Source organism: Megascapheus bottae, chromosome 3, assembly GCF_031878675.1.
Source record: "Megascapheus bottae isolate mThoBot1 chromosome 3, mThoBot2.hap1, whole genome shotgun sequence".
NCBI classification, from domain to species: Eukaryota; Metazoa; Chordata; class Mammalia; order Rodentia; family Geomyidae; genus Megascapheus; species Megascapheus bottae.
The window spans coordinates 88,669,083-88,807,019 of NC_143511.1; the positions used below are offsets into that span (position 1 = coordinate 88,669,083).

General features: G+C 60.3%; 1 protein-coding gene across 3 annotated transcripts; it reads left to right on the top strand.

Annotated features, from left to right (window-relative positions):
* Positions 1 to 24,727: 24,727 nt before the first annotated feature.
* On the top strand, positions 24,728 to 109,820 carry Rxra (retinoid X receptor alpha). 3 transcript variants are annotated; one of them, XM_090330899.1, is made up of 10 exons: positions 24,728 to 24,844; positions 85,413 to 85,678; positions 89,702 to 89,852; positions 90,202 to 90,381; positions 97,095 to 97,264; positions 99,780 to 99,909; positions 102,150 to 102,282; positions 104,301 to 104,392; positions 105,112 to 105,217; positions 106,552 to 109,820. In XM_090330899.1, the coding sequence occupies exons 1-10, from the start codon at positions 24,817 to 24,819 to the stop codon at positions 106,697 to 106,699; spliced, it is 1,404 nt and encodes a 467-aa protein (XP_090187025.1). In that variant the 5' UTR covers positions 24,728 to 24,816; the 3' UTR covers positions 106,700 to 109,820. The 3 variants fall into 3 exon arrangements, with proteins under 3 accessions (XP_090187025.1, XP_090187027.1, XP_090187026.1); XM_090330901.1 differs by lacking the exon at positions 24,728 to 24,844 and adding an exon at positions 52,801 to 52,891; XM_090330900.1 differs by lacking the exon at positions 24,728 to 24,844 and adding an exon at positions 79,624 to 79,813.
* The last annotated feature ends 28,117 nt before the right edge of the window (positions 109,821 to 137,937 follow it).

Consider the following 137,937-nt stretch of genomic DNA (forward strand, 5'->3'; position numbering starts at 1 on the left):
AGTGGGTCTGCCCAGCCGGAGGTGGGGTTGGGGGTCCCAGGAGCCACGGTGAAGGGGGGCAGGTGGAGAGAGGAGGTATGGGGACAGCCCACCGAGCCCTACCCTCCCTGCCCCAGACCCTCGGCTAGGGCCCCCTTTGCTCCTCCCAGTGTGAGGACCTGGGGGAGGGATAAACGAAGGCCTGCCAGGCCCTTTGTTCTCCCCTTCACCCTCCGGCCCAGCCTTTCTTTCCCTTTATTATGTGTTGTAACTGGGGAAGACCAAGGTGGATGGCCCTGTGTGGGGAAGGGCAGCCTGGCCTGGCTCTGGTGCCCTGGGGCTGAAGCCAGCCGTCCAGAGGAGCATGTCCGGAGGGCTGAGAGGCAGGGTGCCTGCGGTCCCATCTCTTGGGGTCCACCCTCCTGGGACCCACTCTGTGGCCTGAGTGCCAGCCTTAATTTCAAATGGTCTCTGCCCCTGTGCCAGCCTGTCCCAGCCAGGCCTGGCTGTCAGTGAGGCCCCGTGTGGTCCTGGAGGCTGGGGACAGCCCCGTGCCCAGATCTGGTGTGGGAGGCTGGAGGGACACCAGTGAGCCTCTCTCCCCTCCCTCACCTTCTGGTCACCTGGAATGGCAGCACAGGTCACATGGGTGGCACAGACCTTGCTCAGCCCTCCTGCTGGGGCTCAGCCTGAAGGTTACGTGAGGGTGAATGTGTACATGTAGGCTGGGCTGCAGTGGCTTGTCCTATGATCCTAGCTACTCAAGAGGTTGAGATCGAAGGGTTGCAGATCAAAGCCAGCCTAGACAGGACAGTCCAGAAGACTCTTATCTCCAATGGACCACCAAAAATCCTAAACTAGAACTGTGGCTCCAATGGTAGAGCCTTGAGTGAAAAGGCTAAGAACAATGCCGAAGCTCTGGGCTCAAGCCTAGCCTAATACAAGCACACACACACACACACACACACACACACACACACACACACACACACACACGAAACGTGGATACTGGTTTTTCCTTAACCAGGTTGATTTCATGGCTTCTCTGGCTTGCCCCCCACCTCCCCCCAGGGGGTGGGACAGGTCTCATCACAATTGCGAAGAGTTGTGTGTAGAAAACCCCCATCTGTGCATGGCTGGATGGGTGGAATATCAGAAGGTGGACAGAGGAGCAGTATTCAGCCAGCCTCAGGGAGCTGCTGTGGGCCTTGCCACAACACGGATGAGCAGGGATAATGTTATATGCAGAGCAGTAGACAGAACATTCTAGAATGGACAGATGCCTTGAGACAGGGACCGGGAGGTGGGGAAGGGAAGGGGATACTAAATGCCATGGGGCTTTTTGGCATGGTGCTGAAGCTTTCCTGGAATTAGGAGTTGGTTCATACAACTCGGAATGTTCTAGAGCCAACCAAATCACAGACTTTAACCATGAATCCTATGTCTCAATTTAAACATCAAGTCATAATGGGATGTAATTGTGTGTGTGTGTGTGTGTGTGTGTGTGTGTGTGTGCGTGTGTGTGTGTACTGGGGTTTGAACTCAGGGTTTATCCCTATTTTTTTTTTTTCCTATCAGAGCTAGTGCTCTACCTCTGAGCCACAGCTTCACTTCCTGCTTTTTTCTGATTAATTGGAGATGAGAATCCACAGACTTTCCTGCCAAGCTTGTTGTTCGGCCATAGAGCGTGGACTCAGAGCCTGGGCGCTGTCCCCGAGCTTTTTCAGTAAGGCTAGCCCTCCATCTCTTTGTGCCACAGCATGGCTTCCAGGGGTCTGGGTGTTCTGGTGGTTGATTGGAGATAAGAGTCTCCTGGACGTTTGTGCCCAGTCTGGCTCGGAATCTTGATCCTCACATCTCAGCCTCCTGAGCAGCTAGGACGACAGGCATGAGCCACCAGCACTCTGCTTCACTGTGTTTTTGAAATTGGGGTCCAGACTTTCCGTCCTAAACCTCTTCCCAAAGGTCCATCACAGGAGCTGCCTGGCGGCCCTGAGTTGATGGGCATTTCTGATGAAGTCACAAGGATTCGGAACCCGGCCCTTGATTTCAGCCTCTTGCTGCCTAAGAAGCCCACCTCCTCCCCCTGGCCCCAGCCTGTAGGCTCGGTGGGCTAGGAATCTGGGAGCAGCTCAGGTGGCGGGTCTGGGCCTGAGCAGGCCCTGGATGGGTTGTTGCCAAGATGTCAGCAGGGCTGGCTGGCTTGGTGGGACTGGAAGATCCACTTTCCAGCGGCTGACTCACGCTGCCCGCTGCCCGTGCTGGCCAGAGCTGGCTGCAGGAAGACTCTACCCCTCCCCTCCAGGTGGGAGCTTGAGGAACTCAAGCTGCAGTGCCCAAGGTCTCTGAGAGGGATCCAGCCCCAGGAGTCACAGCCAGCCATTTCCTCAAGGAGCTGCAGTGAGGAAAGGGACGTTGTCTGGACACAGATGCCAGGGAGGGGAGGGGGAGGGGATGTCGCATGCCCATCAAAATGACAAGAAGATCAGCTTCAAGGGGCCAAGGCTTAGGCCAGCCCTGGCCAGCCCCTGGCCAGCGGGCTCCATTGTTTGTGGGGCTGTGCTGAGGCCTGGCGTCATGGTGCCGGGGTGTGGGCGTGTAGAGGAGGAAGCAGCTCACCTCACAGCAGCCAGTAAGCAGAGAGACAAATAGAGACAGCGGATGAGGAGAGACAGACAGACAGAGGGACAAGGAGAGAGGGAGAAGAAGAGAGAGACAGAAAGAGGGAAGTAGGGAGTGTCAGGATCACAACGCTCCCTTTGGAAAGCAACCCCACAACCTCCTTCTTCTAACGTCTCTCTCTTGCAGCCCCACCTCCTGCTGTTTCCAGGAACCCCTTCCTCCAAAGCCCGGGTCCTGAGCTCTGCTGCTTTGGGCACCACGCCTTTGACACAGGCCCCGACCACGCCAGCACATCTGGGTGTGGGCCATGACAAGCAGCACACAGTGAATGGACTCTGAAAATCAGACATTTGGGAACTGGCCAGCAGTTCCCTGGTTTGTAGATGTCCACATACATTGCTTCAAGCCTGATGCGAAGATCTCAGTCTCCGGAGTAGCTAGGATTGCAGACATGAGCCACTCAGGCCTGGCACAGCGGCCTTACTTGAAAGGAGGAAAAGGATTCAGATGAAGGAGTTGTTGCCACAGAGGAGGAGGAGGACTGCAGTGCCCTGCAGGCCCCAGGGTCCCCGTATGTGATGGAAGGGCAAAGGTTTAGATCCGGTGAAGTGAGGGGAAGGGCGTGTGTGTGTGTGTGTGTGTGCGCGCGTGCGCGTGCGCGCACGCCTGTGTGTTCAGCCAGTGCCTCCACTCTTCTCCTGTAGGGCTGTACACAAGTCCTGACCCCCTCTCTCATCTCTTTTTAAAAAATTAAACGTTTTTCATTGATGTCATAAAGATGGCGCACAGAGGGCGTACAGTGACATCAGCCAGGTAGAGTACCTTTCTTTTTGGACCGTGTCACTCCTTCCCTCTCTCGCTCCCAGTTTTTCCCTCTTGTCCCCACCCACACGTTTCACAGTTCACTTTCCACATAGCACGTAGTGAGTACCTCGGCTGCCTCTGTTTACCCTTCGGCCCTCCATTTCTGTGCCTCCAGACAAAAACGAGAGAGAGAAGCACAACAACACAAAAGTGCTCCTGTTTCATTTCCTCATTATCTTTAGCTCTGGTTTGGTTTCCTAAGGCAGCTGCTGCACAGTGCGCAGCAGCTTGGGCCTCTGGAATGTGATTCTGCTGTACCTGAGCTCCTGCAGGGTCCATGCAAGGGGCCACAGCCTGCCCCCCTAGTCCCCCCCACCTCCTCCCCAGAGGCCCCAGGACCCTGTCTGCCTTCTCCTTCCCAGACCCCTTCCAGGCCTTGGGCTGTCATTCCTGTGGCTCTTCCACTGGAAGCACACTCCCCTTTCTTTCAGTCCAGCAGAGCCAAGACTGGAGCTTCGGCCCTTCTTAACCAGCCCCCACCCCTCAGGCTGCGTCCAGCCCCCATGCTCGGCCATCCTTCTGCCCCATTTCACAGCTGCAGGCAAGCCATGTTCTTGCTATCTGCGCATTCCTCCCTGCCCACAGCTGAGGGCTTTTCTTGGTCTCGGCACGGCCCCCCTCTTAGGGCAGGCAGCTTGGGCGCACTCTGAGGTGCCCACCCACCACCCCAGCGGGGGGGTGTCTGATGGCTTCCTGACTGCTCCCCAGCATGTGAGACCACCCCCATTACTGCCAAGGCCCTCCCCCATGAGCCCTGCCCCTCCCCTTCTCAATCGTCATTGTCGATAATGCCCTATTACAAGTTGGAAATCCATTTTCCTCCTGCCGATCTTTTTCCTTTCATTTAGCAAACATTGATTTCCCCCCTCCTGCACATGGAGTAGAAATGAAGTCACACGTGTCTCTTTGGGGTGATTTACTTGTCAGAGCTCCAGGCACCTGGCAGGCATGAGGTTCCTCTTGTTGCCTTGTCTACCGGCCACTTTGTGGCCTTGGACAACCGTTTGGCCCTTCTCTTCTCCCCCGACCCACCGCAGTTGGGCAAAGAGACCAGGCGCCCTGCCTGGAGAGCAGAGGCCTCCTCGTCAACCGGAGCCTGCGCCCGAGAGGTTCTTTCCTGTAAGAAAGCCGAGTTCAAGGTTGTGTGAACACCAAACACCATGAAGTGCCAATTATCCAATTAACTTGACCAGTGTAGACATCACCAACAATGCCTGCTCCGCCTCCCTTCCTGTCCACTCTCCAGGCTCTGTCAGGGTGCAGGAGCAGAAAGGACTCTGGAGCCAAAGGCCTGGGGCCACCCAGCCTGCTCCTCTCCATGCCCCGATTTTCCTGACTTGTGTTTGAGAATAATATAGCTTCTCTTGCCAGGCGCTGGTGACTCACACCTGTCCTCCTAGCTACTCAGGAGGTTCAGAAGGATTGCAGTTCAAAGCTAGCCTGGGCAGAAAAGTCCGTGAGACGCTTGTCTTCTTCAGCACCAAAAAGCCAGCTGTGAAGCTTTGTCTCAAGCAGCAGAGCACCAGCCTTGATGGAGAAAGCCAAAGGACAGCACCTAGACCCTGCAATCAAGCCCATCCTGGCACAGAAAATAAATTAAAAAGAAGCCAGGGTCCAGGGGTTATCCTGAGAGGCGCCAGGAGACCAGGGGCCTGTGCTGGACGGGAGCCAGCGCCTCCACAGGGAGGGCGGTAGGGCTGGTGATGAGACTGCTGAGTGGCAATGGTGGTAGAGATGATGTGGATGCAGTGATGGCTGTCAAGTGCTGCTGCTGCTGCTGCTGGCGGTGTGGTGATGGTGAAATCCTGATGTGGTGGTGATGCTGATATGTGATGTGGTAATGGTGATGTGGTGATGGTGATGTGGTGATGGTGAAATCGTGATGTGGTGATGATGCTGATATGTGATGTGGTGATGGTGATGTGGTAATGGTGATGTGGTAATGGTGATGTGGTGATGATGCTGATATGTGATGTGGTAATGGTGATGTGGTGATGGTGATGTGGTGATGGTGATGTGGTAATGGTGATGTGGTAATGGTGATGTGGTGGTGATGGTGATGTGGTGATGGTGATGTTGTGGTGATGGTGATGTTGTGGTGATGGTATTGTTGTGATGGTGATGTGGTGATGGTGATGTGGTGATGGTGATGTGGTGGTGATGGTGATGTGGTGATGGTGATGTGGTGATGTAGTGATGGTGATGTGGTGATGGTGATGTGGTGATGTGATGGTGATGTGGTGATGGTGGTGATGGTGATGTGATAGTGATGTGATGGTGACATGGTGATGTAGTGATGGTGATGTGGTGATGTGATGGTGACGTGGTGGTGATGGTGATGTGGTGATGTGATGGTGATGTGGTGATGTAGTGATGGTGATGTGGTGATGGTGATGTGGTGATGTGATGGTGATGTGGTGATGTGGTGATGGTGATGTGGTGATGGTGATGTGGTGATGGTGATGTGGTAGTGATGTGATGGTGACATGGTGATGTAGTGATGGTGATGTGGTGATGTGATGGTGACGTGGTGGTGATGGTGATGTGGTGATGTGATGGTGACGTGGTGGTGATGGTGATGTGGTGATGTGGTGATGGTGATGTGGTAATGTAGTGATGGTGATGTGGTGATGTGATGGTGACGTGGTGGTGATGGTGATGTGGTGATGTGATGGTGACATGGTGATGTAGTGATGGTGATGTGGTGATGTGATGGTGACGTGGTGGTGATGGTGATGTGGTGATGTGATGGTGATGTGGTGATGTGGTAATGGTGATGTGGTGGTGATGGTGATGTGGTGATGTGGTGGTGGTGATGTAGTGATGGTGATGTGATGTGATGGTGATGATGGTGATGTGGTGATGTAATGATGGTGATGTGGTGATGTGATGGTGATGTGGTGATGTGGTGATGGTGATGTGGTGATGTAGTGATGGTGATGTGGTGATGTGATGGTGACGTGGTGATGTGGTGTTGTGGTGATGTAGTGATGGTGATGTGGTGATGTGATGGTAATATGGTGGTGATGGTGATGTGGTGATGTGATGGTGATGTGGTGATGTAGTGATGGTGACGTGGTGGTGATGGTGATGTGGTGATGGTGATGTGGTGGTGATGGTGATGTGGTGATGGTGATGTGGTGATGTGATGGTGACGTGGTGGTGATGGTGATGTGGTGATGTGATGGTGACGTGGTGGTGATGGTGATGTGGTGATGTAGTGATGGTGACGTGGTGGTGATGGTGATGTGGTGATGTGGTGATGGTGATGTGGTGGTGATGGTGATGTGGTGATGGTGATGTGGTGATGTGATGGTGACGTGGTGGTGATGGTGATGTGGTGATGTGATGGTGACGTGGTGGTGATGGTGATGTGGTGATGTAGTGATGGTGACGTGGTGGTGATGGTGATGTGGTGATGTGGTGATGGTGATGTGGTGGTGATGGTGATGTGGTGATGGTGATGTGGTGATGTGATGGTGACGTGGTGGTGATGGTGATGTGGTGATGTGGTAATGGTGATGTGGTGATGTAGTGATGGTGATGTGGTGATGTGATGGTAATATGGTGGTGTTGGTGATGTGGTGATGTAGTGTTGGTGATGTAGTGATGGTGATGTGGTGATGTGATGGTGATGTGGTGATGGTGATGTAGTGATGTGATGGTGATGTGATGGTGATGTGGTGATGTAGTGATGGTGATGTGGTGGTGATGTGATGGTGACGTGGTGGTGATGGTGATGTGGTGATGTGGTGATGGTGATGTGTTGGTAATATGGTGGTGATGGTGATGTGGTGATGTGGTGATGGTGATGTGGTGGTGGTAATGTGATGGTGATGTGGTGATGTGATGGTAATATGGTGGTGTTGGTGATGTGGTGATGTGGTGATGGTGATGTGTTGGTAATATGGTGGTGATGGTGATGTGGTGGTGATGGTGATGTGGTGATGGTGATGTGTTGGTAATATGGTGGTGATGGTGATGTGGTGATGTGGTGATGGTGATGTGTTGGTAATATGGTGGTGATGTGATGTGGTGATGTGGTGATGGTGATGTGGTGATGGTGATGTGTTGGTAATATGGTGGTGATGTGATGTGGTGATGTGGTGATGGTGATGTGGTGGTGATGGTGATGTGGTGATGGTGATGTGTTGGTAATATGGTGGTGATGGTGATGTGGTGATGTGGTGATGGTGATGTGTTGGTAATATGGTGGTGATGGTGATGTGATGATGTGGTGATGGTGATGTGATGATGTGGTGATGGTGATGTGGTGATGTGGTGATGGTGATGTGGTGGTGGTAATGTGATGGTGATGGTGTTAGTGGTGGTGCTGTCATCAGTGTGTTGATGTGATGGTAGTAAAGACAGTCATGACGACATTGAGGGTAATAAAACATCAGCCCGAGGACACTGGCTCAAAGAGTCCTTCCAAAGCCATCTCTGCCGTGGAGCTGGGCTCCACCTCCCTTCCATGGGCTCCAGGCTGGCTCTGCAGCTCGCCTAGCCCATCCACTGCAATCGGAACCATGCCTCCAGATTCCCAGGATAAGGAGGAGGAGGCCACCAGCTCCTTCCCAGGATGTTCTCAGGACCTCTGGAGTCCCCGGCCACAGCCTGGGAATTAGCTCAGCGGAGAACCACATCTTTTGTTTTGTTTTGTTTTTGCCAGTCCTGGGCTTGAGCTCAGGGCCTGAGCACTGTCCTTGGACTTTCTCAAGGCTAGAGCTCTACCACTTGAGCCTCAGCACCACTTCTGGCTTTTTTCTATGTATGTGGTACCGAGGAATCGAACCCAGGTCTTCATGCATGCTAGGCAAGCACTTTAACCACTAGGCCAAACTCCCAGCCCAGAACCACATCTTGTGGGCACACGCCCTGGGGGGTGGAGTACTGGGCTGTGAGCTCTGCTTGCAGTGATTTCCCAAGGTGACTGTACCTGTTTATCCTGCTGTCACTGGGACGAGCGCCTCACTCTGCCAGCCTTCCGCCCCTCACAGGGTGTGGTGAGGAGGCATCGTGGCGGTGTCTGTAGCTTATTGCCCATTTACATGCTTTCTTTGTGAAATGTATGGTTAACTCTTGCTCCCGTTTAAGAATTGTCAGTCTTCTTATTGACTTTTAAAGCCTTTTATATATTCCAAATGCAAATAATTGTTTTGTGCGCTGGTCCTGGGGCTTGAACTCAGGTCCTGGATGCTATTTGAAGTTTGCTCAAGGCTGGCACTCTGCCACCTGAGCCACATCTTCACTTCTAGCTTTTGACTGGTTAGCCAGACATAATAATATTTTACACAGGAACTGACCAATTTTAGCTACTCCAGAGTCTGAGATCTGGGGATCAGGGTTCAAAGCCAGCCTGGGCACAAAAGTCTGTGAGACTCTTATCTCCAGTTAACCGCCAGAAAACTGGAAGTAATGCTGTGGCTTTAGTGTTAGAGCAATAGCCTTGAGCTGAAGAGCTCAGGGACAACGCCCAGTCCCAGAGTTCAAGCCCCAGGATTACCCCTCCCACCCAAACAAACAAATAAAAGAATCTCTCAGATTTGTCTGCCCATGCTGACTTTGAACCATGATCCTCATATCTTAGCCTGCACAAGCTGTAAGTGGAATTGTTCAGATTATACATTCTCATTGTTCGCTAACATATAATAGATTTGCTGTTTTGAGGGTCTAGGGTTAGAACCCAGAGCCTTATGCATGCTTCAGCAAGCTCTCTTCTGTTGAGTTACATCCCATACCCCAGTCCAAGTTAGCATCTCTCTCTCTCTCTCTCTCTCTGTCTCTCTCTCTCTCTCTCTCTCCCTCCCTCCCTCCCTCCCTCCCTCCCTCCCTCCCTCTCTCTCTCTCTCTCTCTCTCTCTCTCTCTCTCTCTCCCTCCCTCTGTATATATATATATATATATATATATATATATATATATATATATATCTTTATCTCTATCTCTCGTTGTTCCCTTGCTTTCTCTCTCTTCTATTTTTTGCATTCTGTGGCCTCTATAAACTCATCTTCTGGACCTGATTGCTATTTTGTGTATTTCCTGGGGTTTTCTACATAGTCACCTCTTCTGCAGGAAGGGTAGTGCACTTCCCTTCCAGCATTCTGTCTTCTGTTTTCTTTTGGGGCTTTCAGTTCTAGTGTGGAAGGCCATGTGTGAGAAAGCCTCTCCTTTCTGTCAGAATGCATTGCTTAAAAGTCCTGCTTTGGCCTGGTGGCTTGACTTTTGTTATGGAAAAGATGAACTGCTTTGGGATAAGAAAGGATTTTTTGAAATGCAGTTTTGTTTTAAACTAGCTTCTTTTCAAGATAGAATTAAGACTTGCCATAGACTCTTCAAGAAATAGCACAGTGCTGGTATATTTTGAGATTACTTATGAACTGTTAGCCTTATTTCAGAATCTCCTCATGTAAATACATTTTGCTCTACTCAAACTAGCCAGTTGTGACCAGATTGTGAACCTGAGCTCAACCAATCTGAGCAGAGGGGTGGGGTCTGCTGTGTTTGGGGGGCGGCTGGCCTGCTCTTGCTGGCCATATTTTCAGCTAAGGGCGCATCCTTCTGCTGAAGTGAATTTTGCCTTGCTGAGACAATTCTTTATTTTCCTGGTTCTTGGAGAGCATATTTATGACAAGCATGAAGGCAGGAGCTTCACTCTCAGTCTCACGGGAAAATAAGTGGGATTTTTTTTCCTCTAAGGTTAGGGTGCATGTGTGCACACGCACACGTGTGTGTGTGTGTGTGTGTGTGTGTGCGCATGTGTGCACATGCAGTCCTGGGGCTTAAACTTAGGGTTTTATTTCTGCTCAAGGCTGGCGCTCTACTACTGAGCCATAGTTCTACTTCCAAATTTTCGGTGCTTATTTGGCAATCAGAGTGTCATGAAGTTTCCTGCCCCCTTGCTGGCTTCAGACCAGGATCCCCACATCTCAGCCTCTTGAGGAGCTAGGATTACAGAGTGAGCCACCACTCCTGGCAGAGTGTTTCATTTTCTGTTTTGCAAATTCTTTGGTTTGGTTTTGTTTTGTGGTACTGGGGTTTGAACTCAGGGCTTCCTTCATGCTCAGTGAGCACTGGACCACTTCAGCCACACCTCTAGCCCTGTAGGGTCTTGTTTTTGTTTTTGTAAATCAGTCTGAGAAAGTTTCCTATTCTGCTTAATTCCCTAGGAGGTCTTACTATAAGTGAATGTTGAGTTTTATCAAATGCTTTTTCCTGATTCTTTGGAAATAAAATAATCCCACTTGTGTACAATTTCTCTTGTCTAGTCTATTGATCTGAGGAGTTCCTTTTCTAAGTCTTTGAAAAGCTATTTTCCTTTGATAAAAGAGTTGAGAGACTGATAGAATTGAACAGTAAACCCAGTTGGGACTGGAGTTTACTTTTGGGAAGATATCTGACAAATTCCACGCCCGTGGCTGGATGCGGTCGGCCATCTCAGCACTGTGACAGCGGGCACACGGCAGTCTCAGCGTCTGGTCCAGCCCAGACTCCTTGCCAGCCCAGGGCAATCTCAGCATCTGGTCCAGCCCGGACTCCTTGTCTGCCCAGCATCTGTGGCTCACATCTGTGATCCTAAAGCTCAGCAGGCTGAGATCTGAGGATCACGACTTGAAGCCAGGAAAGACTTGTCCTGGCAAGAAACTCCATGAGATTCTTGTCTTCAGTTAACCACTAGGAATCTGGAAGTAGAGGTGTGGCTCAAGGGGTAGAGAGCCAGCTTTGAGGGCCCGAGTCCTGAGTTCAAGCCCCAGTACTGGCACAATTAAAGCATCAACAACAAAAAGCCCCAAACCAAAGCAAACAAAACCCATTACCTCTGATGGCTGAAGACTTTATTAAATCTTCTCAAGTCGATTTTGGTAAGTTGCCTTTTTTTTTTTTGAGGAGTATTCCCGTTTCCTCTATATTGCCTCATTTTTTAGGAGAAAAGCTTGTTTCTAATGTTCTCTTAATATCCCCTCCTATGCAAACTCCTGTGGCTGCCGCCTCCCTCATCTTCCAGATTCCCGCAGCCTAACCCTTGTCCTAACTGAGGGCTCGTCAGTTTTGTTGGTATTTTCTTTTTCTTTTTTTTTCTGTTTTATTTTTCTTTCTTTCTTTCTTTTTTTTTTTTTTTTTTTACCAGTCCTGGAGTACGAACTCAGGGCCTAAGCACTGTCCTTGGGCTTTCCACTTGAGCCATAGCACCACTTTTGGCCTTTTCTGTGTATGTGGTACCCAGGAATTGAACCTGGGTCTTTGTACATGCTGGGCAAACACTCTACCACCAGACCAAACTCCTGGCCTTTGTGGTTATTTTCAAAGAACTTTTTTTCCCTTTGCCAGTTTCTTTGTGATCTGTTTCTGTTCATTTTACTCAATGGTATTAAGGATTGACCTCGAGGCCTTAAGCTTCCTAGGTAAATATCCTCCTAAGTGCATACATCACACACACACACACACACACACACACACGCACACACATGCACACACGCACACACACGTGCGCGCACGCACACACATGCATGCACACACGCGCGCGCACACACATGCACACACGCGCACGCACACACGTGCGCACGCACACACAAGCACACACACACACACCTCAACCCTTTTTGTTCTAGCTGTTTTCCAGGTAGGGTTTGATCCTACTTAAGTCTTCCATCATAGCTGGGATTATAGGCCTGTGCACCACGTCTGGCTTTTTGTTGTGATGGGGTCTTGCTAATGTTTTCCCTGGATTGGCATGGACGGTGAGCCTTCGCATCACCCTTCTGTAGCAGGCATGTGTCACTGGTTTAAGATGAATGTTTTGAGGTTATACGTTTTCATCTAAACACTGCTTTGGCTGTACCCTGCAAACTACTGTGTGGGCTCACTTTCAGCTAACCACTTTATTCGCTGTGTGTGGAGAGGGCCATGTGGGATCCAGGGCCACGTGTTTGATCTAACTTCAAGACATAGATGCCTCACTGGATGACTTGTTGGGGTGCTGGTTGTTACAGAAAGGGTGGGAGTCATATGGATTTACACATGGGACCTGTTTCCTCTGGGCTCCCCCCACCCATCTGGAACTCACCGCTCTCCTATGCTGTCCTCCCCAACAGCAGCCTGGACACGCGGCTGCTGCAGAGCTGCCTGGCCACATTCTTGTCATGCTCTGGGCTGTGGATCCAGGCACGTGGCGTGTCTGTCCATCCTCAGCTGCTGGAGGCCTTAAGTCACCATCTTGGCCCTTCTGGATGCTGTTATCTCTCTTTCATGCACTGAGAAGTCTTTATCTCTCTCTTCCCTGGGCTTGCAGCCTGATGGTCATGCAGGCTGCACGCTTGCCTTTGTTACCCTCGCCCTTTGTTATCACTCTCCCTTCCAGCGGAGGGAAGGCTGTGGAAGCTCCAGAGGCTGGCGTAGAGTTGTGAGGTTAAGGACGATCTGGTGGACAGTCCAGCTGAGGCCTGGCTGCTCCTGGGAGCAGAGGCCTCCCCCTGCAGCAGGCCAGGCCCGTGGTGACCATCTGCAAACCTGGCCTCGGTTGACAGGCATGGGGTTGGGCAGGGTGGGGCCAGGTCACCTGCTCTTATCAGGGTGCTCCTGACCAGACTGTGGCCAAAACCATACAGGGCTGTGTGTGGAGAGGTTTTCCTCCTTCCTTGGCAAATCTAGACAGGAAGGGGCAGCTGCAGGTGGGCCAGGTGGCTCACGTCTGTCATCCTGGCTACTCAGGAGGCTGAGATTTGAGGATTGAGGTTCAAAGCCAGCCTGGCACTAAACTCCATGAGACTTATCTCCAGTTCATCACTAGAAAATGGGAAGTGAGGCTGTGGCTGAAGGGATAGGTGGTAGCCTTGAGCTGAAGAGCTCAGGGACAGCGCCCAGGCCCAGAGTTCAAGCCCCAGGACTGACAAAAAAATAAACCAAAAAACAGAAAAGGAGGAATCTGAGGGTTCTCACATTCCGTAGTTGTGTGTGTGTGTGCGTGTGTGCGTGTGTGTGTGCGTGCGTGTGTGTGCGTGTGTGTGTGTGTGTGTGTGTGTGTGTGCGTGTGGGTCCTGGCCTGGCATTCTTGCTTAGCTTTTCACTCAAGGCTGACGCTCTGTCACTTGAGCCACATCTCCACTTGTAGCTTTTTGCTGGTTAATTGGAGATGTTTTGGTTTTTGTTTTGGCCACGTCAGACCCTGAACTGCGACTCTCAGATCTCAGACTCCTAAGTAGCTAGAATGATAGATATGAGCCCCTGGTGCTCGGCAAAAACATTCTGTCTGTAGTGTGTATGTCCACTCTGCATGCTCTCTGCTTTCCTCGGTTCCCCTTTCACAGGTCAGGAAATGGGGGTGTGGTGGGTGACGGGCTCCAGGCTGCAGTGGTGTGCCAGGAAGTACAGGCAGGAGGTGGGGGCATCTCCAGCGCCCCAGGCCAAGCCTCAGACCCCCATTCATCCCCAGATCCCCCATTCATCCCCAGATCCCCCAGGTCCTCCAGATTCCCCATTCTTACCCATATCCCCCATTCATACCCAGACCCCCAAATCCCCCATTCTTACCCAGATCCCCCGGATCCCCCATTCATATCCGGCACCACCCACCCTCACTGCTTCCTCCACTGGTTGACCGCTGTTTCGGAGGAGAGTTGTTGGCATCCCCAGACGTCGGGGCCCCTCAGGGCCGTGGGGCTGGGGACCAGGCCCAGCCGCCCGGGGCTTCTCTGTAGCTCCAGATGAAGTCCCAAGAGCCCCACTGGAACGTGCATCCAGGAGCACCCCAATCCTCTGCGCACCCTGGCCCTCAGGGGCTTCTCACCAGGGGAGCCCAGAGTCTGCTCACCAGGAGGTCTACTTAAGGGAGCTCTGGGGCCCAGCTACAGTACAGGGCATCCTCTGGAGGGCTGGCTCCACCCACCCTCCCACCCTCCCTCCCCAGGGCTGCCCAGGGCTCTCCAACATCTGTGTCAAGCTACTAGCTGGCCACAGCCCCCTGTCAGGCCTCTGCCACCGGTCAATTCTAGAGAAGGACTCGGGTATGGCATGTCTGCAAGGCCCAGGCTTTTCTGGGCTCTGCCACCCTAGGCCCCCAACAAAGGGGCAAGGGCTGGCTGGCCTCCAGGAGAACTGGCTGCAGGGCCTGTGTCTGCTGGCTGGAGGCCCAGCTGAGTGAGGAAAGCACATGTGGAGGAAGCTGGGGTCCAGGGGTCAGAGGTGCTAATTCCTCTTGAGACACGGAAAGGGGGCAACCTGTGAGTCCCAGGCAGGCTGAGAAATCTGGCCAGTCCACTGCTCTGCCCCTTTGAGGCCGGTGATGTGGACACAGCAGCTTCGGGGTCTCAGAGGTGCCCCCTGCTGTAAGGGAGGGTGGCAGGGAGTCTGGGCCTGGTGGGTTGCTGGGAGCGGCCTCTGCCTTCTGGCCTGGGGCTGCAGCAGCTTCCTCCATGGCTCAGGCCAGACAGACCAGCTTTGCCTGCCCAGCCTCGGTGGCTTCCCAGGCAGGGGACCAGGCCACTGAGATGTGAGCCAGCCATCATTCCCCGTCCGAGACTGATTTTCCTCTTGGCTAAAGGGAGATAATAGCTCATTGACCTGTGGCCTGAGAGCAGAGTGCCTGGAAGCCAGGGGCAGGGGACAGGCGTGGGGGACCCCGTGCAGACCCCGCTGGGCTCAGAACCCCTGGCCTGATGACTGGCCCACCCGGACTTTCAGAGGTAGCCATGGCCTCTGTGGATCCCAGCATGCTCCCTGCCCAGCTTCCATCCACCGGGAAGCCCTTGGGCCTGCCCTGCCCTCACCTTGAGGCACTTCTGTGTGAGTGCCCTGAACCTGGGCAGGAGACCCCAGACGCTCAGTCATCTCTCGTTCCTTTGATCCCTTGGCCGCCTGTCCAGGGCCCTCTGTGTGCTGGCTGACCAGGCAGAGTGGGCCCCGTGCCGCCCGTCTGTGCCCCTCACCCGCTGCCTCCCCTCTCAGGAGGTGTTTATGGGGTGCTGTGTTCCAGCAGGCAGGGGCCAGTGGGCCTGGGGGACTGGGAGGGTGGGGTACCGGGTCCCCTGGCTGAGCCTGCAGCTGTGCAGACGCCAGGCGACACCAAGCACAAGCCGGGCGGCGTCTGCATGGGTTTTTTAAACCCCGACATGAGCTCACTTGTCATGCGTGGTCCAAATATTTTGGCCATTTAGATGCAGCCTTCTGTGCTCGTGAAATTAAGTGTGTTATTAATCTTGCTTGGCCCAGTGACAGAGGGGAGATCAGATAAATCTCGTGGCGCAGGGAGGGAAGGGTGAGGAGCTTACTGGTACAAAGTAGGCAGGGCTGTTTCCAGACAGCCATGAGGGTGGCTGGCAGAGGGAGGGGTGGCATTGAGGAGGTGTCAGAGGGAGGGTGGCAGTGGGGGTGTCAGAGGGAGGGGTGTCAGAGGGAGGGTGGCAGTGGGGGGTGTCAGAGGGAGGGTGGCAGTGGGGGTGGCAGAGGGAGGGGTGGCAGTGGGGGGTGTCAGAGGGAGGGTGGCAGTGGGGGGTGTCAGAGGGAGGGTGGCAGTGGGGGTGGCAGAGGGAGGGGTGGCAGTGGGGGGTGTCAGAGGGAGGGTGGCAGTGGGGGGTGTCAGAGGGAGGGTGGCAGTGGGGGTGGCAGAGAGAGGGGTGTCAGAGGGAGGGTGGCAGTGGGGGGTGGCAGAGGGAGGGTGGCAGTGGGGGGTGTCAGAGGGAGGGTGGCAGTGGGGGTGGCAGAGGGAGGGGTAGCAGTGGGGGGTGAGAGGGGAGAGGCCATGGGAGGCTGGGTGAGAGAGGAAAGGGCTCCAGAGGTGGGCCAATGCTTCTGGCTGTCTCCTGGGCTGACAGGGAGTGGGGGCTTTTCTGAAGCGCCCCCCTGCCAGGGTCAGGAAGCTGGGGAAGTCCTGGGGTTTCACCCTGGACTCTGTGGGTAGTCTTGTTTTTTAGCCCCCACCCCCTGGATATACTGAAGATAAGACAGGCTGCTTCTAGAAGCCCTGCAGTGAGCTCCCTGCAGTGAGCTCCCTGCAGTGAGCTCCCCGTGGGGGAGGGGGCCGGGTGGCATTGGGGCCCTCCTGTGGACATGGGGCGCTGCCTGCATTTCCTGTGTGTGGCCGTGGATCTCACACTAAGGAGAGGAAACGGAGGGAAAGCCTGGTGGCCCCACGCCAGTCTGCACACAGCCTGGGTGCAGCCAGGCGCCTCACAGCCCTAGCCCAGCAGTGCCCAGGTTAGGAGCACGGGGCAGACAGGTGCTGGGAAGAGGGGTGCTGGGATGTGGAGCACGGCGGGGCGGGGGGCGGGGCTCCTCCACCCTCACTCCTCCTCCTGCTGAGCCCGGGGGTGTCCTCTGGGCTGCTGCCCCCCACTGCATGTTCCGGTGATGTGGTGAACTTCTCATACCTGCACAGTCTTGGACTGCAGTATCGGGGTGTACCAGGGCCAATCTGCCATGACACACGCATCTCCGTGAGCTCTGTGGCTGAGAAGGAGCCACGGGGAGCTCTGACCAGCCCAGGCTGGTCACCCTGTGAACACAGGCACGTGTGGGGGCTCACTCAGGGCTCCCGGTGTCACAGACGTGACTTTTGACCATACAGGGGTGCTGTGTGGCTAGTGCTGTCTGAGGCGGACCCCGAGGCTTTGCTTGTCAGTACAGGAGGGGTGCAGGCGCAGAGCAGTCTGAAACCAGACCCAGGATCCCCACAGCCCTGCCCCAGACCTGAATTTATCCTAGATAGGCACATTTATCATAGATGCATAAATGTGCTTGATTAACTTGGAGAATAGCAAAGCAACAACTAGCCAGACTCCAAGGCTCAGGCCTAGAATCCCAGCTTTTGAGAAGGCGGGAGGCCAGGAGGCTCATGGTTCAAGACCAGCCCAGCCATCAAGTAAGGGAGCGTCCATGTCAACCAGCCAGCCAGGTGGTAGTGGTGCATGTGTGACCCTAGCTGCACAGGAGAGGTAGGTAGGAGGATCACAGTCTGACGCCAGCCCCAGGCAGAAATGCAAGATCCTGCCTGAAAAATAACGACCACGGGGCCCGAGGTGTGCCTCAGTGGTAGAACCTGCTTAGCAAGCACGAGGCTCTGCGTTCAAACCCAGCCGGCCAGCCATAGCATCCAGGCAGTGACCACTGTTTCCAGAGGCAGAACACCCACAGTGGCAACCCAACTTCAGGCACGGCCGCTGTGGAGGGCCAGGTGGAGCTGGCAAACTCTCAGGGTGCTGGAGTCAGACAGAGGCGGGGGGTCTCTTTGTGGCTGGCAGGGCGGGCTGAGCCGAGCTTTGAGCTTTCTTCTCTGCTCCCTCAGTGTGGAGAATGGGTAAAGCACATCGCAGCCCTTCCTGGAGCCAGGGCAGGAGGGTGGGTGTTTGACCTGGAAGGTCCAGGAGACACCTCAGGGGTGGGTGGGCCTTATTGGCTGGGCAGCTTACCTGGTGCCACCCAATCTCTTCCACACCCAGGACCTGTAAGGCTGTGTACACTCCATTCCCAGGCTGTTCCCTGGACCTCAGCCGCCACGCCCCCAGCTCTTTGCCTGTCCTGGGGTTTCTGTCCCCCCTTCAGAGGGGACAACCACAGGCTGCAGGTGAAGCCCAGGGGGATGGCCACCCCCAGGTGTTGGCTGGGGCAGGGGCTGACGGGAGCCCCGAGTGTGGATGTTTAGGCCCAATGCCAGGATCGTGGTGGGTGGGGATTCCAGGAGGTGGGGGCTTCATGCCATGAGAGCCGTGCTTGGAGTGCAGGACCGGTGGTAGACCCTTTTAGTTCAGCAGCCCTGTTCCGTGCTGCCTAGAGCCCTGTGGTAGGGATGTGTGTGTGTGTGTGTGTGTGTGTGTGTGTTTGTGTGTGTATGTGTGTGTGTGTGAATTGCCCCTGTGTGTGTGTGTGTGTGTGAATTGCCCGTGTGTGTGTGTGTGTGTGTGTGTGTGAATTGCCCGTGTGTGTGTGTGTGTGTGAATTGCCCGTGTGTGTGTGTGTGTGTGTGTGAATTGCCCCTGTGTGTGTGTGTGTGTGTGTGAATTGCCCCTGTGTGTGTGTGTGTGTGTGTGTGTGAATTGCCCCTGTGTGTGTGTGAATTGCCCCTGTGTGTGTGTGTGTGTGTGTGTGTGTGTGAATTGCCCGTGTGTGTGTGTGTGTGTGAATTGCCCCTGTGTGTGTGTATGTGTGTGTGTGAATTGCCCGTGTGTGTGTGTGTGTGTGTGTGAATTGCCCCTGTGTGTGTGTGTGTGAATTGCCCGTGTGTGTGTGTGTGTGTGTGTGTGTGTGAATTGCCCGTGTGTGTGTGTGTGTGTGTGTGAATGTGTGTGTGTGAATTGCCCGTGTGTGTGTGTGTGTGTGAATTGCCCCTGTGTGTGTGTGTGTGTGTGTGTGTGTATGAATTGCCCCTGTGTGTGTGTGAATTGCCCGTGTGTGTGTGTGTGTGTGTGTGTGAATTGCCCCTGTGTGTGTGTGTGTGTGAATTGCCCCTGTGTGTGTGTGAATTGCCCCTCTCTGCCCCAGGGCACTGAAGCCAGGGCCCAGACCCCAGGCCCGATGGCTGACACTAGGTGACCTCATTTGGAGGGCAGCGGTCCTCTCCCTGTGTCTCAGCTCAGACGCAGCTGGGGGGAGGGGACCCTTGTTAGTGGAGAAACAAAGGCTGATTGTCACCAGGCTGATTCATCAGCCAGTGGACTGGGTTCCCCAGGGAGTGCTGCTGCCATGTTGGCCAGAACTGGGCCTGGGGCCTGGGGCCTGGGGCCCGGGCGAGCTGGATGGAGGCCAGGATGGTCTTAGCGTGCTTTCCAAAACTAACCCCAAAAGTCTTCCTTTGAAGGTAAGTGTAGCTTGGTCTCTGGGGGCCACAGATTCATTATCCTGATCGGTAAACTGAGGCTTAGGAGGACAAGATTGTGTGTAAGTGTAGATGGATGGAGAATCTAAGTGGGGATTCTGAGAGTCTGCTCCAGGGTAAGAAGAGAAGACCCCTCCCTTCCAAACTACACACCAGCAGGAACGAAGCTGAAGGAGACCCTGGCCCATACCGTGTGTGTGTGTGTGTGTGTGTGTGTGTGTGTGTGTGTGTGTGTGTGTGTGTGTGTACAAGCCACACTGGTATAGGTGGGGACAGGCAGACTGCTGCGGGCGCCACACTGGAGCTGGGCCTTCAAGTGGAATGCGGTGTAGCCAGTGTGGAGAGGGTGTAGAGCGACCAGTCCTCTGCTAGCCAGGGGGGTGGCTCGTGGGCAGTGTACTGAGGAAGGTGAGTGGGAGGGAGGAGGGAAGAGGGAGGGACCAGGGCCTGGCTGGAGTTTTGCTCAGAGTCTGGACTTGGCCCCTAGGGCAAAGGTGCAGGAAAGGGTTTTTAAGCTGGGTGTGCCGCCGGGGGCAGGGGTGTTGGTGCGCTGGGCAGGGCAGAGGCTGGCTCAAGGCCAGTGCGTCCAGGGTCCTTGCTTCGTGGGGAGCCTCCGGGGGATGGAAGCTCACCAGGCTCAACTGTGGCCTGGCCAGGCTCAGACATGTGCTGGGTACATCTTTACCCTTTTTGCTGGCAGTATGGAGTGCGGGAGTGGGGTTTTAAGGGCAGTTTCTTCTAAAACAAATATCAAGATGGTCCCAAGTCTTAGGTTCTTTCTCCAGCCTTTCATTTGGGCACTTTGGCTCACGCCTATAATTCTAGCTACTCGGGGAGACTGAGATTTGAGGATCAAGTACAAAGCCAGCCCGGGCAGGAGACTCCAGCAGACTTATCTCCAACTAACTACCAAAACACTGAACGAAGAGCTATGGCTCGAGTGGTCAAATATCAGTCTTGAGCAAAGAAGCCAAGGACAGAATGCAGGCTCTTAGTTCAAGCCACAGTACTGGTATGTGTGTGCACGTGTGTGCAGACACAGCACACACACACACACACACACACACACACACACAAGAATGGCTTGCCGCCCTGGTGGTGGCCACATACATAATATTTAAACCACATTGGTGCATGACAGAGATGGAAGGATATTTTTAATCCCAACAGACTATTACGGTTCATATCATGTCTGTCAAATAAATATGAATCATGTTCTGTTATCTTTATGGGGGCAAGTTGACTGCGTGAAGGGGTTTGGGACTAGAGTCTCCCCTGCATACTTATTCACCCCTTATGTATATGTATGTGAATAGAGGGAGATTTATGCAGCAATTGTCCATAATAAATGCCCCCGATAAAGCACATTATCTTCTCGCCTGATGGGCTGTGTGTGAAGCGGGCACGGGGCAGGGAGGGGCCAGGCTGCCCTGAATCAGGTGAAGATGGAATCACGTCCTGGCTGTTCCTCCTGGCCTCCGCCGTGTGTGCACGCAGTCGTGTTAGCATCTGTTTTCTGCTGTCACCGTCTCCTTTGGTGCCTCACTGGCTGTCCTTCCCTCCCATCTGCTGAGGAAGAGACCAGAGTCTAGACGGGGCCACACCACCGTGGTGGCCTCGGTCACAGAGCCAGTCTGTGGCCTTCTCCTCCTCGCGGTGGGTGCTGTGTTCTCCCTCAGACCCTGCTTCTCTCCAGGCTCCTGTCTTGCCTGGCACCCACACCCTGGGAGGAGTGGCGGGAGTCTTCGCAGGGCTCCATAGCACCCAGCCTCTGCTGGAGCCAAGTCAAGTCCTCACTCTCAGGGGCCGTCTGTGAGATGGGGGGCCTGCAGGGAAGGGGCTAGAGGAGCTGCCCCCCCGCAGCAGGTGGCACATCTGTCACCAGCCCACATTTGTGTCCACCTTGGGGGACTCTTCTCTTCCGCCTTTCCCTGTGGAATCTGGGCGTGAAGGTCTTTTGCTTCTCCACTGCCCGTTAACAGAGGAATCCTGAAGGGTAAAGAGGACCCCGGGGCTCTCTGACCCTGAGGAGCAGGTTCCCGTCCCGCCCCCTCCCTCCCCTCCCCTCCTCCCTGATTCCTCTCCCTTCCTCTCCTTCCCTTCCACCTTTTCTGGCATCTGAGCAGTGTGGAAAGGCAGCTCCCCCACCCCTTGTGTGGATGGAGAGGTGAGGTGGGGCTCAGAGAGGAGCCGGGCACGGGGCTCCTGGTCCTGGTCCCAGCCCCTAACCCCCCTCCCACCCCCGTGGCCGGGAGACCCTTCCTCTGGGAGACTTTGCCTTGAACTTCCCCCCGGGGGCCCATGCTTGGTGACCACACAGGCAGGCCAGGTGCTGTCTGAGCTCCTGGTGACACCCAAGCCAGCTCAGGACCCTAGGAGGCCTTCTTGAGGGAAAGAGCCGGGGGTCCAGGAGAGGGGCAGGGCAGCCCACCCCCCCACCTAGGACCAGCCACCATCCAGCTGTCCACTACGTGCAGACAGCAGCCTTTTAAAATCCCTTCCACAGCTGGGGCCCATGGCTCAGGCCTGTAGTCGAGGCTCATCAGGAGGCTGAGATCAGAGGATCTCAGGGGCATGGATTTGGAGCCAGCACAGGCCGGAAGATCCAGGAGCCCGTGTCCAATTAACTGCCAAAACGTCAGAAGTGGAGTGTGGCACAAACACTTAGAACACCAGCCTGGAGCCAGAAAGCTAAGAGATGGCGTCTACGCCATGAACGTAAGCCCCGGTACTGCGGAAACACACGGACAGACAGGCAGACATGTTATTTACCAAGCCACCTGAGACTGTGAGACTGAGGGAGGACAGGAAATAGGCCAAAGGACCTTATAAATGATCCGTCAGGGAGATTAAAAATGAACCCAAACAAACAACAAAACACAAAACCCTCTTAGATCCCAGAGTGTAAACAGAGAGACATTACTATAAAGCGCTCCTGGCTGAGAGGCACGTGGTCGGAGGCTGGCTGGCTTTTCCTGCAGCCTGGCGGAACCTGGCTTCTCCACGCAGAGCCACCACGGCCCCCCCCCCCCCTGGAGGTTTTATGTGGGACATGGCACCCAAACTCCCAGCTGAGGTGAAAGTGGAGAAGAGTGGCCCGCAGTAATCATAAGGAGACTGACCATTTGCTAGAGCCCCTCAGGCCCTCCCTCCACACCTCCCCTGGGGGAGAGAGGGGCTGAAGGCCATTTTCTGTCCATGGGCACAGAGGCAGGATGCTGTAGACTGGCACCCTCCCTGTGGGCCTCATTCCCTAGAAGCACAGAGGCCCTCTCCGTCTTTCCTGGGCTGCAGACCCTAAGTGAAGAAGGCCTGCCTGCTCGTGTGAGTTTCGGACCCTTGGCCCAGGCAGTGGTGAGGCTGGAAGGGAGAGGTACGCTGGGAGGAGACAGGAGCTGAGCTGTTCTGCTGTCCACTGCAGGGATGTGACCTCAGACCCTGTCAGCAGCTCTCAGGACGCTTAGGCCCAATGTGCCCACCACCACATGACATGCTCCAACCTGTCAGCCAGGCCAGGCTGCCATCACACCAGCCCTTCCACCTGGGTGCCTTGCCCTGCCTCAACTGGATGAACAGTTGAGGCTCAACTTCAGCACCTGCCATGGAGAAGCCACGGGGACCCCTGTTGGGTGGGTCTGGCCTGCCCACCGCTTTCCAGGGCTTCCTGTTTCTCTGTCCAGCTTGAATAACAAAGCTAGTACCACTTGTTGAGCCCCCCACTCTGGGTTCATCATCTCAGTGATCCAGTGAGGGTGGGATTCTCCCCAGTCTACAGTCGGGAAAGCTGAGGGCAGGAGGGGAGCGACCTCCCCAGAATATCAGGCTAGTGAGGGCATGGCCCTTGCCTTATCCAACTCAACTGCATCCATGCTGTTCCCAGGGCCCTATAGATGTGTGTTGACTGACTTAATGACCCTGGCATTTGCGATCAGGGGGCATCTGGGTTTCTTTATCTAGCCACATCCTCCTATCCTGAGACCACCACAGATGGACTGTTCATAGCCTGGTCCATTGGCCGTGGCCACTGTAGTCTGCTGCCAGCACATGCAGAGTGGTATGCTGGGTGCGAGGTGGTCGGCAGGTTGGGTCCTGCCCACGTCCCACAGGCCAGCAGGGGATCCTGAGCCATGGAGCCTCTCAGAAAGAAACAGTGCCCTGGGCCTGGGGGCTTCTCCCTGGCCACGAGTGCCACATAGCCGTTCAATCTGATGCCACGCCGAGGGCCTGAGAAGTGGGCCTGCTGCACGCACACGCCCAGCACACGTCAGAGCCTGTGTTTGCTCTTTCCCATAGCTTGTAGCTTGTGTGATGAGGGCCCATCCCAGATCCAGCAGGCGGAAGCGGGCCTGGGGTGTGTGTGGGGAGCTGCCTGGCTGGCCAGGGTGTGAGTGCATGCGGATGGCCCAGAAAGTGGGCAGGGAAGGCTTTCCCACCAGGGGCATCACCTGGCTTTGGCCTGTGCCGGGGGAGGGGGCAGGACGCTCCAAGCAGGGCTTTCCTTCCCAGCGGTCCTGGCAGAAGAGCCCCGGAGGACGCCCTCCTGAGCGTCCTGGGCGGCGGGGCGGGTCTGTTTCGGGGAGGTGTCTCTACAACCATTGCCGGCGGCCTGCGGGGGAACCCTCTTCCCCGCCGGGGCCGTGGCCAGCGGGCTGCTCTCCAGCCAGGCGCCCTCGGGGAGGGCCGTCCCGGGCAGGAGCGCCTCCTTCCCTCCTTTTACACGAACCATGAATTTTAAAGTCAGGCCGAGCACTGCCCGAGGAGTAAAAACAGCCCGGGCCGCGGCCGCGGTCCGCCTGGCGCCCGGCGCGGGTCCCCGGGTCCCCGGGTCCGGGCGTCCGGGCCGCGCGCGCCTCCCCCGCGGAGGGGCCTCGGGGACCCACGCGCATCGGCGCGGGCCCGGCCGGCCGCACAAAGGGGCGGCCGCGCAGACAATGGCCGGGCCGGGCTCGGGCCCCGCCGCCGCCGCCGCCGCCGCGGGCCTGCTTTCGGGCAGGCCGGGAGGGAATCCGCCCTGCGCGGCCCCCGCCGGCCTCTCCCACGCCGCCACCTCGCGGCTCCCGGGAGCCCCTGGCGGACGCAAACTTGCAAGTTTGCAGGGCGCTCGCAACTCGGCGCCGGGCGCCGGGCGGCGGGCGCGGGGCGCGGGGCGCGGGGCGGCGGGCGGGGCGCGCACCGGCGGGCGGGCGGGGCGAGCGGCGGCGGCGGCGGCGGCGCTGCGCCGAGTCCGCGCCCGTCGCGGGCCCCCCGCCGCCCCCCCCCCCCGCCGCGGGCCGGGCCGGAGCGGGGCGGGCGCGCGCGCGGCGGCGGCGGGGGCGCGGGCCGCGGGCGCGCGCGCGGCGGGGGCGCGCAGGCACAAGTAGTTTACATTGTTGGGCGACTTTTGCAACAACTCGCCGCGCCGCGGCCTCCGCGCGCCGCCGCCGCCGCCGCCGCCGCCGCCGCCGCCGCCGGCTCCCCGCCGCCCGGGCCCCGGCCGGCCGCGCCGGGAGGGGGGGCGCCGCGCCGCCGCCCCGCTGCCCCGCCGCCGGCCGGGCATGAGTTAGTCGCAGACATGGACACCAAACACTTCCTGCCGCTCGGTGAGTGTCGGCCGCCGCCGGGCCGGGCGGGGGACGGGGCCGGGCCCGGGGCCGGCCGGCGGGGCGGAGGCGCGCGCGCGGCGTGCGCGGGGGTCCGGCCCGGCCTCCCCGCCAGTTCGGGCGCTGGCCCGGAGGGCGGCCGGGCGCGGGGCAACTTTTCCCGGGCGCGGGCGCCGGGGCTCGCGGGGCGCCGGGCGCGCCCGGGGCTGGGGAGGCCCCGCCGCCGGCGCGCGCCCCCCGGGTCCCCGGCCGCGCCGCCCCCGGGCCGGGCCGCTGGAGCAACTTCTGCGCGCGCTCTCCCGGGGGCTCCGGGCTTCCCGGCGCCGGGCCCGGTGGCCTCCGCGTCGCCGGCCGGCCCGTCGGGCCGCCGTTTCCAGCAGGCCCCGGCCCCGGGGCGCCCTGTCCGCCCGGGAAGCCACACTCCCCCCCCTCCCGGGCCAGGTGGGCACGACCGCCGGACCGGGCCGGAGCTCCTCACCGCGGCGCTCCCACGGGTCTCCGAGGCCCGGGTAGGACAGCCGGAGCCGGGAGGGCCAGCGTTCCCGTCCGGCTGCCCTCCCGCCAGCAGCTCCCGGCCCCGACCGCCTGCCAAGTCTGGCCGTGGAGTGGGGCTCCCTGGGGCTTCGAGCTATTGAGCGGCCGAGGTTGGGCAGGGGGTGGGGGTGGCTTTATAAATGAGCCCGGGAAAGGATATTAATTTGGTGGTGGGGCCGGCAGCCAGGCTGTCAGGGTGGTGAACGATTTGTGCTGATTAGAAAGGACCCGGGGCCGGGCGCTTCCCCTGCCGCCCAGGGGGATGGGTGCTGCAGTCCCCCACCCCAGACTCCAGGGAGAGGCGCTGGGCTCGGCCCACGGCAAGGTGACCGGAAGAGGGGCGTCCAAGTTGGTGAAAGCTGTGAACACCGGCTCCCCCGAGCAGGGATGAGGGCGGTGGGGTCTGGGCGGAGAGCTGTCCTTGGGTGAGCTCTGGGGCTCCAGCTCAAGGAACCTCAAGTCCGTCCTTAGCTTGAGGACTTGAGTTACAGATGAGGAACTGGCCGGGTCAGGCTGTGTTTATGGCCTACCATAAACACAGGGGGATTTGGAGCCCCCAGCCTGGGGTTGCTGGGGTGCATGCTGCAGATAGGAAAGCCTCTTGTCTGTGACTTCCATTGTGGGGCTGGTATGGGGTTGGCTGGGGCTCCTGTGGGGGGACAGTACCCTCCCTCCCATTGGGGCCTTCCCACTGGCACGGCGTTCGGGAGCTGGGCTCTCTGGAGAGCTGCTTTTGGAAGGGAAATGGCTCAGCTCAGTCTCTGGCTCCTAGACGTGTCCAGGACTGCACTTCGGCTAGTCCTGGGAACAGAACAAGTCTATACCCTGACACATGCAGGGCTGGGAGTTGGCACATGTGGGCAGGGCTGGGACCAGAATGCTCAGACACAGGGCAGCAGTGCTGGAATTCCAGTGAGAAGGAGATCCTGTACCGCTGAGCCACTGGACTTCGGTGGACTGTCCCCCCCCCCTGCCCTCGGCAGGAGGCGTGGAGTCTTGTGTTCACACAGTGGCAGCTTGCAGGACACAGCCTGTGGTCTCCCAGGCAGCCCCTGCCTCAGGGCTGAGTAGCAAGCCCTGGGCTCTGCTTACATTTTGTTTTTTTTTTTTTTTTTTTTTATAAGCTTGTGACCAGCTCTGAAGTCCAGTGCAGTTGAAGGTCCATTTAAGCAGCCACTTGCCTAAGCCCTTTTGTCAACAGTCTAATCCCTCCCGGCGTGAGTGTCAGAGGACCTGGCTTGTCCAGGGTTCTGCTGGCTGCCCACGGCGGACTGGAAGCTGCGGGGGACACTTGACTGCCCTTCTCAGCTGCTGAGCCATGGAGGGGGTTAGTTGCTGAGGGGTCTTCCCTTCCCCTGGTGAACGGGGCTCAGTGGGCCCTGGAGTCTCTCAACCTCTGCACACTGAGCCAGTCAGAGTGGGCAGATCTGGACGAAAGCAAGCCCAGGGAATTTGCCTGAGGCCACCCCTGCTTCCTGGCTGCACTGCCCAGGACCGATTTACTCCATACCCGTTGGGGATGTGAGCGATGGGACACTGAGGCTGTCTGTGAAGTCCAGAGGTCCTAGGCTACACCAGACCCTCCTTTTGCTAGTAAATCGCCTGCAGGCGACCAGAGGCAAGCTTTAGACCCCCAACCACCTCCTTGGGGAACACTCAGGAATTTGGGTGAGCTTGGAGCCTGAGTGAGGGGTTTCTTGTAACATCTGAGCCCTTGGAACCCAAAATAGAGCACATTCCGGGCCTCCCAAAAATAACAGGGTCACGTGACTCCCAGGAGGCGGGCCTGGAGTCCAGCTCGGGCCTGACGAGGCAGTTTGTGGCTAGGCTTAGGCATGGCGGACTTGGGTGTTTGTTTTGGTAAACTCCAGAGGGAGTCCTGTTTATTGACTGGGGAAGTGTTAGGGCCAGAAAAAGGGTCTGCAGATGCATGCTGGTCTGTGATCACGGCCTTGCTGGCTTTCATCTTTGGCTGGGGCCTGAGCATGTGGCCCAGATGAGGGCCCGGCAGACTGGGCCCGGAGGAGAGGCTGGCAGACAGCAGGCCAGGTCTGTGTGGCTCCATTGCTTGGGGTGTGTGAGGTGCAGAGCCGAGCCAGCAGCCTGGTCACATGGGGCGGCGCCCAGCTCTGCCAGCACCTAGGCGGCTCTTCCAGCTGTGCCTGTCCTTCAGGGCCTGCCGCAAGGCGCCTCCTCTGGGAGGCTTCTCGGCCCTGCCAGCACCCGACCCAGCTGTGCCTGGGAGACCACAGCTAGGGGTCGTCAGTCATCTCCTCTTCTGGAGAAAGGTGCCAGAGCATTTGTGGACTCACTCTGGGCAGCGAGTGTTCACGCCTGCGCCCTCCACACGAGGCTGGCTGTGTGTGCGGGGCCTGGGGTCTGGAGGGCGTGGTGCGTGGACATGATGTCCGCTCAAAGCCTGTGCGCTTGCCTGGGGCTTCATCTCTTGGGTGTACATTGAACTTTTCAGGGTTGGGGTCTTTGGAGCCAGTTTGGTCCTGGGCTTGGCCGAGCTTTCCTGCAGATATAGGCCAGGACAAGCCAAGACCTGCCCTTCTTCCCTTCTCCCCAGGCTGGAAGTTTGTAGGCCCCAGCCTTGAGGCATTCCATTAGCTGGTTAGTTGATACAGGAACTGGCTCTGGCTAGGCTCAGCGTGGGGCTGGGCCTGGGCTCTGGAGCCTGGGGTCCTGATGATAGCTTGGGTGAGGGGTCTTCTTTCAGAACCTGCATCCGGAGTCTCAGCAGCCAGGTTCATCTCCTGGAGGCTGTGGGGGGTGGGGGAGGGCCAGTCTCTGTCCCTTGCAGGTGGGCTGTAGTGTTTCCTTGCTGGGAGGCATAGTTCCAGCGTTCTCTCTCCTTTTGCCGCGTGTCTTCCCGTCTTCCCCTCTGTGACCACAGGCTTCCCCAGGGCCACGAGGGCTGACTGACCTGAAGGCTGAGTACTGTGGGAGGACCTGCCCGGCTGTCTACATCTGCACAGTGCTCTGCCCGAGTGCTAGGCGGGCAGCCTGCTCTGCCGGGCTGACTGGGAGTTTGCAGAGCTCCGTTTGCGGGGTGTGTCTCCTTTCCCAAGTTGAGGCCTGCAGCCAGGTCCTCCTGGGGCCTCGGGCTGGGGTGAGGGTGGGGCCAGGTCTCCAGTATTGGACACAACTGGGCCTGAGGATCGCTGGTGCCTCCAGTGTGGGCTTAGGCATTGCCTTCCCAGGAGCCCCACCTGTCCCTGTGGGTCCCCTGGCCAGCCCCGCCTCCTGTGGACCTGTCTCCAAGGCCTGTGGGGTTGGGGGATGAGGGTCTGTGCGTGTCTGCGCTCACCTGAGCCTGGCGTGAGATGTTCTAGCTCTGACCCGGAGCCTCACAGACAGGGAAATTGTACCCTAGAGTTACAAAGCAATTGTCTGGCTCAGCAGCTGAATGAGTGGGAAAAGGAGCAGAGAGTGGTGAGGGAGGACTGGCTGGCCTGCGATGTGTTTGGGGGGGCACGGGCAGGGCCTGATGGGCATACAGAGGACAGATGGGCATACAGAGGACAGAGGAGTACCTCTGCTGGTCTGTCCCCCATCCCCGTGCAAGGCGGGCCTCCCTGTGTCCCTGGACCCCACGTGGGTGGGAGGAGAGCTAGTTCTGTGTCCCCCACTCTTGGAAATCCCTCCTCACATCCAGGGCCCCCTGCCCCTGGGAGGGGCCCGTGGCCCCAGTGGGCCTCACGAGGCTTCCAGACACAGGCTCACATAGTGGTGGGGATCCAGCCCCGTGGTGGGGCTCACTGGTGCCTGGTCCTCCCGCCCTCTCTCACATAGTGGTGGGGATCCAGCCCCGTGGTCCTCCCGCCCTCTCTCACATAGTGATTTCCAGCTGGGCCTGGCTCTGACCTGGCTGGATGGGTGGGAGCTTCTGCCCAGTGCAGGCCCCCTGCTCCTCGTTGTCCTGCCTCCCAGTCACCCTAGCAGATGCCCGTTGGCCAGCAGGCTCACCCCCTGCCTGCCCATTCCCTGTGAGTAACTGGCCCTGAGTCCCACAGTGACTTCTCTGGTTCCTGCCTGGCTGTCTTGGTTCCTCTGGGGAAATCCAGACCCTCTCCCCCAATCCTCACTCCAGGGCCATCCTGAGCCACGGAGGACCCCCAACAGGTCAGCCAATGGGTCACTGAGCAGACAGAGCACTGCCTGAGGAGCCTACATTGGCACCACCTTACTCCAGAGAGGCCCGGCTGTCTGGCACGAGCTCTGGAGAGGCCAGGGGCGGAGGCTGCACTGGTTGCCTGGGCTGGCCCTTGGCTATCTTTGAGGTCTCCGCCCCCAGCTTGCACATGTGTGTGCATGCACACACACACGTGCACCCCAGCTTAGGTCCTGAGGCTATGGGGCCCCTTCTTAAGGAGGGCCCGGGCTTTCTGCCCAACGTGCTGGTGTGGGCTGTGGGGGAGGCAGTGGTGCCAGGACAAGGGGGCAGAGGCTGGTCTGTAAGGATGAGGCTGGGCACGAGACAGAGGTGCAGGGGCTGGCCTGGAGGGGTGGGGCTGGGCACCAGATAGCATGGGCGCTCCAGCCGGAATTGCGTCCCCCCATCCCTCGTGGGTGTGGAGATGGGTGGATGTGGACACTGAGGCGAGGTGGGGAGAGGGGCCGTGGGTTTTCCTAAAGCTCCTTCACCTTTGCTCTGTCTGGGCTGGGTTGGGGGCTCCCATGGCTTCTGGGAGGCATACGGTGGACTTGCGACTGGCCTGGGAGGGCTTCACCCTTCCTGCCCTCTCCCTGCCCCCCCCATTGTAGTTCAGCCTCTTCTTGGCTTATAGTTCCCGAGAGAGACTCCCCCCACCCCACTCCATTCACTGAGCCTGCAAATGCAGTTGGCATCGGGGCCTGCAGGGAAGAAGGCACCAGAACAGTTGGGTGGTTTGGAGGCCAGGCCTGGGCCTTGGAAGAGGGGCAGGCTCAGAGCACTGGATGGAGTGTGTGGATAGGGAGGCAGGAGGCTGGGCTTCTCGGGGTCAGGGCTGGGATCCCTCAAGCCAGTGCTGGACTTGGGCAAGTGGGATGCTGGGAGTTGGGTCGGTGGGGGCAGAGTGGCAGCGCTGAGCACCAAAAGAAGAATGTACTGGGCTGTGGCCAGGCTGTGTGTAAACCCTGCAGCCACTGTGGATAGGCCCTGCAGGGTTCAAAGCCAGCCGGATGCGCCTGGGCTAGTAACGAGGTTACTGATTCAACTGGCTTCCTGGTGCTGCTGCCCAGGACGCAGGGAGGCTGGGAGGCCCCAGGGAGGGGTCTGAGTATCCCATAATTGACCAATTTAGCTTAAGTGTCCGTGCTGGCCCCAGGCAGAGGTCAGCCGGTGACAGCCAGGTGGCCGCAGTTGTTGCTCCTGGCTCTGACAGCTCCTGTCCAGGCCCTCAAAGCGAGCCCGGGTGGCTTGCTGCGGGTCTCCCCAGCCCTGTGCCCCCTGCCCACGGCCCCAGGCCGCTGCTGCCCGGCTGTCCTCCGCGCTCACCCTGTGAAGATGGCCCTGGCTCACGGGCCCTCTCTGCCGCTGACCCTCGCTTCTCAAGGGGCTGGGGCTGTGATCCCATGCCTGGGCGTCTTTGAGGCCTTCCAACCGCAGCAGAGCAGGCTCACCCTTAGCTGCTGTGGGCTTAGGATATGCTGGGTTGATCCCATGCCCGTGACCCGATGGGGGGCCTGCCACTTGCGTGGTCCTGCTTGATGCCACTGGAAAGGCTCACACTGTGGTCGCTGCCCCCTTCTGCTTTCACGGTGGCAGCTGTGTGTACAGAGCCATTCTCTAGTGGACTGCTGTGAGGGGAGGTTGGCACGTCATCAGCTTGGGTGGGGACATGAGGCTCAGGGAGGTACAGGGTGGGCCTTGGCTCCTGGCCAGGGAGGGCAGCTCTGGGCCCACGTGGGCACGCAGGTCCAAGCTCCTGCTGCTGTGCAGTCTCCAGCCCGCCGCCGGCAGTGTCTGTTCCATACCTCCTATGAGTCAGTCTCACCAGAGCCCCAGCCAAGGTCACTGAACTGCCCCAGGCTCGGGGAGCCCCCAGCTCGCATGAGAGGCCTGAGGGGGTGGGTCACTGAGCAGGGCGCAGTCCAGGCGGGTGGTGCTGGCCGGGCCTGCTGGCTGCCTGGCTGGCCGTGAGGCTCTGAGCAGGCCCCTTCTCCTCCATGGGGCCTGGCTTCCTTCTGTTGTCCTGTGGCTCCGTGGTTGGGTGGTGTCGTGGAGACTCAGCCCGCAGGCTCCCCAGCAGAGGAGGCTGGGTCCTTAGGGTCCTGGAAGCCAAGGGCTCTTGAGCTGGCCCAGAGGGCAGTGCCTATGGCTGCCACAGCTCTGCCTCTCGGGGTTTGGATAAGGGGTGTTAGAGAAAACGTTTTGGGGACGAGGAGAGTGTATTGTAGAAACAGTGGCCCTCAGGAATTGGGCTGTCAGGACAGGAGTGGGGTCTGGTCTGCTGCCAGCGGCAGTCTTGTTCCTAGGCTCTCCTCTCTGGAACTTTCCATGGCCCCCCATGGGCCCTGCATGGAAGCCAGGCCGAGTACCCAGGGTCAGAGCCCCGTGGCTCTCGCCTTGTCAGACCCCTCCCCCTGCCCCTTCCCAGCCTTAGCACGTTGAACACTCGCTGCCCCGCGCGACACCCAGTGAGTGCCAGCTCCTAGTCTGGGGTGGCGTGGCCTCCAGCTAGCAAACTCACCTGTAATGGGTGTATCTGGGGGAATTTGTATGCTTTGCCATGGTTGCGTTTTGAAGGATGAGCAGGGCTTTGTTGGGTAGATTGTGGCATTAAGGCAGGCGAGCAGATGGGCCTTCTGGAGTAAGTAGTAGCTTCAGTCCCAGGTTCAAGGAGGGGATGCCCAGGTGGGCACGGGCACGAGTTCTCTCCTGGAGGCTTTTGGGAGGATCTGACTGCTTGGACAGGCCCCATGGCCTGCCCCTTGCCAGCTGGGTCATAGGTTGATGGGGGTGTGGTTGGCTGGTCTGGGAATAATTAACCCTCTGAGGAGCAGTGGCCAGGACTGCACCTCGTTGCAAGGTGGGGGCTCCAGGGCCTGGCCTGGCTTTAGGTAGCCCCTCTGAACTGCCTGTCCCCAAGACTCTCCGGGTGTGGAGTGTGGCCGTGCTGGTCCAGCTTGTCAGTGCCCGGCACAGGGCACCAGCCCCTTAGCCCCAGGGTACATGGCTTTGTCGGGCCCATGTCTGGTGAAGTACAGGTGAGACCCCTCTTGCCTCCCTAGCCTGTCCCCTCGGCCCAGCAGCTGTGCCCAGGAGCCCCTGTCTGGCTGGCTGTGTGGTGGCCCTGTCCCTCCCTGCCTGCTGGAGGAGCACGGACCAGAGTCCACAGGGGGTGGCTGAGCTGCCCCACGTGCCTTGCTCTGGACTTTCTGCCCAGGATCAAGGTTGAGGAGAGGCGGGGAGGTGGGGACCTTGCCATTGGGTGCTGGGCCACCCTGGGCCCTAAGCCTGGGGTGGGTCTGGGTAGTCAGCTCAAGGGTGGAGGGACGGGCTGCTACCCCTCTCAGGCTCCTCAGAACAAGGTCAGGGCCCTGCTCTGTCTCAGTGGGGTCTGCTCAGGGAGCCGGACCTGATCTAGAGAGGCTGATGGCAGTGGTCTCCTGTGTCTGCTGGACCAAGTAAGGAGGTGTAATCGGGGCCGTTGGCTGTGCTGTTGTCCCCTGTCCCCTCCTCCCCCCCACCGGCAGCCTGTGTCTGGGAGCTCCCTTCCTTCTGCTGGAGTCCCCCTGGCAGCCAGGGAGGAAGGATGTCAGCTGCGTGGAGGTGGGGAGTGTGTGGCTGGTTCTGTGCCGCTCACCAGGACCCTTGGCTGAGCTCCCTCACCGGGCACGGCCTTTCCTGTGGTCCCCCCGGCCTCAGCGTGTTTCCCGGCACGGTCGCCGAGGCCCCTCTCCTCCAGGGAGGCTGGCTTTTGCTCGCTGCTGAGAACCGGGCGCCAGGTGCTGCACATGTCTCGTGTTTGCTGAATCAGTTAGTGCTCTGCAGCCCCCTTCCTCCCCTGGACTCGCAGGCCCAGAAACATCCTGAGGAATGAGCTCAGCCCTCCCACAGAAGGTATTAAACTTACTGCCGTCGCGGCACTCACCCTCCTCCTGGACGTAAGCCAGGAGGGAAGTCCTCCTGTGTGTCTAGCCTGGTACAGCTTTCCGGGAATGCAGGAAGCTTGCACTTGAGACTCTGTGGACTAGCCCTGGCCCTCAGGGTCCTGGAGGCTCTAGGAGGGAGCCAGGCTGCAGCTGCACTGGGCATGCTCCCTCCACGGTGGGCCCATCCCAGCCTGGCTCACGGTGCATGCAGCTGCCACCTGCTGCTGGGCAGAGCTTGAGTTTTCATGGGCACAGGTTCCCGACGCAGAGAGCGATGGGCCCTCAGCCCGCATGCTCTCCACGTGGGGACCAGATGCATCTTACTGAAACTTGTTGACCTTGTGGGATGTCCTAGACAGCCAAGAAGGCTGAGACCTCCTCCCACTTGTCTGCTGTTCATCCATCTCTCCATCCACCACCCATCCACCCACCCATCCATCCACCCATCCATCCGTCCATCGACCCATTTGTTCATGCATCCATGCATCCATGCATCCATGCATGCATGCATCCATCCACAATCATCCAGTCCATGCTGGCTGCTAGGAAGAGAGAGCTATGCCAGGCCTTGTTCGGACGGTCACATGGCCTGAGTGCTGGCAGTGCTGCCACCAGACAGTGGGTGACTGTGTCCAGATTTTCTTAGGGCTCTCTGTGTCTGTTCTCTTATCTGCAGAGATGGTGACTTCTTCCGGCAGGGTACTGAAGTAGGCAGCATACATGTGGTGCTGGGGCTCAGGTCACGTGGCCCTCAGAAAATGTATGGCCAGGGTCGGCAGCAGTGACCTCCTTGATTCCACTGTGGAGTGGGGACAGTGTGAGTGTGGTGGTCAAAGGTGTACCAGAGGTGTGCGGTGGGCTGGGTTGTGAAGGATGTGTAGGAGTTCGTTAGGGAGAAGTCAGTTTAGCTCTGTGCTGTGCGGGGTTTCTGGTGCGAGCTCAGCGGCGCTGTTCCGTCCCTCACACAGCCGTGTGCCTCCCCTGGGCCACAGAGGAGGCGCTGGCCTCCGGCAGTCAGAGCATGAGTGGGGGCAGAGAAGCGAGAAGATTCCTTCAGCCCAGCTGGGCCCGTGCCGGCCCGCAGGGTGCCAGGCTGTCCTAGCAGCCCTGGATGTGCAGGCAGGGCATCCTGGAAGTGGGCAGCTGGGAAGGGCTCGGGGTGCAGGGTGAAGGCTGGCGGGTGGGGAGGTGTCGAGAGGGGATACCGAGTGGGGGTGCAGGGGTCAGCTCACATGCACCAGTGGGTGGGCACCCTGGCCCTGGCCATGTGGGTGGTCACACCGCTGGGGAGACAGGAAGAGCAGAGTGGTGGTCCAGGTGAGGGAGGGCAGAGGGCAGGGTATGGATGGTTCACAGGGCGTTAGGGCGGGAGGCCCTGCGTCTCTTCCCTGCGCATGCGCCTGAACACACGGCGAGCCCTGGGCCCTGGAGTGTGCAGGCCCTGCCGCCACCTCCACCCCCACCCTACCCCCCCCCACTCCCCCAACGCCAGGGGTGGCAACCGGGCAACCGGGCTAACCAGGCGAGCTGGTAATTAGTCATGGGGACTACCAGGTGGGGCGCTGGCCAGGCAGGGGTCCTGGGTGGGGGGGCAGAAGTGTGAACTGCTCTGGGAGGTTCTCAGGAGGAGCCTGGTGGGGTGAGGGGCCCCAGGACCGGGCCTCGAGCCAGGTGTTGGCAGGACCCCCCCATCTGCACCCCAGGCCCGGCCTGCTGGAGACCAAGGCTGTGGCCTGGACAATTCCAGTGGCAGAGCTGAAGCCGAGGGCAGTGCTGGGATCAGTAGCTGGCAGCAGGGTGAGGGCAGGGGCAGGGCCTTGGTGGCTCTTGTGTAGCCCCTCTTTCACCCAGCACAGGGCCTGGACCTGCCATCCACCTGCTGTCACGGTCATGGCGCCATGCTCCCCCGTGGTCATCCACCTGCTCCAGCCACAGCTCCGACTGCTGTGGGCCTCGTCACCACACTGCATCCCCCAGCTGTGGAACCCAGGCTGGTGAGGGGGGCCGGGCCCTGCCTCCGTGTCCAGACTATACGGAGCATCTGCAGGGTCACTCTCTGGTCCCACGAGGCCTGGCGGTGGGCACTGCCACCTCTGCTGTGTATGGCACTCGGGATGTGGCTGTGTGACTCTTGGCACATTGTCGAGCTTTTCCCCGCCAGCCTGGGTGGCATTATCTGTGGGCCTTCTTCAGCCCGGAGGTGGGCAGTTGTCAGGGGTGCAGCCACAGCTGGTCACGTGACCTTGCTGGCTCACTCCTGGGCCACATGAATGAAGTTTGCAGGGCCGTCTTGGGTCAGGGCGTGATTGTCCTGGCTATGGGCCATTTCTGCTCTACGCCTCAGGCTCCAGCCCAGGGGGCACTCCTGGTCACTGCAATGTCCCCCAGGTCACGGGTCATGGGCAAGGTCACTGTGCATCCCTGGCTAACTCCGTGGGCAGGGGTGTGCTGTTCCTGTGCCTCTGCCTGTGGCGGGGAGATGGTGTCTGTGAAGTTCTGTAGTGAGTGGCTGGGACTTATCTGCTTGTGACAGTTACTGTGTCTCTTGTGCTGGACAGAGGACCTGCTCATGGTCAGGCGAGCGGGGAGGGCTGCCTGGAGCCCACAGGGCCTGGGCCTGTCCGATAAGCCGTGAGGTCGGTTAGCAGAGGGAACAGCAGCCCCCACATTGTGGGCCACAATTCCAGCCGTGTGCTGAGGCTGGAATCGTGGCCCCTGCACCCGTTCATTCCCGAGGTCCCCCGAGGGCCTTGCAGGAGAGGGACCTGGGTCTCCTGGGACCCCAGAACTCACCCTGCTGGCCCCGGGCCTCGGTCCTGCCAGTTTCTTCAATCTTGGCCAGCTGCCCTGCCTGCTTCCCTCCTCCACCCTCCCACCACCTCCCTCTTTCCCGCCCTCCTTCCTCCTCCCCCATCTTACCCCCCTGGCTGCCTTCCTGAGAACAACACTGTGATTGTCACCAGTGTCTGCCTCCCCCTGTGGCCTCCAGACTTGGTCGCTGGCAGCCCCTGCAGGGGGAACCTGCCGCCTTCTCCCAGGCAGCCGAACGACTGGCTTTTGTGCCTGGCGTCTGAGCCGGCTGGCCGTTGCCCATCTGGGCTTGGCTCCAGGGAATGGGGCCACAGTGCCCAGGACTCCAAACTTATGGGGATCCCCACGCGTGCTCTGGCTGGTTCAGGGGTCCTGAACCCAGGGCTGGCTGCTGAGGGCCCGCGCAGGGCAGAGAGCCCGTGATGTGCTGGCTGGCGGGCAGAGAGCACACGCATGTTCTGGTGCAGCTTACGGCTGGCAGGGCAGGGTCAGACCAGGGATGTGGCCCAGGGAGTGGAGTTAGGACGTGGGATGGAGGAGCACCAAGGCAGTGCGTCCGGGCAGGGGCCTTGTGATCTTCGTCCGGGCCCGATGGTGCAGCATCACTGGACCCCTGCCACTCGCGTACCTCCGCACAGTGAGCCCCCACGGCCGGCAGCGGCGTGGGGGGCGGCCGCACTGCTGTGGAGAGCTGGCACTGTGGGCAGCCCGCCCTCCCTGCAGGGGACGTTCTCAGCTCCGGTCGCGCTCTTCTCTGTGTGTCAGTGCCACGGGAGAGGGGCCTGGAACAACCCTGCAGGTGTGCAGGTAGGGCGCGAGAGGAACGTGACCCCAGAACGAGCCACGTAGCACGGGTGAGCGGTCTGAACCCCAGAACGTGCAGTGCAGCGTGGGTGAGAGGTCTGAACCTCAGAATGTGCAGTGCAGCGTGGGTGAGAGGTCTGAACCCCAGAATGTGCAGTGCAGCGTGGGTGAGAGGTCTGAACCCCGGCATGTGTAGTGAGTGTGGGTGAGGGGTCTGAACCCCAGAACGTGCAGTGAGTATGGGTGAGGGGTCTGAACCCCAGAACGTGCAGTGAGTGTGGGTGAGGGGTCTGAACCCCAGAACGTGCAGTGCAGTGCGGGTGAGGGGTCTGAACCCCAGAATGTGCAGTGCAGTGCGGGTGAGTGGTCTGAACCCCAGAATGTGCAGTGCAGCGTGGTGAGTGAACTGAACCCCAGAATGTGCAGTGCAGCGTGGGTGAGGAGTCTGAACCCCGGCACGTGCAGTACAGCATGGGTGAGGGGTCTGAACCCCAGAATGTGCAGTGCAGTGTGGTAAGTGAACTGAACCCCAGAATGTGCAGAGCAGCGTGGGTGAGGGGTCTTAACCCCATCATGTGCAGTGAGCGTGGGTGAGGGGTCTGAACCCCAGAATGTGCAGAGCAGCATGGGTGAGGGGTCTGAACCCCATCATGTGCAGTGAGCGTGGGTGAGGGGGTCTGAACCCCAGAATGTGCAGTGAGCGTGGGTGAGGGGTCTGAACCCCAGAATGTGCAGTGAGCGTGGGTGAGGGGTCTGAACCCCAGAATGTGCAGTGAGCGTGGGTGAGGGGTCTGAACCCCAGAATGTGCAGTGAGCGTGGGTGAGGGGTCTGAACCCCAGAATGTGCAAAGCAGCATGGGTGAGGGGTCTGAACCCCAGAATGTACAGAGCAAGGTGGGTGAGGGGTCTGAACCCTGGCACGTACAGTGAGTTTGGGTGAGGGGTCTGAAGCCCAGAATGTGCAGTGAGCGCGGGTGAGGGGTCTGAACCCCAGAACGTGCAGCGAGCGCGGGTGAGGGGTCTGAAGCCCAGAACGTGCAGCGAGCGCGGGTGAGGGGTCTGAACCCCAGAACGTGCAGCGAGCGCGGGTGAGGTGTCTGAACCCCAGAACGTGCAGCGAGCGCGGGTGAGGGGTCTGAAGCCCAGAACGTGCAGCGAGCGCGGGTGAGGGGTCTGAAGCCCAGAACGTGCAGTGAGCGCGGGTGAGGGGTCTGAACCCCAGAACGTGCAGCGAGCGCGGGTGAGGGGTCTGAAGCCCAGAATGTGCAGTGAGCGCAGGTGAGGGGTCTGAACCCCGAACGTGCCGTTCAGCGCGGGTGAGTGGCAGAGCCTGCAAAGGCCTGGAGGGGAATGGTAGGAAGGAAGGTTTCCTCTCATTGTGCTGGTGAGGAAATTGAGGTCTCAGCGTGGTGTCCGCAGGGTGGGGGGAGTCGAGGCCGAGCGGCCTCTAGTCCAGCATCTGTCTGCTGTGGACCGGGGGTGGCTCTGGTGGCAGGCGTGAGACGAGCCCTCCCTTGGCACCGGGAGGTGGTCCTGACCCCCCTGAAGGAGCCAAAGCCAGAGCACAGAGAGGTTACGTGATGGGACTTGAACCCCCGTCCTCAGGCTTCCTTTGCGATGCTTCCTGCCGAGTCCTGGGTGCTTGGGCAGCTTCCTTGTGGCCGCGGAGGACAGCACGTCAGGGAGGGCTGGGGTTGAGCCCGCCCTGGAGATGCCTGGTTTCCTACACAAACAACCAGGGCTAGCTAGGGAAATTTTATTTTTATTTCCTATTTTTACTTCCCCGTTGGCTCTTTTTAGCAATGCTGGGTGCGGTGCCCCCGCCCTCTAGTCTCCGCCTGGCTTCCTGGCCAACCCAGGGCTGAGAGCACGGAGGGGAGGAGAGGAGAGGGGACGGGAGCCGGCAGGGCGGTGCAGCGGGGCCCAGACGGCCCCTTCTCTGACATCTCTGCCAGGGAGCCTTCTTCCTGGTCCTCTGGGAGCAGCTCTGGGCAGTAGGTGGTGCCCGACTCAGTTTCCCCTCCCCCCAGGTTCTCTCTGGGAGTGTGTGAGTGAGGGGTTGGACTTTAGTGAGGGGATCCTCCATGTGCCAGCCTCGGGCCTGGCTGGGCAGATGCAGGCAGGCCTGGGTCATGGCTCACACAGACACTGTACCACCCCTGGCCTCGCTCACCAAGACACCCTCTTGTGCTGTGGGGGTCTCCCAGGCCCACCCCAGGGTGTGAGTCGGCAGCTGGACAGCTTTCTGTGGGGGCAGTCTCAAGAAGGGTGTCCCTGGGAGGCAGGCGGCACAGGGAAAGGGAAGGCTTGCAGATGGCAGCAGGTGACAGGAGTGAGAGGGGACTGGTGTGCATGGCCCCCGCAGGCCAGGCCTCTGACTGAGGGCATGGCACTGCCTCGCCTCCGTTCCGGGCCTTCCTGCCTTGGCTGGCTGTGGCCTTCATGCTGCAGGTGGGGTGGGAGGTGGGGCTCTGGGGGTGCCTGTTTGTGGGTGCCCAGGCACCCTTTTGGTTAGAGGTCAGGAAAGTGAATTCCACGGTGCACTCCTCCCCCTGGCAGACGATGCTCTCAACCACGCCACGCTGGTCCAAGCGGTGCCTCCCTCCCCGAGCCTCACCTTCCGCATCTGTGAGGTGGCCATGAGGGGAACGGAGGCAGGCCCTGTCCCTTGAGTCTGACTTGAAAATGGGGCGGTGGTTGGGGGCTCTCTGAACCTCTGTGCCCTGCCTGACCTCCTCCTGCAGCTCAGAGGGGGAGGGCTGGCCGTGGGCGCAGCTGCACTGGCTCTGTGCAAGTCCCTGGGGAGGGCAGGTCCAGGATGGCTGGAGCTCAGGCCAGAAAGGGGACCATCTGATCCCCAGCCCCTCTCTTCTGGCCTTTGCGGTGACTAGAGGCAGCCCAGAAGGGTGACCCTGGGGTGGGCCTCTGGGCTGGTCTGTGTCCTGCACTGCCTGGGTACTAAGCCCCCGAGGGTGAGGCTGGGCTTCTCCCTCCTGCTCTGCTCTTTCACTCCCTTCCTTAAGGGCAGGCGGGGCAGCCAGGCAGCGGTGGGGCTCTGGCCCTCAGGGTCTCAGGTGGGCTCCACCCTCCGGGGAGGACCTAGCAACTTCTCTAGGAAGCCTGGGGTCCCGAGCCAGGCCCTGGCAGACCCACGTCTGGGCCTTCTTCACGCCTTCCCTCTGCCGATCAGTCTCACTGTGTGTGCTGAGATCCGGTGCTGGCCGCGCGTGGCCTTCAGGTCCCCACGTGGCCCCTGCTCTCCGTGTCTCTAAGGTGTCTGGGTTGCTGGGGGTCAACCAGTCTGCACGCGGCGGCCCCAGTTCAAGTCTACTGCTCTAACCAGCTGCGGGCCTCAGTTTCCCCTGTCCTTCCACCACTGACAACGTGAGTAGAGAGCCTGGGGAATGTCCACGGCTCTGCAGCCTGGCACGCTGCAGGCGCCAGCGTTCTGGGGCTCAGCTTCCTGCCCTGGCAGCCCTCCGGAAGGGGCTGTGATTGGGGTTCGCCCCTGTGTGTCTGACTCAGCAGCCACAGGGTGGGGAAATGGAGGTTTTCTCGACAAAACCCCACGCTGGGCACCCGCCCAGGCCCAGATTCCGTTCATGAAAGTGGGTGCAGGGACGGTTCCTGCCTCTGGTCTCCTAGCGCGAGGATGGGCCTGGGCTGGAGCTCAGGCTCCACGGGCTCACCCTTCCTCCTGAGTGTCCCTGCTGCTTCTCAGACACAAGTTTGGACAGGTGTCTGCCCATTTCTGCCTTCTCCAGGCAGCCCTCCTGGGTTAGTCCCCTCTGCCTCCTCAAGCGCTGTGCTTTCTTCATGTTTTGCGTGCAGATTTGCCTTGCTAGCTCTGGGCAGTGGGCATGGGTGGTAGGAGGGGAGGGGCAGAGGCACCGGGTGGGTGCTGCCTGCCCAGCTTTGCCACGCAGGAGTGCCTGGAGAGAGCTGGGCTGGAGTCCTGGGGCCGGGCCTGAGTTCTCCACCGACCACGGCTCCAGTTTCTGGCTGCCTAGCACACCAGACCAGTGGCGATGGGTGAAGAAGATATTCCTCAGGGGTGGGTCACTGAGTCTGGTAGTGCTGGCCTCTGGGTACTGGACTGAGGCCGAGAGTCCTGGGCGTGGCCAGGCCTCCTTGGGGTCCGTGGGGGCCTAGCTGGCCCTGGTTTCAGCCTGCGTAACACTGGGCAGAGCCTCAGGGTGGATGGTGTACCCCTCACTCTGGCATGGCTTGTCTGCCTGGCTTCTCCCCACTTGGTGTCGGGGCTGGCGGCTGCCCTCCTGGGTTCTCCAAAGGTGTCTGTGAGACTCAGAGCTGAGGTGGGCTGGGCTCCTTGTGGGCCGAGCCAGTGACAGAGCAGTAGAAGCTGAAATGGGTTGTGCTTTCTCCAGCCCCCACCCCCCATTTGCTGTCACTGCATTGTACACAGCCTAGGAAAGTGGAACGTCATCCAAGTCTCACTGCAGCAGGGGTCACTTAATGAGATCTGGGGCATAGATGAAGATGCAGCCTTGAGCTGGGGCCTTGGCAGACATGCCATCTCCTCCAGGAAGCCCTCCTTGATTCCCATTCCAGAGGAAGGGCTGGTTCCACCTCTGAGTCCCCTGGGCCTGCAGGGTGTTCAGAGCAGGTGGCTTCTGGTGGCATGGAGGTGTGGCTAGTGGCCGGGACCCACCACTTGGTCCTCACTCCCCTGCCAGTCTCCCACACCACCTGGGTCCTGGGGTGGACACTGGGAGCCGACCCTTGGCTGTCCCCCACTCTGCTCACCAGTGTCCGCTGTGCTCGTCCGTCTGCTCCCTGTGGGCCCCTGGGAGCCCTGACCCAGCACCCCCGGACAGCTTGCTCCCCGCAGGACTGGGCCTGTTCGTTCCACAGGTGTCAGCGTGTGGCTGTCTCCTGGCCAGGGCCTGGACCAGTGCGGGCTTCGGGGCTGCAGGCCTGGCTGCATTGCTCCAGGGGGCATTTGTACGAGAGAGCATTTCTGGGTGTCACGGTGGACATGCTGGCCTCTGACTCCTTTTGGGGTCCCCTGTACCTGCTCCTACCTTTTCCAACTCCCCCTTGCAGAGCCTAAAGCCTGGGGTGGAGGGTCCCCCGCTGAAGTGGTGAGGGGCTCTCAGAGGTGTTCGGGGGGGGGGCTGTTAGGACAGTGGAGGAGGTCGAGCCTCACGGCCGCCTGACATTCTGCTCATAGAGAGGGCGCCTTGCCTGACACAGGCCACGTGAGCTCCAGGGCCAGTGAGTGCCTGCGTCCTGGCTGCAGGCCTGGGCACCGTCACTGGAGATGACAGGTGGGCAGGCGAGACGGACCTTGGGTCTTTACTCTGGATTGTCTAGGGTGGCCACTTGGAGGGCTGGGCAGACAAAGGGTTAAAGAGCCAGGGAAGTAATAATGTTTCTAATTTTCCTCTGTGATTTAATAAAAATGTAAATCGCTGGGCGGTCGACTCGCACGGCCACGGTGTTGACCGAGATGAATTGCGGGCACTTGCTGGTCAGCCTGCCTTTGTCTCTGTTCCCTGCGGGGGCCGGTCCCTGCGCGGGCCTGCGAGGCCAGAGGCTAAGGGGCAGACCGCCCGTCCTCCACTCCAATGGACGGACGAAGAGGGCTGCGGGGCGGCCTGTCTGCTCGGAGCCGCCCCTTCCGACCTGCCGAGGAGCAGGCTGGCCGGGGGCCGGTGCTGGTCCCGTCCTGGGCACGTGGAGGGTGACCCTGGAGCACAGGTTGGGTGAGAGGTGTCCCCTTGGGGACATCATATGCAGAGTCCCGAGCTGGGGCTGACAGGGCCCCCGGGGCGGCCAGGTGGAATGCCAGAAGGGGCGCTGGGCCTGCCCTGACCCTGCTGTGAAGCCTGGAGCCAAGCAGAGGCCGCTGGGGCGTGGGCTGTGAGGGGAGCAGGCTGCTGGCCCTAACTCGGAGTGACTGTGCGTGATGCCCTTCAGGGGCACCGGGAAGGGAGAGCCGGACAGCCGAGGGACACGTGGTGAGCAGCGCATGCGGGTGGGAGGCCGAGACATTACGGGGGCTGGAACGGGGGTCTGAGGTGACGTGGCTGGGAGGTTGAGGCGGTGGGGCTGGTGGTGGGCAGAGCTGCGCTGAGCTGAGGGCCCCCGTGTCAAGGCCCCAGACCCCAGGCCCACAGCCACCATCGTCTCCCAGGTGCATTGGAGGGCTGGGCCTATGGCCGGCGTGTGGTCACAGGGTTCAGTCAGCGGTGGAAGGAATGTTGGCTCCTGCCCCGTACGTCCAGTCTGTGCCTGGCGCAGGCCCCTGGGGCTCCCTGGGTGCCAGCCCTGTGATGGGAGTGGGAGTCAGAGGGCAGGGGCTAGGTGCTGAGGTCCCCGGCGGAGAGCTGAGCTCCGGTGCATGCTCTGAGCAGGTGTTCCTGCACAGCCGCTCTGCATTGGAGGCCCTGGGGCACAAGATTCTGGGGGCGAGGCTCTGGGGGGTCAGGTTCTGGGGTTAGGAGGCTCTGGGGGGTCAGGTTCTGGGGGTGTGAGGCCCTGGGGGGGGTGAGGCCCTGGGGGGTCAGGCTGGGGGGGTGGGGGGGCTGGTGTCTAAGATACAGTCCATCCCTGGAGGGGGAGGGTGGCCCTGCTGAGGCAGGTCAGGCTGGGTGGTGAGTGGCTCTGGGGAGAGGGGTGGGGAGCCCTTCTCCCTCCCCCCCCAGAACCCTGCCTTTGTCCAGGCCTTTCTCTCCTTCCTGCTCTGGCAGCTCTGCAGCACATCTCAGATGGGGCCCAGGCCTGGCTGGCATTGGTTTCCAGGATCTCCACAGGATCCGGAAGGAGTGACAAGCGTGTCCCGGGAAGTGGGTGAAGGAGGAGGAGGTCAGCGTGGAGGCCAGGCTTGGTGGTTCTGCCTATGGCACCAGCTACTTGGGTGGTAGAGATTGAGAGGAGATCGAGAGGATCACGGTTCTAGGCCAGTCTGGGAAGAAAAAGTTGACAACAAGCCGGGTTAGGAGGGGTGAGCCTCAGGCGAACCTCCATACCTCATTTAAAACAAAGGACTGAGGCTTGACTCGGTGGTGGAGTGCCTGCGTGGCCAGCACGGAGCCCCGAGTTCAACGCACCACCACGCAAAGGCCAGCCGTGGGGAGGCTGGTGTCTCTACTACAGGTCTCTGCAGGGCCTCAGCGGCCGGCCCGGTGACCGGAAGGTGGCCCGCCCCAGACGCTGGCGGGTGAGGCTATGGGGGTGTGGGCTCGGCGTCTGGGGCACCGGGCTGGGCACGGGCGCTCACCACAGGGGCCTCAGACCACGCGTGGGCCCTGGGCCCTCGTCAACTCGTCTCGAGGTATTTGGGGCCTTTAGTCTCCCACGTAGACCCTGGGAGCTGCAGCTCTGAGCCTGCTGGTGGTGTCCGTCTGGGGAGACTGCGCAGAGGAGGGGGCAGAGGCGAGCCTGGCCCCCCTGCTGGGAGTTGTGCTGATGAGGGAGCACCTCGCCCCGACCGTGTTCCCCACCACCCTCTTGCTGGGCAGCTGGACCGCCACTCAGGTGACCTGTGTGGTCACCCAGGCACCGCTGGGTCCATTCCTACCCCTGGATCCCGACTCACGCCTCTGTCCAGAGCTTGGTCAGGCCCAGGGTCAGGAAGAGCCCATCAACCAGATGGCGGGGCAGACACATCAGAGGACGCTGTGCCAGTCGCTCTTTGATTAAGTGGCCTGTCCAGGGCCGACGAGGCAGCTGGTCAGCTTCAGGCCCTGCCTCCTCAGGGTGGGGACACCAGTGGCGGAGGGGCCTCAGGCAGCCCTTGGGCTGGTACCGCAGGGCACCTCCACTCTCCAGCTGTCCTGGTTTTCAGTGTGCTTTGAGATGGCCGATTGCCACTCCGAGCCTTGGTTTCCCCATTTCTAAAAGGAGGATGGCTGTCTTTACCTCGTGAGTGGTGGCCCAGAGCCTGGCACACCATGTGACACATGGAGGGCGTGCTGTGGTCAGGGGGTGCCTCGTGCCCTCCCCTCCCCCAAGCCTTGTGGTTTTCTGCAGTGTTTTTTCCCTCCTGGCCCAGCAAGGGCCAGCCACAGCAGCAGGAGGACAGCACGTGTCCCTGTGCACGCTGACCGTCCTGCCAGCCGGCCTGAGGAGTGGGGCTCCCTGGCCAGCCCCTCTCACCTCCCAGGAGAGGCCCCGCCGCGGCTCTTTGGTCTCCTTTCAGAGACGGCCGGCAGTATGGCGGCCCCGCTCCTAGCCTCCCCTGAGCTCACCTGGGGGTGCGGTCTGAGGACCGGCTGCCCCCGTCAGCACACTGCCCTCTGGCACCACACCTTCACCTGGCCCTGTGGTACAGTGAACTGCCCCCAGCTGCATTGACTCTGCCAGGAGCTGTGTATCACGGCCATTAGGGTACAGGTCTTTGTTCTCAGGGGACCACCTGTGAGCTGGTCCCCAGTCTGCGCTTGGTGGGAAGCGTGCTGCCTTGGGATGCCAGTGTCTGGTGGGTGGTGGAGTGGGTGCTGGCACAGGGGCGTTGGGCGTGGGGCCATGAAGTGGGAAGTTGCAGGGCCTCTGGGTGTGTGTATGTATGTGGTGTGGGGGGGAGTAAGACCCCAGGGGAGGACGGGAGGGGACAGAGACAGGCTATGAGCAGGCCCACCCTCGGGGGCCCCAGGTCGTTCTATCCCCTCAGCTCACGTCTCCTCCACCCTGGGAGCCCGGAGACAGTCGCCAACCTAGGCCTTGGGAAACTCGATCCCTCCCAGGGCCTGTGAATATTTCATCAGCATATTAAAAATTGAAGGGTAAGGTTCCCCCTCCAGGGGGCGGGAGGGGGGCGGGCACAAGCTCCGGTTCAGGCTGGTTTGCATATTCTTCTTGGTAATGGAGCCCTGTCAATTAGAAAATGACATCGCTGTTTAAAACGTCGTTCTGGGGCCCTCTTTAATTAAGGCCAAGATGTAATAACCAGTCTGCCACCGTGAATGAATTTTTAACCATCACAATGAGAGGTGAATGATGCAGAGTAGGCTCTGTCGGCCAGAGAAAGTATGCGGGCCGCTGGGTGATCCATGGAGATTGGAGGTGTGTGTGTGTGTGTGTGTGTGCCGGGCAGGAGACCTGCGGGCCCACCCACACCTGATGCCCATGGCCGGGAGGGAGCCAGGGTCCCTGGAGGCTGAGCAGGGCTGGGGTTTTGTCCGGGGGGGTGGGGAGGGGCTCTGTGCCTGGGGGTGGCGGCCAGCCATGGCTTCCATCGAGCAGGGGTGGGGGCACAGCCTGGCTGGGTTGCCCTGCTCTGCTGTCCTGCTCCTGCACAGCAGCAGATGGGGGCCTCTCGCCGGAGCAGCTGATGTGTGAGGCCACGTGGGCCATCCGGCCTGTGGTTGCTCTCTGGCTTGCTTTGCCTTGGTGGCCCAGGCACAGTGGACCCTGGCGGTGTCCTGGGCGTCCTGGGCTCAGCGTGGCGGGGGGGCAGCGTCCCACCAGGACTGACTGAGGGAGATGTGCAGGCCGGGGCTGTCTGCACCGTGGGGCTGGGGGCCTCAGTGCTTCTCTGAACATGGCTGTGGCTCTGTGGCCCTTGCCTGTGGGCATGTGGCATGCGCTTTGGCACAGTTGGAGCTCAGAGGTGCTGGACTCTCTATGGATGGAGAAGAGGCTGGGTCAGCCCGGAGTACTTTGGGGACACACTTTTGTTCCTACCTTATTAGCATAAGGAAGCCAGTCTTCAGCTGTACTCCCCACCCCCCGGCCCCCCATGGGGCCTCTCTGCCCCCTGTCTAGAGCACCAGTGGTACCCAGGGCTGTTGGAGTGAGCCCTGGCTGCAGGCTGGATGGTGATACTCTGTAACTGGAGAGCCATGGCACAGAGTCCCCCTCCAGGAACTAGGAAGAAGGCTGCTGGTATGGCCGAGAGGGGTGGCCTGGGTGGGGGTCCTGGGGCTTGAGGAAAAAGCCTGGATTGAAGTTTTGATGCAAGAGCAAACAATTTAAATACGGAGCCAGCGCGGCTGGGGAGGAAGCATGTTTATTTTCTTACAGGGACTGAATCCTGCGTATAAGTCTCTCTATGGTGGATTTATTTGTTTTGATGCCCGGCCTGGGGCTTGAACTCAGGGTCTGGGTACCGCCCGAGCTTACTTCTGTTTCTGGCTTTTTGGTGTCCATTGGAGATAGGAGTCTCAGGTCCTTTTCCGTCCAGGCTGGCTTTGAACCTTGATCCTCAGAGCTCAGCCTCTTACATAGCTAGGATGACAGGCGTGAGCCTCTGGAGCCTGGCCCAGTGTGGGATTTCGGATGGTCCTCGGTGGTGGGGACCTCAGGCCAGTTTGCTGTCAAGATGGCACGCAGGCGGCCCACCCATGTGTGCACCCAGCTGTGTTCACAAGCACTGCTCCTTCGTGCACAGCCTGCTGGGCTCCTGGTGGCCGGGCCGTGGCCCTTCCTCACGAGTCAGCTTTCGGCTGCTTTGGAGAGCGTCGTAGTGCAAGCCACCCGCTCCCTGGTCCTGTGGTCCTGTGTGCCCCACAGGGCCCCTGGGCCTCCTGAGGGGAGGCTGTGTGCGTACCCCTCCTGCAGGTGTGAGGGCTGAGATGCTGCAGCGCGTCTGCCCAGTCCTTCCTCAGGGCTGGAGGCCGGGGTGTCTCAGGACAGGGTCACCGAGCCTCTGGAGGCCTTTGGAACGCAGGTCATCCTCACGTCTGTGAGTTCACTCCCCTGGGAAGCCATGGCATTTGTGGTGTGTCCCGTCTTCTCACTGAAGGTTGGTGACCTCGGAGTCTTTCTGAGTAAGTGTCCCCGATGTGCTGTATGACTGGAATGGAGCCACAGGGTCTCAGGCCCTGGGGAGGGGACCACAGGTGTGTGTGGGGTACAGGCAGGGGCCAGAGGCAGGGGGTCTGAAGCAGAGGGGCCACAGGTGGGGGGCACAGGCAGGGGCCAGAGGCAGGGGGCACACAGGCAGAGGGCACAGGCAGGGCTTCGAATGGATCTTGTTGCTGCCACCTTGGCGTAAGGAGCAGATTGCCCCTGGGAAAGTGAAGTATGTTCTTGCTTGTTGTGCTGTCCCGGGCTGTGATCAGGTCTGGGGTGGATTGGTGATGCCTTCCAAGGGAGAGCTGGGCCATGGGGCCAGGCGTTGCCACGGGGCCAGGCGTTGCCACGGCCCACTGGTTGCAGCTGTTGGTGGCTGACCTTCAGGGGTCTTTCACCGAGGCAGCCGTCTGTACCTGTCAGAGCCTGCAGGACTGCCCGCTGCTGCCCGTGCCAGCCTGGGCCCATGGGAAGGCTGGCAGTGAGCAGAGTGAAATGAGCAGCTGTGGGTGTCATGTCGTGTCGTGGTTCTCGCCGTGGACCATCAGGATCCCTGTGGGGGGTGGGGGTGTTGATTCCTGAGGAGAGTGGACCCAGGGGCTCCATTCTAGAAGAGCCCAGAGCCAAGGTCCCAGAAGCACATACGCTTACTTAGGCCCCTTGCTTACTTAGGCCTTCAAGGAGTTCTGGAGAGGGCCGCCCCGCCGCCCCCCCCCCATAGGCCCGAGCCCTGAGTCCCTCCCTGCACCAGCTCATGGGCCCCCAAGCATGCTGGGAGAGGGAGAGGACTACGGGAACTTGTCTCCATTCCTACCCTTCTCCCCCTAGTCCATGGAGGAAGATGCAGACCCAGGTGTCCAGTGGGAGATTAGGAGCAGCCCCCTGCAGGGCAGGGCAGGGCTAGCCAGGCACCCTGTTCCCTGTCCTTGTGCTGCTGGGGCAGGAAAGCTGCAGAGGGCTTGCTGGTGGCACCGTCCTGGGAGAAGCATCCAGAAGCCCATCTGCCTCTTGACCACTCATGGCCAGTCAGGTGACATGGGATAGACCTCTGGCCCCTTCCTGCCTCTATTTACCTGTTCCCTCCAGAGAGCTGGGAGGTGATGGAGACAAAGCCACATCATGCTTCCTGGCCAACACTGGACATGCTTGGGGACACTGTTGGTTTAATTTTCCTCACCTCATATGTCAGGGCGGAGGCAGAGGCCCAGGGTTCTGAGGGCAGCTGACTCTAAAGAGGAAGGATGGCACTGTCCACACGCGGGTTCTAACGCTGACCTCTGCGGCTGGGATTGGGATCCATATGGGCAGCGCTCGGCCCGGCCTTTGGCCCCTCCTTCAGCATTCCTCAGCCTCGCAGGCTGGCTCACTCAGGCAAGTAGGGACTAGCCATTGTGCCATGGTGGCTGGGCACGAGCTCCTCCCCCGCCCTGCCCTGCCCTGCCCTGGGGTCTTTTCTTCGGGAAGCTTGCTGGCTTCTCCTCCTAGTGGAGTGGAGGCCTGGAGGAGTCTGGCTGCTCCTGGGTGTCAGAAAAGCTGCAGGAGGGGCTGCTGCCGGCGTGAGACTTCCACACCCAGCACACGTGGTGCCTTGGGGGTGACAGCTGGGCCTGCGTCCCCTCTGGAGAGCCGTGGCTGTGCTCCAGGGCTGGCCCTGTGGGAACCTGGGTCAGCCCAACCTTGCCCTGCTGACCTGAAAAAGCAAGAATCTGGAGCTCTGCTTTCTCCGGCTCCACCTTAACCTGCGGGAAGAGGACGGCGCTCCGAGCTTCCCTCCTCCCTGGGGAGCACTGGGGCCTTGGACTTGTTACTCCACCCGACTGGTCTCCAGTTTCTGACTAGGAAACTGGACTTTTTCCCTGCCCCTGAGACTCCAGCCCCTGCACAGCACCCCAGCACTGTGGAGGGGTTGAGTGGTGGGAGACAGAGGCACAGCCAAGGTGGAAGGCCGACAGAAAGGACAGCCCATCCCCAAACTCAGCCCCCAGTCCCCAGCCCACACTGAGCTCCTTTTTCCTCTTATCAGTGTCTGCAGGTCTGTGGCAATTGCCTACTCTGTGCAGTTGAGAAATGCGATGCGCAGATAGCCGCCAGGCGCTGGGTGTCTGGGCTGTTGGACAGGTTTGGTTCCTGCCTGCAGTGAGGGCCTTTCCAGCACCAGGAGAGAAACCTGGCCAGAGTTCACTGCCCAGCCAGCGGGTGGTACAGTCTCTGCCTGGCGCCTGGGTCCAGCTCAGAAGGTCCTGGGAAAGGGGGCTCAGGCCAGCTTGTGTCTGCACGGGGCGGTTAGCCTTCCCTGCACCTCCGATTTGTCACCTGCCCAGCCAGGGCAGTGGTGATCCTGTTACAGGGGCTGTCTGTCTGCAGGACAGAGCACACGGTAAACCCAGGGAATTACTAGTGAGCGGAGGCTGGGGGCAGCCAGGCTTACCTGTGCTGGGCGTTCTGAGCAGGAAGGCCCTTCCTGGCAGACGTTAGGTTCTGTTCACCGGATCCTCGGGGATCATAAATGTGAACCATGAGTAGGCAAAAGGGCCCCCAGGGGCTTTGCCCATGTTCCCAGAACGGGCAAGCTCGTGTGCCTGGGCGCTGGCGGTCCTCAGAGGAGGCCAGGGGCAGTGAGTGGTTGACCTTAGGGCAGATAGAGAAGGGGAGGAGAGGCCTGCTGCGGGCCCCCGTGTCCCCCAGGCTGGGGACACCAGGGAGCACAGGAAAGCAGGGGGGTCAGACCAGCATGGGCCTGTGGGTGTGTCTCGAGGGTGGTCATGCCAGGGCACGCTTACACACTCAACAGCCTTCCTGTGTGAAACCCACTCCCCAGAGCGATGTGCTGGAAGCCTGGGCTGCCAGGGGGCAGGCACCAGGCTGCTGGAGAGGGGCAGCTGCAGTGAGCACCTGTTCAGGTCAGCACTGAAGCAGGACTTCCACCTGCCACAGTGTCCTCACCTGAGCGTGTCCCTGCCGAGCGCCGAGCCGGGCACGGGGCCAGGCCGGCTGTCACCAGCCACGTGAGACAGCAGGTGGGTGAGGCATAGTTAGAGTAAGAGGCGGAATGTGGACAGTTACTGTCCAAGGCCTTGCTCAGTCTAGAAGGGTGGAGCTAGGCGGAGTGCTTCCTGGAGGAGGTGACAGGCTGTAGATCCCTGATAAGATGGGAACTGCACTTGCAGAGACTATGAGAGGGACCTGGGTGGAGCAGTGCAGGTCTGGACTCGATCCTGGGGTACTGGATAGATATTTACGGAGTGGACAAGGCCTGGTTCTGGAGGGTCTCCTGCCCCTCCCCTTTTCCAGGCGTCCAGTGTCTGGGAGGTTGGCGCCACCCCCAGTCCCGCTGTCAGAAACTCCCGGCAGGGCTTTGGCCAAGGCTGGCAGAGTTTGCAGTTGGTGGGCCTGAGCTGGGCCTGTGTGTGTGAAGTGGCTGTGGAGGCCGTGGGTGGAGTACCAGCAGCCCTGGGATGTTGGCAGTGGTTTCTGGGGAGGGTGGGGGGTGTCAGTAGGCCCCCTGCAGAAGCACAGTCAAGAAGGAATTGAGGAGCCCCAGTGCCTGGCCGGAGAGGTGCACAGTGTGTGTGTGTGTGTGTGTGTGTGTGTGTGTGTGTGTGTGTGTGTGTGTGTGTGTGTGTGTGTGTGTGTGTGTGTGTGTGTGTGTGTGTGTATGTGTGTGGGGGGGTGTATGTGGGGTGTGTGTGTGTGTAAGGGCTGCAGTGTAGACTGGCCAGGAAGTGGTTGGTTTACACATATCCCTGCAGGTAAACTGAGGAACTGAGATTCGGATGCTGAGGTGGGGTCAAGGGATCCTGTTCACATCCGAGAGGACTTTTGAGTATGGTTTGCAAGCCCTGCTGTACTGTGTGGCTGGGAACACGGAGGCGGTGACATCCCTGGCTGGTAGCTCTTGAATGGTAACTACTTGGCAATAAGAAGTGAATTAATTGCTTACGTTGGTTGAACTCTCCTCCCCATCCCTCCCTCTCCTCTTCCCCTCTCCTCTTGTCCTTTCGCTCCTTTCTCCCCCCTCTCCTGTCTTTCCCTCTTTTCCTTATTGTTTACTGCTTCTGCCTGGTGGTTATCTACCTGGGTCTCCCTGTCCCACCAAACCTGTGCCACTGGAGACACCGCTGGTCCATTCTCCCCCAAGCCCCTCTCCCTTTCTTATGGTCAACAAGTCTTTTTTCCTGAACTGGTAAAGCAAGACCCCAACTCATCCTGATGAGTCGTGGGTCTGATATCTGCGGAGTCCGGCGTGGGCCCAGCCTGTCCCCTGATTGTGGGGCAGGGGGTGGATGTCGAATCCCAGGCTCTCCGGACCCTGTCCCATCCAAAGGCTCATCTCACCGCAGAACTGGCGTGTGTTCCCATGGGCTCTGCCGCCCTGGGTGCCAGGAAGGTTCTGGAGCGGCCTGGAGTCCATAGTCTGGGATGGTGGAGCAGGGCAGTGATCTCAGGGAGGACCCTACGTGGGCCCTTCCCCATGTGGCCCTGTCCTGGTATGACACCCACGCTGGGGTGGCCAGGGAACCTGGGAGGAGCTCGGGTGGAAAGCAGGGCCGTGTCTGGTCACGGGAGCCTGCGATTGCTGAGCCGGTGACAGGCTGTAGATTGTGGCTGTCAGGAGGGCGGGGCAGAGTACCAGGAAGTGGCTGCCCAACCCGTCCCCAGCCCTCAGTCATGGGCTGGCACTGCCGGAGCCATGCAGGTGGTGCCAGTCCTGAGACTTAAGTCTGCTTCCATTCTTCCTGGCTGTGTGGCTTTGGCAAGGCCTGTTCCCTCTCTGAGCCTGAATCTCTTTTCAGGGAGACTAGTCCTAGAGAGGGGGTGGTGAGCGACAGCTGCCCCCTCATCCAGTCCCCAGCGTGCTCATGCCCACACCTCTCCCAGGCTGCCCGTGGCCCTCGGGCTCTTCGTTTGCCTGAGTTCCCTCAGCTGTGCTGCCTGGCTCTGGGGATGTTAGCCACAGGGCTTTTCTGGGTCAGGGATACGTCTTGGATCTACAGCCAGTGCAAAAGGCGTTTTGGCTGGGATCTTCTGGAAGAAGTAGAGTCCCATTCCGAGGTGAGTCCCTGGAGGAGGAGGAGGCCTTCCCTCCGTGGGTAGGCCTGGGAAGTCTCCCCTGAGTTGCAATGACTCTCTGAGGTAGCCATGGGTGGTGCTCGACTGTGCCCTGCAGGCAGAGCCCACAGACCCTACTGGTGTCAGGGACAGGATGCAGGGAGAGGGGCCTGGCAGCTCCCCAGCTCTGGGCACACTCTCTGAGCCCCTCAGGTCCTCTAGGAACCCCTGAGGCCCCGAGGGCTCTTGGGGGGCCTCCCTCTGGGGCAGTGCCCCGTGCCTGTCTGGTGGGGCCCCTCCGGATGTGGCTGCCCCACCCCTAGCACTGCTGGGCTTTATCTGATGGCAGGAGAAGGCCCAGCCTTTCACTAGCAGACTGCAATTTCCCATGGGCCCTTGTCTGACTCACTCGTCCACTTCATACTGTGACTGCTTCGCTAATTCATTCAGCAACTAGCTGGTTCTGGAACTTTCTCTGGGTGGACCCAGTGCTGGATATCAGAGTCAGTAGAAGGGTAGATTATAAAAAAGTTTTTTTGTGGCCAGTCCTGGGGCTGGAACTCAGGACCTGGGCACCATCCTTGGACATTTTTGGCTCAAGGCTAGAGCTCTACCACTTGAGCCACAGCACCACGTCTGTCCTTTTCTGTGTATGTGGTACCAAGGAACTGACCCAGGGCTTCATGCTTGCTAGGCAAGCACTCTATCACTAGGCCACACTTGTGCAGCCAGTTGTGTCTTTGTTTTAATGTTGCAGTGCAACCTAGGGCTGTGCGTACTCTAAGCAAGCATGGTGCCCCTGAGCTGCACACCGGCAGCTGGAGATTCTCACAGAGGACTTGAACCCCTGTCCTCTGCTGGCCCCACCCTCCCTGAGAGCATCAGGGCCCCCGGGCCCCCCAGGACGGCTGGTGGCTAGCCTGTCCACCCGGTGTACATCAGCAGGCCTGCTTAGAGCACCGACTGAGTCTCAGCCCGAGTGTGGCCTGGCTGGGGTTGGCGGTGGTGACAGGAGTGTGGAAGTGTCGTGCCTCCAGGATGCACAGTTCTTCCGGGCCTTGAGAGCCGCCTGCCACTTGTTGGTAACTAGCCTTTCTCGCTGTAATTTGTGTCTCCTAATTGCGGAACAAGAGCCTAATGGCTCCGATTAAAATCTGTGGGAGCGGGCTGTGGCTTCCTGGCTGGCTGTGCCTATGCCCGTGAACAGGTGGAGGTGGAAGGTTCCACAAGAGTAACCCAGCGAGGGCCTTGGTTTTCTTCTCATCTGTGGCACCTTCAGTGCCTGGGTCTGTAGAGCAGGGGCGGCAGTGCCTTGTCCCCTGCGGGCCCTGTGGCGCTCAAGCCCCATGCACGCCGTCAGCTCTTGACACCCCTCAGCACCTGGGGGGGGGGCGTCCTGCTGCCTCTGGACGTTGGGCTGGACAGGGCCACAGCCAGGTGGAAGGAGTGCCCGCTTGTTTGTCTCTGGCCTTGCGCTCCCCCTCCAGCTTGTCACTGCTGTCTGCCCGCCTGCAGCATTTGTGGCTCAGGAGGGGCTGCCCCCACCCTGCGGTTCCCTGGGCTGCCCTCAGCAGGGCCTGCCCCTCCTGCTCCCCTTTGCTCATTCCACATGGGTCCTCCATTCCAGGGATGCCGGGGGCCCCTGACATTCAGCCCTCATGTGTCTCCATATTTTCAGTGGCTTGGCCAGAGTCTGCCTCCCCACGCAACCATCCGTGAGCTCTGAGATCAGGAGCCACAGGAGGCCCCTCCCTCGGTAGCGGGGCCTCCCTGAGTGCCCAGGGGGCCTGGTCTCTGCTGGACCCCAGTGCCACACCTCCCCTTTCTACAGCCTATTCCTGGTTGGGGCAGGTGCCAGCCAGGCCAGGCTGTGGGGCTCAGAAGGGAGGATTCTTCTTGGGCCGAGGCCTCAGGCCCGAGTCTGCACTGGTCTTACCTTCTGCCCTGTTCTCAAAGCACTCAGAGCAGCCTGCTGGTTCCATCCTAGGTGAAATCCCCGTGTCAGGAGACAGAGGCCATGGAGGACCTGTGAAGCTCCAGCCCTCTCCGTGGCCTCCCCCCATTCCCCAGACAGTGTGATGAATTCTCCGGAGGCTTGGGGAGTTCAGGGGCATAAGTCTAGCCTGGTGGGCGTCATTCTGCCCTGCACTGTCTCCCTTCTGGGGCCTGAGCAGTGGCCACAGGTAGGCGGTGAGGTCCCCATCGCTTGCAGGGGTGTGCATAGCTTCTGTGGTGCCACCCAACGGAACCAAGCCCTGAGCATGGGGTGCAGTCTGCCCACCATCGATTCTCCTGTTAGAGTCTTGGCGAACTCAGCTCTGGCTGGTCCCTATCCGAGGTTGTAGGCCTTCTGAGCCCTGTGGAGACTCCCAAGCCCGTGCTCCTTGCTGGGGCAGTGGGCTGGCCTCATCCTCCAGGGAAGCCCCTCTGTGTGCCTGTGGCTGGGGAATGGCCTGCATGGTGGTGGCAAGATTGGTCTATATTCATTCGCCTGTGCCTCGCCAAGGACAGGGTACCAGCTTTGCTGACTGGCGTGGTAGGGCTGCGGTCCACCCGGCAGCTTGAGGAACTGACCCGTGTGTGCATTCTCCGTCCCTGGGATGGGCCTGGAGGGGAGGCCCTACGCCACGTGAGGCAGGGGTCAGAGCAGTGAGGGAGGCCGAGCCTGGGACGCCGAGCGGGCCCTGGCTCGGGAACGCCGAGCAGGCCTCCTTGTAGAAGCAGTCCTACATTTGGCCATCTCTCTTGTGTCAGCAACTTGTCTGGGAAAGCCTCACCCATGAGCACGGCTGGCAGGAAGAAACCAGAGAGAGGAAAGGGTGCGAATATCCAGCGTGCTGGCTCTTCAGCCATCGCCCTGCCTGCGACTCCAGACTCTTCCTCAGCAGCCACGTTACCCGTCTCAGGTTGAATTAGGACTTCCCTGTCCACCTGCTTGTCGGGGTTCAGCCCTGTGCCTAAGGAGCCAGGCGTGGGCAGAGATGTGGGGCTGTGCCCGGCCTGGCCCTGGGCCCACTGTGACACACCCTGCCACCGTGGGACAGCCAGCGGGCCCCTTTGAGCGGGGCTTGGCAAGAGTGTTGTGTGGGGAGCATGGCTGTTGAAGATCTTCAGTCCCTCCCACTTCCACACGAGGAAACGGAGGCTAGAGAGAGTGGGAGGTGCTTGTCGGGGTGTAAAGCCTGGGGTTCCTGCCTCCGCTGGCCTCGGGGACGCTCCATGGTGTATCGCCTTGCTGAGGCCCCCGGAGCTCCCAGCCAGCGCCTGGGTGGGACCGTCTTTTTTTAATTTTTTTTGGTGGGTCAAGGGTCTTGAACTCTGCCTGGACGCTGTCTCTGAGCTCTTCAGCTCAAGGCTATCACCCTACCATTGAGCCAAGCCCCATTTCTCATTTTCTAGAGGTTAATTGGAGATAAGAGTCTCATGTTCTTTTGTGCCCGGGCTGGCTTTGAACCTTCATCCTCAGATCTCAGCCTCCTGAGTAGCTAGGATTACAGATGTGAGCCATCTCGCTTGGCTTTGGTGGGACTGTCTTGTTTATCAGCTGTTTCTGTGTGTGTGTGGGGGGGTGCTGGATGGGTGGGCCCCCACCCAACAGTCACGGGCTCCAGTCTCTGCCCAGGTCAGAGGGACTTTGACTAGGATGGCTGTGCAGCAGGAAGGGGCTGTGAAGCCTTCTGGTGGCAGTCCCATGCTGCTGTCACCTGTGGGTCTGCATGTGGCTCGGGTGTCAACTGAGCTGGGTTTGGAGGCTGCCTGCTCTTCCTCCAGTGGGAGGGACCGGGCCGGGGTGTTCTGTTGCCTGGTGGCCGGGAATGGGTCTTTCACCACTCCAGGGTTTCTCTGTGTGCACTGTGGGGTCAGAATTAGGTCTGTTCTTGGTGGGCACAAGGTCGGTCTGGGGCAGCTGCAGGGCAAAGGGCAGAGTCTGATGGCGAGGTTCCCCGTCAGAAGGGCGGCAGTATAGGCAGGAAAAGCCTCCGAGGCCATCCTTGGTGCTGGGGGCTTGCTGGCAGGGAGACCGCACCGAGCAGTGTGTGCACACACTGTATCGTGACGGTGGCCGCCTGGGCTCAGGCGATGCAACCCTAGCATTTCTTGAGCTTTGGGAGTTGTGTGCTGTCTGCCAGCTGTCTGCACCCCTCTCCTTCCTAGGACTGGCTTGCATTTCCTTAGTGCCTCTGACGCCAGCCTGCAGCCTCCCAAGGGAGGTGCTGTCTCTGGGGACAGCAAGAAGCCATACCAGGCTGCAGGGCTTATCTAGGCTTGTTTGTGGTGGGCTTGGGGTGCTGTTGGGTGGTCTTTCCTCCCTGGGGAGGACAGGGCAGCCTCTTTCTCTTTCTCTGGATGCCCCCTCCTGAGTCCAGTGGGTCTTGGCCGCAGCTCAGGAATTGCATGTGATCGGTGAATGCTGTTTCCAGCTTCCTCAGCAGGGCGCCGGCTGCTCTGTCTTCCCCAGCTACATCTGGAACACATTCAGTCCAATGTCAGCTGCAGCGTGGCCCTGCTGTGGCTCCTGGCAGGAGCGGAAGAGGTCCCCTGCTCAGCGTCACCCAAGCCGTCCCTGCCCCGGCCGTGTCCTATGTGCTGGGCTGGGGACAGGGGGTGGGTCTGGAGGGAGCCTGTCTGAGGACTGCCAGGAGCCGGACCTCAGAGCTCAGTGTTGGAAAGTTCCTGGAGACTGTTCCTCACCCTCCTTTCCCACCTGCCATGGTTACCTGAGTGGGCCCCACAAAGCTGCATGAGTCTTACCTGAAAGTCACAGCCTGTAACAGTAGAGCAGCTCCCAGCAGGAGCTGGTGGAGGGGACAGAGCTGATCCCTCGGTCCTTTCCACCTATCATCTGCAGATGTGTCCTCCAGCGCTACGCTGGTCGCTGTTGGTGCCCAAAGCCTTTGCCAGGAGCCAGGCTCCGTACTGGATTGGTTGGTTGAGACATGCGTCCCCTCATGCTATAAGATCCACGGCTCAGCATACAGCGTGGTGCCTTCTCTGTATCTGCTGCCACAGACACCTGTACAACCAGTTTTAGAAGTTTGGACCATTTCCCAGTAGTCTCCAAAGGACGTCTGGGCCTGGCATCGTCCCTCTCTGCCACGTGCCTGGCCCACCCCAGGCCCGCCCCTAGCAGTCGCCTCTTTGTTTTCTGCTCTGTGGATCCACCACACACTAACGGTGTTCACTGCTGTTTCAGCGGCCCTGCGGCAGGACGGTAAGTCTGCACCTGCCTCAAGACACCCAGAGGGCCACGGCTGCTGCCCTCCATGCTGCTTGTTCTGTGTCGGAGGCCTGGGGGGCTACTTTGTGTCTGGCAGTGGACGTGGAGAAACCGAGTGGTCAGGACCCACCGCGTAGAGTTGGGGCCGTTGTCCCCATGCTGGTGCTCCTGGAGCTAAGGATGGTGTCCTCCTAATCCTGCTGGCCTCGGCAACCTTTTACCTCCCAGACTTTGACTTCACCCCCTGCACCTGGGAGTGAGGGTCACCAGTGCCCGCCAGAAGGAGCGGAGATACCCCAAGCCTTCAGCCTTGGCTGGTAGTGCTTCTGGTCCCCTGGGGATCCTGGCCCATTCAGGTCTCCCAGCCCGGCTCCCAGCCTGGCTCAGCCAGTAGGGCTGTGCTGACCCTGCGAAGGCACTCATTAAGCTAATGGTTCCCAGAGCTCCTGACAGCCCCCGGTGGCATCAGCCTTGCTGGAGATATTGCTGATAGGATACTTTGTTATTAAACAAGCCCTGCTCTCCCCCTTGGGAGGTACCAGCTTGCACCGCTGGGGCTGTGGTCTGGGCTGCTCAGGAAGGAGACTTGGCTTCCAGATGCTGCCGTGTCAGGGCCCGGCGCTGCCCAGCACATCCACAAGGGCTTCCCCTGTGGGTGACAGGACTTCTTTGTCCTGCCCACCTCATGTCCTCAGTGGGGCCTCTGCCCTTCCTGCTCCGGAGTGGACAGATCCAGTCACTTTGATGGGCAGGACCAGATTCCCAGGGGAGGGTAGCTTTGTGCCTGAGGTCCCTCCAGGAGCATGGTGGCTGCTCTGACTCTGGCTGTCCCCTGACTCTGGAGAGGCCACTGCTGGCCAAGGCTGGGTTTCCTTCTAAACCAGATAGCCTGACGCAATGGAGATGGTGAGCCCCTAGGCTGGGATGGCGCAGGAGGTTCCAGAGGGCCACCCGTCCCTCTCGGAGTAAGAAATGAGGCAGGTGCTGTGATATGGGAGACCTGGGCCCGGGTTGCAGGTCAGTTCCGAGCCGCTTATTCCCTCCCTGTGGATACTCCCTGGGCTTCTCAGCTAGGGACAAGGCCTTCCAGTGCCTTGCCAGCAGCCTCGGGGTGGGGGTGCACACGTGTGTAGGTGCAGCCAGATGGAGGTGCTTCTCCTCCTAGCTCCGGTCGCTTTCACCTAAATGGCTGTAGATGTGTTTACCCAGAGTGACGTGTGTCCAGACACACATGTGTGAGCTCACAGCAGAGCTCGGGGACCTGAGCGGGAGCTTGCTGGCCTCTTTCCCACACGCCAGGAAAGAGGAAAGTGCTGCACAAGTCCCAGGAGGTGTTGGGGGCGCGCCCAGGACAGACACAGAGCCACTTCCTGGTTCCTGGGGATACAGCAAGTCTTCGAGGGACCTGGACCCCCTGTGGGGTCACGTGCCAGTGACCCCAGGGGAACCGAGGCTTTAATAGTGCCCTGTGCCACCTGCAGCTGGGGGGGTACCCTTGGGGGTCTCCGGCAGTGCTCTGAGTCTGGAATGAGCTCTGTGCCCAGGGATCCGCTGCCTTCACCGCCCTAGCCTCAGGGTTCTTACCTCCTCTCCCTCTCTTCTGGCCCAGAACCACCTTGTACTCTTAGTACTGGCTCCCACTCTGTCTCCCCACTGGACATCTCCTCTCCTGGGCCAGGCTCAGGCTTCAGAGGATTCTGGCCATCCTCTTGTATGGTATCTGCTGGTACAGCTTGGTTGCACAGGAGCCTTTCAGGATTTCAGAGAGCTAGTTAGAGGTGGCCATACCCTCAGGCTCTCCCCAAGGGCTAACCCCATACAGGCGGGACTGATGCTGGGTGCTGGAAGACATTCTCCTCCTGCTCTATGGCGGGGCCCTAGCTGATCGGCGCAGCCCTACTTGGTATACCTTACAGATAGCTAGTAGCTCTACCTTACCGATAGCTGCTGTCCACAGCCAGAGCTGAAGATGGACAGTGTAGGGAGGTCAACTGGGTAGTTGAGTCCTGGGCTGGCAGGCAGACTACGTACATGTGGCAGAAAGTCCCTTGGCAGGTGGCATCTCCAAAGTCAATCTCATTACCCGCTACACTCCTCCAATTAAAAGTCTGGTCCCCTCCTGAGCCCTGGACTAATGGGTTTCTTCATTGCCTTGCTTCTCTACATCGTGGACTGTGAAATGTTTCTCAGCCATGCTGTACCTCAGTTTCCCTCCTCTGGTGAGCCTGCCTTCCTGACTCAGGGACCTTTCCCCTAGAAGAGTGGATACTGTGTTCCTTGGCTCCACTAAGGAGCCAACTTTCCTAGGATTCATCCAAGGCCCTCGGGTAGCCCTGGATGTGGGCTGGGACTGGAGATTCCAGAAAGGGGCCATTCTGTCCTTGTTGAGGAGCGGGTACCGCTGATGCTTGGTGTTGATCTTGCTCTCAAATGCTCTGAGGAGCCCAGGCCTTGGACTAGGTTATCTGATCCTAGAATATGGCCTCCCTGAGCCTTGACTTGGATTCTGAAGTTCTCGTATGGAACACACACTGGAACCTCAAAGCTGCAGGGTCTGCAGCTGGGTGCTAGGGAGACCAGATCTTGGGGGAGAGTTGTTTGTGTGTGTGTGTGTGTTTTTTTTTTTTTTTTTGCCAGTCCTGGGGCATGAATTCAGGGCTTGAACACTGTCCTTGGGCTTTCTCAAGGCTAGAGCTCTATCATATGAGCCACAACACCACTTCTGGCTTTTTCTATGTATGTGGTACCGAGGAATTGAAGCCCAGTCTTCGTGCATGCTAGGCAAGCACTCTACCACCAGGCCACACTCCCAGTAATGTATTTTTGTCTCTGTCAGCTGGCCCGTGAGGATGAGGACTGTCCCCAGGTCAGAGATGACAGGCTCACTGTAGAAGCATGGGTTTGGCCCGTCTTTCCTTACCCTTCATGTGGAGGGCAGGCAGCTGGGCTGAGCTGGCTGCTGTTCTCCCTGGGCCCTGCTGCGTGTTGAAACCTGTCTCTGACGCTGCTGGTGATGTTGAAATGAGTGCTTCTGAGTTTCCCAACATCCTGCCAGCCCATCACAGGACTGGGTGTCAGGCGCCTGGGTGCCAAGCCTCCCGCGTGGTGCGCAGGCCTCAGTTTCCTCTTGAGAGCAGAGGCCACCCTCTTCCTGCTGCTGCTGCAGATGCCAGCCTAGCCTGTGCAGTCCTTCAGACTTGCCCACTCCATGGGGTGGAGACTCACGGCTTTGCTTTGAGCAGGAAGCAGAGAGCCAGGGAAAGGCAGGGCCGAGGCCGAATGATGCTCACGGTCGTTACAGGGGGTGAGGGAAGGGGCCGAAGGCGAGATACCCTGAGTCCTGAGGGCCCCTCGCTGTGCCAACTCATGCTGGAGACTGGGGCGTGCAAGGCCACGAACCACCTGGACCTCCCCAGTGTGGGTGGACATGGAGGGTGGGCGTAAGGTTCATCCGTCAGCGGTGTTCCTGGCACTGGACTCTACTTAGAGGGTCCTGTGGCCCTCTTCCCCACCAGCTCCCTGGACCATCTTATGTGTGATGGGGGAGGAAACAGACCCGGAAAGGCCTCTGAGCCTCCGGGGGACATATGGCCATGGCAGGGGAACCGGGGTCCTGAGCCTGGAGCTTACAGTCGTTTTCGGGATCTGGCGGGTAGGTGAGGGCTGGGACAAGTCCTAGCTCTGCCCACTGAGCTGTGTACCTCCGGCAGGCAGCCCTGCTCTCTGGTTAAGCCACAGTGTAGGCCCCACTGAAGTCTGGCCCTCTGAGTGGAGGGCATATGGGAGGACCAGCCTAGCCTAGCCCTGTGACCAGACCACGCCTCCTGCTGGTGGGCGCGGGGCTTCAGGAGCCTGGTGGCTGAGTGTCTGCCCCTCGTTTGTCATCAGGGAGGGGCCCAGGCAATCGGCTGCTGATGAGGAAGCTGGCACCCAGAGAGGGTGGGGCCCTGACACGAGTGCAGCACAGCACCCATGGGGCCAGGGCGAGGAGGAGGCAGAGGAGGAGGGTCGTCGGGTGTCCACGCTGGTGAGTAGATTTGGTGGAGGCAGGTGTAGGTTCAGGCAGCGAGGGGACTGTGGAAGGAGCTGGGACATAGAGGGGACCCCGTTATTGAGCACCGCTGTGTGCTGGGAACCATGCGTGACATCGCCCCCCACCCCCACCTGAGGTGGCCAGCCGCACTGAGTCCCCCAGGGTCCAGGGCTCTCCAGGCTCCTTCCAGGTGAGAATGCATCTCTGTCGCCTTCTGGGCCGTGTGAGGGTGGCTGCTGTCATGGTCATAGGCTGCAGGTCTGCCCAGTTCCTCAGATGGACAGAGGGTCTGGGGTGGGCTGGAGGCCTGCTGTGCTGTGCCAGAAGGACGAGAGGGACCCTTCTCCATCCGCTGGGTGGCCATCGATGCTGGACAAGGCTGCCTGCCTGCCTGCTTGTCTGTCCATCTGATTGGAAGGGCTCCATGGCGGGGCCTGGGCTTCTGACTTGCCTATTTCTCACACCAGTGGTGGGGACAGCAGATTTCCATCAGGGAATGGTCACTGAGTACTGTCCGTGGCTTTAGTCACGCAGCCTCCGGGAGCACCGCTGAGGCATCAGTGTCCTTCCAAAGGCCCCATGGATGTAGTAAAGTCCAGGCGAGTACCATGCCTTCCAGCCCCCTCCAGATAAGCACGGTGCACCAGGACTCAAACCCAGATCTCTCCCTGTGAGCGAGTAGGCCCCGTGGACTGTGTCCTCCTGTGGGGTGGGGGAGGGAAGGCCGGCTCGTGTCTGCGTGTCTACTTCCCCAGCTTGCTGGTGCCTCACTGTCTGTGGGAGGGTGGCTCAGGCCCCTGACTGGCCGGGGACGTGAACCTCAGGCCACCTTCTGTTGGGCTGAGCCTACCCCAGCCAGAGGGGAGTGTACCAGGAGACCGGGCCTGGGGCACTGCACAGCAGGGAGATGGTGTGAGATGCGGAGGAGCTGCCCACGAGGTGTAAGTGGGTGCTGAGTTGGGGGCACATTAGAACCCAGAACTCTGCCACCCAACCTCTTCGTAGCTAACAGCTCTCTGCAGAGGTCTAGGCTCAGAGAGTTTGTTTAGGCTGCTTGGTGTGGCACAGCTCGCCAATGCCCTAGACTACTGCCCGGGATCTTGCTGTATGCATGGCTGGTATTTAATTGCACACCCGTGCCAGCCCTGTCCGGCTTCTCATGCCTCACTCTGTCTAGTTGCTCCGTGAGTCTGTGTCTGGCACCTACTGTGGGCCAGGCTTGGATATGAGCCTCTTCTCCTTGCCCACCTCCTAGGCTGAGTGAGCAGGCTGGCTGCCACTGTGTGGAGAGTGCTCTGTGGGTCCAGGGAAGCTCGGGAAGGCTGCCGGCTGGAGGTCAGTGGGGAGCTGGCCGGGTATGAGAAGTTCTGGACCAAGGGAACAGTGTGCCGATTACCTCTTCCACAGCTGCCCCCCCACCCCGCCCTTCTCCCTAAGCTACACCTGCTTGCCCAGTGCCCCAGGCTCATGATTTGGCTTTCCTTTGGTCAGCTGCGTGGCCGGTGTGCCTTCGGCAGGCTACACTTTGTGTCTGACCCCCTCGTCACCCATGTAGAAAGCAGCTGTGGCTGATAGGTTTGGGCGAAAGCTAGGTGAGGTCTTTGTTGGTAACAGCCAAGAATGGGTCTGGTGATCTTGGATCCTCAGTGCTGGCCGTGTGCCTTGCCGTCCCATGCTGTCATCGCAGCGAGCGGTGTATCTGTGTCCACCTGCAGAGTGGAGACTTGGGGGCCCCTCGGGCTCCTTGCAGCCAAAATGGTGGGTGGATCCTGGTGCATGTGTCAGGTGGCGGCGTGGCCTGGTGAGCTGCAGGGTCTCAGGAGGGAGGAGAGGAGGGCAGGGGTGGGGCAGTTCTATAGCGGGCCACGGGCTGAGCTTACTGTTACTGCTCTGATACCTGCCGTGTGGTAATTCCCTGGAGACGGGTCCATGTGTCCTGGCCTCACACCCCTGTTCAGTAAGATAGTCTACTATGCTGTGTCTGAGCCCCCAAGCCAGGGCCTCCTGGACGTTCAGTCCTGTGTCCCCTGGCCTTGGGTCTGGGCCCAGTGAGGAGTTGGCACTGGTGAGCAGGGACCCTGACCTGCCTTGATGATGTCCTCTTCACAGCGAGGCTTGGGGGTCAGGTGTCCCATGTATGGTTGAGAGCTGGACATAGCTGCAGACAGGGTCCTGGCTGGGGCCTGAGGGGGGAGGCATGAGCCCCCATCCCCTGCCGGGCAGAGCATGTCCGGAAGCCCGGGGTCTTTCTGGCTCCCCTGGTGCTTGCAGGAACAGTAGGGTCACACACCGTAAGATGTCTCCTGCAAAGGACCTGACTCCTGAAGGTTCCTCCATGCTCCAGCCACCCCACAGTCACCCCTGGCTCCCTCTGCTTCAAGGACTAGGCCCTGTGGTCCCTCTGAAGCTGTTGGTGACTTGAAGCCTCCAGAGCTGGCTCTTACCAGGACCTTGTCTGCAGCATGGCTGTTTTGCTGGCCCCAGGTCTTACGGTTCTCTCATGAAGGTATCCAGTTTATTTGTCCCTCCAGCTTTTGCTGGCCTTGGACGTGGTAAGTCACCACACAGGTGTGTGCTTGGCTTTCGGGAGGTGTTTGGGTCACGCTCTGAGCGATAGGCTTTGCCGGGCCCCCTGGTGGAGCCTGCATGGAGCCCTGTCCTGCAGGGTCACTGAGCGCTGGACTTGCCAGAGCAGGACCAAGCTCCCAGATGCTGAGGTGCAGTGTCAGCTGCAGACCCTCAGTGTGTCACTTGTGCCTTCTTACTGCCAGACTGGCTTCCGTCCCTTGGAGACTGTCTTTCCCGCCCAGAGCTGGGCAGGGGCTGAGCAGAGCTGCCCCCTCCAACAGACTGGGAGGGCTTAGAGGATGTGTCCAGAGCTGGGCTGAGCTGGAGGTGGCCTCAGCTAAAGCTGAGTGCTGCTTGTCACAGGAGGAGAGGCGTGTTCGGTGTCACTGGATCGTCAGGATCGTCAGCCTTGCAGCGGGCATGTCCGGGAGCCCTGCCCTCTACTGGAGGGCAGCTGTCCTATCACACCCAAAGGAGCCTCGCCATTCCTGCACCTATTCTGCAGGAGCACGCCAGGGATGGGTGCCCAGGCAGGCGGTAGACCTGACCTCCCCAGTCTGTCTGAGGCTCAGTGTGATGGGGGTGGGTCCCTGGGGATGGGACCCCAGATGGTGCTTGCCGGGCTGGCCACGCCTGCAGGCTGCTGGAGCTGAGCCTTCTGAGGGAGGCTGCGTGCACAGACCACACGCTCCAAGCTCCCTTCCGTCCACTGGCCTCCAGATCCCGGAGAAGGCTCGACCGGGTCTTCTTCCAGCCCAGCATCAGGGCTGGCTGCAGAGAGACCTGCTGGTGTCCAGCCTAGCTGTCCTTGGTGGGGACTTGGCTTTCTTTCCTTGGTCAGGTCGTCCACTTTGTCCTTGCCCCGCTATGGCAATGGTGGCTGGCTTGTCTCTGCTTCGTCTGTGGGTCACTTAGCAGAGTCTCTACTCAGTCCTTCGCCTACTGGCTCGGTTTTGGGGCCCAGGTCAGACTCCTCAGCCCAGCAAGGGACTTGTGTGGTTCCTTCAGCCTCGCCATGCCATCCCCACCACACCTCTGCACCCAGGCTGATGTGCTGTTCCCTGATAAACCTGCTTATGTCCTCCTGACCCCTCTGCCTGCGTGTCTGTAGACCTTGCCTCCAAGCCCCTTCCACAAGCCCTACGTGATGGCTGCCAGCTCCAGAAAGGCCCTCCCATGTCCTGAGAGCTCCCAGAGGGTGCGGGCTGGGCCACCCTGCCCACCACACCTGGGCATCTCCAGGTAGTGCCATGGAGGAGGGGACAGATGTACTCCATGTGGGAGGTCAGTGGGGGAGACCGGGACAGTGAGAGGCTGTAGGAGGGGAGCGGGATATTCAGGTCAGCCCCTGTGGCCAAAGGCTTGGGGTCTGGTTCTGGGTAAGAGGCCACCCCAGGATTTGAGTCCAGATGTAGCTGTCCCCAGAGATCCTTCTTTTCTGATTGCCCCTCCTTGGCCTCCCTCTTCACAGAAGAGCCTGGGCACCCTGTTAAGGTGAGGAGAGTTGCCTGGGTTGTCCAGGTCTGCCTGGGCCCTCCCTGCTCTGCAGTCTTTGGAGGTCACTCACCCTAGCACAAGGGCCTGCCTCCCACAGCTCTGAACCTGCAGGCAGTGGCTGGGGACCTGCTTCTGTGGTCCTCAGCTTCCTGGGCGGACTCCATCTGGCCCTCCAGCTGTTGCTCCTGGTGGCTGGAAGGCTGCCTGGCCCCTAGAGCTGTTGGGGCCGGGGACCAACGCTGCCGGACTGACTTTCTTGGGCTACCTGCTGAGTGTGATTGTCAGAGCCCTCGCCTTTAGTCTTTCCATGACACAGCGCATGGCAACCCCATTCCCAGGCCCATCTCTCTGCCCAGCTTGGCCCTGGCACTGCTGCTGCTTGCCAGCATCAAGCCCGGGCAGGCAAGTGTTTGTGCAGACTAGGGGTGGTGTGCCTGCTGGCTAGCCCAGGAATCATGCTGATCAGGAGCGGGGGCAGGGCTTGCTGCTGTCTTCCCAGGGCCCAGGGGTGGTATAAGGTGTGGCCTGGCTAAGCCGGGCAAGGCTGGAATGGTCGTGGGAAGCAAGGCGTCCCCCTAGGTGCTAAGGGGTCTCAGGATCAGACTTAGGGGGCCAGGGAGAGGGCTTTCCATGGAGGAGCCCCATATGCATGCTCAGGGCCAGGCCTGGCACCCGGCGGGCTGGGTGGCTGTGCCTCCTGAGCAGGACCAGGTACTGTGGCCTGTGTGACTCCCCCCGTGGCCGCAGGTCCTCTTGGGCAGGGCATGGACAAGTGCGTGAGCAAGACCTCGGGTGAACTTAAGAAGGGGCTCCTGACACCACCAGTCTTCCTCAGCTACCCTGGTCAGGGGTTTTAGGGGAGTGGCTTCAGTGTACATTACTCCTGACCTTGGGTCCTCTGTGAGTGACCCAACATAGAGGTGCTCTAGAAATGTCTGGGGTGGGGTCCCTGGGATGGGGGCTCTGGGGTGGGGCCTCTGGTATGGTGGCTCTGGGTTGGGGTCTCTGGGGTGGGGGCTCTGGGGTGGGGGCTCTGGTATGGGGGCTCTGGGGTGGGGGTCTCTGGTATGGGGGCTCTGGGGTGGGGCCTCTGGGATGGGGTCTCTGGGTTGAGGTCTCTGGTGTGGGGTCTTTGGGATGGGGGCTCTAGGGTGGGGGCTCTGGGATGGGGGCTCTGGGTTGGGGGTCTCTGGTATGGGGGCTCTGGGACGGGGTCTCTGGGTTGCGGTCTCTGGTATGGGGGCTCTGGGGTGGGGCCTCTGGGTTGGGGTCTCTGGTATGGGAGCTCTGGGGTGGGGCCTCTGGGATGGGGTCTCTGGGTTGGGGTCTCTGGGGTGGGGGGTCTCTGGTATGGGGGCTCTGGGGTGGGGCCTCTGGGGTGAGGGTCTCTGGTATGGGGGCTCTGGGGTGGGGGCTCTGGGATGGAGGCTCTGGGGTGGGGGCTCTGGGTTGGGGTCTCTGGGGTGGGGGTTCTGGGTTGGGGGTCTCTGGTGTGGGGGTCTCTGGTGGGGTCTCTGGGGTGGGGGCTCTGGGTTGGGGGTTCTGGGGTGGGGGTTCTGGGTTGGGGGCTCTGGGATGGGGTCTCTGGGTTGGGGGCTCTGGGTTGGGGTCTCTGGGGTGGGGGCTCTGGGTTAGGGTCTCTGGGATGGGGGTTTTGGGTTGGGGGTCTCTGGTGTGGGGGTCTCTGGGTTGGGGGCTCTGGGTTGGGGTCTCTGGGGTGGGGGCTCTGGGTTAGGGTCTCTGGGGTGGGGGTTCTGGGTTGGGGGTCTCTGGGGTGGGGGTCTCTGGGATGGGGTCTCTGGGTTGGGGGCTCTGGGTTGGGGTCTCTGGGGTGGGGGCTCTGGGTTGGGGGCTCTGGGGTGGGGGTTCTGGGTTGGGGGTCTCTGGGGTGGGGGCTCTGGGGTGGGGGCTCTAGGATGGGGCCTCTGGGATGGGGTCTCTGGGTTGGGGGCTCTGGGTTGGGGTCTCTGGGGTGGGGGCTTTGGCGTGGGGGTTCTGGGTTGGGGGTATCTGGTGTGGGGGCTCTGGGGTGGGGGCTCTGGTATGTGGGCTCTGGGGTGAAGCCCCTCAGGAGAGGCTGGCTGGGCTGGGGTGCTGCTCCAGTGGTGATGTGAGCTGGCGTGGCTGGTTAGCCAGTGGAGGGGCTGCCGTGGTGTGTGGTGGTCAGCGAGCCTCCCTAGGCTGCTCTCTACCCTCTGAGGCTCCTGTCTCAGTGTGTCACATGTATCACCTGGTCAGGAGGTGAGGTGGAGGGCTGCTGGGGCCAAATTGAGGCTCTAGGGGCCTTTGTCTGCTCCCGCCCTCCTACCCCACCCATTTGTGCAGTCTCCACTAGCTGTGTGCCGGTAGGAAGGAAGCTGAGGTCTGGGTGGTGTGTGGGTGTTTGCCTTGTCTGGGCACAGGGGCTCTGGCTAGCGGTCTTCAGCACTGTCTGGGGGGGGGGGTGAGCGAGTGCTGGAGTGCAGTAAGGGCTGTGCTTGGGGGCTCCTGTGGGCCAGGTGCTGGCAGGCCCAGGACATCTGGCCGGGGAGGAGGACCAGGCCTGAGGCTTGGACCCAGGCTGCCATCTTGAATTTGTTGCTCTGTGGGCAGGAGACTGGCTTCTTCGTTTCACTGGAACCGTGGACCTGTGGGATGCACGTCCCCCTTTCCAGGGACCGGGAGGAAGGTGGGTGATGTCCCTAGTCCATTCCACCATGGCTGATGCCCAGTTACGACATGATTTTGCTGTCATTGGGTTGGGAAGATGGCAGAGGCTGGTCCCCCGGAGAGCCCATCCTTGCTGCCCGGCCCTCTCTACACTTCCGCTGTTCCCGACTCTGCCCCAGTCCTGACACGTCCCCAGGTACAGGTCAGTGCCGCTTGAATCTCACTGTGGTGTCCACACCTGTAAACCGTGTGTGCACACAAGGGCAGGGCGCAGGAGGCTGGCACATCTGCCAGTGACCTTGACCATGACCTTCCCCAGTGCTGGCACTTACAGATGGGCCATGGAGAGACCAGTGCCCGGCTGTGTCACCCTAGCCCCCAGGGTCCTGTGCCACATCGGAGGGTGTGCCGGCTGGAGGGTAATGCTCTGTCTGGGAAGCTGACTCTTCTCATCATTCCTGAGCACTGATAGGGAGGAAGGAGATGGGGGTGGGGTGCCCAGAGCCCAGCACTGGGTTTTCTGAGCCAGGGAGGCAAGTCAGTTGGCTTTGAGAGGTAGTCCTGCCATCCTGGACCTCACGTGCCAACCGAGGCTGGAGTTGAGCCTTTGCGGGGGGGAGGGGGAGGCGGGGGGGGGCAGGTGGGCAGTGCCACCTCCTTGGCTGCTGAGATGATGACAGTTAGTTCTCCAGTGATGGGGCTTGTTTGAGTACAAATGGTCTGTGCACCGGGCCCAGGCCCAGAGGATCTTTCAGACCCCACCCACATATTTCCCTACCTCAGGAGCACTGCCCCTGGCCTTCTGGGAGGACCAGGGGTCCTGGCTGACCACCCAGCGCCACAGAGCGGCATGGCTCGTCTGTAGGAAGTGAAGCCCTTAGCTGGGCTGGATAGGCGGGAGGTGGGCTGGGTTGTGGCCCTCAGTCCAGGCAGCACTGGCCCTGTCCCTGTTCATCGCAGGCCCGCTCAGAAGTGGTTCTGGCTGTGACCAGGTTGCGGGGGAGCTGCGGCTCAGCGGGGAGAAGAAGGGAGCCTGGCGGCCTCTCTGGAGGGCCAATTGCATCTGGGTTTGTCTGGCCTGCGTCTTGTTAAAGTAAGGCTGTGGACTTATTTTTCAGTAACTGTGTGGGATAAAAGCCTAAGAAGAGAAGCATCTTCTCTCACCCTAGAGATGGGTGCTGGACGCCTGTAATGCTCGGCGTTGTCCCAGGGGCCGGGGCAGCTTTGTATGTCTGAGTCCCGGGTGCGGATGAAGGATGGAGCCTGGACTATGGTGTGGGAAGTTCCACAGAGCGTAGATCTCTATGGGGTGAGGCCTAGCGGGGCAGAGCTCTGCTGAGCCTCCTTGGCAGGCCGTGTTTCCAGTGGGAGCCCTGGGGCTGAGTGTGGGGCATGCAGGGGGCCAGCCTGGGTGTGAGGCTTTCTCTGGCGTTCTTCCATGAATGTCTTCCAAGAAGAAAGGCTCCACCTGCATCCGGTGTCCTGGCTGCTGGGCCAGCAGGGTGTCCACGTATCCACCTCCTGTGTAGGGCGAGCTGAGCCTCCAGCCCCAAGCCCCGGTGGAAGGTCTTTAGCTAGATGTGATACAGGCGTGCTACCCAGAGCAGGAGGCTTCTGATTCCTGGGGGCTCCCCTGGAGATATCTTTGCAGCCTGTGCCTGGCCAGTTGTGTCTCCAGCTGGTGGAATTCAGGAATGCCCTGCCTGGGGTAGGCACAGACCTTTTGCCAGCACCCAGTCGTCAGGGCAGCCTGCCTTGGGGTCTGGCCTCTGTGGCTGTGCTGTCTGAGTCGGGAGGCCTGGTTGGGCCAGGACCTCCTGGAGGGGGGACAGGGATTGAGGATCCTGACCTGGGTGTCGGGTGTGAGGGCAGAAGACTCTAGATGCACCCTCTGACGCCTGTCACCCACTGCCAGCCTGGGCTTGGCCCTGTGTCCTGGACGAACTGTGGGCTCTTCTCCAGGCCCCCCTTATTCCTGGGCCGGGTGACTCCAGGTCTTGGCTCTGGCCTTGTGTGTCTGTGGCAGGACTTGGCCCCCCCACCCCGGTGCTGGTTCTCACCTTCCCGGCTCCCCATCGAGCCGCCTCCTTGCTGAGGCGTGTGAGCAGCCCGGGGCTCTCGGTGGCTGGCTCAGGCCGGCCAAGGCAGGTACATGGTTTCAGATTGTGCGGCGTGCCTGGCTGCCAGGTGTCATCAGCACGCAGATGGGGAGCAAGTTCAGAGCACAGGTCACCTGACCTGGCCGCTGTGCAGCTGGCTGGAGGTGGAGCTGGATTTGAACTTGAGTCTGTCCATGTTCAGGCCCTGGTGTGGGGGGGGGTACGGTCCACATCTCATGCAGGCCGCAGAGTTGTGTGTCAGTTTGAGGAAATGAGGCAGGGCCCTCGTTCTCTTCCAAGAAGCTCTTGGTTTCGGCCATTGGGAGCTGCCTGCGGCCGCAGGTGTCTGGGTGAGGGTGGTGGGCAGGGCTGCCTGGGAAAAAGAGGAACTGGCTTCGGGAGCAGCGCCAGTACCACTTGCTCCCGGGAGTGCCCAGCTGCCTAGAGGCTGCCGTTGTCCTTGCCATCTCCTGTGGCTCCCGCGGTGGGGCCCAGCCGCCACTCTGCATCGCAGGAGGCTGTGGGCGCCCGAGCCTGCGGGCCGGGAGCTGGTGGGGCCGCTGCCGTGGTGGGCCGTCTCACCTGCTCTGGCCATGAGGCTGCACCTTCTCACCTCCTTCTCCGAAGGGGCCTGGGCCTGGAGCGCTGGGCCCCGTAGGCGGCTGGCAGGTGAGGGCGGGGGGGGGGGGGAGGTCTGCAGGTCTGGGGTGGGGGTGGGCAGGCAGGAGGGAGAAAGCCTTGAGATCCAGGCCAGGGGTCTGGTGAGACCCTCAGTGGACTGTGTCTGTCGGATGCCCTGCAGGATGGTGGGTGCTCATGTGCTCCTCAGGCAGGCTACCCCTGCCGCCCTGGGTCTGCCAGTCCCCTCTGCCTGAGCCAGGACCTTGGGCCCTCCCCACCTTCTTCAAATAAGAAGCTTCCAGAAGATCCAGGCTCTGTGTCAGGGTACAGGAGTGGCTGTCGTTACCTTGAGGTTCTGGGCAGGACCCTGGGTTTGGGAGGCCACCACCTTAGCATTTGGTCTGTTTCACAGGAGAGGACAGGCTGGGTGAGCAGGGGGCACATGTCTAGGTGGGGTCTGTGGTGTCTTGGGGCGGGGTGGGGAGCTGCTGGTCACCTGGGCTGGCCTCCCAGTCCCTACTGGCCCAGCTCTTTCTTTCCTCTACCTGTGATTTCTGGGTGTAGTAGCTGCTGCGGGAGCGGGCCGCCTCCTGTGTCATCTTGGCTCCCACACAACGCAGGATGCTCCTATTGCCAGAGCCACGGAGGGCTCCTGCTCTTTCCGGAATGTCTGGGGGAAACTGAGGCGCAGAGTTATGGCTTTTCTGAGGCGCCCACCCAGACGTAGCTGCCAGGGGACTAGCCAGAGGCATTTTTCAGCTTTCAGGACTTCATTCATTCATTCATTTTGGGGTGTGCAGTCAGGGGCTGTCACTAGGCAGGCACCCTATGACCTGTGCTACACCTTTAGCCACGTTTTTACTTTAGTTGTTTTTGAGGAGCGTCTCTGTTTCTAAGTTCTGTTTTAACCATGATTCTACCTAAAGCCTTTCACGTATCTGGAATTATAGGTGTGGCTGACACATGGATTGGGATTTTGATAACATTTTGTCCTGGCCAGCCTCAAACTGCGATCTTCCTGATTTCCACATCCCGAGTAAGACAGTTCAGGCAGAAACCCCCACATCTGCGCCCTCCTCCTCCTCCTCCTCCTCCTCTTCCCCCTCTTCCTCCTCCTCGTCTCCCTCCTCCTCCTCCTCTTCTCCCTCCTCCTCCTCTTCTCCCTCCTCCTCTTCTCCCTCCTCATACTCTTCTCCCTCCTCCTCTTCTCCATCTTCCTCCTCCTCCTCCTCCTCCTCCTCTTTCTTCTCCTCCTCCTCCTCCTCTTTCTCCTCCTCCTCCTCCTCTTTCTCTTCCTCCTCCTCCTCCTCCTCCTCTTCTCCATCTTCCTCTTATTCTTTCTTGCTATGAATACCAAGCTGATCTCGGACCCACCACCCTCCTGCCTCCACCTCCTGAGTGCTGAAGTTACAGGTGTCTACATCGCATGGCTCTCTTCTAGGTCTTTTAAGTGAGTGCTCTGTCCATCTTTCTCGGTACCAGCCAGGCAAGGCTATGAAGGAAGTATCACCTAGCCTGAAACTGGAAATGAGTGCCACGTGTGCGGGCAGCCCTGCTCATCTTGAGAGGGCCGCATGCCTCTAAGGTGCCACTCACCAGGTCGGTATGTGATGGGCACGGGTACCCTGCTGTGTTCACCCGTCCTGGACCCGCCCTGACTTGTGGACCAGGATCCCATTCTGGGCACCTGTGGCGCACGCCCCACCGCACCCTTGAGTTGAGGTGGTGGGGAAGCCTCGCTCTGGGCCTGCCTGGGAGTCTTGGCTCTGGGGGGCCCAGGACACTGGCTGTGGGGCTCGGGCTCTGCTTTGGAGTGAATGAGGACCTGGATTCCCCGCCCTCTAGCAGATTTCCTGGGGCCAGTTCTGCATATGGGGCTTGTCCCCGTTGGCTGCAGACTTTGGTTTGCTGCTCTGTAAAACAGATACAGGAAGAAAACCACTCCAGGGTTGCTACTGTCTCCATGTGCTGAAATTTTGCATGATTACACGGATAGAGCGAGTTCTTGGCTGCTCTGCTCTGCCCTGTCCTCGGAAGCACAAGCCGAGGCACATTTCCCACAGGGCACGGTGTGCGGCTGCACGTGTGGGTTTTAGGAACTGTGGGATCGCGGCACCCCTGTGCGTGGGGCAGGGGTTATAGTGGGCATTTCTGGCCAGGCATTCTAAGTGTCCTGCCAATCACATTTGCCCTCTCCTTGCACACAGCCCCATGCAAGAGGCGAACCCGGAATGCTTGGGGTCCCCCCTCGATGGCAGCTGTGCCAGCGGCGGCTGTCCTTCGTCTGTTTTTCCCAGCGCCTGCTGTCAGTTGCTTCTTGCCACCACATTTGCCTCTGGTTGTTAGGCTCTTTGAGAAATCAGCTGAGGCATCTCCAGTGCTGTGTTCCAAGTTGAGTCAGTAGGCTCTGAGCAAGGGCATGTTGAGGGGCAGTGCGTGGAGCTGGCAGCAGCCATTCCAAGTGTGTCAGGCGTCCTCGGCTCATTTCTGTTCTTTCTGCATGTGGGTAGGAGAGGGGGTGGCGCTGCAGCTCTAACCTCTGACCTGGGGAGGCCAGTTTCTGGGATGTGTCTCCCCAGCTGGTAGGCACTAATGCACGTTCTCCAGGTCAGCATGACGTTGACTCTGGGATGGGGACTCCTCCTGCTGGGCTCCAGTCCCCTGGCGGAGGGGCCTGGCCCAGGAACATGCTGGTCTGGTGGGATGCCTGCAGCCCATTCCCTGCCCCAGGCCCTCTGGCAGTTCTGGAGTGCACACTGTTCAGGGGTTGTAGCCCCATTTTCAGAAGCTGGCTGGCAGGAAGACATGCTGGGCTGTCTCCCCAGGACTCTACTGTGGCCTGGCCCCTGGGTTGCTTGTAGGACTCAGAGACATGGATGTTGGTGAGGTCAGGAGGCCTGGGAGGCCGGGGGCAGGCATGGTGGGTGGCTGGAGAGGACCCTGTGGGCCCGCGGGGCTGCGTGGGATGGGGGTTTGGGACACAGGATGTAATGGGGAGGTTGTTTTGGTGATGCCCTTCCTGCCCGGTGGCCAGTGGAGGGGACAGTGATGCCAGGGCTGGGTCTGAGCTTGGCCACTTCCTTGTGTATATAGAGGGATTAGTAGGCCATTGCAGGGGGCCAAGTGCACAGAGCCCGCAGTCACCCGTGTCTAGAGAGAGGCTGCAAGCGGGTCAGGGTCGACAGTGGCCCCTGGTAAGGAGGAGGGGGCCTGGTGGGACAGCAGGGGTCTCCAGACACATGCTTGGATGTGGGTGATGCCTGTGAGAGTGGGGATCTGGCCCTGTACTTGCCTGCTTTTCCCTGGGTTGGCACATCTCCCTGGTACAGCGTAGACCCTCCCTCCCTCAAAGGCCACGGCCTGGTGAGGACTGGGTGCAGAACCTGGCCAACCCAAGCCTGCATGTGGCGACTTAACGGGGCTGGGTTCTCTCTTACCAGGGAGTGGGGCCTGTGGGTGTCATGGGCACAGCCGGGCTGGGCTCAGTGGGGACTGAGCCACCAAGGAGGCTTCTGAGGCCCAGCTGGGGGCTCCAGGGCGTCCGTGTCTTTTCTCAGAGGCCCAAGGAGCCTGACTGGATTCTGAGGAGGTGGCTGTGTCAGCTGGTGGGTGAGGATGTGGGGGTTCCTGTCGTGGGGCGCTGGGATGCAGTCCCTGCCCCTGTTGGAGTGGGGGGTGGGGAGGGACCAGGCTGTGGGTGGTGACGGGGGAAGTCCCGTTCTCGATCTGCCTCACGGGTGAGTCCCTGCTGTCTGCTGAAGCCCGCCAGCCAGGCTCCAGCACAGGGTGGGCACTTGTGTTGGTGGCTGCTGCTAAGTCCCGTGGGTGTGGGAAGCCCCTGCCAGGGAGAGGGTGCCTCGTGCTGGACGGGCCGGGCTTGGCGAGGTGAAGGGACAGACCCCAGAGGGTCTGGTTTCTGACTGTGATGCTGGGCACAGCTCCCATACTCAGGCAGCCTCCCTGCTGGCACTGCCCACGGCTGGAAATCACGGCTGAGTGGGCAGCGGGAGGATTGGGGGATGTCCCTGGGAGAGGCCAGCCCCACAGGGGGCCCAGGAGCAGTGTCTGGGCTGGTCCCCGTGCCCCTGGTATGGAGCCCCTGTCACTCCAGGATACGTGGGTGGGTCCTGCAGGCCACTGAGGGGCCTAATAGACTAGGAGATCAACCGGGGTGGGGGTGGGGCAGCACAGAAAGCATCGCTAGGTTCTGCGGGTTCCACGACAGAGCTGTGGGTGGGTGGTGGGGCTTCCGAGCCGCCAGGAGCAACATGGCTCAAAGTGAAACAATCATTTCTTTTCCTGCTGAAGAGAAACTGCCTGAGAGTCCACAGGGCCCCCAGGGCCCCCGACACCTGTGGGGCGGTTGAGGTTTCTCTGAAAGTTCCCCTCTTTTCCTCCCGCCCAGTCTCCTCGAAGGTCTGGGCAGGCACCACGGAGGTGGTGGGGACACATCGGGGAGAGAGGCTGAAGCGGGGGCTGACGTCCCTGGTCTCAGAGTTCAGCTTCTTTCCAGGTTGCTGGCCAGCGTCACTGTGGGGCTCCCAGCGAGCATGGCTGCGTGTTGAGCCCACCACGGGCTGTCTCCGTGAGGGTGAGCTGTGGTGGGGACACAGGGCAGAAGCCCAGCTTGGGTCAGGCTGGCATTTGCTCTGTCACTGTCCTCCTGCGGGTTGTAACTACACTGTCCGGGTGGGTACTTCTGAGAGTCACGTCACGCTGCCAGCCCTGCCAATGGCGGAGCCACAGCGTCTGCCACGGAAGTGTGTCTCCATCAGCCTGCAGAGCCTGTGTTTCCAGGGAGGGTGCCAGGCGCCTGTCCCGGGTGTGCCAGAGGCCCCCGGGTCCTGGGTCTCCCGCGCGGCACAGTATGGGAGGACACCACCCTTGGGTTCACACAGCCCTCAGTGTCCCGTCTGTCACACGCCTCTGCGATGGGGTTCCAGCCGTCTTTCTGGCAGCTACTGGCAGGGGCAGGGCCTGGCTTAGACAGCAGTTCTGTGAGGAGAGGGAGAGCAGGCGGGGCCCACCTTGGGCTAGGAGCCAGCCACCAGGACCTTGAGGGTCCCAAATCCATCTCTGCCTGGTACCCTGCTGGGGCTGGGCGCCAGAGACTCCCCATTGCCCCTTCAGTGCTGGCAGGACAGGTGTGGTCACTTCGGGTTTTTGTTGCTCTCTGGCCATTTCTGGGGGGGGGGGGCGGGGGATATGAGGTGCCTCAGGGCTCTCCTGAAAGGACCAGCTTCGGAGAAACAACTGAGGCATTCTGGGGTGGGTTTCTGAGGCCCCTGCCACTGCCCAGTCCCGGTGGCATTTCTAGGTGTTGACCTCTGGGAGGGGTCAGCAATTAGCTTTTTGTGAGAAATGAGCAGTGCCCTCATCTGGGAAGCCTGGGCTCACAAGCAAGGAGGTGGTGGTGGAGCCAGCAGCTGGGCATCTGCGCCAAGTGCAGGGTGGAGCCAGGCAGGGGTCTACGTGCAGCCCGCAGGCGTTTCTCTCTCCCGCCCAGCAGGTAAAGGGAAGGTGCAACACAGCCAAAGGCTGGCAGGAGTCTAACCAGAACTGCCCAGCCCCCCCCCCCCCCCCCCCGGGGAGGCCAGGGTCTGCTTCTGAGTAGCCAGAACTGTCTGTGTCCCTGTCCCTCTCCAGGGTGCGCTCCCAACATGCCTGAGCACCTCAGACAATGACCACTGAGGGCCTCACAGCAGGAGAGCATGGTGACAGTCACCGTCAAGACTCGGGGGCGGGACGGTGTGGACCTGTTTGCTGCCTCTCTAGGGGCCTGGGCTTCCGGGCTGTGGGCTGTGGGTGGGGTGAGCGAGGAGGGGCGGCTCTGTGCCCAGACCTTGGCCCTGGCGCCCAGGTGTGTGGCATCTCCACTTGGTTGCTTCCTGAGCGCTGTCTGGGCACAGGCACTGCCTGGTCAGGGATGACCCTCCCTCCACCTTCTTCCTCCTGGCGGTAGCACTCATTTCCCTTACTTTCCTCCCAACCTGTCACCACTGAGCCCAACCGTATGACCCCACGGCTGTATGACAGGTGACTGCCAGCTTGGACACCACTTCCTGTTCTCCCCTTCTCCCTCCCCGTCCAGCCCCAAACTCACTGAGTATGGCTAAGAGAACCTCACACTGTCTCTTTGCTGCTTGCAACATCCGTCCGCCTCTGTGGGCCTTGGTTTCCCGTCTGCACCGTGGAGGGGCCGGGTCACTGGGGAATGGTGGACGGGGGTGGTGATGGCTGTGGTGTCTGGTGGTCACGGTGGTGGTAGGGGTGGTGATGTGGACGGTGCCGAGCAGAGTGGCGATGACGTTGAAGGTGATGCTGATGGCATCGGTGCTGCAGTTAGCGGGCTGGCGACGGTGACCTCAGTGCTGGAGCCTGTCGTCGTGATGGCAACGGCGACACCAGTGCGGATGGTGGTGGTAGTGACCACGTCGTGGAGGCTTCGTTGGTGATTGTGATGGTGATAGGGTGATTTAAAGTTGGTGGTGCTCATGGTGCCGATGGTGGGGGTGCAGTGGCGGTGGTGGGGCTGGGGGTGGAGGTGGAGGTGGGGGGGATGGAGGTGGGGGGATGGAAGTGGGGATGCTGGGGGTGGGGGTGGTGGGGGATGGAGGTGGGGATGGTGGGGGTGGGGGTGGGGGTAGAGGTGGTAGGGGGATGGAGGTGGGGATGGTGGGGGTGGGAGTAGAGGTGGTGGGGTGGTGAGTGGGGGGGTGGGGGTGGGGGTGGTAGTGGGGATGGTGGGGTTGGGGGTAGAGGTGGTAGGGGGATGGAGGTGGGGATGGTGGGGGTGGGAGTAGAGGTGGTGGGGTGGTAGTGGGGGGGTGGGGGTGGGGGTAGAGGTGGTAGGGGGATGGAGGTGGGGATGGTGGGGGTGAAGGTAGGGTGGTGGTGGTGGCGGTGGGGATGGTGGTGGATGGGGGTGGTGGTGGTGGTAGTGGGGGTGGTGGGGTGGTGGCATTGGTGGTGGCAGTGGTGGCGGTGGGGATGGTGGTGGGTTGGTGGTAGTGGGGATGGTGGGGGTGGGGGTAGAGGTGGTAGGGGGTTGGAGGTGGGGATGGTGGGGGTGGAGGTGGTGGGGTGGTGAGTGGGGGATGGGGTGGTGGCGGTGGCAGTGGTGGTGGTGGGGATGGTGGTGGATGGTGGTGGTGGTGGTGGTAGTGGGGGTGGTGTCAGTGGTGGTGTCAGTGGTGGTGGTAGTGGGGATGGTGGTGGGTGGTGGTGGTAATAGTGGGGGTGGTGGCAGTGGCGATGGCAGTGGTGGTGGTGGTGGGGATGGTGGTGGTAGTGGTGGCGGTGGGGATGGTGGTGGGTGGTGGTGGTAGTGGGGATGGTGGGGATGGTGGTGGGTGGTGGTGGCAGTGGTGGCAGTGGTGGGGATGGTGGTGGATGGTGGTGGGTGGTGGTGGTAGTGGTGGCGGTGGGGATGGTGGTGGGTGGTGGTGGTAGTGGGGATGGTGGGGATGGTGGTGGGTGGTGGTGGCAGTGGTGGCAGTGGTGGGGATGGTGGTGGATGGTGGTGGGTGGTGGTGGTAGTGGTGGCGGTGGGGATGGTGGTGGGTGGTGGTGGTAGTGGGGATGGTGGGGGTGGTGACAGTGGTGGCGGTGGGGATGGTGGTAATGGGGATTACGATGGTGATGGTGACCCAAGGTGGGTGGTGCTCACGGTTGTAGTGGCGGTGACAGCGTGGTGATGGTGGAGTTGGTGACTGTGGTGGCAGTGGGGCAGTGTTAAAGTTGGCGGTGGTAGCCTCAGGTACGGCAGGTTCGTTGCTGAGGCCTGCTGCATACCTTCACAGACACGACCCTATCCTGAGCTTCATGGTAGAAGTTGTTCTCCTTGGTTGGGCGCTTTGGGCCTCCGTGGCCCTTCTCCATGAAGCTCCATGTGGGGGAGGGGTGCCCTGTGTCTGAGAGGTTGAGGTTGGTCAGTACTGAGGGGGTCTCACGTTGGTGTCCCCTGGCTGAGACTCAGAAGCCAAGGTGGGGCCACCCTTCCTGGAGGGGTCCAGGGGGGTTGGGCGGTGTCTACAGACTTGGTGGCATCTCTGGCCCCTGGTTTCCTGGGGACCAGCTGTGTGCCCGATGTTCACAGGCCACACCCACACCCTGCCGCGTCAGGAGCCAGAGGCCCTCAGGAGGACCTGGGCTCTCTCCTTCACCTTATCCCCCCCGACTCCGTTCCGGCCACGCCATTGAGGTGGATGGAAGGAGGGCGGTCAAGGAGGCAGAGCCTGGTATGTGGCGCCCCCTGGGAAGGGGGACACTGAGCCTTGATGGCTAATGACCAGAAAGGTCGGCTTCAGCATCAGAGGCTCCGAGAGAGCTGGGGGGTGGGCGCTCATGGAGGCCGTGACCAGGCAGGAGTGCTGTGCCCGCCTGGCCCTCCTGGACACCTCTCCTGAGCTCTGCAGGAGCTTGTTCACACGGAGGGCACAGCCCCTCCTCACTCCTGCCTCCCCGGTGTCCTTGACGAGATGGGGTGGTGTGGGTGCGCCCAGAAGGGAGAACAGTCTCTGCGTCTCCCTCAGGAGGGTCCTGTCTGGCCGTGGCCCTGCCCTCTGTATCCATCGCCCCTGCTCTCTCTTCACCTCTCCCCTTCCCGGCCCACTCATTGGTTGGCCTCTGGTGTAGGTGTGATATCCGTCCTGTGCCTGCTCCCACTTCCAGCATCAGGGACGGTGGGAGGGGCAGGGTGGGTGGTGGTGGTGGGCTCTGGGCCTGCTGGGGTGGAGGCCTGTGGGTGCCTGCAGGAGGAGGAGGAGGAGGAGGAGGAGGAGGGAAGGAGGAGGAGGAGGGAAGGAGGACATGCCTTCACTGTACCCACTCCTCCCTCCGCCCAGACTTCCAGGGCAGGATCAAGGTCCAGGGCCTGGGTGGGGGAGTGGAATGAGTTCCTTTGGCCAATCGAAGCTTCTTTTGGGGTCTCTTGACATGGAGTGCCTTGTGCTTTAAGGGCTGCCCAGCTCCGGTGGGCAGGGGCGGATTAGAAGCAGGTCTAGGCTTCTCTTGACCATCCAGCTGACCCCTTGGCCTCATAGGAGATTGGGGTTGGGGCCCTTGGTGGGGAAGGGTCAGGTTGACCCCAGAAGAGCTGAAATTTCAGTCCAGGCCACTTGAGCTGTAAGCTGACACTCAGCTAGGAGACAGCGGTGGACCCCAGTGCAGCTGGAGGTGAGCGGCTGAGCTCTGCTGGCCTCTCCAGGTGTGAGGGGCGGATGTATCCACAGAGCGGCGCCATGGCCTCTGCAGCAGGATGAAGAGCACACTGGGCGTTAGGAAGGCGAAGGGCTTGCTGGGGTCCCTTGGCCAGGCAGGGGTGGGTAGCAGCCATGGGTACCACAGCTAGCAATGGCTGCTGCCCCTTCCTGAAATGTCCCTTCCTGTGGGGCTGTGGCCTTCCATCCCCTCCCCCCCCCGCGGTCACTTCTCCCTCAGGGGCAGGGGAAGCAGGACTTCCGGAAGGTGGGGGCCCAGGAAGCTCCGAGGTCCCACTAACCGCCTGCCTCAGCGTTTCAGTTCCGGGGGGGTCCCCAGGCAGGGTGGGGGCCATTGCTTAGAACCCAGTTCCTGTCTGGTGCTGGCTTGCCACGTGCCTCTGGCCCACCTCAGTCCTCAGGACTCCCTCTTCCCACGTGCTTTCCTTCTGGGTCCCGAGCTGGCCCTCTGCTTGGTGGACAGTGCACCCCTGCCCTTCTCTGGTGAGGGCCATGTGGCCAGGTTTCTCGTCAGCCTGCGTCCTGCGCCGTTCTTGCTGTTTTTGCTTCTGCAATTCCAAGGCATGGTGGGGATTTTCAGGAACCCCTCTGCTGGCCTGGGGCCTCACCCTCCTTCAGTCTCAGGAGGCTGGCATTTCCCAGCACCCCCTCTGGCCCCAACTGCTGGGCAGAGGCCGAGGGAAATCCTGTTGGGAGTGCATTGCCCAGGGAGTCCTCTTCAGGAAAGGGGCGTGGGGCCCAGGAGCCCTGGCGGGTGGGTGCCCCTTCCCGAGCGGGGTAGCCTGGCTTGCCCAGGACTGGGGGAGCAGCTAGCACCCAGAGCTGCCCAGGCCACCACGCTCACTCACTGCAGTGTGCGGTGCTGCCCTGAACTGGCACCATCCCATCTCTGCGTTCGGCCCCGGTGAGTTCTCCGGCCAACACCCTCTGCCCAGGATCGTGGCTGGCTGTGGTCCTGCAGGGAGTTGGTCAGGGGTAGGAGGTTCTGGAGTGTGGGGCCAGCCTTATCCCGGGAGGTGGTGAGGGTGTGTGGGGCAAGCTGTCGGACTGCTGGCTCCTGGACTGGGTTTGGGGTGTCTTGAATGTGGCTCCAGGAGGTTCCCTGCAGCCCTGGGCCTATGTCCCTCCCGCCCGCCGCTGCGGGATCAGCCTGAGCAGGGGCTACCAGCTGGTGCCGGGGTCCTGTCCAGTCCAGAGTGTGGCTGTGACCACGCTGTGTCTTATCAGGGGTGGGGCAGCCAAGCAAGCCCACTCGAGGAGCACGGGTGGAGGGCCTTGCCCCCCAACTGGAGGATGTTTAGATATTTTCTGCCCATTCCCTTCCTGGCCAGAAAGTGCCTCTCTCCAAAAGGCTCCAGAAAACACACCCAGCCCATTGTCACCCAGGCTCCGGGAAGGTGTCTGCGGTGGACATTCTGTGTAAACAGGAAGGCCTGGGGTGGGGGCCTGGGGGCAGTGCAGCCTGCAGAGGCAAGCACTGTGCTGGTGGCCACCTCCTGTGGGGCTGGAGACCTGGGGCTACTTAGAGCAGTGGGCCTGGTTAGAACAATTAGGGGACCCTTGGCCCTGCCCCAGTAGGCCCTTGGGGGTGGCCTGCTGTGGATGAAATTGTTCAGGCTCACATCCTTCTTGTCCCCCCTTACTCTCAAAGTCCCTTTGTGCACTCCTCTTGGCCAGGGTCTTACTCCATCTGGTTGGTGCCCCTCCTCTGTGGCTTCAGATGGACTAGGTGTGAGCAGTGTCTGGGGGGGGGTGGCTAGGGTGCAGCCCGGTAGCTGGCAGTCAAGTAGTCTGCCTCCTTCCCTCCCTCCTCTCTGAAGTTTTTTGCTGCCACACCCTCCTCTTCCTGCAAGCCCACAGCCAGCCTGGCAGCTCAGGCCATGACTGTCCACAAGGCCCAGCTGAAGATGTTTCCTCCCAGTCTGAGTCCTGTGTGTGGCAAGGGCACCACGCAGCTTCCATGCTGAGGGGTTCCCTTTTCTCTCCTGGCCTGCGTGCCTGGGTAGGAAGTCTCCATTGTGGCGGGCATGGCAGCCTGCCCTGGTGTCTGGGGACAGCTACCTAGGAAGAACCTATCACTCCCTATCCCTGTCACTCTAGTCTACTGTCTCCATGTCTACCGTCTCATGTCATCTCATATTGCCCAGAGCAGGGCGCATGGAGAAGCTGGAAAGTATGTTCCCATGGCCATAAACCCTTGTGTTGTTCTCAGAGCAGCTGAAGCTTGAGTGGACCTTTCTTGGCCTGTCTGGCTTGCCCATTCTGGCCTGTCTTAGGTACCCACAAGTTGCCCTGCCCTTCCCTTCCCTGGAAGGTCTGTAGAGCTGAGGTGGGCAGGAATAAACTTGAGCCCCTGTCCCTTTTGCTCTAAGTCAGCAGGGGGCATCCATCTCTTGCTTGTACTAAGAAGGGACCTAGCCAGTCCAGGGTTCAGCTTGGAGGACAGCAAGTTTTCCTGACCTTCACCTGACCCATGGCTGTGCCCCGGATTCTCCTTCCCCTGAACGTTCCTTCTCCAGTGGTGAGGATGTGCCCGGGAGCTCCATTTCTGTCTGCACTTCCCGGATGGGGAAACGGAGGCTTGAGAAGGGATCGGCTGGCCCCGGTGGCAAGCCTGGTGATTCTCTAGGTATTTCACCAGTGCTGGTGGACCGGGCAGTGATGCTTAGGCTGGGGGCGCTGCAGATTGCAGGCAGTGGGCTTTGGGGCATGTTTTGTCTTGCATCTTCTTGGTGCCTCAGTTTCTTCGTCTGCCGCGGATCAAGTGATAGTAATGATTTCTCTGACAGTTACGTGAATTTCAGGTTCTGGTTCTTAGGAGCAGCTGAGTTTTGTTTGTTCCTCTGGGGGGCACGCTTGTTCCCATGCTCTCTCCCCCCTACCCCCCTCCAGGCCTTTCTTGCACGTGTAGCCTTCTTGGGTGCAAAGTTGTTGGCATACCTTGTTCCAAAGTGTCATGGCCAATAGGGCTGGTCTGCAGTACCCACCTTAGAGTAGGAGCCGCTGCCCTCGGTGTCCAAATTCCTTAAATTGATTTTTAAAGTTCAGACAAATGGTTTATTTCTACTCTGGTGGGTGGCTGAGGTGCCCAGCGAGTCAGCTGGCACTTACTTTCCAGTGAACTCTCTCCCTTGAGTCAGATAGGACGCCTGAGGCGGCCAGGCTGACCCCCTCCCTCTCATGGTGGTCCCGCCTGAATCGGAGCCCCCTTTCCTGAAGGGGGAAGCAGAAAGTAGTGCCAGGAGGCTGGAGGGTGGGGATGGGCCAGGGTTCTCCAGGAGGGGCCGGTCTTGGTGTCACTGCTTCCATGACTTGAGCTAGCATTGGCCCGGCTGCTGGGGTCACCAGGGGGACACTAGCTCACTGTACCTCTGCCGGCAGGCTCATGGAGCTAAGGGAGAGTTGGGTCTGGTCATAGTGTCAGGTCCATGGTGACAGTGGCATCCTAAGGCTGGTGGCATGTCTCCTGACTGACCACTCAGGGCTTCTTCCTGCTCCGTGCGGAGGCCAGGACACCGTCTCCAGAGTTGCGTGCAGAGGGGTGAGGTCTTCCTGGAGTGTGATGTGATGCAGCCAGTCTGTCCTCCAGCCCGGGGCACCTGTGTCCCTTCAGAGCCACGCCTTGTGCCTGTGGCTCTGCTCCACTTAGTGGAAATGCCTGTAATCTCCAGCAAGTGAGGCAGCAGGAAGGACCAAGACTCTTCTGAACTTAGGAAGACAGGTCCAGAAGGGGGTGACCTTCCCTGAGCACCCAGCCTGTCAGCAGAGCTGTGGCTCGTGCCGCTGCTTCTGCTGCTGTTGGGCTCCGCGCTGTCTCCGTGGTCCCTGGGCAGTGGATTCACCTCCTGGGGGCCTCGGGAGCCTCCAGGGTGGGTAGTAATGGCTTGTTCTGGGCTTTGAAATCCTGCATGAAAGGCGGGCACGTGGGAGGTCCCACCTTCAACCTTGCTATGTGGGCTCCGGGTCTCATGCCTGGCACATGCCCAGGCCCTTACCCATGTGGAAAGTGCCAGGTGCTCCCTTTCTCTGGTCCTCTCCTGCTCCTGGAGCCCTGTGATACCCACACAGGGCCCGTGGGGCCTGGCATTGGAGCTGCCACAGCCATGGTACCCAAAAGGACCAGGCCTTGCTGCCCTGTGGGTAGGGCTTTGGAGGGGTCAGCTTGCAGTGCTGGTCCCGGCCCTGCACGGGCAGCTGTAAGAGCTCAGCCCTGCCTCCTGCTCTGGAACGCACCTGTGTCCCCTGTGACTCCTGACAGGCCCCTGGAGGGCGGCAGGCTTCCTCCCGACCTTCACCCCAAACCCTGTGGACACAGAATGCTCTGGAGCTGGCTCCCCCCCCCACCCCCCCGTGGGCAGCCCAGGGTGCTCAGCTCCTGAATCTCGGGAGGGCAGCTGTCCTTGCATTTTTCCTACCTTACCTTGGCCAGTCCCAAGCCAGGGCCAGAGTGGACGATGCGTGGGCCGGGCTCCCTGGCCTCACGTGGCCTGGACTTGAGTCTGCAGCCGCTTTGGGCGTGGGGTCTTCCTACAGGCCTGGCCGTGGCCTGAGTGAGCAGGCAGGGCTGGGATCCCCGCGGCCATTCTGACCCCACCTCTTGCTAATTCTTGTCTTACAGACTTCTCCACCCAGGTGAACTCCTCGTCCCTCAACTCCCCCACGGGCCGAGGCTCCATGGCGGCCCCTTCGCTGCACCCGTCCCTGGGCCCCGGCCTGGGCTCCCCGCTGGGCTCCCCGGGGCCGCTGCACTCACCCATCAGCACCCTGAGCTCGCCCATCAATGGCATGGGCCCGCCCTTCTCGGTCATCAGCTCCCCCATGGGCCCGCACTCCATGTCGGTGCCCACAACACCCACCCTGGGCTTCGGCACAGGCAGCCCCCAGGTGAGTGTGGGGCTGGGGCCTTGGGAGGATGGGGCTGGGTGCGGTGGTGTTTTATCTGCAGGCTTTGGGCACCGCCACCGCCCCCTTTCATCCACGGCAGAGGCTCAGAGCCACGCAGGTCCACGCGGGGGCCGGAGCCAGCTCGGCTAGCCGCAGTTCTGACCGTACCTGAGAGGGTCGTGTCAGCCGAGCTGTCCTGAAGCACGTTGGCCATGGGGGCCGGGTCCCCCCCGCTTTGTCCATACTTAGTGCGGCGGTTCCAGGGCCCTGGGCCTGCAGGCATGGCTGGCCTTGGGTCCCACACACGATCCCGGCGACGGTCTGCTCAGTGGCCTGGGTTCCTGTAGCTCTGTGGATGCTGATGGTCTTCAGGACTTGAGAACTTTCCACAGTTGTGGCTCACGGATGCTCCTCCAGCCTGGCTGGACTTTGTGGGGGTATCGGTGGACCGGGACATGGTTGTGTGGCGTGGCAGGGCCAGGCCCAGATCTTACCAGGGGGCTGTGGGACTCGTCTCCCATTTTCACTCTAGGCCCTGAGTGCCTGGTGTCAGAGCCGGGTAGAGCAGGCACCTGCTCCTTGGTTCCTCGTGGACTTCCACCCTGGAAGGGTGCCATGTCCTCACGTGGCAGGCCTGCCCCTGAGAGTTCCATCTGTCCTTCCTCTCTTCCTGCTTGGACTAAGTCTGGGCTGAAGCTCTTGGGTGGGATGCACTGGTGTGCCAGCTTTCCCGTCATAGCACACCTCTGAGGCACTGCACTGGGCCCCCCCACTGGGCTGCTCAGTGATTGGCCCCTCTGTGTGGACTCTGGCCCTCATGCCCGATGAGCCATACCACCTCCCAGCAGCCCCAACCTGGGGACCCATTCAGCTGAGCAGGAGCTTGGTGGCTGTGTGTGTGTGTGTGTGTGTGTGTCAGGGGGCATGGAGCTTAAACTTGGCCTGGGCGCTGTCCCTGAGCTCTTCAGCTCAAGGCTAGCACTCTAACACTTGAGCCACAGTGACACTTCTGGTTTTCTGGTGGTTAGTTGGTGATAAGAGTCTCACACACTTGATCCTCAGATCTCAACCTCCAGAGTAGCTAAGATTACAGGCATGAGCCACCGCGCCTGGCTAGCTTAGCCACTTTTTGAGGCCAGCTCCATCTGCATCCCTTTGCCCTAGGGACTCAGAGTGGGGAGGAGTTGGAGGCCCTGGTCATGAACACAAGCTTCTCTGTCCCTTTTTGTGTCACCTGGCCTTCTCCATAAACAGGTGGAAGCCCCGAGGTGCTGGCATGCAGGACGCCTGGCCACCTCCCTTGGCCTATCTGAATTATTTTTAGCATAGCTGCCCTGCTCCTGTTCTCGCTGTCTGTGGCGCTATGCGCTGAGAGGGCGGGCAAAAAGGTGGCCTCTGCTGTCCCCTGACGTCACTGGCTGTCATAGAACCATGGAGCTTCTCAGTAGGCCTGGTACAGCTGGGCCACAGTTGCTGGTACAACACCTAAGCTGTCCTTGGCTCCTGTTTGGTCTGAGGGCTGCAGTAGGGTGGGGCCCAGAGCCTATCTGGCCCCACTGGGCTCCCCTGGTGTCTCCTCCCGTGAGCCCTGTGGAGACAGGCCGGCTCCAGCTTGGAAGCATTTCCAAGTGCCGAGGGGCTGGTTAGGTGTCGAGGCCTGCAGTCAGCAGAGCCGTGTGTTGTGAGGTCGGCCGGGCCCCTGGGGCCGTGGTGTGCGGCAGTGTGCACGGGAAGCTGGCTGGTTTCATGTGCTGGTAATGCCAACACTGGAGGAAGACAAAACTGGCTAGGAAGAGGAGTGGAGTGGGGCTAAGGGCAGGGAGAGGCTTGCTCTCACTGTCCTGGGGTCTAGATGCCTTGTGGTGGTGGGCTTCTCCTCCCCCCGCCACGGGGGCTGCTCGGATGAGCTGAAGTTTCAGGTCGATGGGGCTGTGGGTTCCATGGGGGCCAGACTTCCTTGTGCTTGTAGTCACAGCCCCCGGCTGTCAGCCTAGAGCTGAGACACTCCTTCTGGACCACTCCCTACCCTGCACAGTCTGCTGAGTCTGTCAGAGGACCACGTAGTGGCCACTGGTGAAGCCTGGAAGAGTGTGTGGTGGCCCTGGGCCTGCAGTGAGAATGGGCAGCCCAGCCTGGCCTTGGTTCTATCTTCATGTCATTCTCTGGCCCAGCTCCAGCCCAAGGGTCTATAAGGATACCCAGTGCCAGCATCCGCCAGTGCCTGCCCCTGGCCACAGCCCCTGACTCCTTTCTGTCTTCCAGGGTCTTAGTCCCCACTTCTGGGTGGTAAGGGTTGGTGAAGACCCCCACCCCACCCGGTGCTCCTTCCTCCTTGGAAGCTAGCTCCAGCTGCCACCTCTGGAAGCCCAGTGTCGACGGTGGCTGTGGTTTGTTTCCACCCAGCGTCAGCATTATCCGGCACCTGCCGTGTGCGCTGTGCTCTGAGCAGCAGCTCTCCAGTAGCTCCTCCTGTGTGCACCCACAGGAGATGTGGCATGCTTGGTAACTTCCAGAGCCACATGAGGATGGGGAGTCAGGATTCTGGTCTGGGGCATTGCTTCTGTCCCCTCCAGGGCCTTCTGCTCTTCTGTGCATTCTCAGCCTCAGGGTTATGGGTACTTCGGCTCAGTTCCAAGGCCACAGGCCCACTCCCTCAGGCTCCTGGCCCCTCACAGGTCACAGGTGAACCATCTGCATCCCAGCCTCTGCTCAGCTTCCTCTGCAGAGACCCTGTGCCCAGACTCACCCTGCCCTGCTGCTCCACTGCTTATGACCCTGGCACCCTGCTGGAGTCTTGGGTGTGGGGCTGGGAAAGGGGAAGGCATTGCTGGCTAGGACTTGTGGTGCAGAGTGGAGGATATGTGTGCGATCTGCATACCTTCTCACCATCAAGGCTGCTGTGGGATGCTCATAGCAGCTACAAATGGCCACCCTCTCTCGATGTCCCACCCCTTCGATGCCCCGCCCACCTCAGCCCCGCCCCTCTCGATGCCCCGCCCATCCCCCCTAGCTCCCCACTGCTGGGCCTCTCACCCTGGGCCCCCAGCACTTCCAAGGGCTTCAGGCCTCCCTGCTGCCCACCTCGGGACTGTAAGATGTCAGGCGACCTCTCAGAGCCTCGCAGTCCTCTAGTTCTGCATTCCCAGATCTGGGAAGGGCTGAGAATCCATCCAGGTGCTCAGGCCTTGTGAAAGGAGGCATGGGGGCCTTGCTGCTTTGCTCTGGGCACTGAGCTCTCTCCTTCCCGTCCTGGGTGGAGGGGCGCTGGGGCTTGGGGACTGTGAAGAAGGAAGGAAAAAGGCAAGGAGTGAGGTTCCCCTTGCAGGGGTGCCTCCAGGCTACTTCAGGGCGCTGGGGCAGCCTGGATGGCGGCACAGTCCACCCCACGCGTGCCTTTGTCAGGGGTTTGCAGAAGTGGGGGGCACCGCCCAGCTGGGGTCCTGCGCCCTAGCAGATGGGCTACTGCCGGCCGGATGCAGCGGCCGCCTCTGGCCCCGTGCTGCCTGCAGAGCTGGGCTGGAGGCTGCGGAACCAAAACTGCTGTGTCATGGCACGCTGCTGCCGTTGCCAGGGCGACCGGGTGTTTCCCACGCTTGCTCTGGCTGCCGGCAGGGTGACCACGCCACCTCCCCTCGGCTGTCAAGGCCAGGGACCACTCACTGCCCAGGGTGGTGGGGACACGTGTGGCACTGGGGAGTCTCTGTCCCAGCCCTGGTGCCTGGGCCGGCTGTTGTGCTCTGTGGGCTTTGGGAAAGGCCAGGGCTGCCAGCAGGCCTGCCTCGTGTCCCGCGGTGGCAGTGGTGGCATCTCCCACTTCTCAGAGCCCTGGGATCAGCCGGCAGGGGCTCTCTCGGGGCAGGGGCCATGTGCCCTGGAGGAGGCTCTGTGAAGTGGGGCGTGGCCGCACCTCCTTTGCTACGGCGGTGTCGGGTGGATGCTGGGACACGAGCCCAGGTGCCTGGCCCGTGTTTGTCCCTGCAGCCACCTGCTCAAGGCTGACCCCACCCCATTGTCTCTCCACAGCTCAGCTCTCCCATGAACCCCGTCAGCAGCAGTGAGGACATCAAGCCCCCTCTGGGCCTCAATGGCGTCCTCAAGGTCCCTGCCCACCCCTCAGGAAACATGGCGTCCTTCACTAAGCACATCTGCGCCATCTGTGGAGACCGGTCCTCAGGTGGGCGCTGGGGCTGCCGTGCAGGGTCAGAGAGGCGTGCTGGGACACACGGCACCATGGGCTGGACACTCCCCTCCCCCTGGCCCTGGAGTCGGGAGCAGGCTCCGAGGGGGAATGGCAGAAGACCGAGGTGGACAGGGTGGCCTGAGGCTTCCAGGGAAGAGGCCTCTGGGCTGGGCCTGAGCAGAGGGCCCCGGCAGCCCAGCGGAGGCGAATGACCTGCAGTCGCAGCAGGTGGAGCAGGGGCTGTCCTGTGGGAGCAGGAGGGCAAGGCTGGGGCAGGTCTGGGTCCAGGCCGGGGGCCTTGAGAGCAGGAAGGCCACCCTTACCCCTCCACCTGCACCCCCAGGCAAGCACTACGGGGTGTACAGCTGCGAGGGCTGCAAGGGGTTCTTCAAGAGGACGGTACGCAAGGACCTGACCTACACCTGCCGGGACAACAAGGACTGCCTGATCGACAAGCGCCAGCGGAACCGCTGCCAGTACTGCCGCTACCAGAAGTGCCTGGCCATGGGCATGAAGCGGGAAGGTAGGCCGGCCCGCCCGCCTGCAGAGAGGACGCTCTGCCGGGGGCGCCCTTAGCGTGGCGGGCTTGAGTGTCCACGTTGTCCCCTCCGTGGCGCCACTCCCTCCCTGCAGGCAGAGCTTGCCTGTGTGAGGGGCCTGGCCCAGGGCTGGCCCTTCCTTCCCCCTCCCACCCAAGTCTTTCCCAAGGCCTCTTTACAGAGGAGATGAGACACAGCCCTGGCACCCGCAGCTTCTTGCCTGGCAGTCAGGAGTTGAGGTGTTTGGCCTGGGAGTGCAAGGCCAGGGCCCAGCATGTGAGTGTGTCCAGGCATTCTGGCCAGAAGCACAGCGAAGGCTGGGCTGGAAGTGGCTTAGCAAAGGGCCCTTGGCATTGTCACTGAGCTGGGAGTGAATGACCCGCCCTCTTCTGAGATACAACAGCCCCAGAGGTAGGAGCAGGGAAGAAAAGGGCACTGAGTGGTGCGAGAGGGAGAGCGGGTGTGTTGTGGGCTTCTCTGGCTGCCTGGCTGCCCAGCAGGCGGTCACAGAGGCCTTTGTGGGACGGCTTGTTGTTGCTGGGGTGGTGAAGGGGCCTTCAGAGGAGACGCCAGGATTCAGGCTGGCCTCCGTGCCTGAGGCCGTGGTGGGCCCCTGCAGCCACAGGCTTCATTATGGCCGGAGGCCATTTGACTGCTGGGATTTGTGTTGGGGGTGCCCAGTACTCACATTGGGTCCCCGACCTGAGGTCACAGCAGTCAGATTGCGCAGGTGGAGTCAGGGTCACCCCCCACCCCGCCCCCCGGCCCTGGCTGAGTCAGACTGAGTGCCCCGGCGAGGTTTAGCGCACAGGATTACTGTGGCGTTCTAGTGCTATAGGAATCTCCCCATGCGTCCTCTGTCCTGGCCGCACGCGTGGCCAGCGTGTCCTGCCACCTGTCCACCTGCCCTTGCTGGGCCTCCTGCTTCCCCTGGAGGGACAGCTTGAGTGCCGGCCAGGTACAGCAGCTCTCTTCATGTTCCATTGTTCCATTCCCCTTTTGTGACTTCTCGGTCTCCATTCTTCTTGAGAAACCCAGACCTTAGCAGGCCCGTGCTCTGGAGCAGCAGGCCCAGGCTCTTGTGGGGTCATCTAGGCTGTGACAGTGGTCCTGAGTGGCTGGGGGGCTGGCAGCCCGGTCTCCGCTCTCAGCAAGGCCAGCGAGTCAGAGCTGAGCAAGTGAGGCCGCATGCTGTGTGCAGGTGCTGGCAGCCAGGCCTTGCTGATAGGCGTGTGTTTTGTGGGGCACTCAGTTTTGGGTTAGGGCCTGCACTCGACTGTGCAGGGGTAGGGGAGGGGGGCTGGGCACTGAGGTTCACAGGGATCCAGGCTTTGTCTGAGGTCAATGCTAGGTTGGGCCCCCGGCCCCTGCCTCCTGTTCTTTTTGACCTCAAGAGGATAGATGGAGGAGTGGCCCACTGGGGAGAGCATGCCATATAACCCTCCAGGGCTCACGTGCCACCAGGGTGGACAAGTACAGCTGAGTCCCTACAGGACAGCACCTCAGGCTAGGGAGGGCGTAGGAGCCCCCGTCCCTGAGAGGGACCATCAGAGAGCCACGAAGAGCTGGCTCTGACGTGTGATACAGTTTGGTCTGTGGTGGAAGGACGTCTGGCTTGACACCACATGTCCAGCCAAGGGCAGGGCCTGCAGAGGCTGAGTCCAGGGGACCCTCGTGCCCACTCATCTCCACGGTCGCCACAGCTGCCCACTCTGCCAGGTGTTCTCAGACTCCAGCTGCCCCCCTCATTCTCGAGCGGGGCAGGCTCAGGGGCAGAGCTGAAGGCCCTGAGTTGCTGGGTCTGCACAGCCTTCCCCCACCCCGAGCCCACCAGTGACTTTCTTGTCACACACTTGCTCTGCAGGGCCACTGTCCCCCCCCCCCCCATCTAGTTCCCGGGTACATTGCTTACCCTGCTGTGGCGGTCCCTGGTGTTGCCACATCTCGTGGATAGAGAACGGTGTGGAGGGGAGGCCTGGGGCAGGGCCCAGGCTGGCACAGCAGGACCTGGCTGTACCACTTGCCTGATCCAGAGTCTGGCTGGCCACACAGCGTGGCAGCTTGCAATCCTCAGACCTGATTTATGGACGGTTAGATAAACACCTGAGCCCGTCAAGGCACCCTTCCCCTTTGTCTGCAGTTGGATTTATGAGCCCTGAACGTGCAATAAAAGCCTTCCTACACCCCTCAAAGGAAACGCAGCCCCAGTGGAGGAAGAGGGGTTCCTGTGCCCAGTGGTCCCTGCCACTAGGGCCTGGCCTCATGGCCACATACCCAGATCCTGTCACATTCCCCAAGGCCTGCAGTGAGCCAGGCAGCAGGACAGGTGGGTGGGGTCTGGAGGCACAGCCCTGCTCCTGTCTGCACAGGGAGCTGGGTACACGGATAGGGAGTTGGGAACACCTGTCCCTGAAACAGCTCTTCCCTTCTGGTCTCAGGCCAGCCACCACTGCAAGGAAGGCCCCTGGGGCAGGGGGCGGGACATGGGCTGCCTCAGTCAGGAGGTCTGGAGAAGCTGAGAGGCCAGGCTGCCAGCCCAGGCCCACAGTGGGCCGGTTCTAGTCCTACTGAGCCTGTGGCACTGCCTCGAGCCAGGCCTGCAGCTTTGCTGAGCACCAGGCCTGTGGCCCTGCCAAGTGTTGCCTTTTGCTGGTCTCAGTGCCACCACCCTTGCTTTGTCTCTGCTGGGCTCCTGCCCTGGCCTCGTCCAGCAGCACAGTGCCAGGAGGGCAGAGCTTGGAGTTGGTTGACCGAAGCAGAGGCCCTGCCCTGGGAGGGGCCATTCTGGCTCCAGGCCGCTGGGGCCCCCACCCTGCTGGCCATGGAGGGATGCTGCAGCCGATAGCATCTGTGCAGCAGGGCCTGTACGTGCAGGCCGCCGGGGCTCGTTCAGCAGCATTCCCGGGCAGGGGCTGGGTATGGCCCAGTGGGGCCCTGGCCCCTCGCCAGGCTGGGTCTGGGCCTGTTGGCTGGGCGGGCAGGGGCAGGGCTGTGTGGGGCTTGCACGTGAACCTGGGAGGGCTCGGGGCGGGGGGACCCTGTATGCACGGTCTTCTGGGCTTCCCCAGTGCCTTTGTTGGCTTCTGAGGACAGGGTTCGGAAATGGCAGTGTCTGGGGTATGTGTGTATACACGCACACACAGTATGCAGATGTGGACGTCCCCACTGACAGGGCCCCAAACAGGCCTCAGGGTCTGGGTGCCCCCAGGGTGTGTGTGTGTGTGTGTGTGTGTGTGTGTGTGTGTGTGTGTGTGTGTGTGTAGACACCTGTGCTGGGCTCTGCCACCCTGAGACCCTCATCCCTGCCTGAGCCCGGGAGGGAGCTGCTCTACAGCACCCCACTTGAATGGAGAGTTTTGGCTGCTTCCCTTCCCCAGTGCCAGATTGAGAAGGGGCGGGGGGGGGGGGACTGTTCCACATCCTGGATCTCCCCCTGGGGCCAGGAAAGCCTAGACTGTGGGTCAGGCAGCGTCTCAGACCCCTGTCCTCTGCTGCTGCTGCCTCTTCCTCCTCCTCCTCCTGCTCCTCCTCCTCCATCTCCTCCGCCTCCTCCACCTCACTCCCTGGCCTGGAAGGATAACGAGGCCCTGTATTTACAGACGCCTCCCGCCTGAGGCTTCCCGGCGCCAGTGGAACATAAGTCAAACATGACTGCGTCTAAAAGGTGATTGAGCTGGCAAAACATAAATCCGAGGGCTCTCTCCTGCCCCTGCGCCGTCTATAAATAAAACGATAATATTTATAATGATGCTGCTCGTAGCGGCTGGGGCCCTTCTCAGCTTCAAAGTGCTTCACAAAACATTGGCTAATTAATCCTCTGCTGCCCCCGCAGAGGAGGCAGGTGCTGAGGGGCCCTCGCCAGCCAGCTCCAGGCGCTGGAGAGGCCGGCAGGCTGGAGGCCCCGTGCTCAGGGCTGGCTTCCTCCCAGCTCCTGAGCCTGGGACTAGCTCTCAGTGGAAGAAAGTCTCTCGGGCTGGGTTCCTCAGGGGCAAGGAGGAAGGGGGCCGGCGGGGGGGGGGGGGTGGGGGGGTTCTGGTCCTGTGCAGATGTCCCCTGTAGGGACAGTTTCCTTTTTATTTTTATTTTTTTTTGCCAGTCCTGGGGCTTGAACGTCAGGCCTGGGCACCGTCTTTGGGCTTTTTCAAGGCTAGAGCTCTACCGCTTGAGCTACAGCACCACGTCTGGCTTTTTCTATGTATGTGGTACCGAGGAATCAAACCTGGGTCTTGTGCATGCTAGGCAAGCACTCTACCACTAGGCCAAAGTCCTGGCCCCTCTAGGGACATTTGAAGGCAGATGCTACCCTTGGCATTTCACTGATAGGTAAGTTAAGGCTCAGAGAGCCTTGTCTGGGGCCACACAGCTTTTAGGACAACCTTTGGGGGCCATGGGCAGTCAGCCCAGCACGTAAAGCTTTCGTGTTTGCACAGGCTCCGTCGTATTCCTTTGCTCTCTGAGCCTCAGTTTCCCCTGTGGGGAGGTGTGCTGAGCCGGCCAGGCTCTTTAGCCATGCTCTGGCCATGAGGTTTCGGCTCTCTGCCCGCATCCTCGGGGACACAGCTTGCCTGGCTTTGGGGCAGTCGGCCTGTTCCGGGCTTCCTGTGAGTGAGGTTGTCTAGCAGAGTGGGCCTGGCTCTCCACGCCCCACTCAGGTTTGCTGTGGCTGGAGGAACCCCCACCCAAGATGAGTGTTCACTACTCACTGAGCCTTGGCAGCCCAGCTGGCAAGGGCTGGAGCCTGGCAACTCCACAGCCCCTGTGAGCTTGGCGCCATCTGCCTGCGGTCCTTGTCCCCCAGGCTTCCACCTGCTGTCAGTTTTTCCAGAAGAACTGGGCTTGCAAAATGCTGGCTGCAGGCCTGTGCCGCGCTGCCCAGCCAGCCGGTGTGCTCTGGAGGTGGCTTGGCCCTGCCAGGGCTCCTGGGGTGGGAAGCCCCTTGGTGTTGGCAGGGAAGAGCCCTGAGGAAGAGAGCCCCAGCTGGGGTGGCCTTTGTGGGCGCAGGAGGGAAGTAGGGGAGCCCAAGCCTACAGAGGCCACCATCCCATCCTGGACTGAACTGCAGCTTGCTTGGCGGGCCTGGCATGTGACCCGGGGTGGGGGGCAGTGCCTCATGCCTGGCCTCCTGGGGCTAGCAGCGGGAGGATGGGCAAGAATGAAGGCTGCTCTCAGAAGTGGCCACATTGGCCCTGGATGGACAGGGAGGCCGCCGCCGTGCCCCGCGCTCGCCTCCTGTCTGCATCCTTCCTGCCGCCCCTCATGCTGGGAAAGCCAGGGGCGGGGGCCTGGGAGGGCAGCCCCATGTGGCGGGGAGGTGGCGGGAAGAGGTCCCTCCACCCCTGGCTGTGGCCTGAGAGCTTGCTGTTGTTGGCTCAGAGACCTGTGCGGTCCGGGTGAGCACGGCAGGCTCTCCATCAGACCCTCAGGCAGGCCACCAGGTGGGGCTGAGGAGGAGCAGAGCCTCCATTGCACCCAGCCTGGGGTGCAGGGAGCCAGGCAGGGTTGGGAAGGTTAGGGGTTTACAGGAGGTGCTGAAGAGCTTTCCCTGGGGAGGGGACAGTTGAGCTGGGCCAGACCAGGGCAGCTGTGGGGACCGCCTGGTGGTGGTCTGCTGTCTCCACCCTTTACCTGCTTAGACAAGCACCCCTCCCCACCAGCCCTGGATTTCTTCCCAGCCAAGTGGGCAGTGCCAGCGGCCACAGGGTGGCATTGCAGGACCACGTAGGAAGAGGGTATGAGGAGCAATGGAGGGAGGTGGTGTCAAGGGGCCAGAGGATGCTCAGGAGCAGAGCCTCGGCTTGTGGTCGTGGCATGCTCGGGGCGGGACTGGCCAGCCACGGAAGAACGTCCGCAGATGCCAGCCTGCCCCGACACACCAGACGCTGTCTCCCCGGTGGGCCAGCCGAGGAGAAGGATGGCCTGGGTGCTGCCCGGCTTTCCAGAGGTGGATCTGCCTCTGCTCAGGCTGGCAGGTATTCTCGGGCTGCTGCCTGAGGCGATCCACAGAGGTCCCCACTGGGGCTAATGGAGCCGGGTGTCTGGAGTCAGCCAGCCAGAGCCTGTGCCTGGTGGGAATGAGCCCAGGGCTGTGGAGGGTCGCACGGTGCTCCAGGCCCTAGAGCTGGGCTGCTCACAGGCGGGTTGACAGGCTTTCACTGTGGATGCCCTTGCTGTGTGCAGAGCCCAGAGAGGAGCAGGGCAGAGCCACAAGGCCTGACGGGTGGTGGTGACCTCTTCTGTCCTTTGATCACAGCCCAGCCTAGGGGTACAGGGGCAGGTACTTGCTTGTGTCTACACCCAGGTGTCACTCTAAGCCCATGTGCACTTGCACTGGCTTATGGCCAGCCTATCTGGTCCCGGTTGGAAGGTGGTTCTGCTCTGGCTCTGGACCTTTGCACATGCTGTTTCCTTTCTCTGAATCTGCATTCTTCATATACTTCTGTTTCTGTCTCATCACTTAGGATGCTTCTCTGGGTTTCCCTAACTGGCAGGTTGGTGGGTACTCTGGGGCCCCTGTAAGTGGCACTTGGTGAAAAGCCATCTGCCCTGGCCCTGGGTGGCCCTGTGCTCAGAGCACATAGTCACAAGAAGCCAGGCTTGGAGGTGGGCTCTGGGCTTGCCTCCCTCGCCCGGCTTGGTGGGGATGCTGGTACCGTGGACATACTGGCTGGCCCCGGGTGACAGTGTCTCCTGTGTGCAGCCGTGCAGGAGGAGCGGCAGCGAGGCAAGGATCGGAATGAGAACGAGGTGGAGTCCACAAGCAGCGCCAATGAGGACATGCCTGTGGAGAAGATTCTAGAAGCCGAGCTGGCTGTCGAGCCCAAGACCGAGACCTATGTGGAGGCGAACATGGGGCTGAACCCCAGCTCGGTAGGTGTGAGACCCAGCTGCTTCCGTCCCCTGGCAGCCCGTCGTATCAGGGCGTCCCGGTATGTTGTGACCTCGTGCCTGCCTCTGTGCTACCTCTGCTTAGTCGGGCCATCTGGACAGCGTCTCACCCTGACTGGACTGCACTGGCCCTCTTGACCACAGCTCTGTGGGCCCTGAGCCCTGTTGTTTTCATTCGTGATCACCGGCTGGGCTAGAGGCCTTCTCATGAGGCTGTAGGTCGAGCCCCTCTGCTCTGGTCTAGCACCCCCCCATCCAACTCACACATATACCCCCTGCAGTCCAGGCTGTCCACTCATGAGGCCGGACCACTGCCCCTCCCGCTCCACCTCTCCCTCCCCATGCTGAGACACCAGGGCCCAGAACCTTGGCTCTGCTCTTGCGTGCCATTCAGGGGCTAGGGCTCGTCCACTGGGAGAAGGCACAGGGACCCTGTGGGCAGCCTCTTAATTCAGAATGGATCTTGGCTCTGGTAGACACCTCCCCACCGGGGACCCAGCAGACTCTGCCTGCAGTGACCCTAGGGGTCCTGCACCCCAGATGCCCTGGAAGGGACGACAGGCTGGGCAGCTGCAAGAGTCCAGGTAGAGCAGAAACTGCAGGCGTCTGCAGAGGGCGAAGGGTGGCCAGGCTCGTCTAGCCTTCGGAAAGAACATTATCTGGGGAAATCCTCTGCCATTTGCTTTTGCCACTATTCCCTGAAAGTTCAAATATCCAGAGCCTCATGCAGGGCAAGGGCCCTGGGCCCTGGAGGCGGGGGGAAGCTCTGCACCCCAGGACCACTTGCTCCTGGCTTGGCAGTACCTGACTTGTGGCTGAATGACAGCCCTGTATCAGCCTCGGGGCTTCTTCCCTCAGCCCAAGCCTGGTGTACCAAGGCCAGGCCGTGGTTCCCGGGCTCTGGATGGGGCTATGGGCCAGGGCGTGGGCCAGGGCGTGGGCCAGCCTGGTAGTCCTGTTGACACTCCTTCTTGTAGGAGCGGGCAGCTCATTAGATGGCTGCTGTTAGTTGAGCTCAGAGAGTGCAGCCTTGCCTGAGGCAGAAGCCCACACAGCCCTTCCTCTTAGAGACCCACCAGGCCTGGTTTCCTGGGGCGGGAGCCTGAGGCTCGCCCCTGCTGTGCTCCTCTTCTTCCCCTCCCGGCCACGGGTGAACCCGGCGCTTACTCCTGCAGAGGCCATGGCCAGCCCAGGCTCCTCGTGTGTCTTCTGATTCCTGGTGACAGCCCAGGCTCCACAGGAGCTTTCAAGGGGTGGTGGGAGAGAAGCCCCCTTCCGTCGGTCCCCTTGGCTGTCCTGGCCTCTGGGCCCTGGGCTCTTGCCTTTCAGGGCTTCCCTGAGGCAGATGGATGCTGATTGAGCCACAGGAGTGGAAGGATGGCGGCAGGCCTGGGTGTGGAGCTATCAGGAGTAAGGGTGGAGGGGGGAGTAAGGCGTGAAAGAGGCAGTGAGTGGGGGCGTTCAGTTGAAGGACTTCCGTCTGCCTGCCTTCTCCGTTCCCTTTCCAAGGCTCCAGGCTCCCCTGGTCCTTTCTACCAGCCAGGAGGCTGGGGTCCATTTGTCACTGAGCTTCTACGTGAGCCCGCCGCCTGCCCTTTGCCCAGGGCTGGTGCTGGGACGGCATGTCACCGCCTGGCAGGTGGTGTTGGTCCTCGGAGTCCTTTCCTGGGGGTTTTCTTCCTCCTGCTCTGCTGCCCTGGCCACTACTGTTCCCAGAGTGTGTGAGGGATCCCCACACCCCGATCGCCCCCACACCAGCCACCTCATCCCACCCGCTCAGAACCCTGCCTTGTTTTCTCCTCCCTGAGAGTGGCTGGCTAGTCTCCTCTGGGTTTTCCGGAAGGCTTCCCTCCTCAGCAGGGGGCCTGGGGTTTCACCACTCTTCTGCCCCTGTGTTGCGAGGCTTCCCTCACAGCCGTTCCCTGTTCCCCGGGGCTGGGAACTGAATGGGTCTTATGGTCTGTGGGAGCTTCCTGTGGCCGCCCTAGCAAATCCTCCACGCCTGCTGGCTTCCTCTGCACGGATTCTGCTATCTTGAGGTGAAATGCACAAGTCGGTCTCATGGTTATCTGAAGGTTCTGCAGACCTGCAGCTCCTGCTCCTCCTGGAGCTCCTCAGTGTCTGGAGGCCATGTTCCTTGGCTCAAAGCCCCTGCTCTGTCCGTCTTCAGCAATGTCTCGTACCCTCTGGCCTCTGCTTCTGCTGCCTTGCGCACATTGACCCCGGAGCCCACACCTCCTACAGGACTCTCACCATGCCGTTAGCCCCGGTAATGCAGACCCAATTTCCCATCCTCAGGATCTTACTGCCGTCACACCTGCCAAGACCCGGGTCCCCTCAGGGTCACAGCCACCAGCCTCCGAGGTTGGGGTGCAGAACTCTGGGAGTCTGCATGGATACGGCACATAGGATGGGACCTTGGGCCATGTCCTGTCTGGAGCCACGTCCTGTCAGTGCACTGGTGCGTGGTCCTGATCATTGTCCCCTTCCTCCACAGCCCAACGACCCTGTCACCAACATCTGCCAAGCCGCAGACAAGCAGCTCTTCACCCTCGTGGAGTGGGCCAAGAGGGTCCCGCACTTCTCCGAGCTTCCGCTAGATGACCAGGTGATCCTGCTGCGGGCAGGTGAGTGGCTGGGAGCGGGGCCCAAGGTGGGCTATGCAGGAAGCGGCGTGGAGGGTCTGGCTTTGCACTAGGCACAGGCTTGGAGTGGGGTATGACAGCTGACCTGGTGAGTGGGAGCATTGCCTCTGGGGGTCCAGGGGAGGCTAAAGAAGCATGCACACGTGTGGAGCATGCGCCCTGAGCCACCCTGTCTGCAGAGGGAGCCACGGCACATTGCTGACAGACAAGGCAGCTCATGGCTGAGCCGAGACCTGCCTCCTTCCTGTGGAGTGGCACGCTGTGCTCAGGGTCTCTCATGGCCATGGTGCTGGTAGTTCTCCTGTCTCACCATGGGCCCTGCAGTCAACGCAGTCCTGGGACCTGAACCCCTAACTGCTTTAATTGTGTCTTTTACACCTGGGTCGCAAGCCTCAGCCTCCGGGGCGTGGCTAATACACAGCCATTCCCTGGTCACAAGTGGAAGGGATGCTCAAAGACGGTGTTCTGTGCGACATGGAATGTTCTGGAAGCTGCCTGACCAGGGATCGCACAGGCCCAACTGTCCTTCCTCCCTCTTGAAGGAGCTGTGGGATCAGATGGAGCTGCCCCCAAGAGCCAGGACGCCTATCCCTGTTAGGTCCTGCCATGCCCGCCTCTGCTGGCTTTCGGAGAGCATGGACTTGCTGGGGGATCTGGGCATGTTGTCCCCACCAGGGGCGCATCTGCCCAGCTCTGCCCTTGCTTTTAGCACTCAGCTCCAGGCAGTCCGAGTGCAGATGTTTGTGCTGTGCCAGCGGCTGAGGCCGCTGTCTGCCTTGTGTAGCTGCAGCAGGTGTCCCACAGGAGCCCAGCCACAGGCGGGGGCTCTGGTACCGTTGGGGAGTGCCCTCCTGTGCCTGTTGGTGCTCCTGAGTGGGGTCCAGCAGAGACAGTAGAGGTCAGCCTCTTCCTCAGTGGGGAAAGGGCCCCTTCCTTGAGTGGGATCCTGCTGTAGGGACCCTCAGAGATTAGGGGTCTGATGGTTCTGGCTTCTCTGTAGGAGGTTAGAGCACCATGGGTTTTTTCCATTGGTGGCCACTCGTGGCTTTCCAGCTCCTGTGTCTTACCCTGTCCTCCCATCACCACGTTCTGCTGAGTGGTGTGGCCTCAGTGGCTGCCCTGGCCAGGAGCCAGGCTGCCATCAGACAGCCCAGCCTGGCCCCCCATGGTGCACCCCTGCTTCTCTGTCCCTGTTTGGGGCAGAGGGAGGCTAGCCTGCGCCTTGGCCACAGGCCCCTCAGGGAGCAGCCCTGGAGTTTTTACTCTGGTCTTCACGTAGGTTTCTCAGCCTCACCACACTGTGGAAACCCAGCTTTTCATTCCCCCCTTACGTGGGCCACTTTCCAACATGTGGGAATAGGGAGACGTGGACAGGAGGGGAGGTGCCAGCACTCAGGCTTCTGTTCCCAGAGCCAGCCTGTGTGGCTCCGCCACCCACCTTCCCTGACCGCCGTTCCGCCCACCAGGGCCCCCTGCCTGAGTCTAGTGGCCCGTGTGACACAGGGCACGTACGTCTGCGCCCCAGTGGGGGCAGCCTGGCCAGTGGAGAACAAGGTTGGCTTCCTGGCTTCTGCCGGGGTTCCCCAGAGCCATGCTTCCGAGTGACTCGTGCAGGGCTGTGCACAGGCAGGGGGCCCGGGCTGGCCGGTCAGAGACCAATAGTGAGTACTGACAGGTGGGACCACACGGCCCCTGTGCTGCTCAGCTGCTCTGCCCCTCCCAGCCCTTCCCGACAGGCCAGCACGTGCCGTGGGCGGTCACCGGGAGGATTATGGGGTCGACCCTGGTACCTTGTACTGCAGGGCAGCAGTGGTGGAAACTGTGACTGCTAGCATTGAAGACGACTGGGTCATCCGGTCTCCAAGAGCCATTAACACCCTGGTGTAGGGTCCTCTTCTCCAAGTCCCTCCCAGACCCCTTCGTAGCCTTGGATACCTGCTGTCCTTCTGGACCAGACTTGACTATCTCGCGGTTGGGGCCATGGCTTAGGTGGTAGAGCACCAGCCGATGAGCCAACGTGTCAGAGACTGAGTTCAAGTCTGTGATCCTCAGCTCTCCGCCTCCCGCATAGCCAGGACCACAGACCGAGCCTCTTCTGTGGCATACCTTGTGTGTGTGTGGGGGGAGGGGCTCCGTGGAGCTGGAGGGAGGGTGGGCGGCGCAGGGGTGGGAGCAGCCAGGTGACTGATGGCGTGCCCCCTCCCCCCCCCCCCCCCCCGCAGGCTGGAACGAGCTGCTCATCGCCTCCTTCTCGCACCGGTCCATCACCGTGAGGGACGGCATCCTCCTTGCCACCGGGCTACACGTGCATCGTAACAGCGCCCACAGCGCAGGGGTGGGCGCCATCTTCGACAGGTGGGTGGGCGTGGGGCGTGGGCTGCTCCAGGGGGTGGGGGGCCGGCGGCCCCTCTGCTCCGCATCCCTGCTGGTGCAAATCCAGTTCTTTTCTTCCAAACCCCACCTGCTTTACCTGGGGGTCCACTGCATTTTTCTTTTTTTTTTAAGCACAAAGGCAGCGAGACCTTTGGTTTTGGTTTGATAAATGTCCGTGCTTGGCCCGTGGCAGCCTCTGGCACGGTGGCTGCGGTGCCATCCCAGCCCAGGTGGGCTCTGTGCAGACTGGCACCGAGTGGCAGGCGTGTCGGCCTGCGTTGGATGCAGGTGTGTGTCTCTCCACGTGCCGTTTCCCAGTCACGCTCAGAGTGGCAGGCTGACGGGAGGCCAGCCCACGGCGAGGGCCTTTGGCTCCGCCTACCACTCTCCTGGAATGCCAGGCCTGAGCTGTAGCTTCCTGTGCCCGTCTGTAGCCAGCTCCTCTCTGCAAACCAAGGCCCGCTCCACCAGAGTGCTGTTGGGACCTGGACGCCAGCTTAGGCAGTAGGCGCAGGGGCTCGGGCGGGCATGGAAGGATGCATGGGGGGTGGGAAGGAGCAGTCTAGAACAAGCCTTGAGGGAGAGAGCCCGGAAACGCTGTGTGAGCAGAGGCCCTGCCACCCCCAGGGCCTCAGGCGCGAGGTGCCCCACACTGCCCTGTGGTCAGGCCACTGAGTGAACACCTGCAGCCCCAGGACTGGGCTGCACAGTGGGTGTGGCCCGGCCAGGCTGTGCCAAGACTCCTCAGAGCCTTTGGCAGGTTCACTGGCTCAGGTGTCTGTTAGGACCTGGACCCCTGTGAGAAATGTCGTCCCGCTGTGTGCCCCACTGGTGTGACAGTGACGGAGGCCTCTGGCTTGTATCCCTGTTCCTCGGGGGTCCTTGGAGTGGTTCTTTTTTTTTTTTTTGAAGATACTTTCTTTTTTTTTTTTTTTTTTGCCAGTCCTGGGCTTGAGCTCAGGGCCTGAGAACTGTCCTAGGACTTTCTCAAGGCTAGAGCTCTACCACTTGAGCCTCAGCACCACTTCCGGCTTTTTTCTATGTATGTGGTACCGAGGAATCGAACCCGGGTCCTCATGCATGCTAGGCAAGCACTTTAACCACTAGGCCAAACTCCTGGCCCTTGGAGTGGTTCTTGCAGAGGTGCCAGTTGGTCCCTGCCTGCAGAGAGCACGGGACCACACAGGGCCGTGTGCCCAGCCACCTGCCCACCTCGGCAGCCCGGGCTCTGTCCAGCAGCTGACATCAAGGTGCCCAGGTCCTCTGAGCTGCTGTTTTCTCCCTCAACTGCAGATGCCTGGCTTTCCTCCAGGAAGCCACAGGCCCTCTCTAGACTCCAGCCCAAAAATTTGTCCTCCCCATCCCGTGACCTGTGGGAAAGCTCGGGTTCCTGACGGGAGCTGTCTAGGTCTCCTGTGGGCCACATCCTGTCCTCCCCAGCCGCCCTGGCCTCACCAGCCACTTCCCTCCCCTGCTCACCTTCTGGAGTTGGGGGTGGACTTCAGGGGGCAGGGGACAGTCTGGTGCGATCTGAGATCTTCAGCTCACACAGTTGAGAGGACCCTGCCGTGGACTCAACCTGGAGGCAGGCTGAACGCCCCTGAGGGCGGCGTGGAGGGTGCCCTCTGCAGGGAGGACGTGGTGTGAAGGCTGACAAGAATGTGTTCCTCCAGCCGGGGCCTCCACCCAGGCCCGCGGCACCCAGGCCCGGGGAAGGCAGTGTCCATGGGAACAAGGTAGCTTGGGCGCGGCCACCAGGCCAAGATGCTGCCCCGCCTCCCCATGGCCCTCGGTGTCCAGGCTCTGAGGTGACCCCCAGAAAACCCCTCCTCCAGCCAGGTGCATGGACACCGGTGCTCAGGGAAGGAAGCCTCTCCCTCTGGGCCCTGTGGGCAGCTCGGCCCGCCTGGCCCATCCAGCTGCCCTCGGGGTCTCGTTTGGTGGGGCTGTGGGGGAGCCTGGTCTGACTTGGACCTTGGTCCCGGCTCCCTCCCCCACAGGGTGCTGACAGAGCTGGTGTCCAAAATGCGGGACATGCAGATGGACAAGACGGAGCTGGGCTGCCTGCGCGCCATCGTCCTCTTCAACCCTGGTACAGCCGCAGCCTGCACAGGAACCTGGGGGGCTGCTGGGAGGGGGACGGGGGGCTGAGGCCTGCTGGGCAGGGAGCAGGGGTCCCGTGTGGACACCGCTGTGCTGTCTGCCAGGGCAGTGAGTGGGTGCCCCTTGGGGGGTAGCCTGGAGGCCCCACAAGGCCAAGCCTCTGGAGATGCCCAGGGCCCTGACTTTTCTAGGCCTGCGTGGCTGCAGGGCAGGGGTTGGCATACCCAGGCACAGGCCAGACACTGGGACGTGTGGGGGACAAGTGGACCTGGCGGAAGCTACGTGGGTCAGAGGAGCCTGGCACATTCCTGTGATCACACTGGTCACGTGTGTGTCCTGGCGGTATTGGTGTCTGGTCACAGCATCTCTGTGCAGACTGAGCTTTGGCCTCGAGGTCGTGAGCGTGGACGGAGGCCCCAGGCTCTGAAGAGGGGCCTTTCCCTCCACATGTGCTTGGGATTCCCAGGGGGGAGGCGCATGCTGCCTCTGGCTACCGGGGCAGTGGGCGGGGAAACTGAGTCTCTGCAGGTCAATGCAGGTCAAGGAGCGGTCTCGAAGCAGCCTGCGCCGGGCAGGCCAGCCACACAGTGTGTGCCCTACGTGCCCGTCCTGAGGACTGGGGGACAGCCCTGCAACCCTGGGTCCCCCAGGGTGGATCCAGGGACAGCCCGGGACCGGGGCTCTGACTGGAGGCGTCTCTCCCTGCAGACTCCAAGGGGCTCTCGAACCCGGCAGAGGTGGAGGCTCTGAGGGAGAAGGTGTATGCGTCGCTGGAGGCGTACTGCAAACAGAAATACCCAGAGCAGCCCGGCAGGTGAGCCTGCACAGCTGGAGAGCCCGTGCGGCGCCCGCGCTGGCACAGCCTCTGGACCCTGTGGGCCCCTGGGGCACTCGGGTGTGGTGCCCTCTGCAGATAGAGCCCAGCGCCACCCAGGCGAGGGGCCCACACCCTACACCTCACTCTGCAGCCCCTCCCAGCGCTGGCACATAGTAGGTGCTTCACTCTGGTGAAGCAGTTGCACACTCCCCTACCTGAAAACAGGCCCGTGGGGGCCCAGCGACGCCAGCACGTATTGGGTGCCTTACAGCTGTGCAGAGCAGAGGGCGGTGGCTGGAGCCCAGGCCGTCCATCCCCGCCTGGCTGCAGGCCCTGGAGGAGTGGTCTCTGCTCCGAGTTCAGGGTGCTGGGTGCACGCTCAGGGTCCGAGAGGAGGGACTGGACTTGTGGCCCCGTTTTACCCCTCCTCTTAGGTTCAGGGTCTGCAGACGAGGCGTGAGGGGCGCAGCGCTGGGCCCTGACTGGCGCACACACGGTTAACTGTCTGGGTTGCTGCTTAGCCCTCATCTGGTTTGGTTTAAAGTAAAACTTTGTGGAGGACGTGGGGTGGGGGGGGGGGCTGGCTTGCTTTTCCTGGCTTCCTGCCTCAGCCCATTTCACCAGCTCAGCAGAAAACAGCCTGTCCTCTGGCCCTGCTCCAGCTTCCAAGCTTCGGACATTTGGGCCTTTAAAATGGGATTAAGAAGCAGCCAACCACAGGACTTCCTCTCCTGGAAATAAAAGAGGCCGTTAATAATTAATGTAGCCCAAAGCTCCCCGAGGGTCCTGTGTGGAAAGATGTGGGCAGGGCCTGGGGCAGACATGGAGCCAGGAGGGGCCACCCTGCCCACACGGCACGGTCTTCACATCCCTCCTCCACAAGCCCCAAACTCTCTTCTGTCCCCTTGCGTCCCCTGCTGCCCTGCCAGCCCTGCAGAGTTCTTCCTGGGGGCTTCCTGCAGGCCGGGACTCTGCAGCATGGGCAGGTTCCAGCTCACCTCCCGGAGGGCCCCCCAGTCCTGAGAAGCACACCAAGCCCGCTGCCTGTTTATTTGCACCCCACCTCCTGTTCCAGGGCGGCTTCTCCATCTCTGGAGCGGGTGGGCATGTGTCACTTCTCGTCACAGCCCGTCTCCGCTCCGTCTTCCTCTCCTCCTTGGCCCCCAGGTCTTGTCCCCCATGGGGCCTCCTCTTCCTGGATGCCCCGCCTTCCCCTTACAGACTGGGTTCCACGGGCTCAGACATCCAGTAGCTTCAGGGATGGTTCCTGCCGGCCTCCAGGCTGGCAGAGCCTCTTTCGTAGCTGCCGCTCACCCGCTTGCTCCCTGCAGGTTCGCTAAGCTCCTGCTCCGCCTGCCTGCCCTGCGTTCTATTGGACTCAAGTGCCTGGAGCACCTGTTCTTCTTCAAGCTCATCGGGGACACGCCCATCGACACGTTCCTCATGGAGATGCTGGAGGCCCCGCACCAGATGACCTAGGCCCATGGCGGCCCTCATGCCGCCCAGTCCGGCGCCCCGCCTGCACGCAGCTGCTCTGCTGGGCTGGAGCCCGGTGCCCCACCTGCCTGGCCCGTGTGGACTTTTGGGCGCAGTGTGTCACTGCAGCTCCCAGAGGTCTTTCCATTCTCGTTAACCTTCATTACCGCTTGTTACTGGCCCAGGGTGGTGGCCTTCCTGGGGCCGTGGCTGGGGTGGCCAGAACTGGTATGAGACCCAGCCAGGCCCTTCTCCATTCCAGCAGGCTCTCAGGGCGCCCTGCCGTGCCCCGGGAGGGCTCCAGGGGCCAGACCTGGAGCTGCGGGAGCTGTGGAGGGCTTGTTCTGGCCGGCGTCTGGTGTTGCTGGTTCTGCAGGTCCCTGTCGGGGACGATCTTCACCTGTTTGGAGTCCTGCGTGTCACGCAGAGCCATCCGACCCTGGAGGTCAAGCGGGGAGCGGGCTGCAAGCCTCCCGCGACAGAGTTCAAGGCCACAAGCCTCCTTTCCAAAGATAACTTGGGACTTCGCCCCTGGAGCTAAGAACAGGGGCCGCCAATGGGCAGCGTGTTGGGGCCAGCACAGGCTTCAGGGGCCAGGGCCACTTGGTCACTTTGCCTCAGTTTCCTCTCTGCATCATTGTCTTGGTTTTGGTCTCACCCCACCCCCATGTTTCCCAGGGCAGTAAGACCCCAGCGCCCAGGCCTCTCCTCCTGCCCATGTCTCTTTCGGTTGGTGTGGGAGGCGGAGGGCTAGTCCAGTCTCAGATGGCCTTGTGGGAAGCACACGGCCTTCACTGCAGGCTCTGCTCACCTCTTGTGTGGACATTGGACGCCCAGAAGGCTGCAGGGGAGGAAGAAGGCTGCTGGCCAGTGTGCAGTTACAGGGGCTGCCCGTGGAGGAGCCCCTCCACCCTCATGGTGGCAGAGGTGCTGTGCTTGGCGCCCTGTGAGGCCCTGTGTGAACCTCTTCTCTGGCCTGCGGGTCCCCAGAGTGACCTTGATGTCTACAGAGGACTTCTGCCCAGAGCCTGAATTAGGGTTCTAGCTCACTGCACTGGGCTGGGCCCAGCCCCTCCTGCCACCCTGCCCTGCCCTGCCTCCACCAGGGCAAGGCTCTCTCAGGTTGAACAGCCTCTTTTGCACCAGTATTTGTCGTGCTCATGTCTCAGAGCCCGGGGTCCAGGGCTGAGGGGTACAGGCTGTGGTGTGGCAGGCAAGGGTCTCAGCTCTCCGGGAGGGAGCTGCCGCCTTCCCCATGGGTGCAGTGAGGGCAGGGCTGGGTCTTGGGAGGGACTGGTTCTGAGGCCTCCATGGGGAAGGACTTCTCCATACTTTGCCTTCCCAGAGTCCCCGGCTGCAGCCAGCAGAGGCACCTGGGTAGAGACACTGGTGCTAGAGGCTGCGAAGGATTCCAGAGACATCTTCCTACCATCTGCTCCTCCTTTCAAGCCAGTGGCTAAGGAGATGTGCACAGGGGCTGAGCTGTGCCAGGGTCAGCATCTGCCTCTCCCTCCCCCCCCACTCTCCCAGAGAGCCTGACAGCCTGTGACTGCACCAGGCAGAGGGGCCCTGCTCACACCAAGCTCTGTGCCTTCTGCCGCGCCGTGCACCCCTCTCTCACACCGGCCCCGCTTAGTGCCCTGGGCCAGCTCCCCGCCCCTCTAGTCCGCCAGCACCCTTTGCTGTCACGGCCTCCCTCTGGGCTCCCCCGTCCCTTGTCCGTCCTCGCTGTGCCCAGTGCTAGCTCTGGCACACCACACTACCGGGTGAGGAGGGAGGGTGCTTGTTTATTTAACCAGAACTTCAGGAGTGTTACCAATCTGGCTCAGTTAAGGTGATTTTTTGGTAATGTTATTTCAGTGGGACAATCTTTAATTTTCTAAAGATAGCACTAACATCGGCTCATTAGCCACCCTGTGCCCATCCTTATCTTGGCCCTGCCGGATGGGGCGGCTGCTGCCCAGGACTGACCCCCCCCCACTGCCGCAGGGGCGCCTTGGCCGCGTCCCCACCCTGCTTGGATGCTCTGAAGGGGCTCCTGTGGCTGAGAAGCAAAGAAGACCATAGAGCTGCATGGCCTGCTGGGATGTGGCAGCCAGGTGGGCTCTGGGTGGCAGCCATCAGCCCTCCTCAGCCGGGAAGCACATAGCCTCTGGGAAATTTGCTCCTCGCCCTTGATTTCCTGAGTCCCAGTCCCCGAGGGGTCCCGGATGGCAGCCTGGTGACAGTGTCAGGAGGCACCTGTCCCCTCCCCTGGAGTTCCCAGGGGGACCCAGCTGGGGTATGCCACCAACGGTAATCAGCTGATGTCCCTATCCCTGCCATGGTGGGTACCACCTGACCCGTCCCCACTGTGTGTTGTGAGCACGGATGCGCTGGACAGAGATGGGGCCCGGGCCCAACGGGACCGCGTGCCACAGCGCCCACTGTTCAGTGTTTGCTTCTGATTGAGACTGTCCACTGTAAATCTGCTTCCTGCAAGTGACGCCCAGGACCTCTCCTGGTGGCACCGGGGCCCCACAGCCAGCGTGGACCGAGGAGCTGCATCTATTTTCAGATGCCGAGCAGCAGCACCCGTCCGGCCTTGAACAGGGTCTAGGCCGGGCCGTGGGGACGCTTGAGACAGGCAGGCGGCTGCTTTCACAGAGAGTAAAGATAAGAGAAAATGGCTAGAGCATCGGGAAAGGTAAAAGAATCTATTTTTGTACAAATGTAATTTTATCCCTCATGTATACTGGATGCTGTGGCGGGGCGGGACCTGTTTTGATTCTGCTTCTAGTGGTCAAGGCCGAATAGGTCGTCGGGCGCCAGTGGCCGAGGGCCTCTCCACACTAAACCGCTGCAGATGGACGCCATTCTTGTGGCGAAAGGGCAGTCGGAGGCTTCAGGGTTTTCTTTCCCTTTCGAGCAAGTTGTACAACCTCGCCGTGTCCTCGATGTCCGCCGGCCTTCCTGCGACTCTTGTGACTGTGAAATTACTTCCCCACATAATTATTCTCTGAAATGTGGGGCAGATGCCAGGGTTTGATGAGCAGCGGTCTTGGAATTGTGGGAAAGAGATAGAGAGAAAATGTGAGAGGAGAAACAAATACGAGCGTTTCAAAAAATATATTTCCGTTCAGTTCTCATCTGTTTCTGTTTGGGTGTGGGAGTCTCCGGCCCACGAGGAGTGGGAGCTGGCCGTGCTGGAGCGGGGTGGGCTGTGGTCAGCTCTGCCCTCCTGGCCACACCGGTGTGGATGGGAGCTGGCTGCCCGCAGAGGGGAGGGCTGGGCTGGGCTGGGCTGCTCTGTCCCTCCTGCCCTCCTCACCCATCTGTGTAGTTGGAAGGTCACAGCCGGGTTCTGGACTTGAGGTTCTTGCGCCTTCTCCCCACCTGCCTTGCCTCCAGGCTCTGCGGTGCTGGGTCTGTCCGGAAGCCTCTGCAGAGAGCCCTGTGCAACACTCAGTGCCAGGAATGTGGACACTTGCACAGCCCAGCCCCTCTGTCGGGCACAGCCCAGCCCCTCTGTCGGGCACAGCCCAGCTCCTCTGTCGGCCGTGTGGGCAGCAGGTTCACATGGGGGGCCACAAAGTCAATGATGTCATCCAGCTGCCTGATTAATAGTGGCTAATGACGCTCTGTGCGTCTCCCGTGATAAATGTCCTTTGTCTCTCTGCTGTCTGAGGGTTGGGCTGTCCCCTGGCCGAGGCAGAACAATAGTGTCTCCCCCTTTCACACGTGTCCAGCCAGGCTCTTGAGAGCACTGAGCCCAGGGCAGTTGGGCATAGGCCCAGAGCCAGGTGGAAGGATCTGAGGGACAGATGCTTTCTGCTGTCAGGACGTAGGCGCACACATGCATGCACACACACTCACAGACATGCACACACACGTGCACACACTCGGTCCCCGGGGAATAACCACAGTAGGGAAGTGGTAGGCAGGGCTCTGGCTCCTGGGGTGGGGTTAGGAACCCCCGTTGACCCCCCTCTCTGGGGCTAGGAACCCCCGTTGACCCCCCTCTCTGGGGTTAGGAACCCCCGTTGATCCCCCGCTGGGGTGGCCATGACCTGCACTGAGCAGGGGTGTCCTTTTGTGGACATGCCATGGCTGGATGACAGGGCCAGGACACCCTGGTGACAAACACCATCACCACCTTCTTCAGACAGCCCTGGCCCCGGCTCCCCACTCTGAGGGACCCCTGCTTGACCAGGGCCAGTTTCTTCACCCCCTGGGCCTGCCCCTGGTCAGGGCAGTTCCTCTGCTGGCCTCCTGGTCTGCTGAGCCCAGCCACTCACCGTCCGCATGGGCCCCTTCCTGGGGCTGGAGAGAGCCTGGCTGCCGCCGGCTGAGGCTGGGTTCTGCCTGCCAGGTTCTGTCAGTGCTGATGGCCTCTGGTTGGAACCAGGCTGACCCCAGCCATCCCTGTGCTCCCCGTGACAGGACACAGCTCCACAGATGCCATCTGAATGAGGAGGGGCTCCTGCAGGCAGAAGCCCTGGGTCTCAGGGTAGAAAAGAGGTGCGGAGTCCCCTCAGGCTCCGAAAGTCCGTGGTGCTGGGTTTTGTGTTTCGGTAGAGTTTCATTTTATTAAGGTACCACCCCCCCCCCAAAAAAAAACCCATTGAGGAATGATACGGATGTAACTATAGCTGGCTGGACAGAATTCGAGACCTGGGGTTACGCCCTGTGTCCTGTCCTGTTTGAAAGTGATGTGTAGTACGTGGGAGTTTAGAAAAGAAGCACATGAGGTGCTGGTTGATAGCCCAGGACTGCAGGGGCCGGAGAGGCCAAGAGAGCAGAGTTCAGGCAGAGCAGGGTGGAGTGCAGGTCTCTGATGGGGTGGGGCAGGGGCCTGGCCATCCCCCAAGATTTGAGCCATACCCCGTGTTCCCCATGCTGCCCAGCTCATCGCATGGCAACCTGGCCTCAGCCCATGCTGCTTCTGGTTGCCATAGCAACGTCTGTCCAGGGCCGTCCCTGTGGACCACAGATGTAGGTTTGATACATTGGCCGATCGTGGCATCCCGCAGGATGGCTGTAGGCCAGCACAGGGGCTATGGAAGCTGAAAGACAGGGCGGGGCAGGGCATCAGGCCTGGGGACAGTGAACCCTTTGGGTGGCACTGCTGGAAGCCCCGGCCCTGGACTGGGACATTGGTAGCTGACGGATGGAAGATGTGACTCTCCCAGGTATGATGGACGGATGGGAAGGGAGTGGGGCTCCTGAAGAGGCCTGGGCCTGGCAGGGACCACTGGGGGACCAGGGGGCCATAGAGGTTTGAGATTGTGAAGGGGGGCAGGGGCTGAATTCCCCAGGACGATGACCAAGGTGCCACGGCAGGAATCCAGTGTGAGACAGCACTGCCCCCTGCTGGAAGTGTTGGGACAAGGCTGGGTCTCCTCAGGCCTTTCTGGCTCCTTCTGGGGCCTTGGGGTCCACACACTTTCTGCCCCGCAGAGTCACCCGGGAGCTTCTGGGGTTCTGACTTGCAGTGGGTGATGTCAGGTATGGCCGGAGCTGCAGCTTCCCCCATGTTCACCAAGACCCCAGGGGGCTGGACCCCACGGCCTGCCTGCCGGACAGCACCGCTCCCCCAGCTCCGGTTCTCTGTGAGCCTGAGGGCAGCGGGCACAGAGGGCAGCGGGCACACCAGAGCCCACAGCACCTGTGCTGTGCTGTGCCGCTCTCTCAGGGTCAGGAGACTCTACTTGGACACAAGGCTGAGGGTCAAGGGTGTTCTTGTGTTTTCTGGGGCCGAGAGTTGGGGGCTGAGCCTTGGAGAAAGCCAGGGATGTGGTTTCTGGTCCTAGGAGAGGGGGCATGTCTCTTACCTACTGGAGAGAGCTATAAAGATAAAGAGGGTACCAGGATGTCTTTGAACAGTGGGCCTTTGAGGGCCAAGGTCAGGCCAGAGCTGTCTAAAGGGGTCACATTGGGAGAGGTGTCGGGAAGCATGGAAAGAGACATGGTGCTTCCTTCCATTCTTCCTTCATGCATGCATCCAGCCATCCATCCACTTCTGCATGCATCCATCCATCTAGCCATCCAACCATTTGCCCATCTAGACATCCATCCGTATCCATTTTCTATTCATTTATCCATTTGTCCACCCATCCACCTGTGCATCCACCCACGACCCACTCATCCATCCGTCCATCCATCCATCCATCCATCCATCCATCCATCCATGTCACCCATCCATTCAGCAGCACTGCAGGGCTAGGCCCTTCCTGAAGCCCATCCAGGGAGGGCATGTGAAGGCAGGCCGGCCTCTGTGTCCTGTGTGTGCGTGGTGAGCCGCAGTGAAGGCTTAGGGAATTCGCAACTGGCCCTGGGGGAACTGTCTCCATGGTTGCTACTTCATTGCTCAGACGAGATGTGGTCACGAGAAGAATTCAGCTTCCCAGGTCAGCTGGAGCAGGCCCAGGCTGAGGGTGGGGACAAGAGCATGTCTCGGAGGACCTTGCAGCTTTCAGGAGAGAGGAGGCAGAGGTAGTGGTGGCCTTACTGCAGAGCTCAGGCTGGGTAAGGAGCACAGGTGGGTGCCATGGCAGCTGGGTGCGGTGCAGTCTTCTACAGGCAGAGGGGCCTGTGGGCCTCCCCTGCCCTTTACTGTCAGAGCCCTGGGGTGGAGTGGAGTGAGGCCCACACTCTAGACACCCAAAATAGGCATTGAAGGGCTCAGGAGAGGGAGGTGGCTGCAGCCAGAGATGCCCCAGCACACCGCCCCTCTGCCCCCGCCACGCTGTGTGGATGTACACCAACTCTGAGAGTGACTCCATCCCTAAGTGCCCAGGTCCAGGAGTGACCAAGAAAGGTGGCCTGGGAACGACTGAGGTGATTTGGGAGGACTGAGGAGGTCCAGGAGTGACCAAGTTCATCCAGGAGTGACCAAGGTGGCCCAGGAATCACTGAGTGACCGAGGTGGCTCAGGAGTGACCGGGGTGTCCTCGCTAGATGGCTTGTACGTATCACTGAGTGCTACGCTGCAGAAAAACAAATGGGTGGCCAAGCTTGGGAAGAGTGGTAGACCCTAAACCTCACGAATGTGTGGTAAGAATGAGGTGGCAAGCTGATGTGGCTGCCAGGGACCCGCTGAAGGAAGGCCGAGAGAATGAAACCCAGGGGCCTATAGTTTTAAAGGCAGGGTAGCAATTCTGTGCCATCCTGGACTGGTGGGAAGGACTTGTCATCACACATGTGTGATGACCTCAGGCTGGGTGTGGCGGGCTGTGTGGGAAGTGGAAGTCAGAAGGATCTCCATCCAAGGACAGCTGGACAAAAAGTTGGACTTCCATCTCCAAAGACGAGCCATGAGAGTGAGGAGCTGGGGGCTCCCGCCTGGAATCGCGACTACTCAGCAAGCTGAGGTCTGAGGATGGTGGCTGGAAGCCAGCCGGGCAGGAGATGGGACTCTTGTCTCCCATTAACAACTGAAAAGCGGGCAGTAGAGGTAGTAGAGCACTGGCTTTGAGAAAACAAAGTCTAAGGACAGTGCTCAGGCCCTGAGTTCAAGCCCTGGGACCTGCACCAAACCAACGGAGAGTGACGGCCTTCCCCTGTGACCCCTTTTGCTCGGATGTGTAGTTTGGAGGTTGAATTTATGGAGCCAGCCCTTGTCCAAAACGTGACGTTGGGAGGCCAGCAGGGTGCTGCTCTGGCGACTGAGAGCAGGGGCGTCACTCTTCCACAGAGCACTCTGGGGCCTGGTGACAGGCAGAAGGCGCCAGGTGGGCTGTGTGGATCCCAGGGTGAGGAGGGAGGGCTGCAGTGTCCCAGAGCCCTGGCTGAGGACTGGTCCAGGCAGAAGAGGGACAGATGCCTGGCGACCCGTCCAGCTGCAGCTCAGGGGTGGAAGCATCTGGGCACCAGGGTCAGTGCCTTGAGCCACTCACTGCCTGATGACTGAGAGAGACACGCCCTGAGCACTCAGGGTGGCAGTCCTGTCTCAGTCACCCTGGGCTTTGGTTGTCCACAGAAACCCCCGTGGGGCTCCAGGAACCCCACCAGTCCCCGAGCTCCCCCGACTTCCCCACAGCCCAGAGACCTGGCCACTGGAGAAACACTGCAGCGCATCAAGCTGGGTTGCAATGCTCCAGGCCAGCAGTGGGCGGTGCTCTCCTCTGTCCAGGCTGAAAGCCCAGACAGCATGTTGAGGGACCCTCAGGGAGTCTGCTTTTGCAGTCCACCAAATCAAGCCACACTTAAGGGAAAAGGCAGTTTGGGAAACTTTCATTCTCTGTGCACAACTCTGCTTGCTTGACTCAGGGCAACATCTGAGGGTAACTACATCTGGTGTCACACCACTGCGGGAGGAGGGTGCTTCTGAGAACTGCCACAGCCTGAGATTCCCGTGTCCAGCTCGAGCAGGACCATGTAGACTGCACGCCTAGGGCAGCCCTCCTGGATATATTTTATGGATTATTTATTTTGAGCCCCATCTTTGGCCCTTTTTGATTGAGTTGTTTTAGATAGGGACTTGTGCTTTGTTTTGTTTTTCTTTTTTCCTTTCTGGGCCAGCCTTGCACAGTAACCCTCTCTGGGGACAGGGTACACCATTACCTCCAGTTTACTAATTGAGGTGAGGCCTCCCTAACTTTTTTGTCTGTGCTGACCTCACTGTGATCCTTCTGACCTCTGCTTCCTAAGCAGATGGGATTAGAGATGCATTTGGCACACCTGTCTGGGGAAGGCTGCAGGACACAGCATTCTCTGTGCCTGGCGGTAAGCACCTGTATTTGCCACCAGAGGGCAGTGTGCATGCATCCAGGCAGAGGTCCCTGTGGGTGTTGCTGCCAGGCCTCTGCCACCATCCACCCTTCCCACATCGGCTGGGTCCTGGAACTTGACAGCTTCCTCTCTGTCTCTAGGAGTCGGGTCCACGTGCTGGCCCTGACTCCCCAGCCATCCCCCTTGCCGATCCCTCCCTTAGAGCTCCTTGCAGGCTCGGTGATGGGGAGGGAAGGGAGGGAGACGGGTGCAGCTCAGGAAGGCACCACAGTCCCTCTGCCCCTAGCACCAGCCTCCAGGTTTGCTTAGAGCTGACTGCAAGCCTCTGCACTCACTGTCTGGAGCTCCTGCTTCTTTGCAGGCCCCAGAGGGACGATTCCCAACATCGAGTGGGGTTTGAGCCCAGAGGGAGGACTTGATGAGCTGTCTGTGTTTGACGAGGTCATGCTGTGCTGCTGTAAGGCAGCACATGGAGGCATGTGGTCCCAGGTACCCATTCACTTGTCCATTGTACCATCCTAAGTCCACCCATCCTGTATCCATTCATGCCTGCATGAATCTGACCATCATCCACCCATCTACCCATTACCCATCATCCACCCATATATCATCCACTCATCTACCCATCCATCCATCCATCCATCCACTCATCCATCCACCATCCATCCACTCACCCATCCATCCACCCACCCATTCATCCACCATCCACCATCCACCCATCCATCCATCACCCATCATTGCCCATCCATCCATCCATCCACCCACCCATCCATCCATCCACCCACCCATCCATCCATCCATCCACTCACCCATCCATCCATCCACCCACCCACCCATCCATCCACCCACCCATCCATCCATCATCCATCATCTGTCCATCCATCATCTGTCCATCCATCATCCATCCATCCATCCACCTACCCATCCATCCACCCATCCACCCATCCATCCATCCATCCATCTACCCACCCACCCACCCACCCATCCATCCATCCATCATCTGTCCATCCATCCATCCATCCATCCACCCATCCACCCATCCATCCATCCACCCATCCATCCATCCATCATCCATCATCTGTCCATCCATCATCCATCCATCCATCCACCTACCCATCCATCTACCCATCCATCCACCCATCCATCCATCCATCCATCCATCCACCCACCCATCCATCCACCCACCCATCCATCCATCCATCCACTCACCCATCCATCCATCCACCCACCCACCCATCCATCCACCCACCCATCCATCCATCCATCCATCCACTCACCCATCCATCCACCATCCATCCACTTACCCATCCATCCATCCACTCATCCATCCATCCACCCATCCCTCCACCATCCATCCACTCACCCATCCATCCACCCATCCATCCACTCATCCATCCATCCACCATCCATCCACTTACCCATCCATCCATCCACCCATCCACTCATCCATCCATCCACCCATCCATCTATCCATCCACCCATCCATCCATCACCCATCATTGCCCATCTATCCATCCATCCATCTAACCATCCATCATCTATCCTCTGTCCATCTGCCATCAACCCATCCATCCATCATCCATCATCCATCCACCCATCCATCCATCCATGCATTGATTTAGTCATTCAGTAAACATGGCCAGGCCATGGGAGCCAGGCCAAGTGCTGGGCTCCAGGGAGGAGGAGAATTACCAAATCTGTCTGTGAGCACGCAACATGCTTAAAAATTTAAATCCTCCTCACAGCCACATTAGAACCCGACGAACTCATTTACGATTTCACATAAACCAATCTATAAATCTGTGATTGTTTCCACATACAATCAATGTAAAAGTCATCCGTTCCGTATCTTGGCACTGAGTCACTGAAACATGGTGTGTTTGCCCTTTGAACCCATCACCATTTATTCCAGCCATGTTTAACGCATCTCCACTCGTCCAGACCACATTTAACTCATTTCCATGTGCTCTGGCCATGTTTTAAGCTGTGGTCGCTGTATTAGATGGTGCAGATCTGGAACTGCACGGGGGCTGTCTGGTGCAGCATAGGGACAGATGCGGCCAGGAGGAGGAGACACGTTCCAGGAGTTGTGGACCTCAGAGGACAGAGCAGCCAGTGAGGGAGGAGGCGAGAACAGGCTTCCCAGAGGAGGTACATTTGAGCTGGACGCTTGGGGATGAACAGGAGCTCTTCAGATATAATCTAGGATGGACAAAATTTCCTAGTAGGGTCTTGGTCAGCCAGAAGGAACCCAGAGCCTTTCCTTCAGGGTGGAAAGGAAACACCAGGGTCAGTCACCTTACCTTTGCCTGGAGCAGCATCCGGGCTCCAGAAAGCAGCCAGGGCCTGGGTCTGCAGCCCAGCGGCTCACAGCCTCTGCTGGGGAGCTCCTGAATTAAACACATGCGCACATGCACACATGCGTGCACTCCACGGGGCAGGACACACACACACTCACACACACACACACACACACACACACACACACACACACACACACACACCACAGGGCAGGGCACATGGCGAGGTGGAGATAGGAGGCTCCTGTGCAGGCTGGCCTTCTCCGGCAGGCGCTGCCCTTAAGACCACATGGGGCCACTTCTTTACTGGCAGGCAGGAGGGCAGACGGGGTGGTGGGTGTGGGGAGGGGGGAGATAGGAGGCACGTAGAAGGGCAGGTGGGGAGCAGGTGGGAGGGCAGGTGGAGGGCAGGTGGAAGGGCAGGTGGGGGGCAGGTGGAGGTCAGGTGGAAGGGCAGGTGGGGGGCAGGTGGGAAGTCAGGTGGGGGGCAGGTGGGAAGGCAGGTGGGGGGCAGGTGGAGGGCAGGTGGAAGGGCAGGTGGGGGGCAGGTGGGAAGTCAGGTGGGGGGCAGGTGGGAAGGCAGGTGGAGGGCAGGTGGAAGGGCAGGTGGGGGGCAGGTGGGGGGCAGGTGGGAAGGCAGGTGGAGGGCAGGTGGAGGGCAGGTGGGAAGGCAGGTGGAGGGCAGGTGGGGGGCAGGTGGAGGGCAGGTGGAAGGGCAGGTGGGGGGCAGGTGGGGGGCAGGTGGAGGGCAGGTGGAAGGGCAGGTGGGGGGCAGGTGGGGGGCAGGTGGAGGGCAGGTGGAGGGCAGGTGGGGGGGCAGGTGGGGGGCAGGTGGGGGGCAGGTGGGGGGCAGGTGGAGGGCAGGTGGAGGGCAGGTGGGAAGGCAGGTGGGGGGCAGGTGGGGGGCAGGTGGAGGGCAGGTGGGAAGGCAGGTGGGGGGCAGGTGGAGGGCAGGTGGGGGGGCAGGTGGGGGGCAGGTAGAAGGGCAGGTGGGGGCAGGTGGGGGGCAGGTGGGGAGCAGGTGGAGGGCAAGTGGAAGGGCAGGTGGGGGGCAGGTGGGGGGGCAGGTGGGGGGGTAGGTGGGAGGCAGGTGGGGGGACAGATGGAAGGGCAGGTGGGGGGAGGTGGGGGCAGGTAGAGGGCAGGTGGGGGGGCAGGTGGGGGGGCAGGTGGAAGGGCAGGTGGGGGGCAGGTGGAAGGCAGGTGGAGGGGCAGGTGGGGGGCAGGTGGGGGGCAGGTAGGGGGCAGGTGGAAGGGCAGGTGGGGGGCAGGTGGAAGGCAGGTGGAGGGGCAGGTGGGGGGGCAGGTGGGGGGGCAGGTGGAAGGGCAGGTGGGGGGCAGGTAGAGGGCAGGTGGAAGGGCAGGTGGGGGGCAGGTGGGGGGGGCAGGTGGAAGGACAGGTGGAAGGGCAGGTGGGGGGCAGGTGGGGGGCAGGTAGAGGGCAGGTGGAAGGGCAGGTGGGGGGCAGGTGGGGGGCAGGGGGAAGGGCAGGTGGAAGGGCAGGTGGGGGGCAGGTGGGGGGCAGGGGGAAGGGCAGGTGGGGGGGCAGGTGGGGGGAAGGTGGGGGGCAGGTGGGGCAGGTGGGGGGGAGGCGGGGGGCAGGTGGAGGGAGGTGGGGGGCACGTGGGGGGCAGGTGGGAGGGCAGGTAGGGGGCAGGTGAAGGGCAGGTGGGAGGGCAGGTGGGGGGCAGGTGGAGGGAGGTAGGGGGCAGGTGGCGGGCAGGTGGCGGGCAGGTGGGGGGCAGGTGGAGGGCAGGTGGGGGGCAGGTGGAGGGAGGTAGGGGGCAGGTGGCGGGCAGGTGGGGGGCAGGTGGAGGACAGGTGGGGGGCAGGTGGCGGGCAGGTGGGGGACAGGCGGGGGGCAGGTGGAGGGCAGGTGGAGGGATGTAGGGGGCAGGTGGGAGGGCACGTGGAGGGCAGGTGGGGGGCAGGTGGGGGAGCAGGTGGAAGGCAGGTGGGGGGCAGGTGGAGGGCAGGTGGGAGCAGGTGAAGGGCAGGTGGGAGGGCAGGTGGAGGGCAGGTGGGGGGGCAGGTGGGGGAGCAGGTGGAAGGCAGGTGGGGGGCAGGTGGAGGGCAGGTGGGAGCAGGTGAAGGGCAGGTGGGAGGGCAGATGGAGGGAGGTGGAGGGAGGTAGGGGGCAGGTGGCGGGCAGGCGGGGGGCAGGAGTGTCCTGCCCTTCCTTTTGGTGTTCTGGGACCTGGGAGGCTGGCAGTGCCAGTGCAGGCAGAGGCCATGAATGTTGAGCTGTACTAACCAGGCCGCTGGGCTGGGTCTCGTGGCCTGACCACTGTTTCCTGAGGACTTTCCAGGTCACCAGGGCAGTTCCTGTCCGCTGTGTGTGCGCGCGGTGTCCTCCCCCTCCCCCCGGCTCCAGCGGTCCTGCTTTGTGTGGTTCAGCACCTGAGAGCATCTGCTATTCAAGTTCATCCCCTTGAGCAAGGAGAAGCTGTCCACTCTCCTAGTGGAGGCCACACCACAGCAGCCAGTGCCAGCCTGTTTTAGGTCCCTGCAGGCCTGGGTGCAGATCCCTGGGCTCCAGGTCAGCGGAGGCCGGGGGGAGGGGGGTGCAGTGTGGAAGAGGTACAGCAGGAGCTGCTGGCTTTGGCCTCCAGACCCCGGGACCCTGCTCAGCCCCTGCCTCTCACTGCGACTGCAGGCTCAGGCGCCAGCACACCATGAACCGCCCTCCTCCTGCTGAGTCCTAAAGTCCTAAAGCTCCCGCACACACCCACTGCTTTCCCGGCTGCCGGAGGAGACCCGGCCCTGTGCACTGGGCAGCCAGGGGTTAACACAGCAGGCCGGGGTCGGCCACTCCCTGCCCAGGCCCAGCCCTGGCCCAGCTTCTGGGAGGTGACCTCTGACCTCCACCCACTGGCAGCATCTGGCTTGTGTGTGGGCTTGTCTGGGGGCTCAGCCCATACCAGAGGTCCACAGTGACAAGATGGATGGCGGAGCCTGACGCCATGCCACGCTGGCTCTCCCTCTGCAGACGGTGAAGTGGTCCCCATGTTGACCTTTCCCCCCAGGGCCCCATAAACCCCACTGCCAAGGCTGCAGTGGGGCCCCTGGATCCCTTACACTCACTGGGGGGCTGCAAGTGCCACCCAGGGGATGGGGGCGGGTGCTGGGGCTCCTGCCTGCTGGCACCAGGTATCACGAGCACTCCAGCCTGCTGGCCCTGGTCTTGAAGCCTGCAGGCCTAGCCCTCAGCTGGTCCTGGAAGGCTAGCATTTCTGTCCAAGGCGGGGGCTCCACAAGCCTTCATAGTGGCTTTCAACCCCTTGCCACTTTGCTGAGCCCTCCTTCTGCCTCAGCCGCCTCCCTCTGCTCAGGGGTGGCCTTGGCGTGGCTGCCTCCTCTCCTACCTCCACGCTGGGCCCCGGAATGGCCTGGGTCTCCTTTGAGGCCCGGAGGCCTTCCAGTGCTGAGCCCATGGCGTTTATCCACCCTCTGCACTGCTAGTGTGTCAGGAGCGCACTTGTGTGCTCCCCGTGTGCCGTGCAGGCCAGGCTCCCCCTCCGCCTCCCAAACACGCGTGGCTCTCTGTGGCCACATGTAAGCACAGGCCCGGGGCGGCCCTGTCCGCTCTGTGTCTGGCCCCGGTGTCCCAGGCCGGGCGGGAGGCTCGGCTCTGGAGGGAGCTCCGTGCTCCCAGGCCTGTGGCCGTGGCGGCTCCCAGCCCTGCTCGCAGACGTGGCAGCCCCACCCCGCCACGTTGCCGCTTCCCCCCGCCAGGCAGGAAGCCGCGTGCGCACTCTCCCTTTTTGTAAAGTTTTGGAGGGTTGTTGTTGAGGGAACATCTGGACAGGGTCCAAGGAACATAATAAAAAGGAGAGGAGCCGGGGGAGGAGGCAGGCGGCCCCGAGCTTGGAAAAACCATCTGACTTCACTTTTCAGAGACAACTACAATTATGCCGCCAAGGGTTCTGCGGCGGCTGCAGACCACGCCGCTGACGTCAGTGGGAAACTATGAAACCGGCCAGGGGCTGGTGACACACGGCCGTCCCCGGCCGGCCACCCCAGCCCTGCTCAGACCAGCATGGCTGCAGGGCCTCGGGGGGAGGGGGCCTCTCCTGAGAAGCTAGGGCAGGAGCGAGGAAGCCTGGCCCCGGAGTCCTCTCCCCCCACACCACATGGGAGGGAAGGCAGACAGCTGCCAGCGCCTGTCCAGCCCTGATGTCCAGCTGTGGCCTCCAGGGACAGGATCGCCCACCTTTCCTTGTGCCTTCAAGATCCAGGGTCTGGCCCTCCCCCGTGTCCACACCAAGCTGTCCAGGCACAGACGTGGGCATCTCTGTGGACGGCAGTGCAGCCCAGTGTCATGTCCATACCAAGGTCACACACGTGTCCCCAGAGAGAACTCAAATGCAGGAGGTCATTTCGGTGGTCAGAGGAGCACGTGTGCCAGAGACTTGGGTTCAAATCTGGTGCTGATCCCTGACACCATGGCATGGCCTTGCCCTGGTGTCTCTTGGGGGGCGCAGGTCCCGAAGCCCCATCCCCGAGCCCTCCCAGGCCTTCCTGGAGCAGACCTGCAGTGAATGCCAGAGGTGCATTCCACGGGCAGGAAGCTCAGGTCCTGGGCTTCTATGGGCTCCTGCGCTGCGAGGGTGAGGGGCAGAGGTGAGGGGTGGTCTGGGGCCCTGGGTGAAGCCTGCCTTGCCTGGGCAGCGTGGTGGGCAGCCCTCAGCAGCGGGGCCCTGAGTCACCCAGGCATCCTCCTCAGGGGGCCTGAAAGCGTTTTTTCCATGGAAAGCTGCTTCAGGCTCCCTGCTTACCAGGGAGCCTGGCGCCTCCTCCAGCTGCTGGCAGGGGCCCTGGCTGGGGGCCAGGGCTGTTCTGGGGGTCCCATTCTCTTTGCTGGACTTTCCGTTGGCCTGGGCTAGGGCCAGAGCAGCAGGCGGGGGTGGGGGTGGGTGGCCGGGCTTGGGCCCACTTCTGTCTCAGCAGAGAGCCCTCGGCGTGCTGAGAGCGGGAGCTGACCCTGGCCTCTGCTGCCTCAGAGGAGCTGGAGAGGGAGGATGGGGTCGGTGACCGGATGCTCCTTCTCCTCAGTGTGTGGAGAAAGTGGGGGGCTCATCGACCATCCTGAGCTTGGGGCAGGTACTCTGACCTCAGGTGGTCCTGCTGCCAGGTCACTGCTGATCTTTCCAGGGTGACCTCAGATGCCCCTCCTGGAGACTCTGAAGGCACCCCACACCCCAGGAGCCAACACTGTCCCCACAAGGTGAAGGTGCTGGGCTTGCATGGTGAAGGGGGCGGGTCTGCCGTGGTGAAAGGTCAGCGGGAGGCTGGCATGGGAGCCCGCTGCCCGGCGTGTCCCTGGACACTGTCTGGCCTCTCTGGTGGTGGTGGCACGCTGTGGGCCTGGCTGGCGCTCTCCCTCACTTCGGGTCTCTGGTCGCTGCCCACCTCTGCCATTTATCGGCACTCGTGGCGTGTCTTGCACTTGGCGGGGATCTCCGGGCCCTGTGACCCGGATCCAACCTGAGCTGTGCACAGAGGCCACACAGCTAGTGGCTGCATCCTGACTCACACCCGTCCCCTTTCCAGAGGCCATCCGCCGGCCCTTCCAGGGTCTCCTTATTGCTTATCTTTCTAGAATGTTCCAGCTGGCATCCCACCTGTGACACAGTTTCTGGCTCCTCGTACAGCGGTTTTCTCTCCGTGACGCAGCTCTGTGGGCTCTGCCGTGTGGCGACGGCTGGGTGTTTTGGTTCCTCCCCGCTGGAGCTCACAGCCAGGGCCGCGGTAGGTGACAATCTGCAAATAGTTCTTCAGACAGAGCTGAGTCCAGGAGCTGCCTTGTCCAGTCCCCAGGGAGCCATAAAGCTCGCGGGAGCGATGGGACTCGGGACTGGGGGGGGATTGCAGGCGATGGGGCTCGGGGCTCAGCGGGCAGGGAGGTGTGAGGCTCTTGGGATGCCCCTCTCCCAGCAGGCATTCACACTCGGTGAGCTGGCCCAGGTTGTCTGCTTCTATTAGCAACCACTGTCAACAGCCCAAACAGGCCCTGCTCCAGGCCATTCCTGCAGAGGCAGGGCACCCCGGGGGAGCCCCACCCGGTGGGGGAGGGGACAGCTCCCCAGTCCTGAGCAGTGAAGGGTTTGGGGGGCACATCCTGGACAGTGAGCATCAGCAGGCAGCGTGTGTGGGAGCCTGGTCCCAGAACATCCTCCGGTTAACTGGGGTGAGGGGTACAGAGAACTCCAAAGATGGAGCAGGCCCGTGGCCCTGAGGTCAGGCCCTCCGCTGCCTCCCCAGCGGGAGCTGCCTCCTGACTCAGCTGCTCTCGTGTCTCTGGTGGGCAGAGGACATGGCCTTTTCCCTCAGGGTGAGTGTTCTGCCACTTGAACGCCAGCTCCCTTTCCAGCTTTTTGCTGGTTAATTGAGTCTTGAGGATTTGTGTGCTGGGGCAGGCTCGAAACCTTGATCCTCAGACCTCCGTCTCTTGAGTAGCCAGAATTACAGGTGTGGGGCACTAGTATCTGGACCTCAAGGCGACTTTTAACTTACAAGACAGCGATCGTTTGGTTGAGTTTGGTGTTGCTCTCTAGCTTTGGCAGCAGGTCGGCCTGGGAAAAGGGAGGGGCAAGGCCCCATCTCAACCCCCAGAGGGCTGGGTATGTAGCTGAGCAGGAACCCTGCACTGGAAGAAAAGAGAGAGAGAGAGAAAGAGGAGGAAAGGAAAGAGGGAGGGAGGGAAGAAAAGAAGGGGAGGGAGGAGAAAGAAAGGGGGAGGAGAAAAAGAAGAAAGGAAGGAGGAAAGAAGGAAGAAAGGAAAGAGAGAGGAAGGAGAGAGGGAGAAAGGAAAAGAGAGGAAAGGAGGAAGGGTAGAGGGAGGGAGAAAGGAAGAAGAAGGAAGGTCCAGGTTCCCCTTTGAAAGGACAAGTTCCTGCAATTAGTGGAAGCTGCAGTGCCTGCCTGACCAGGACCAGGGCCCTGAGGTCTCCGGCAGCCGCAGGGCGGCCCTGGATCTATCTGGTCCCTCTGGGCATCCGAGCCTCTCTTTTGTTTTCCTTGGCTGCTGCTAAGCAGCCAGCCACCTGCTCACAACTCTGTGCCCTCTCCAGTGGTTCTAACCCACGCTCCCTGCTCTTCTCCCTGGTGCCCTTCACAGACTCCCCCAGCTTCCCATGCTCCCACTGGGCCATGCTCCCCCAGACTGGTGTTTCCCAGCTCACGCTCAGGCCTGGCATCCCGGGGGGCCAAGGCTGGGGGGTGACCAGTGTGTGCGAGCAGTGGGGAGCTGGCTGGCCTGCAGGGACCAGGTGAGGCCCCCGGCTGCCCGCCAGTCCATAGCCCTGGAGAAGCCATGGCGCTGCCAAAGCAAGGTCTCAGACATCTCAGAAATGGTGCACTGCTTTCCGTGCTGTGGAGTCAGGCTGAGTTCTGGCTGGTGGGGGCAAGGATGGGGGAGGGGAAGCCCCCAGGAAAAGAGCAAGAACCCCCAGGAAGACTGGGCTTCATCCTCACCCCCTCCCTCAGCTGCCCCTGCTCCTCAGGACCCCCAGCTCCCAGGACTCCAGGTCCCTGACTCCATCTGCTTCTCCATCCCAGCCTCCCCCAGGAACAGGTCCCCAAACCCATTCAAAGATGGGCACCGAGACAGGAGGGGCCAGCCGAGTCCTCTGGCTGCCCCGGGCATGGACCAGGCTGAACAGGAGTCTGTCAGCATGGGATTTCCTCTGGCAGGAGCTCAGTCTCTTTCTCAGGCAGCGCTGGGGGCTGCAGGCCTGGGCTCAGCTCCTACCTGGTAGCTGGGTGCCAGGCAGTTCTCTCGTGTCTCTGCCTCCTTCAGCTTCAATTCTGAGGCTGTCCTAGTGCTTGCTCTGTGGTGTATGGCTTTTACCCCCAATACTGGGGTTTGAACTCAGGGCCTTGACTTTTCTCAGCTCGCGCTCTGTCAATTAAGCCACATGTCTCTGAACTCGATCTTGGCGGGTTATTTTGGAGATGGAGTGTAGCTAACCTCTCCGCTTGAGCTGGCCTTGAAGCATGAGGCCTCCAGGATGGCCTTTGGGGTGGCTGGGATTGCAGGTGTGAGCCGCAGCTCCTGGCCACAGTATATTTTTCAGGTGCTCATTCAGCAGTGGAACGGGGTTTCTGTTATCTGTACCCTCCAGAGGCCATGCTCTGTGGCCCAAGGACTCAGACTCAGGGCCTGGCCAGAAGCCACAGAGTGCCCAGCTTTTGCTACTGTGATTGGAGCTCTTTTCCCATAAGCAGGGCGGCAGCCTGAGGCCTGGGTTTCCCTTCCTGGGGATGTGAATAGTGCCACAGTCACACTCACTTCCTGCAGGCTCAGAGCCCACACGCATCGATGCCTACTGTAAACACACAGCCTCGGGCTCCGCGTTGCTCCTGGCTCCCCCTCTCTGCCTGCCCGGGGGGTGCATGGCTGGGGTCCACTTGCCCACAGTGGCCCAGAGTGGGAAAGTGAGATACAGATTTGGGGTTTCATGCTCCTCTGGAGAGGATAGAGCAGGAGGGGCAAACCTGTCCCAGGTAGAAGGGACAGGGCCCCTAGAGGGGTGGCCTAGTGCTCGTGGTCCCCGTGGCCCAGCGCTCCCAAGCTCCTCTCCAGTCAAGTGTGAACAGGAGCTGTCGTACCCCTGGAATCGTGTGCTCTGGGCCTCTGGGGCTCCGCTTGGGGTGCCGGCGTGAACTGTGGGCTCCATCACCTGGCCCAGCCCTGAGTTGCCCTTACCACACTGCCCTGGCTGGAAAAACTGAGGGATGGGCTGGAACCAGAAGGCCAGCTGGGCGGGTGGGGGCCGGGCTGGCTGGCAGAGTGGTGTGGATGCCACCCTGGGGCCTTCCTTCTTCCTCCACAGCTTTCCAGCCTGCAGGCATCTCCCCCTCCCGCTCTGCTGGCTGCCGTGCCCCCCCACCGCTCCCCCTCTGTCCTGGGGAGCCCTCAGGCAGGGGGCCTGGGCTGGCTCTGGGGATGACTGGCCTGTGACGGACTTGTCTTAGAGCAGTGGGGGTGGGTGAGCTGTGCTCAGCTGGCAGAAGCTGACCCTGGAGGGCGTCGAGGAGTGGAGGCCCGGCAGAGGCTTGCAAGAGACAGGCGCCAAGCCAGCCCCACAAGGTGGCCATGTTCATTTTGGACAGTGTGTGAGCCATGAGGAGGGGTGCAGGGGATAAGTACTGGGAATTGGGGCTCCCCGCGGTCCCTAGGAATCCTGCAGACCCTGGGGCTCCGCCTCCTGCACTCTGCTCCACTGAGTCCCTGTCCTGCAGCCCGGTGCTTCACCTCCAGTGGAGACACCTGCACTCGCTGTGCGTCCCCGCCCCATCGTGGGCGCTCACTCCTGGGATACCACACTGGGGGGAGCACCTTCCACTATTCTAACAGCAGAACTCAGAGGCCAAATCGTTGGCTCTTCAAGCACCTGTGACCTCTGGCTCGCCCCTGGCCTCCTCTGGGGAGGCCCACGCTTTCCCACCGAGACCTGGGGGCTCCCGGTGTGGGTAGTGAGGATTGCCTGGCCAGCAGACCAGCAGCTGCGTGCTCTACCCCAGCCCCTTCTCTGGGCAGGAGCATCTTTGTCCTTTCGGGACTGGGAGAGGGTTCAAGGTCTTTGGGGCCTGGATGGAGCCTGACCTACTGCAGGCTTTGGTCTGGCCTCCATCACACCTCCTTCCAGCCGTGAGAGGGTCCCAGGCTGTGAGGTCATGTCTGCGTCTGCCCTGACCCCCCTTCCAGTAGAACCTCAATCCCTACCTCAAGTTGCCCCTCTGCCACTCCATCTCATGCGGGCTGGCAGGTTCGGTTCTGCTAATAAACTCTCTGCTTCAACAACCACATCATGGCCTCCTTTCCACAAAAGCTTGCATTCACTTCCTCCAGCTCAGATCCCTGTCTCCACCTCGGGCCCCGCCTCTGCAGTGGCCCCTTGGAATGGTGTCACAACTCCATACTTGCTCTTTTTTCATCAGGGCTGTTTAGCCCACTTGGGCTTTGCTCTGAGTAATTTCTCTGGTGGCCAGAGTCACGAAGCATGTGCAGAATCAAGGCAGAGGGGTGGACTTACGGGTGCTGGGTGTTGTCCCTGGCAAAGGGGCCTGGCCGCCACTCTCTGGCTTGCTCACTCCGGGGAGTCACCTCTGGGGTCTGCAGGGGGGAACAGGACCCCGGGGGAGGAGGAGGGGCAGGAGGGACAGTGGTGCCCCCCGTCCACTGCCACGTGGACTAGCTGCACTTTCCCTTTTTCTATGAGTGTCCAGGAAATGAGCTTTCCCTCCTCCCCTTCTGGGCAGGGGCCAGTGGACTGGAGGAGGGGAGGCCAGCTGGGGGAGGGAGGCAGGCACTAGCTGGGAGTTGCTGGGGAAAAGGTCTCCCGTCTGACGTCTTGGGGCTGAACAGAGGGCCCCCGTTGTCCCCTTGTCCCCATCTGCCATCTTCTGTCTTATCCCCAGACTCCAGCCTGCACAAATGCACCCCTTCTGCTCTTCCCAGGGCTAAGAGGTGTGGGGGATGCAGAGTGAAGCCCCCTTTCAGCCCTCACACCCCAGGGCACCGGGGACCGTGACATCTCCCTCCAAGGCCGTGTGGCTGAGAGACACTGTTTGTGGCTCTTAGTCTTGAGCAAATGGCTCTCCTGTCCCTGTTTCTGAGCCTGCACCCAGAGGGGGTGAGGAACCATCCCGCCCAGCCTCGGAGAGCTGGGCACGGCATCTCATGCAGGTCTTGGGGGTCTGTCTGCGGGGTTCTAGATGGTGACACCCTTCGGGTAGGGCATAGTGCCAGGTAGAATGGGGGTGATAAGAGCACCTTCCCACACCCACGAGGCCATTGTCACTGTCATTGGAGACACCAAGCTGTGCTCACCAGCCTGGCCTGCCGAGGGGCTGAGCTGCATCTGGACCCTGTCATGGCTCCCACCTTGGCTGACTCAGCGGAGGGAGCCCCGGGAAGGGGCTGGGCCTTGGCGAGGACACAGCCCACTCCTGGAGGGGGGAATGTGGGGCAGGCGCAGCTGATGAAATCGGGCTGGAGTCCCGGGCGCTCTCCTCCTCTTGGAAGCAGACACATGTTCGTGCTCTCCCTGCCTCTCTTCCCTTCCAACCCCTGGCCCCACCCCGTGCTTGTGCTCTGGAGCCCACTCGGGAATGGAAAGACATTCAAGGCCTCTGTGAAGATTTATTTAGAAAATATAGAAAGCAGAAAGATGCAAATAATGGCATTTAGGCTTTAGAACAGTCACAACAAATACTAAAAAAACCCAAGCAGAAAACAAATCTCAGATGGGCACCAGGGCTATGCCTACAATCCTGGCTACTCAGGAGATGGAGCTCCAAAGAAGAGTTCAAAGCCAGCCCTGGCAGGGAAGTCTGTGAGGCTTTGCTCTCTAATTCAGAAATAGGAGTCTTGAGCAAAAAACGGAGGAGAGTGTCGTGGCCCCGAGTTGAAGCCCCAGGATTGGCACACACACACACACACACACACGCTCTCACATGCACACACAAGCATACACGTACACACATGCATCATAATCACTTTCTCTGAACTGTTCTTAGGGATGGAGAATGGAGGTGACATGGGGCAACTAACAGACAAACAAGGGGACATGTCCCTGGCGGTGCTTTCCTCCAGGAAGATGTCACCAGCAGCCTGAGCCCGTGGAGTTAAGGCCACTGGCCACCCATGCTCCCTGTGGCTCCTGGTCCAGCTCTATACTTGTTCCCTCTGACCACATCTGCGCAGGTGTGGATGCCTCTGAGCCTGGCTCAGATCCCGCCCCCCAACCCCCACTTGTCCATGGCGTTGCTGAGCCCACTGAACTTTGGGACCTGCATGGGACAGCGGGGCTTGCCACATCGTGGCCGGAGAGTCTTGTCTGGCCTGGGCCTGTCCCTGTGTAATTCAAGCTCCGAAAGGTGTGCTCTTGGATTGGTGCTGCGTGTGGTGAAGTATCCCGTCCCGCCGTCCCTGAGGGACGCAGACAACACGCACACGAGCAGCTTGGCTGGGTCTCTGCAGAGCCACTGCACTGGAGAGCCAGGCTGTGCGTCCTGAGTGGGGGCTGGCGCTGGGAAGTCAGTTGGGGTGGGGAGTGCAGGCCCCGCAGGCTGGGTGTCTGGGTCTTCAGAGCGAAGATGGCGAACCCTGTGGGTGTTTGTCCCACAGAGAGGGGGCTGGGGTGTTAGCCTCTCCTGTGCTTCCCCACCGCCCATGCTGGCTGCCCAGTCTCCTGGGTACTGGCTGCCTGGATCTTCCAGCTTTCTCTGAACTTCAGGGTGGGCTTTGACCCTACTTAGAGCAACCCCAAGAGGAAATCCATCCCAGGCTTCAGGAACGGAAGGCAGCTGCCTGCCTCGAGTCACCTCCGCCCACCGGGACGCCAAGGCTCATGGAACTTGACGCATGCGAGGCTTGCAGGGAGAGGTGACTGGGAGCCCACCTGGCCAGCCACAGCTGCAGAGCGTCCCTGTGCTCACCAGCCTCGCGGTGGTCCTGCTGTCTGGGAGGGGACTGGGCTGGTCACAGGGAACAGGAGGGCCCCCTGACCCACCCATCGACGTCGCCACACAGCTGGCCTGCGCCTTGCTCCTCAGAGCCGGGAACCATGTCATCGCTTCAAGAATAAATGCGCTGCCTAAGACTTTATCATGCTGCTCAGACCCAGAGCCCAGAGCCTAATGTGTCCCACATGGCCGGAGGAGGCCTTCAGATGTGGACTTTCCATGTAAGGGCAGGCGGCTTGAGCATGGTGCCAGGCCTGGCTGGCACAGTGGGTGTGTGCATCACGTCTCCACGGACCTCCTGCATTCTGGAAGTAAGCTCTCAGTCCGTGGTGCTGCGGGCTGGGGAGTTTATTCAGGGATAATAACCACAGCTCGTGAAATCATAGGATTCCTGGGGCTGGGCGGGACCCCGTCCCTCTTGGATGGTTCTGGAGATGGTGGCTGAGAGGGGAGGGTGTGTGCAACTCAGCCACTGCGAGGTGGGACAGAGATCCAGGCCCTGCCAGAAACCACCCCCACAGCTGTGGCTCCTTTCCACAGGGCAGGGAGGCTGGGAGAGAGCTTGTGGCAGCCATATGCTAGGGGGCTGGCATGGGCACGGAGTGAGTGTCAGGCTTGGGCAGGGTGCTCGTGGTGTTGCCCACAGCCTGGTCTCTGAGGCCCCATCTACAGCAGCACCAGGGCTCTGGCGCCAGGACAGGCTGTCTCCATCACCTTCTAAGAGGGTCCTTGGCTGCAGATTGCTAGAAGCAGGCGCTGTACATGATTTTTAGTTCTCAGGCATGTCCCAAGTTGGAAACAAGCTCCCACACGAGAGGAAGCCTGAGTTATCAGCCCATGCCTGGTACTCGAGCCGGCTGTGATAGAGACCGTGGGTCCATATCCTGGTCTGCGATGCTGCTGGCAAATGACTGGCTACAGGTCTGCCAGAACAGGTCAGTTCCTGGGTGGGTCCCTTGGATGGAGGCCAGCTTCCTGGCTGGCTACCAGCTGTGGGTCAGAGATCTTTGTTCAGCATCTGCTTGCATTCTTCATCTGGGCACGGCCTCTGGGTTACAGCCATGTCACTGATCTCCTCCTGAGGAGCGGGCTTCCCTGAACCCTGCCAGTGCTGGGTTTATTTATTGGGCATCTGCCCACTCCCAGCCCCACTGAAGAGCCAGGGGAGGATAAAGACAGAAGAGGCAGGCCTGGAAGCTGAGAGAGCGCTCAGCTGTACAGAAATGACTGAAAGCCAGGAGCCAGTGGCTCACACTACTGGTCCCAGCTACTCAAGAGGCTGAGATCTAAGGATTATGGTTTGAAGCCAATCTGAGCAGAAAAAATTAGTTATCTCCCATCAAGCAGCAGAAAGCAGGAAGTGGAGGTAGGGAGGTAGGGCTCAAGGAGTAGAGTGACAGCCTTGAGCAAAACAAAACAAACCTGAGCAAGAGTGGTAGGCCCTGAGTTCAAGCCCCAGTACCAGCTCATGTGCGGGCATGCACCCACACATGCACACACACCCCTGAACTCTTCCCCAGGGCACTTCCCTTACCCTGGTGTAGCCTTTCTTGCTATACTGTCCAGTTCCTACTGAAGACATGCTGCCCTTTGACCAATGTAAGCATTAAGCATTTCACTTTGTCAATCTAAGCGGTCTGGGAATTCTGAGGGCCTCCCATGGACAGTGCATGGAAGAAGAATTGGCTTTGTGCTGTTTGGAGATGAGGAGGCTGTGACGCAGGAATCAGATGACAGTAAGTGAAAGGCTGTGCAGGCCTAAGGGGAGGGGCTGTGGTTTGAACCCCATCTCACTCCAGGGCTGTCACAACCCCTCTGAGACCTGAGTCCACCCTCCGCCTCCCCATGCCCCTCCTGCTGTGTGAGAGTGGAGTCAGTATCTGCCAATGGCGCTGATGGAGAAAAACCATGCTAAGGCTGTTGTATAAAACCGTGCTAAGCTCCATCGAACATGTGAAGAGGTTCTATAAAAGCATGCTAACTTGAGTAACTTGTGCCAGGAAAGACTGGCCACAGAGTGCCACCGGTGCTGCTGGACAGAACGGCTCTGGTGGAGCTGTCACTCACCTAGCCCACATCTGCAACGCCACATCTGCCACACCACATCTGCCCTCCTCCCCAGGATTCTGAGTAGTGAGACTGAGGCCAAGAGGAGAAAGGATCTGAGAGGAGCCCCCAGCACCCCGAGGGGAGCAGCTCTCCAGGGAGGCCTCTGAAGGATTCTCCCTGTGGATGCTGGAAAGCTAGGGAAAGCCTGCGGTTACGGCTCCCAGCTCTCTGTGGCTGAGGGGTGAGGTGGCCCCGCCGCAGCGTGCCTGGTGTGGGTGCACTCTGCTGCAGTGCTGGCAGGAAGAAAGCCCGGCCCTGGATTGGTGCGATCCTTTCTGATAAGCAGCCCTGTGGGAGGTTGAGCTGAATGTTTTGTGCCGTCCAGCATTCCCGAGGGTCCAGAGCTACGCTTTCATGAGCGGCTTGTCAGCCATAGGTGGTTAGCCAACAAGGCCCAGGAACCGGGCTGGCATGCCATTCATTCATCCATCCATTCATTCATTCATTCATGCTCCCAGCCCACAGCTCCGAGGCTCCAGCTCTGGACGCCTCTGAAGTGCTGAGCAGATGATCCCCAGAAAGAACACGACAACATGATTCTCTCCAAGAGGGCACAGCCAGCGGGGGCCAGAGGACACCGAGCACACACAGGGAGAAACGTGGCCACCAAGAATGCACAGCATCATCCTCGAGATGCCTGAAGGGAGGGTAAGAATCAGCAAGGTTCCCGACAGACTGTTACTGAGGAGAAAGGGAGAGACTTCTTCCCGGAGGGCTCAGAGTCATTTCATTGTGCTTGCCAGGCTTGGTTGCAATTGCCATTTGCCTTGAGCCTAGAGGGACAGGGAGCACTGAGGGGGCCCGGCCGACCACTGGCCTGGCCAGAGGGGACAGGAAGGAGGCAGAGAAGAATGTCTGCCTCCTGGCTAGCTGATCAGCTGTGAGGGCCCTGCATAGCTGGGTGGCACCACTGTGTTCAGTGAGGGGGGTGGCCCTTAAGCCCTGGGGGACACAGCCTGTGCTGGGGACCAGACCTCATCCTGCTCTGTGGAACATGGGGGGAGCCCACATTCCTCTGGGATCACTTTGAGTGAGGAGAGGAGGCCGCACCCTCACTCTTGGTGCCCGGGACTGAGGACCCAGCATTGAGCAGTGACTATGATCACAAGCAGACACCAGCGGTTGAGGGGCAGTGGGGCAGATTGCGTGTTGCATGTTTTCCCTCTCGTGGTATTCCTTCCCTCTCCCTCCTTCCCTCCCCCCTTCTTCTCTCCACCCCCCTCTCTTTCTTTTGTGCTTATACTAGAGCTTGAACTTAGGGCCTGGGTGCTGTCTTCTAGATTTTTGCTCAAGGCTAGTGCTCTACCCACTTGATCCACTTGAACCACTTCTGGCTTTTGGGGGGCTACTTGGAGAGAAGCGTCTCGTGGCTTTCCTGCAGGCTTTGAATGGGGGATCTCCGGCTCCTGAGTAGCTGGGATAGGTTTGAGCCCTCAGTGCCCAGCTGGTGAGCCTGCTGCCTCCCTGTGGCTGCAGCCCCACTCCCCACAGGAACACCTGAGTTACACAGCTGTCACATGGGACCCTCAGGGCCAGGCAGCCTCTCCTCCGCCTCCACCGGCCCCTGTGTATGTGTGCCTGTTTGGGGCATTTCACAGAAACGGGCTCTCCGTGTGTGGCCTTTTGGGTCTGGCTTTCCCAGCTTGGCATCCCACTTCCCCCCTGCCCGGCTGAGCGGCGTGAGGCCGCTCACTGTGGCTCACGGAACCTTCCCGTCTCCTCCAGGTTGCAGGTCCCAAACGACGAGGGATGAGACGAGACCGTGGCCCCTCAGCCCCTTCATCGCCCGAGGAACCTAGGCCTGGCCCACATGACCTGGGGCTTGGTGTTTGGACATGGGAGGCTCTGAGCATCCTGGGGAGTGAGGGGTCAAAGGACGTGCCGTGGGGAGGACAGCAGAACAGACCAACGGCCAGCTGCTGGCTCAGGTGGGCCTGATGCACTTGACCTCCATAAACGCACCTCAGCCACGGCCAGGCGTTGAGGGAGGCCGGGCTGGTCTCCACTGCTGGGTGCCAGGCTTCCAGAGCAGCCTCCGCCCTGCTGCCTCCACGTGGAAGCTCAGGGCAGCAGGAAGCGAGGCCCTGGCGCTCTTGGGTAGCGCTGTCTGCCTCCTGGTCATCTCAGTGTTCACCTGGAGGCCTGGACATGTCTGGATCTCACCCCACAACTCCACCGCTCCCCTTCTCAGTCGTCCCGCCTCTCACTTTCCAGCCCTGTACATCTGAGTCCCTGAAATTCCTTCTGGGTCAGCCCTAGCGCCCCTGGTCCTGGCGTAGTGGAATCTCAGGCCCTATCGCCTTCCATGCAGAGAAGATGACAAGGGCCCAGACCAGAGCTCCATCTCTCAGGGCCACCTGAAGGTGGGGGGAGGGCGGGGGGGGGGCTCTGAAATGTGACTGGTCCCGTGAAGTCATTGAAGTGACACTGACTGGGTGGGGCTGGTGGAATTTACACATTTGAGACTAGGGAATGCATTCAGAAATAGAGTCGGGAGTGCAGTACTGCCTGTGGCTTTGTCATTTCTTAAATGGTGTAAACCCACAGCTATTTTTGTGTCTGGTAAGGCTTCTTACGTTTTGCAATAAATCCATTTAGTAGTCATAGCAGCGCGCGCTGGGGAGGGGGAATGCCAGTCTTTCTTTCCCTCCCTCCCTCTCCCTCTCCCTCCCTCCCCCCACTCTTTCTCTTTCTTTCTTTCTTTCTTTCTTTCTTTCTTTCTTTCTTTCTTTCTCTCTCTCTCTCACCAAGAAAATTTCTTCTTCTTTTCAACTTTGTTACCTTTCTGGGAGTTTTTACTTCCTTATTTATTAACTTACTTCATTGTTGTTATAGAGGTGATATGCAGAGGAGCTGTGATTTTACAAGTCAGGTAATGGTACATTTACTTTCATAGAGTGTCTTCTGTTCCCTCGTTCTTTCCCAATCCCTTCCTCTTTTTTTTCTATTATCCACCAGTAGTTGTGCAAAGGGATCTCAATTCAACATGTCATTTTGTGAGAACAATATATCTTGGTCCATGTCACCCTTTTATTATCCTCCTCCACCTTTCGAAATCCATGCTTTGTAGCACTATTGAATTTGTCGGTATTAGTTTGAGAAAGTTGGTAGGAATGCTTGGTGTATAATCTATATAATGCATGATGTATAGTCACCCAGACCTGCCACAGTGACACTCTCAGTGTTGAAGGTCCTGAGGGGTGAAGGCCCCTTGTGACCTCAGTCATTGCTTCAAGAACACTTCCCAGGGATGTGGGAGAGACTGTGCTTTTGTCTGGACTCATGTTTCGTCTTGTGGATTAGTGTCACTCACTTTCTATCTGGGGTCTTCCGGTGCCTGAGTATCAGATGACCTTTGTAAGCCCATCTATGACCCCTGCTTGATTAGCAGGCGTCAGGGGTAATGAGCAGGACTCAGATATCCTATCTCTAAGAATGTGAGAGATGTTCATGACCACAGGGATTCAGCAAACAGCAGGGCAGAGCAGTTCCTTTAGTGCTGCAAACTCAGTTAGGAAACGTCAACGCCAAATCTTTGCTTGTTTTGATTGTGATAAGAGAGAGACAAGATTGAGGGGATCAGACATCAGGGCAAAAAGAAAATATACCCTATGGTGTTGGATTAAATTCGGAAACCCAGAATGAGTGCTGGGAACTGGTGGTACATAAAACTCCTCATTACATTTAAGCAGGCTTGATGTTAGCCAATAGAAACAGAGGGGACAACATTTGTATACACACTGGGTAACTGGTCTACCAAATTTGCTGTGGACGTGGTGAGTGAGTAAAGGGAGGAGGCCTGTAGCCAGGAAGCATGTTCATTTCTTCTGCGTCCTGAGTCAGAGCTACTTACAGAAGCCATTGCAGGATTGTAACTTTCCATGTCTGCTCTGCAGTGGAATGGCACATATTTGAAAATGAGTCATTTTAAGTTCAAATCATTTGAATTCCACTACCTGACCTGGAACATGGCTAAGCCCTAGGGGGCTTTTGACTCTTTTTTCCCTTTGTACGTAGGGATAACAGTTTGTGACTGTGCCTTCAGGGAGTGAAGCCCACCTCAGCAGGCTGAAGTGAAGGCTGAGTGAAGCCTGTGGCAGGAAGAAGGAGCGGGCACAAGTGAGCAGAAGGGCTCAAGCAAAATGTAGTGAGGACTTCAAAATGACCAACTTGTCCTTTTGTTGAAAGAATGCATTATTGATGTTTCTATGTTAAGTGGATAGATTTGTAGTCTGTACAGAATGGAGTTGGCCAATCCTGTACAGAGACAGACCTTGTCCCCATTCCATTTGGCCCCTGCTGGTCTGCCATCCTGCCCCTGGGGGGCCGTGTGATCAGATCCCATGAGCCTTTGGGGCTCCAATATGCATTGGAGGCACCAAGGCATACCTGCTGCCAGGAATTAATTTAGGAGTTGGGTCTAATCTAAATGAAAACTTTGCACTCTCCTCTCTCTCTCTCTCTCTCTCTCTCTCTCTCTCTCTCTCTCTCTCTCTCTCTCTCTCTCTCCCTCCCTCCCTCCCTCCCTCCCTCCCCCGCCCTCTCTCTCTCTCTCTCCAGATTCAACTTCTGGCCCTTCTCCCCACTGAGGATGGGGCAGAACTTGGTGCCAGAGACTCCAGAGTTGAGAAGGTTGTGGTGGTGGTGGTGGTTGTTGTTGTTGTTGTTGTTGTTGTTCTTCTTCTTCTTCTTCTTCCTTTCTTCCTTTCTTCCTCTCTCTCTCTGTCTCTCTCTGTGTCTCTCTGTCTCTGTCTCTGTGTCTCTCTGTCTCTGTCTCTGTCTCTCTGTCTCTCTCTCTCTGTCTCTCTCTTTGGTGGATCATGGGGCTTGAACTCAGCCTGGGCGCTGTCCCTATACTCTTCAGCTCAAGGCTACCACCCTACCCTTGAGCAAAACTCCACTTCCCATTTTCTAGAGGCTAATTGGAGATAAAAGTCTCAGGTCCTTTTGTGCCCAGGCTAGCTTTGAACCTTGATCCTCAGATCTCAGCCTCCTGAGTAAGCCACTGTGCCTGGCGGCTTCTTGTCTCTTGAAGGGAGCTGTGTGAGGAGTCTAGAGTCTTCTTGCTGAGGGGTCTTGCATCTTTTCTCTCTGTCACCTTCTTGAGCCTCCTTAGGGAGTGACTTGTGGGTTCTTCCACACTCCCAGGACTGCCCCCCTCCTGATGGGGACGTCAGCACCCTGGTGCTCGCATCACAACCTCCCAGCTACTGCTCTGCAGAATTATCATCCTTGTGTCTGAAGGCTCTGTCAAGACCCAGGGCCAAGCAGGGTCCTAAAGCCTGGTGTGTAGCTGGGACATGCCGAGGGTCTTGGGAGCAGTGTGTCACCATGTCTGCCCACATATAGGCCAGGCCTCCCGGACCCTGGGACCAGCACAGCCTTCCTTTTGCCTGAATGCCAGGCAGGCTCCCTGGGCCCTGGGCCCTTGGCACAGCATTGCCTCTGTCCCAGGCTGGCCAGGCTCCCTAGGCCATGTTTCTCTGCTCTTTGGCATGACTCAATTGCTGTTCTTTACTCCTTCTTCCCCGCTCAGGAGTAGCTCAGGCTCCTTCTCTGCACCCTGGCACCGGGAGACGGTGGAGGCAGAGCTGTGGGTTGTAGGAGATGGGAGTATGATTATTCTGGTCCAGCTGTGCACCTTGC

What these genes read in the sequence shown, in the direction of transcription:
- Rxra (XM_090330899.1), top strand. Translation starts at nt 24,817, where the DNA reads ATGGACACCAAACACTTCCTGCCGCTCG. An exon ending in TCGGCACAGGCAGCCCCCAG is followed by an intron (nt 85,679 to 89,701) that starts GTGAGTGTGGGG and finishes GTCTCTCCACAG; the next exon opens with CTCAGCTCTCCCATGAACCC. An exon ending in CATCGTCCTCTTCAACCCTG is followed by an intron (nt 104,393 to 105,111) that starts GTACAGCCGCAG and finishes CTCTCCCTGCAG; the next exon opens with ACTCCAAGGGGCTCTCGAAC.